This window comes from Corapipo altera, unplaced genomic scaffold (genome assembly GCF_003945725.1).
Source record: "Corapipo altera isolate COAL_440 unplaced genomic scaffold, ASM394572v1 118, whole genome shotgun sequence".
Classification (NCBI taxonomy): domain Eukaryota; kingdom Metazoa; phylum Chordata; class Aves; order Passeriformes; family Pipridae; genus Corapipo; species Corapipo altera.
The window spans coordinates 7049-151227 of record NW_020884991.1 but is presented as its reverse complement, the minus strand read 5'-3'; the positions used below and the strand labels follow the sequence as shown (position 1 = coordinate 151227).

The 144179-nt window shown below is 39.9% G+C and overlaps 3 protein-coding genes across 7 annotated transcripts in view; 1 reads left to right on the top strand and 2 right to left on the bottom strand.

Moving 5' to 3' along the window:
* Positions 1-47812: 47812 nt before the first annotated feature.
* On the bottom strand, positions 47813-122396 carry MYLK4 (myosin light chain kinase family member 4). 2 transcript variants are annotated; one of them, XM_027666295.1, is made up of 15 exons: positions 122329-122396; positions 108861-109119; positions 64689-64755; positions 63651-64200; positions 62773-62792; positions 59899-60004; positions 58975-59068; positions 57828-57937; positions 57039-57180; positions 54683-54753; positions 53864-53992; positions 53192-53344; positions 52771-52843; positions 51083-51152; positions 47813-48772 (listed from the first exon to the last, which is right to left on the bottom strand). In XM_027666295.1, exons 1-14 carry the CDS (start codon positions 122382-122384, stop codon positions 51111-51113), a joined length of 1872 nt encoding a protein of 623 aa, XP_027522096.1. In that variant the 5' UTR covers positions 122385-122396; the 3' UTR covers positions 47813-48772; positions 51083-51110. The 2 variants fall into 2 exon arrangements, with proteins under 2 accessions (XP_027522096.1, XP_027522097.1); XM_027666296.1 differs by lacking the exons at positions 47813-48772; positions 108861-109119; positions 122329-122396 and adding an exon at positions 103052-103321 and having other exon boundaries at positions 50828-51152.
* WRNIP1 (Werner helicase interacting protein 1) lies at positions 112434-134979 on the top strand. Its single transcript, XM_027666297.1, has 7 exons — positions 112434-113079; positions 121202-121393; positions 122391-122635; positions 128079-128308; positions 132626-132781; positions 133650-133729; positions 134209-134979. The coding sequence occupies exons 1-7, from the start codon at positions 112549-112551 to the stop codon at positions 134482-134484; spliced, it is 1710 nt and encodes a 569-aa protein (XP_027522098.1). The 5' UTR covers positions 112434-112548; the 3' UTR covers positions 134485-134979.
* Positions 134980-140562: 5583 nt separating this feature from the next.
* SERPINB1 (serpin family B member 1) overlaps positions 140563-144179 on the bottom strand; it is a 9345-nt gene continuing 5728 nt past the window's right edge. For all 4 annotated transcript variants that reach the window (XM_027666315.1, XM_027666312.1, XM_027666311.1 and 1 more), the window contains exons 6-7: positions 142864-143031; positions 140563-142129 (exon numbers count right to left, since the gene is read on the bottom strand). In XM_027666315.1, the coding sequence (XP_027522116.1) occupies positions 141728-142129; positions 142864-143031 (570 nt within the window). In that variant the 3' untranslated portion in view covers positions 140563-141727. The remainder of the gene's footprint in view (positions 142130-142863; positions 143032-144179) is intronic.

Below are 144179 nucleotides of genomic sequence, written 5' to 3'. Positions count from 1 at the left end.
TTTGCTCAACTTATTGCTCTAATCACATCATAACAGACATACCAAGTGCAGGGTGAGGGAATAAAACAAAACAAAACAAAACAACCAAAAAAAACCCCAACAACAACAAAAAAACCAAACAAAACCAAAAATAAAACCAAAACAAAAAACCCACAAAACAAACAAGCAAACAAACAAACAAAAAAATCCAACCCAAACCAAAACAAAACAAAAAAACACCAAAAGAAAACTAGGAAAAAAAGACTTCAAAATAGGAGTAAGTCTGTTCTTTTATAATGCATATGGCCTTCTTATTTAATTCCTCTACTCAGCTTAAACACTATAATCCTTTATTTTCCTGGCTTTTGGGCTTACAAGAATAAGTGTTTTTTTAGAGGACATCACCATTCATTCTTTTTGTATGATGTCAGTCTGACAGCCTTATCTGCTGTTTTGTGTTGCTGGCAAATCCTAGTCATCTCCATAGGGCAGTTGGAAGCAGAGGCATTTATTTCAAAGCTTCAGCCCTATCCTGACCTAAATTACTAAACCTCAGCAGCTTTACCTCAACCCACACAAAGCAAGTCACATAACTCCTGCTAGTATTGCATGTCTGTTGTTGTAGGAGCTACACAACAGGGGATTTGTTCCTCAGACCTAAGACTCCTGTTTGGCATCTCCCCTGGGGCAGGATCTGAGAAAGCCACAGATGAAGAACCAGGGCAAAATAAGGGGAAACCACATGGAGGCACATAGACACACATGAAGCACCTACCCCCAGGACAGGATGGGCAAAGACACTGCAAACTCAGCCCTTCCTGCAAAGAAAGGACACTAGTGAAAGCTGAAGGAGGAAAGATGGAAAAATTTAAAGGAGCCTTTCTTTCCTGAAATGGGTTTTTTTCCTAGAGGACTCAGTCTTTCAGTATGTGCAGGCTTAAAATCATTTGACTCTAATGCAGATTTGTTCAAGAGGACTTCAGGACTCTACAGTCTGAGCGAAGTTATCTATGGGAGAACTTGTAAATTATATTCAAGTCAAGACACACAAATATTATGGAGATGCACATATTATCTTAAGACTATGGATTACAGCTGCCAAATATGCATCTTGTAGGACTGGTATATTCTACATCTCTGATTTTCAGTGCTGTGGTAATGCAAGGTGGCCGGAATACACCAACTATTTGACTGTTCATTGCCATCAAGGATTTCTACCACCCGCCAATATCATACTCTTGGCAAGTTCTTTAGAGTAAGAAATAGATATTTTAACTTCACAGCATTTCCAGAACGTATCACAGCAGTATCACCATATAGAGTATATCAGATGGCATGAAACACAATATTTGTGTGATTTATATAAATGCAGTCTACATTCAATTGATCTTTATGCCTAGAAAGACCACAGAAATGTGTAGGAATCTCATGAGGAACAGAAAGAAGAGCTCCCATTTAGATTTTGTGCCTGAAAATACAGTCACAGAAAAGTAGTAGTATTTATTGTATTTCTCAGTTGAAGAATATTTTTTAGTCCACCTACACACACACAGTCCTTCCCTTTTGGGAAAGACTCCAGGTCCTGAATGCATTCAAATGTTTTATTTACCCTGCAGGACATATAAGCAGTAAAATAAGTTACTTTTGTCCTTCATTTCCAAAGCCAGTTAGAGCCAGTGAAGTCTTTAACTTCATGTCAACAGCCCCTGCTCTTCTTTTCCCGGGTGCTTTCCAGCCCAACAGGGTTATACCCTACCCTCAATAAGGTCTTTGGGGATCCTGTTGTTCATGAGAGGCTCTGACACAGAGAATCATAGAGTCAGGATGTAGCAAGTGACACAGATGGAAGCTTATAACCACTGTAGCAACATGCAACAACAGAATGATGGCTTCAGAATTAAAAGGAATTATTCCAACAGTGGAACATGATTGGCTGATGAAAATGGAAATCCTTAAAGAGCAGCCAAGGTGGGAAAATGCCCAAACACTGAAACTTTCTTCTGACTTAAAGTCAGAATATTAAATATTTAAAGTTATGTTAGCCTTCGGTCAGCTGGAGCAGAGGTACAAGGAGCTCAACAGCAGCTGCTGTTGCCCAGTGCCCTGCTGCAATTATCACAGGAAAATTTTGAATGCTTCTCTCCCAAGTCCCCAGCAGCCAAAGTCCTGGACACAGAGCAGGGCAGGGGAACTACAGGTCCCCCAACCGCTTCTGCCAAACACTGCTTGGCTGCCCCTGCCCCTCAACTGCTATTTGAAGGGCTCCAGTTTCCCAGGAGGCCCTAAGACCCTTTATGTAGGTCAGGAAAAAAGCCAAAATAAAACAGACTGATTACCAGCTGAGAACAAGGGCTTACTGCAGGAGGAATGGAAATAATTCCTTGTAAAGTGAGGGTCTCTAATAGGGAGGTTGCTGAGAAATTACACTTTAGGGTATATTTTTATTTGATTCCTAGAGCTGAGTTCCCTCTGAGAACTATAACTATTGCCCCCACACTTGAAGCATCCAACTTCAAATCTGTTGCTAGTGTAAAGCTCACTGTAAGTTGTTTAAGCACAGCAGACATCTTGAGAGTTCTACACTGCTTTATGCATTTGTTTGAACTGCATTTCCAAAAGCAATCAACACCCAAGTCTTCATGCAATTCCTCCTTGCTAAAGTGCCTCAAACCTTATGATCCTTAAAAAGAGAAATGTTGGCAGAATACTCCCACATGCTGTTGCTGAGTGGCAAGGAGAAACACAGGGAAATTAAGGACAAAATCCAGACACAAGACAGTGGAGGCAAGTTTCACCACATAAGAACATGAAACCTTGCTTGGAAAGAAATGCTGATGGTGCCTACCTGAGGAGAAGGCTCCAAGCCACAGCTCCAAAGCAAATTAAGGCACGTCTAGGATGCAGGAGAAAGGAACAGGGCTGCAGGCTGACCTTACTCTGCTCCAGATCCTACTAGCCAGTGGCAGGCATTTCCCTACTTGTCAGGGGGCAGGAGGAAGGGGCAATGAATTCTTTTTGGAAGAGCAATGCTGTTCCCACACACTGGATTGGGAGCACTGGTTCTTAATATACCGTTCTGGATTTCTTTTCTGCCAAAACCTAAGCTTTTCACACATGACTTTCAGGCACTTAGGTAGTCTTTTGGATCTATCATTACAAAGTTTGCCAAAGATTGCATAGGAAGGTTGCAGCAGTCCAAGGTCTTGAACCTCAGGTCTCCTGTAGTCCATATTGAGCTGTTAATCACTGTGCCTTTCTTTCTCCCTAACAGGTTCTTTTTAAGAGTTACAGCCACCAAAAGAGAGAAGAGTTATATTCCATTATAAAATACATGACCAATCATATAGCTCAAATTTAATACATAGCAGCCACTTGAATCAGCCTGCCAACAGGCTTATGTGACAGAGAATTATTCACATAATGGCAACTGGCCCAAACTGGCAAACGCCTTTGAAATCAGAAGCTGTAATTACACATAGCTTGGATAGGGATAATTAGCTAAATATGGTCTCTTCTTGGAGAGAGATACTTTCCAGCCAAAAGTGTATTTGACTTATACAATAACTACAAAACACAGAAGAGCCTAGAAAAATTGTGGCCTCTCCCCTCTTCTTCCCGCTCTAGCTTTTTCAACTTCATCCCTCATCCTGAACCTCCCAGCAGGACAGCAGCACGTCTGCTGACTCCATACACACATTGCCATCCTGTGGCTAGGTTCTGCCAGCACAGGTGACTGTCAACAAGAGGCAAAAATTAGTCCTGTGAAACCAGTGCTGCTACGTCTAGAGAAGTAAGGCGCCACCAGGCACAAGCAAAATAGGGCTTTAGAGCAGTCATAGGCTTGAGACAGAAAATGCAAATCTGGCCACTTTTTTTGAACCTTTGCAGTTCAAGCTGCAGCTGGATTCATGATTTGGAGGACTACTGAAAAGTATCTGAATAATCAGAGAAACACAGAATCACTGAATCATTTAGGTTTGAAAAGAACTCCAAGGTCATTGAGTCCAACCTTTGACCGATCACCACTGTGAAAACTAGATCACAGCAGTAGATGCCACATCCAGACATTTCTTGAACACCTCCAAGGATGGTGACTCCAGCTCCTGCCTGGGCAATCCATTCTGATGCTTAACAACCCTTTGCATGAAGAAATTCTTCCTGTTGTCCAAACTGAACCTCCACTGGTACAGTTTGAGTTTCTTTTCCTGTCACTAATTGTCTGGGGGAACAGACCAATCCCCTCCTTGCTACAATCTCCTCTCAGGTAGTTGTAGACTATATATAATAATAACAATAATAATAAAGATTATAAATAAACATAATTCTATAAATAATAATACTGAGATGCAGGTAAACAGAAAAGGAGCTTGAGGGAGAGGGAAAGGGAACATCAGACTCCAAAATCTTCAGCAAAAATGGAAGTGGTCAACACTGAGTTGTGAGCCCCACATGGAGGATCAGGGAACAAAAACCAACCAGAAGCGTAAACACAAAAAAAAGCCTTGACATGACAAATGACCCAAAAGTTCCTGGAAATGTGACACCCCTACCAAGAGGCAGTTGGAAGGAGGGCATGACTTGATTAGGGTGAGTGAATGGAGAAAGAAAGCAGAAGCTGGGTGGGAGCCTGAGGGTTGCTGGCCCATTTCAGAAAGTTGCCGTGAGTGTTGTATCCAGTCTGCCATGACCAGGGCAAGGGGGACGTACAATTCTAGTAAGGCTGTGTTTTGGTTGCCTAATTCTTTTGGCCTGGATAGAGGAGGCAGTATTCCCCTTGCAACTTCTTAGGAAGGCAAAAGGAAAATGTTGATTAGCACTTAGCAGAGGAAGTGGCTTATTTGGCCTGATTATAATCATGGGAACTTTGTTCCCTCTGCTCCAGTGACCACATTAGTAGTGTTAACTGGAAAGTTAAGTAATTGCTAAAGAAACTGCTGAATCAAGCTTACTGATACTGCTTGTGTAATTTTCCTTGAATGTACACACAAGGAACGTCAACTTTCTTAATACATTGGTCCCTTAGTGGCTTTCTCCCCACAAAAAGCCATTTCACAGTTCCTTATTGGGTCAAAATGTGCCTCTCTTTCCCCTGGGTGGCTGCTTGGACTGTGATAAGGTTTCATCGGAATTGCCTGAGAGCAAAATTTGGGCCTGGGATGTGCTGTAGCTATCAGTCTGTCATCATTATATATGCTGAACTCGAGAATTATATCTTGAGAGCCATTTCGAGGCAAGGGGTTATGTGTGTCTGTGCGTGTCTCTGTGTGTGTGTGTGTGTGTTGAAGCAAAAACTTACAGTGCCATAGACATTCATTTCAGTTCCGGGTCATATAGGCCAGGAACAACTATGCAATGGTGTATTATATTATGTATATTATAACATATATTATGGTTGTATTATTAAATGCTGGAAACTGAAGGTGAGATTTTCCTTAGTTCTGCTAGATTAATGGCTTAAGTCAATGTACTTATCAATTAGTAGACATTCACCTCAGCATGGGCTGGGAATCCTTCCAACGCAGGCAGCTAGAGCCTTTCTAGGGTCTGCTACATGTCAGTGTAGAGCATCCTTAGGACTGGTTTAAGTTGTGCTTTACATTTCTTTTTGGTGGTGCATTTTAGCTATGCTGTCTCCCTGCCCAACCATGTTGCGTGTCCCCGAAGCTTGGTCACGGTGAGATCCCTGAGGCCAGGTCTCTGTGGGCTGTGGAGGATGTCTGGTGTGGGCATCTCCACACTTTCTGTGATCATGTTGGTTCTAAGATTATTAGCTGAAAATCAGGCTCACAGGACCTGAACATCAAAAGCAAAATCCAGGAGAAAGACTGGATTCTCACTTCATAACAGAGCATGGCCGTTATCCTGCAGGAATGCAGAATAGGTTTCTTTTTTCCCTGTTGCCCTCAAAGGCAAAACAAGAAGGAAAAAAAGTAGCCATTTGGTATATTTCAATGAACAGAAGAGGTTCAAGAAAAAAGAAGAAATCTTGCTATGTAATTTTCAAGCCCTGTTTTTCACAGTGGAGACTACTGAATCTTATTAAAGTATCATGTGGGAAAATGATTTTGTTTGGAAAATGCAAATAAAAAAGAATAATTAAAAAGTAACAGAAGACAAGTCCACTTAGTGCTGAAACAGACACCCTGGGCTTAGGAGCACCAAATAAAATTACTCTGAAAAATATCCACATAATCCTCCATCTTCTCTTTCTCTTTAGATAAGAGCAGAGTATTCCAGGGATTTAAGGCATCATTTGTTTACATGGTCATATTTTAATCATCTGCAAGAAGCTAAGGTTACACAACCCCAGCGTTTAAACTATCCCCTACCTTACTGTTTATAAGAAGTGGGGCCTGACATTCATAACGTTCCCAGGCTGTTCCAAGGGGACAGGAGGAGAGGACTAGGGATGGAGGAGGAGGAGAAGGAGGAGGGAAGAGAGGAGGGAAAGGTCAGCTCCCTTTTTAAGCATTTCTGAGCTTGCTGGAAGCTTTCAGCTTGTGGGTGGTAGGTGTATCGGCTGACATGGGGAAGTGTAAGCGTGAAGCTGGCCACCCAAGACCTCAGGGTCACTGCTGACACTCCAGATCTCTGAGCTGGGGAAGGCACCTGCTCCCTTGCCAAAACAAACCATCTCCTGCTATGGGCATACTTGAAAAGACCTGCTTTTGTCAGCCGGGGGGAAGAGGGAAAGGGAGGGGGGCAAGGGGGAGGAATTAGAGGGATGTGGGGGCTTTTGGTTTTACTTAAACAGTCTCAAATAACCAGTTTACAATGCAGCGATGTTCTTCAGAATTTATTAAGGAGGAGGGAAAAAAGGAGCTGAGGAGACTTGACTCCAGATCTGGTGAGCATTAATATGCATCGTGCTAGAATTTCATGAGGCAAGCGAGTTTTGTAGCCCTTGCTCCGGTGGTCCTCTGCTGACAGGATCTCAAGCTGCTATTTGTTATCTTTAGGCCTGATAAGTACATCTGGTTTTGATTCAGGTGGCCACGAGCTTGTCTCAGAGTTGAAAAGGGTGCTTTGCTTAAATTGAATTTTCTCACAAATTTCAAACTGGGATGAGAACCAGAAGAAGCTGGACCCTGTCACACAAAACTCCCGTTTTGCTTGCTTGGCCCTTGGGCTCGTAAAAACCTGGCACAAATCAGTTTCACCTGTTTGGCTAAGTGAGTACATGCTAAAAGTAATAAAGCTATTAGTGCAATCAGATATTTCTCTGCATGTGTTCTGATGTAAAAAGAAAAAAAAAAGAAAAAAAAAAAGAAAGCAGGGAGGTGAACTCCTCAACCCTGCCTGTCACATATCTCCTGCATCCCTGTAAATTAGTTGCAGAGAGGCTGCTGCTGGTTCTCCATGCCTTTCTGCCTGGGCATAGTAGGCTGGTAAGGAGACCTGTCTGCAAAGAGCTGTTCAACTTTGTCACCCTCCTTAGAAAAGCACTTAAGTTGCTGTCTGAGGTAAAGAGGGAACTGAACTATTTTTGTTGTTGTCATACTTTCCTGTTCCTTTTGCACAAATGCCAAACTTGCTCCCACTTCTAGATGGCAAAATCCAGCCTGGTTCTCCAGCTTCAGCGCCTGAGCATCTCGAGTCCTCCTGCCCCCAGATACAGTCACTTCTAGTGGCAGAACAGGATGATTAGCTCCTGGGATGCTACAAAGTTTGAAACAACACACAGTTCTGACACCCTTTCCCAGTGCAGTGTATCAGCATGCCCTCAAAGCCAGCGTCTTTCGTGACTTCTGGTAAATGTAGAAATGAAAGAATTTCAGAGGTTTCTGGCCCCACACAAAGACTAGTGACATCTCTAATTAACTACACTCTGGCAACATATTTTATTACCCATGAATTTGTGGCCTTCCACTGGTGTCTCTTGCTCATGCAAGATGCTCTGTAAAATACTCTGTGAACCTGCTGGACAGAAGATACCATAAAAACATACTCTGTAACTCCTCACCCTGTCATTTGTCTATGCTTCACTTGAGGAACCTTCAGGACAAAGCATGGGGTACATTTTCTTTGATCTATTATCTATTTTCCAAGTCCCTTTTTTCCATTTTGTCATATTTTGCTTTGTCAATCATTTTTCCTTGCAACAGCATCTCTTATGTCTCATTTTATATGAAGTTTCACCTACCATGAAGATTAAGAAATTATATTTGTGACATATATTTGTCATGCCATCTAAATGTCTTACCTTAACAAAATTAATCAAACAAGCCCCTTTGTATAAAATAATAATCCTCACAGAGACATTTTAAATTGCATCAAAGCAACTCCCAACCTAGGTTGTAATAAAGGAATAAAAAGAATGATATTGTTGGATTTTTTCATAAGTATTTCTCCATATTTTCCAAAACAAAAATGCTATAAAAATATGAAACAGATATATAGCTTCTTGCAAGGAAGGATGTCTTAACTGAGGAAAAAAATTACTAATTTCCCTTAGAATTTTTATATGTTAACATCTTAAAAAACCGAAACAAACAAAAAAGCTGAATGTTCCCTCTCTTAAACATACAATGCAAGAGATCTGGCTGCTGTCTGATATGAAAGGTTCAAGAAAATGCAAAAAGATATGGCTACCCATTTCCTTCAATATTCAATAGCTAATATCTAACACACTAATTCATGTACTCTTTGGGGTTCTCAAAAAAGACACTCCATTTGCATGCTCCATCTGTGTACTCAGGGTCTGAAAGGAATTCATTTTTGAAAGTGTTCTCATAATTTTTCATGGTCCTTTTTTTTAAAGTGCTATGTAATGAAGATATCATACCTTGCTTTTCTGACTGCTCCCATGGAGCAAGCATTCCTGCATACCATACAAATGTGCAGTTTCTGATTGCATGACAGAGCTCTGAACGAAGGATGCTGAGATGAACACTGGTCATAAACCAAAGGAGGAGCTGAATACTAGAGTAAAAATATTTCTGTCCATCCAAACCAATCATTTTTAGGAACTATTTTTGTGTCACATTCTTAGGCAGGCCAAGGGAGACGGAAAGCCATGAAGTATTTGGATGTCTCCTCCAGGCCCCTTGTCTCTAGGCCCCTTGGGTGCTTGAGAGCATCTGAGTAACTTCTTTTCATGGTCTTCATGGCTTTGTGGCGTTTCCTACAGCAGCTTTCTACCAAATGGAGTCTATGACATCTTTGCAGGATCCTCAGCCTCATAAATTCAATACCATGATATATCTCTTCTGGCATTTGGCAAGCACTGTGGAAATTCATTTCTGTGAGTGTTCTGATAACTAGGAAGATCACTGACATACTTCATCAGACAAACACAGGCAGAGCTTTCAGACAATGTCTGCCCATCTCTCCAGGTTGTAGCTTTCCTTTAAAAAGAACCCCAAAACTGCTCTTAGCCATATATCTGTGTATGTTGTTTGGGCTGTTACTTTGAGCCTGTCATCAGGCTGATTGAGGCCACATCACTATGTAAGTCGTGGTTCTCCTCCATTCATTTACTTGGCAGGGAGTCACCCAGATCTGGGACAGAGAGACAAGATGTGGATGAATACATGCCCACAGCATGCCCACTTAGGATGTGCTTCTTAGCTTCTGTATGCTCTTTTAGCCTCTGTCACTTGCATGAGTAAGGCACTGGTGACCATAATGACAAGAATCATAATAGCTATTCTTTGTGATTGGGTAGTACAAAAATGATCATTGATCTCCACACCTGCTGTCCTGAATACCTCCACATAGTTGTTCCTCAGACTGCCAGTCCAACTTTCCCAAACTCTAAGCAAATGAAACTTCTTATCTTTCATTCACTTCTGACATTCTGCCTGACTTTTGCACCTGACCTACCAAAATTCTCCTCATTCTTGCGTTGTTTCTCTAGGCTGAGAATCACAGAAAAGAATGGGAACAATCAAAAAAGAAAACAGTCCTAATTTCCACTGGTGGGATGCTTCCCTCCATCCACATCAGCCTTGTTTAGGTGGCTGTGCACACAGCATGGCCCTTTCTAAGCTGACAAAGTTCACACAGAGTAGCAAAGTCAGCTCACCACAAGGTAACCATCAAGTTAGCATCAGCAGTGTTTCTTGGCCCCTCCACATGATCTTTAGGGAATAGACAGATCAAATGGAAAGTCATTGAGGTTGGGGATTTCTGCCTTCTAAGTGGTGGAGACAAAAGTCACTGGCTGAAGGGCAGCAGTGGGAATATCAGAGTGTTGGTCACCATGGGCAGGCTGAGAAGACAAGGAGAGGATAAAGCCCTAAAAGCAATTTAGTGCCCCTATACATGCAGGAGCTGGGCATCATGGTAGCAGAGTAACACAGGGTGGCTCATTTGGTCTTTGTGCTGCAACTGACACAACTCCACCAACCCTAATTTGTCACCTGCCTTCTCTCAAACCTCATTCTAATGCTTACATCCATTCAGAACAATTTTTCCTAACTCCTTTCTGTTTTTTCAGTTAAAATATAAGAAGGCAGAATTTGTTTAAAATCCAAAATCTCAGTACTTCGTTGTTTTTTCAGGAAGCTACTCTACAATGATGTATGGTTTTCCTCTTTCTTTCCACCAAATGTTTTCCAAGAGCCACAGTCTAACAATAAAAGCAAAATATTTAAGGTACCAAGAAAAAAAAGTGAGCCAACTTGTTTAAGCTGGTTGAAATAGATCACATCCACAGAAAGAACATATAAGCAGAAAGAATGTCAAAACTTCAACAGAAACACACCTTAAGAATGAAGGAATTGACCAAAATAGGTTGAAATAAAGTGGTTTTTTAGAGGTTCTGGTTTCTCGGTTTTCTCTCTACAAAATCTTGTACTGTTTTTCTTTTGCTTTTTATATATCACACATTTTTAATGTGAAATTCTGTAAATTCAGAACTATAAATATTTATCTTTTATTTTTAGGGGGTTTTTGTTTCATAAAATAAAAATAGGAAAAGAAAAAGATCTGGTTTAATGCAATATATCAGAAATCTTGCTGGAAATGGTAAAATACATGATAAGAGCAGACAGAATGACAAAAATATCTACGGATTCTGTGGAGGGATACATGCAGTCAGTAGCATTATACTGATGTTTTTTGAAGAATTTTAGTTCCAGCAAGTGCTTAGAAAATTTACTTTATTTTTTTTCCCCCAGAAATCCACAGGGGTTTTACTTTTCTCCATTTTTTAAAATAAATCTTTAGAGTTAAAATCAAACATAATTACTTTCTGAAATAGGATTAGTGTTCAAGTGATTTATAATATTTAAAAGGTGTCAAATAAATCAGAAGTGAGTTCTGGGAAGAAATGACCCATTTGTACAATACTAGATGGCCAGAAAGTCAGAATATAATTAATGTTTGTTTACCATACATCTCTTTCTGTAGCAAAAAGACAACACATAATTTAATATTTCTAAGTTGGACAACAATGTTACAAGAGAAGGTACTCTATTCAAAAGTCAGCAAATTTTAAGTTATGAGAGAGAAGAAAAGGTAGAAAGAAATGGATTTCAGAATGTATTTTGTTTCTTTAAGGATGGGTTTTCTTGGTGCAATCTTGTGGTCTGAGAAATGTCAGGATCTTTCAGTTTATTTAATTTCCTATTTCCTTTTCTCAGATCTCAAATAATCACAAACTGTGATTCAATATGTATTTTGTTAATTGACTACAGTAGAAAATACCATCCTATCACTTCTAGAGGTATTTATTAGCGTAGATCCCTTTTTCCTCAAAATTAGTTGATCTTCACAAACATTTGACTTTTTCCATTGACTTGGATAAGATGCACAGCCAAACAGCAACCTTGGTCTCCTAGTTATGTGGGAACATGCTCAGAAACAGCTAACTTTGCTGTAGAGCTCTGTGAAAAAATTCTGCAGACTGTTCAGGAATTTAATTGCTTTATCCATATGAATACACTAAATCAGACTATGTTTGTGTGCAATACTGAGTTATTTATCTCCATTTCTTATAAAAGGAAACAGTCTCATCTACAGACACCTGAGACGCGTATGTGAGAGTGAAATCAGAGCATCCCAACCTCACCTACGTTCTTTGTGAAAGGCATGGAGAAGACGTGCAACAGATGCACGAATTTTATCCAGTTCCCAACCCCTACACATGCTTTAGTCCACTCAGCTTAAAAAAATATGTATGTGTGTATTTTTTGCCTACCCTGTCCTTTGCATACCTTCTCTTCTACCTGTGCTGAAGTATTATGTGAACGCACCAACTAAAATCATAAGCTTTCTCTTTGAGGACTGCCAGCTTATCTGAAGTAACCTACTACTGGGTATCATTCAAGGATGTGTATCATTCAGAGAAACCATCAAGGAACACCTATATATTTACCCTGCAAGCCACACCTAAAAGTTTTGTTTGTTAGCCTTGGGGCTCTAATTCATATAGGGCTGTCATGGTAGTTGCAGCTGAGAAGAAAATAGTCTCAGAATGCATTCCCCATCTTATGTGTGGGGACAGTTCATCTTTACATGTGCAAAACTCTGACTTCCTGCAATTTCTAGAGAGGCATTTGAAAGGCAAACTGATATTAGTGAGGGTTTACCCTAAAATACTGTGCTGTAAAGCACAGTTGTTCAGCAGCATCTCCATCTGCCAGGCAAAGGATGAGTGGGGGATGCAGCCTCTCCCAGTGCAACAAATCTCATTTCCACTTTGTGATTCAGGGCACAGGCAAATTTATATATCCCAGATTTAAGGGCAGAATGAAACACCGTTGCCCTTTTAACCTGACCTCCTATGCACGTTACAAGACAACCTGACTCAGCAGTCTTATTACAATTAAAAAATTGGTTTTTTTCGTTACACCTTGGACACTTTTCTTCCTCTGAAGAAAGTTAAGCTTATGGGAAAAACTGCTGTTCTCACAAGCCCTTACAATGAGATCAAGGAATGAAGTATAGTACAGGCTGGAGTGAGTTGTAGGTGGTAGGTAGAGTTTCTTATTATTCTCGTGTTCAAACAAAAAAACATTGCTGATTTTTTTTTTTATGGCATTCAGCACTTTATCCTGTTATTTTTGCATTGTCAAAATGCTGCAAAAATGAAGCACAGACAGATCAATAGTGAATATAGTTGGTGAGACACATAATTTGAAGCAATAAGTACCCCCTTGAAGTTAGTGGCCTGAGTATGCCCAAAGACATGGCAATTGAGGGGTTAAAGTTGAAAACTCAGGTCCTAAAAACGTTTGGTAGATTTTAAATCCAAACCATTTACCCACTAACCAGTTTTTTTCAAAAGGTGTACAAGAACCTGACTATCATCTGGGGGCAGCCAGAAGAGGAGTAGTGGAATAGTATAATTTGTACACTATAAACCTGTCTGAGTATTTCTGGCATTATTGTTAAATTAAAGTTATATTAAAATGAAACACTTCACTATTTAGCTTTCTGTCTGCCTGGCAGGTTTTGCAACATAAATCCAGTTGGAGAAAATTGGCCCATTTAAATTTGTCATTGGATATGGCATTTCTGCACCATCAAGAAAATGGCTGCACATTTTTTTAATTGTTTCCCTTGTATATAATTTTTAAGGAGTCTTATGAAAATGTTTTCCTTGTTTCACTCCCCACTGAAGTAAGAATGCAGATGAATAGTTGCCAGTTGGCCTATGTGATAGTCATTCTAGCAGGCAGCAGTGAGAAAGTATGAAGTGGGTTTTGGAAGACCTACCTTTCTTTGCAAAATGCACTAGACTTCACATAGCTTGAAAGACATGCCTTTTATTCCCAGCAGACCACTTCCTTCAGCTTGGGAACAAAGAAGAATTTCCTAACTAGTGAACATAAAGGATAAACATAAGATATCTTGTATGTACTACTTGTGATCTGCTTTGCAAGTAAACAAACTTCTGCTATTTTGTTGAAATTTAAGTGACTTATATTCTCCAAAGATCTTAACTGTGCATTAAGACAGAAGTCCGTTGTTGCTGTAGGCATGTATGGTATTTAATTCTTCCTGTCCCACTAGCACACACATCCATACACATATCTATTAATAAAACGATGATTGCCATGTAGTTGCTCAGTTATAGTCCTTTTTTAGGGGGTTGGAAGGGGAGTCACAGTTTCTTGGAAGACTTTATCATGCTGACGCACAAAATGAAGTTTGAGAGGTATGGAAAGTAAGAACAACAACTTTGTGCTGCCAGCTTATTGGATAAAATCTGTATGAAAAGGTGATGGTGTTTCTGTTCTGTCACTGGAAGAGAAAGAAGGGGAGCAAATTCCCACTGGGGCTGTACTACCTGCTGATGTCTCTAGAGCTGTTCAGAGTGAGCAGATAAGGAGACAGCTATTTTATTTTATTGTACTAAAACCAAATAGTTTTCATAAAGCAAAGTTAGAAAAAAAAGTTTGTCAGATGAAACAGCAAAAAAAAAAAAAGAGGATGACTGGAAGTGAGTGCAGACAGGATGGTGATACGATGTGACTGAAGGAACTGACTCTAGACAGGGGCTGCAAGAGCTCCCTGCCCTGCTCCACCGACCCCCCTGCCTGGGGGGCACAGAGGCTCCCTGGGGCCCCTAGGGCCACCAAACAATTGCTGGTTTGTTGCAGAGACTGGTTGCCTTGGGCCGCCAGACCCAGCTGGATCAACACTCCCTGCTCCCAGACTGGCCTGGGGAGCTCCTCCACCAGGCAACACCAGGCAAGCCTACAGGAAATGAGAATAATTGAACGCTTTTAGAAAAAAAAAAAGAAAGAAAAAATAAACACAAAACAAAACAAAAGGGCAAAAAATAAAAAAAAAACCCCAAACAGAAAACAAGACAACAACAAACCAAAAAACCAACCAACCAACCAAAAAAAAAAAAAAAACAAGAAAAAAGAAAAAAAAATAACAACAACAAAAAAACACTCACAACCAGCTTTCCACTCTGGTGCTTGCTTCATGTTTTCAGCTCTCAGATAACTCTAAAGACACCTACACTCTGGGACCAAAGCTCAATCTTGACCCCAGCAGAAGAGCAGGGACCTCAAATTGATTTTTAGAAGGCCCTACCACATAGTAATATCTCCCTGCTCTGCCTAGCTCCTCAGCTGGTGAAGCTGATCTACTGGTGAGCACCACATCAGGGTGCCCTCAGGGGACACGTATCTCTGTCCCAGGGCTCTTGCCTTCAGGGTTTTGCTCAGGAGCTGTCATTCTGTGGTACAGGCTCCACAAGCTTGCTCCATCTTCCATGAAGCTCCACAGGACAATTGCAAGAGATTCCACAGACATACCAGAGAAATCTGGGAAAGACACCTTTTATAACAATATTTTCTTGCTTCTGCTTTTGAGGATTGGTTTCTTTCAGTGTGCTCTGGACTGTATCATCTGGCAAAAACTGGCTTTATCTAGATCTAATTGTTTTCTCAATTAAGCCCAGAGAGAGACATTTTCCCTCTTGGATTACCAGACTCATTTTAAGAAGATAATTTAGTGGCTTAATTTAGTGACATTAAAATTAAATTTTAACTTCTGTTTTTCCCCACATGCTGAGGCATGTAATGAGTAAGTCGCCTCCTGGGAGGGGTAAATTTCTCTCCTGTTTTTCCTTAGTTGAGAAGACACTAGGGAAGAGGAAAGTAAGAGGTGAGTTGAAAAAAATTAATCTTTTCATGTTTGGACTCTAGTTCAGAGAATTAAGACTGAGAAAAATACAGGTTAATCCTGACAACCCAGCGTGTAATCAAGAGCAAGATCTTCCTGCTGCCACCAGGCTTCTATTGCCCAGATCAAGTTGTGAGGAATAAAACAAATAGTGAAGGTATCTTTTATCAGTTTGGGAAACACAACAGCCTGTAACCCTTTTACTGTTAAACTGACTTCACCTGTGAAGCTGATGGGGCTGTGAAGGATCAGGTGGAGAGGCAGATCCACTTGTAACAATGGCCTCCAAATGCAGAAGAATAACATCATTATGCTGCCTTGGGCTATTTAGTTTTACGTCTTTCTTCTTTGGGTCCTACCATCTGTTCTCCCTATGCTGGACCTCTCCTCCACCCTTTTCCCTTGTTCTCAAAATTGCCAGCTTCCCTGCAAGCCTCCATGCAGCAGCCAACAGAGAGATCCTGGCCCCAACATCCTCACCAGCACAGAGAAATTCCATGGGTAACTGGGCATACTTGCATAAATTCTGCTCCTCCACACAGGCCTGGTCAGTAGTCATTTGAAGTTAATAATTTCACTAGGGTTTGCACAATGTCCTGGAAATTTCCAGTCTCAAGGTGCTGCTAAGCACCCAAATCTCATGTTAATCTCTGTTGTGATGGATGGGTTTTAAATTTCTGAAAATAAGGTTCTGGGGGAGGCAGGCACAGGTCTGGGGGAGAAAGCAAAGTGAGTAGCAGAGCCATCTACTTCTTCAGAGAGTTTTAAGGGGACTTATACTGTTTTAAGTTACTTTTCTGATTCCTATTTAGATCCCCTTTTGTACGCTTTTCACAGAAAAATCTTTTGACTGCAGCTAAGTGAATACAAACTTTGTCTCGCAAAAATATTGGGAGCATTGACTAGGGCCTTTTGTTTCCATATTCACTTTATTTTTCAAGACTTACAGTGACACTTCATAAGCAAATGACAGTGCAACTTTAAAAAAAGCTAGTGAAGGATTGAAATGCCAAAAAGGTCTGTTAAAAAATGGCAACTACATTAAGAAAACTAACACCCAAGACTTGAAGTGATGCGATTTTATTAGTACTGCTAGTAAATTGCAGTTTGCTAGTAAATACTGATTGGTAAACACTCAAGTGAGAACTATTCTATAAAGCACACATTTACAAATCTGTAAATAGAAGATTGAAGCTCTTTGGGTAATGATTTTTTTTTTTTAATGCAATTCAGAAAGTGTACATGATACACTTCCTTCCTTACCTGAATCTTTACACACATTTTTAAAATATTAAGATGATTACTAATGCCTGCTTTACAGAACTAGTAGCAATTTTGTCTTTCTAAAAAACTTTATTTTTTAAACATGTGCCTCATCACATATCCATTTATTTTTCTCTCTCTATCATACACAAAAGTTTCTTTTCACACCTCATCTCTCCCACAAAAAACCCCTCACTCATAGCTCACACATATAAAGAACAACAGAACAAGGAAACGGGTTTTTCTTGATGTCAAGAATAAAAAGCATTTTTAAAATTCTAACTAAAGAATATAATAATTAATATAATAATAGCCTTATTATATAAATAAATAATATCCTTATTATATTAAAGGAATATAATAAATAAAAAGCATTTTAAAAATTCTAACTAAAGAATATAATAAATTTAATCATTTAAATGTCCTAACATTTTAGAAATAAAGCCAATTAAATTATTCACATTTAAACATAAACCTTTTTTCACATTCAAGTACTAACTGAAATTATTAATGTTTTCTAGAAAACTTTTCTTTGAAAGTTGGATAATTCAAAACGAAACCTTTCCAATTTTTTTTATTTTTTTTTTTACTGAGAGAAATGGTAATTTCCCCAAGAAAAATCTCTAAGACTATTCCTTCATATTTCTGTTTGTTAGTCCTGCCTGATCCTACGTAGGACTAGTTGTACTTTATTTCTAGGCATGCTTCTAGAAATGCTACCCATAAACCTTGAAGTTAGACTTTAAAATTGAGAGTCTAATGCTCACTGCTAATTTCAGACTTCACTGCGTAGGCTGAGCCCGTTTCATGCTGAGTGCTGCACAGAAAAAAGTAGTCAAAAATTCATCTCTGGTGTGACTCTTCAAAGGAGCCCCAAAATGCTTCTGTTCTGTAAGTGCAGCTGTTGAGTCAGTAGTGGTGGATTGCGAGGGGCAGTGAGACCTCTGAAATGCTTTTCAAATATTTTTACAAGAAATTGAGAGATTATGTCCTAGAGAATTCCATGTGCCTTGCGGAGCACTCATAAATAAACTGCTTTTGGGATAATGTTTCACACTTCAGCAAACTCGAGAAAGTTACCCCAACGATTTCTAAGGAAAAGTGTTCCTCACAGAGCCCCTTAAAATACAGCAGTGTTTTCTGTCAAGTTTTGCCTCCATATGACTGTTTTTCCTTTGGTGTGAATTAATTACCCATATTCTTTGGTCTCTTTGGCCAGCCTACTCCCATGTACCCTGATTTTACTACTGAGTTTTCAGTGTTTGCTGGTTCCACCCTTGCCCCCCTCACAAAGTGTTTCTCAAAATCCTCAACATTTCTTCTCTGATTTTTGCTTGGTTTGGGGGTTTTTTCGGGGTTTTTTTTGTTCGTGTTTTTTTAAACATTTCCTGTTTCTCTCAGTTTTGAATTCACAGCTCCATCACAGTAGCAAAATATGCACCATAGTCACAGATAACACACACATCTGTTCCCACGGGGTATAAACAATATACTGATGAAAAAGGCCCCTTCTCATTAACTTATAGTTTAAGCAGCATTTACAGGGAACGCCACAGAAAATCCCTACAGCAAAATCTGCCTATTGCCTGCTTAGGTTTTAATTTTGTCTAAACTATTTGATCTATCTTGTAACAAGATAAAAAGGTTTCAAGTCTCACCTTGCTCTATAATTTAAGAAACCTCTGTGCTGTGCATGATGATCCCTTTGAGTGCACTGTGAGTCTCTACTCAGGGCTCTGAGCTACAACTTCTGAGTGACTTCTATCCACTTTATGAGATTCTAAATCAGATAACTTCAATGAGCACTGTTTTTCCTCGTTGCATATTGCTGCTTCTAAGTAAGGTTTCTTGACAGCTTGTCGGCTCCTAATTCAGGCTACCTGTGAAACACACAGAAGTCTGCTGTAGGAATCAGCTGGCTGCTGTTTTCCTTAAGGATGAAAATTAGCAAAATACATGAGTATTTCTGAACAAAACCCAATGCTTCATCTGTGAATGAGAAAAGCCCCTGGCAAATAAATGTGACAACATGTTTTGTCTCATTCCTTTCTCTTTTGATGTTTTCAGTTTTACCTCCTGGAATTTAAAATCTATTTGAACTGTGTTGTCCCATTCCTGTGCCTGTGTCATAGGATAACTGCATATTACAAGCAACTGCTTACTTCTTAACATTAAGGTATAAATTTTGAATTCATACCTATGTTAGTGCAGATGTAGCAATCCTAATTAATGTGTAACCATAAAGCTATTTGGTTTTTCAGATAATTGGTAAAAACACAGTGTTTCCTTCAGCATTTTCACCTGATCCTGCAAATATTTTTTTCACCCTATCAAGATAAAAATTTATTGTGAACCAAATATTTTATTGAAGGCATTTTGTTTCCTGGATTGCCTTGCCACTTAAAATTTAATTTCAATAAATTATACCTTGAAATAGTTTTATTTTCAGAAGAAAAACTGAGCTACTTTAGTTTGAGAGTCTCAAATCAGTATTGTAAAGTTTCCTTACATTCTATGGAGGGGTTTTTTTCCCAGTCAAATCCTTCACAGATATCAGAAAATAGACCGAGCAGCAAGGGTATGGAACATGGACACAGGAGTACTTTTAAGTTGTGGCTAAAGCGTCCTGCAAGACTTTTTTCATTACCCCTGCCTGTAACTTTTAGTGCAGGTGAGCTAAAAGAGGGAAATTTGATGGGGAAAAAAAGACTGTAAAATTAAAGAACAAAATTGACGAAACCACTGGCATCTAACAGAGACAGAGGGGCAGCACAGGGATGATTTGGATGAGAGTGAATTTTGAAAGAAAAATGGTGAGTTTTAGTAACTTGTCAGCTTGCCTGGCTGTTTTCTAAATGACAGTTAATCCATACCTTGTTTTACAGAGAGATAGGGTTGTATATGAATATGGATCTGCAGGAAAATTTGGAAAACCTGCCTAAAGCTCCATTTCTCCCTCAACCCATGGCCAGGACGGCCAGAACACAGTGGAGGGAGAGGGGCAATGGGGACTTCCACGGTGGCAGATGTCACCATCCTTTAACCCAAAGTAGGGTGAAGGACTGCCAGTGCAGCGGTGGCCTCAGCTGGCTGCCTGACCTCCCGCTGACTCAGGGCAGGCAGAAACAGAAAGATTTTGTGCTCCAGCGGAGCTGGGCCTTCCTGTGACCTAGGCAAAACCCTCCAGCCGCTTTCCCACAACGCCGCGCCGAAGCCTGGCTGCAGCTCTCCGTTTATTTTTTCAGGTGAGTAGAGGCTGTATCAAGTACTGGTTTCTCAGTTGCTTTTAATTAGGCTTCTGGAAGCTGCTCTTTCATCTCAGGCGAAGCCTGCGTCACTTTGCTCCAGCTATTTTCAGTCCTAAAGCCACGGGTTCACTTTCATGCGGCTAATTGAAGGCACACGGGAAAGCTGAAAAGGCCTAATCCCAATGATTTGAGATATTTTATGGTTGGGGTAAAACCGCACATTTTTCAGTCACAGAGAATCACTTTCTAAATTTTAACCTCCCAACCACTTCCCTGAGGGGAAGGGGGTGGCTCCCAAGAGAAACCAGCTGGAATGACATGAGATCCCCACAGGGTCCCGTACACTGTAAGGGAAGGCTGAGCAGGCGATGAAGACCTGATGTGCCATAATAGACTGTCTTTGGTTTTAAACTCCTGTCCTTCAAGTCATCTCATCCTTATCCCCCAGGTAAGCAGTTGAAGTCCAAAAAACTGACAGCTAAACTTTCAAGGCACCACGCAGGGACATTCAAGGCCTGTGACCACCATAAACATCAGTTGGACTCCTGCAATAGGAAGTGCCTTTGTGAGTTTGAAAACGAAGTAACAAAAGCATTTCACCAGCTTATAGGAGAGATTCATAATTACTGTCTAAGATTTTTGGCTATAACAGCTGTGTCTGGACATTTGTCACTTTGTCCTGCTCAAATCTGCTGCATGACTACACCACCTTGGTGTGCAAGAGAACATTAGGACTCTCTAGCTACTCTGTGTTGTGATGTTTTGCTGCATGTTGCTGTGTGTGTTGTGTGTTGCTGGTACTCCCGCACGCTTGCCTGCCTGCTCCCTCAGGCAGACACCTGTATCCATGCTGTAGCTCCCAGGAACTCCTCTGTCACTGAAGTGCAATGTGTAGCCCACCTTATGGACAATCATCATTAAGAAGATGTCTTACAATCTTTGTGTTTCTCAACATATGAAGAAATCACTGGAATGACAGCTTTGGAGCTATGCTTATGGACACATACATTTCTGAGGCAACTGGGTGAAAGCTGGTGCAAATTTACTTTAAAGGCATGTACTGGGTAGATGGTTTTATCTGCTGTGAACTCAGCTCACAGTGTGATACACTGAAACACCTTTTCTCACCAATCACTATTTGCAATCAGTCTGTCACCCCATGGTATAGTCATTCCTTATCTCAGTAGCACCACTGAAGTGCAAGAGGCTTTTGACAAGTGTTTCTCCTATAACTCAGTGTCTGACACCTAATATCTGGCATTTCTTATTGAACTTTAAGACAGATGACCCAGAGCAATCCTCTTTTATCAATTTTTAAACACAAACACACATGCATATATATATGTACATATATATATATGTACATGCATAAATATATATATACCGGTTTGCAATCATCCATTCCTGAATGTATAGCAGTGTGTTTTGTGCAGCAACTGAATGAACAGCACAAGCAGTTAGGAGAAGAAATCCCTTCACCCTAAAATGTGACAGTGCTATGAATTGCCAGAGAAGGCCTACAAAAGGCTGCAGAAACAGCTGTTTTCAGCCCTGGCTGTTCCACAGGCCTTTGACAGCTTTTGTCTTTCATCTTCTTGAATTCACATTTTCTTTTGCTGGCTAGCAATATACTGTGCAACACATCAAGCATATGGGCATCAATGAGAAAGTGTGATGAACCAGAGAAATCAAGAATACCAATGGTATGCTGGGCTGTGGGAAGGGCTCCAAGTCTGTCCACTTTTCTTCTTCTGGCAGTTCAAAGACCTGTAGGAATTCAGAAAAGAAAACCAAACACCTACCACAACAATCTGTTTATGTTCCTTGCACCTTGATTAAGTTACCTAGATGAATGGACAAAGTCTTGGTGCTTGTTTAATTCATCCCTGCATTCCCTACATACCATAGGAAAATCCTTTCCTCTCCAGAACACGAGTGCAACCTCTTAACTAAGGGTGCTGTATGCCTGTACATGGAGGGAAAAGAGTTGTCTGCTCAGGCTTGGGAATACCCACAGAGTGATGGCTGTGCTCTGGGCCAACATAACCAGCACAACCCCAAATGATACAAATGGGTGAATGGCACAGGGTAGAAAGACAGCAAAGAGGCAGAGGGGTCAGTGTAATAGACAGCATAAAACACAGCCCTCTATTTCTGGTCTTCTCTTTCTTTTTCTGAACTATAAATTGGGTTGAAAAAATGCATTTCTGGAAAAAGGCTATTTGCAAATTTGGAAAACAAATCACCAAAAAAAGTGCTTACGGGAAGATTTTAAATTGCTAGAGGAGTTTGTACTGATAGTCTTATAAAGCAATAAGTTTTGGGAAACTGAGTTTCTCTGTTTGAAGGCTGAAGCGACACCATGACTTTTCACTCTGAAATGACATTTTTCACTTCACAGGCAATCTACAGCTCTAAAGCATTTTAAAAGGATTAAGTAATTTGAAACAGAAAATAAATAATTCCTGTCTTACATTTCATGAAAATCTGAAAAATTCTACTTTGGTTTAAACCAAATGTTTTTTCCTCTGATAATTCTGTTCAGCAACTGAACTGAAAACCCATTATTCATCCAGTCCCTACACAGGTAATTGCAGTTTGAAAATGGGAAAGGTTACATAAATTATGCTCAACAGTCCTTCTGCTTAATTATTTGCTGGCTTTTTTCTCATAGCTTCAAAGCACAAGTGGCTCTCCAAGCAGGATTTGAACGATGTGAAGGTACAGAACTAGCTTACAGTGGTTATGGGTTCATATTTTGCATATGGAGCTATTATTCCAACTAATAGATCACCACCAAGAGAAGCCATTTAAAATATCTTTATAGCCTATATCCTGACAGGGAAGGAGTTGTAAAAAGGTCATAAACTGTGCCAAGAACCATAAAAAGAAGTTGGTGTTCTGCATTACAAGAAATGCAAGATAAGGTACTTGCACGTTCCAGGCATGGTGGGTGGGTGGGCAGGGGGCCTAACAATATCCAGATGGGCCCTGAAGCAGGGAATGGAGGAAGGCTCTGCAGTGCCTACCCTTCCCATCTGCTGTCTCTTATCCACGTCACTACCTCCTCACCCCTGGGTTTCAGCCTTTGCCTTGTGTAGCCTGCGTGCTCTTAGCCCTTGCTAAGCTTTCTGCCTTTCATCCCTGCTACCTCCTCCTTTGGAGCCTGGGCTTTGCCTTTGCCATTCCCAACTAGCCATAAGGCTGTAACCTCCAGGGCCTTTCTCCTCTGGCCATGCTGTGCTATGAAGGAGACCACAAACTCAGCCCTGTCAGAGCAGGTGCCTGCTATCTCAAGGGTTTCTTTAGGGGTAGCATCTGGGCAGAGGAAGTTAAATGGGTCATCTGGTTCTGCAAGAGTTTCCAGCTGCTGGTCTTGTCCCCTGACAGCAATGGGGTTGGAAATTCAGTAACTCTGTCTAAATCCTCTACCTACGTCCTTTCCCAGTTTCCCCAGTGGAGGCTTCAATGCAAACTGTGGTGACTGGTAGCTGAATAGGGCTTGTCTGCTTTTGCACCACCACAGATTTCCAGGGAGGACACACATCCCTGAAGAATTTAACACTTATACATATGGCCTTGTGCATTCCTGCTTTGAATCTTGCCCTCTCTCTTTCAAGGGGAATCTTAATTTTGAGTTTCTGAGCTGACTAATATTTGGATGTTTTGAGAAAGTTTCAGTGCCCTTAAAATGATTTTTTTTTTTTTGCTTCCTGAAGTAATATGCTTTTTCCAGTCTTCTTAACTAAATCTATGGAAAAAAAATGCAAAGGAACAGATTCCCACTTGTGCTGTGCTTATTTTATGTTATGATAACATATATATATGTATATGATATCCATAGATGGACCATATGCAAAGTAAGTTGGGTCCCAGGTTCTTTTGAGACACCACAACTATGGAAAAGATTAGTGCAAACAAGAAACAGGCTGTAACAACCAAATGTTTGAGTACTAATTCAGTCTTTATTTTGGCAAAAATCTCCAATTGCCTTCAATGAGAATTTCCACACATGAGAACAGAGTGAATGCTATACTGTAGTTTTCATAACCTTTGTACATGTTTGTGAGCACTTACAGAGATGCTTAGTCACATTGGGATGGATGTGATGAGTAACTGCTCACCTATCCTGTTGTAGGTTGCACAGCCCACTCTTGAGGAAAACCCACAAACACTTTTAACTCAGAAAGAACATTTCCATTACTGGGGACACTCAGGGCTTCCCTGGCAAATTTGGTCTTCTATAGATAGTAACAGCAGAGCTCTGATTATAGCTGTGTTTGCATAACTCCTGCAACTAAAATTCACTGAATCCGAAGTGGCAGCGTTATGCCATGATTTGCTGTCATATCACATGTTAACTCTCTGCTGCAGAGACTCATTAACCTACTTGTGCTAAATAATCACTCCATTTCAGTCTCTTCACTTGTACAACTTCTTGCCAGACTCCAGTAAAGATGACTTAGTCAGTGCCGAACTCTGCAGGAGAGCATGAGTCTCAACACCAACGTTTGTTTCTGACAGATCTCAGAAAATGTGCCTCTCCTTTTCCATCAGGAGGGAAAAACATACTTTGCCATTTCTAGTTCTGCTTCCTGCTATGCTGCCTTATGAGCTCTTTTTCTGAGCTATATATTATACGGCTATCATACTTATGTAGTGACTCTAATGAAACCAGGGCCAGATGAAGCCAATCCAGGAATTTTGGTTCATTATGGTATGGATCACCTGAAGCCTCTCCTTCCACTTGCAGCAGAGATGGAGAGAAAACTGTCTCATTCCAGTAAAGGTGGGCTTTGTATCCAGAAAATTCTTTTTCCAAACACACACCAAGCACCAAGAGCCTTGCCCATTTCACTTGTAAAGTTGGTCTTGGCCAGTCCAACTGGATTGGTGCCTACAGAAAACACAGTCAGGGAAGGTGATGCCCCCTCACCAACAAACGCAAAGGTCTGAAAGGTTAAAGCACTCACCGAGGATCTGGGAGACCCCGGTTCAGATCTTTCCTCTGTCTGCAGTAATTTGAACCTGTATAAATAGCCAGTGTGCCAGAAGGAAAATGAGTGATAATGTCACAGGCCACACACAGAGCCTCCCCTTGGGATGAATGATGCAGATCTCTGTATTCCCACAAAAATGCCCTGACCTCTAGACTTCACCTTCTCCAGTCTGGTGAAGAGTTATTACCAACAAAGCAAAACAGCTTCAGTGGTGGGAAAGGTTGGGCCTGGAACACCATTTATGGCCTGGTCATGGTTCAAATCTACTTCCAGTGAAGATGTATAATGCACATTCAAATCCCCTCAAACAGAAGCAAAAATCAACCTAAGGTCTGATACACCCCAGAGTACTTTTCAGTGATCTCATATGTACCTCCAGGCCATAGCTGAGACACTCATCACAACTTATCCTATTAAGGATGCCCATAAAAGCCTTGTAACAAATGCCCTAGCTTACCAGCCATTGCCTGCCCAGCAAGTAAGCAGGTACAGCCACCCTTACAGCTGTACTCCAAGTGAGTTTGTGCATTAATGAAGAGTATTTATGTAGATATACACAGACTCTATCAAAAGTGTAATCTTTTTGCAGATGGACATTTTTCTACTGACTAGTGTTTTATTCTTCTTTAAGAAGAAAGGAACTAAATCAGACTGCTTAAGAAGAAAGGAACTAAATCAGACTGCTCAAATTACCATGGTATTACTCTGCTCTCCATTGCTGGAAAAATCCTGGCAAGAATACTCTTGAACAGACTAATACCCGCTATAGCAGAAGGAATTCTACCTGAAAGTCAGTGTGATTTCAGAGCCAACAGGAGTACCACAGACATGGTATTTGTTCTCAGACAACTGCAAGAGAAGTGTAGGGAACAGAACAAAGGTCTCTGTGTAAGCTTTGTCGACCTCACCAAGGCTTTCCATACTGTGAGCAGAAAAGCTCTATGGCAGATTTTGGAACATTTAGGTTGTCCCCCCAAGTTCCTTAAAATGATCATCTCACTCCATGAGGATCAGCACGGCCAAGTCAGATATGGCAATGGACTTTCTGAGCCCTTTCTAATAACCAGTGGTGTGAAACAAGGCTGCGTTCTTGCAACAACCCTATTCACAGTCTTTTTCGGCATGATGCTCCAAAGGGCCACAGCAGACCTCGATGATCAGGACGGTATCTACATTCGATACCGTACTGATGGAAGCCTTTTCAACCTAAGGTGACTGAAGGCCCACACCAAGATCTTAAACCATCTTGTTTGGGAGATGCTTTATGCTGATGATGCCACCCTTGTTGCCCACACAGAAGCAGCCCTGCAGTGTTTAACATCCTGCTTTACAGACGCTGCTGAGCTCTTTGGGCTGGAAGTCAGCTTAAAGAAGACAAAAGTTCTCTATCAACCTGCACCTCAGGAAGTCTTCCATCATCCCCCTATCACCATTGGCCAATCAGAGCTCAAATCAGTTCAGCATTTTAATTACCTAGGTAGCCTCATCTCCTCGGATGGTAAGATTGATGGGGAGATAGACAACAGGTTAGCAAAGGCATATAGAGCTTTTGGAAAACTCCATAAAAGAGCATGGCATAATAAACACTTGAAGAAAAGTACAAAGATCAGTGTTTACAGACCCATAGTGCTGTCTACTCTCTTATACGGTTCCGAATCATGGGTCATCTACCGCCACCACCTGCGTCTCCTAGAACGCTTCCATCAACGCTGTCTCTGTACAATCCTAAACATCCACTGGTCAGATTATGTGACCAATACATCTGTTCTAGAACAAGCAGCAGTCACAAGTATTGAGGCCATGCTGCTGAGAAAACAGCTGCGTTGGGCAGGACACGTCTCACAGATGAAGGACCACCGCCTCCCTAAGATCCTGCTTTATGGTGAACTTGCCACCGGCTGCTGCAAGAGAGGAGCCCCAAAGAGAAGATAGAAGGACTCCCTGAAACAACATCTCAGCCTTGGCCATATTGATCAACATAACTGGTCTACTCTGGCCTCAAATCGGGAGGCCTGGAGACACATCATCTATAATGCTGCTCCTTCCTTTGAGAACGCACGCAGGATCACTCTTGAGGAGAAAAGACAACACAGAAAGAACCGTGTCTTGCAGAATACACCACCTAAGGAGTCTTTCTGCTGTGCCTTTTGTAGTCGGATATGTTCTATCTCGTATTGGCCTTATTAGCCACCAACGTGCTTGTAACAAATGTGGATAGAGCCTTTCCCAAATCTTCGTTCGCAAAGCCCAGCCATGTGACTAGTGTGTTATAAAGGCAGCCAATGCTCAAGTGATGCTAAAGGGCAAAATCTCATTTTCATTTTTGGACCACAGTGGGTAATAGATTTTGAACTCTTTAATACTTAAAATTCACAGAGTTGAGGTGGTTTATTACGTCATTTCACAAATTAATGCAAAATGACAACCAAACATCCACGTGAGAAAAGCTTACCTGAGTGAACTTCACCAAACTGAAATCCGAGGGCTTGTGTTTTACTTGTAATGTTGCTCCTAAAGAGCTTTCATGTCCACTGTTCCTAGTAAGCTAGGTAGCTCACAGCAAGCAGGAAAAGTTCATGGTTTCCCTGAGCTGATCACCAGCTGTGAGTTCCAACCTCAGAATCCTTATTTTCTTCTAATCTAGCCGTGATATCTTCAGAGCAAGATGACTACACCAGCAGAAGAAGAACTGAGACTTCACATTTTACCCCTCATCTACTTAGCCAGACTCTAAAGAACTGGTGCCTAGGCCAAACTCCCTGGAACATGGCCCCAGAGACTACAATCAGTGAAAAAAGGGATCAAGCAAACATTGAGAACAACCTTCAGGACCAATCCATGAAGTCAGAAGACACAGTTGTATCACTGAGTACATTTGCGCTCTCCAGATGGAATTACACTCCTCTGCAGCAAGACATGGGAGGAAACAGAGAAACTGGGTTTTTGTCCCTGACTTCATACATGCACATGATTCTTGAAGAGGGTACCTATTTTTCAAATATATATGTAAAACAACACCATAATATACAGGTTTGCTGAGGCAATACAGTCAGAATCCTGGGAAATTAGATTGTGGATGAGCAGTAACAGCGTGTTATGCTGCTCGGACATGGAGAATTAATCTAAATGTCTCACCAATAATTCATAACTACTCTTCCTCATAATATTTCTGAGACATAGTGCACCTCCAGAAGAGTGACCTATGGTGTCTTCTGGTTCCTACATCACCAAGAGAATTTCTGAGTTCAGTCGAAAAGACCAAACTGCTCCTTCAGTTATATCTGGAACTGGAGGATGTAGCAGGAAATGGAGTGCAGAATTTGATTTTCAGAATCTTTATTATTAATAATGTCTCTGAAGCCAGCAAGAGCTTAGCTTGATATTTTTAGATCTAAAGGTGAAGCTAGCAAATTAACTTTGTTTTTGTTCATCAATACACTTAATTCCACATTTATTTCAGCTTTTAGAGTGCAAAGCCATGTCTTACTTCTCAGAGTAAATTGTGCTGTCCAAGTTCTTAGAAACATGCCTTTTCTTTTACTGTCACCCCAGACAATTAAGTAAGAGTTTTCATAGAGTGCCATAAAATATAGCATTCTGTTCTGCTAAATAGTTTGGTGATTATCTCAGATACAAAAGCAGCTTTGGCTTCAATCTTTGGTTATAGACTGCTCCCTATTGCTTCTGTGTTGTAGATACATCATTTTCCCTGTTCCCTTGATAAATAGTTTTCTGTAGTTTTGTCCTCTTGCATTTTAACCTTTTGTTACAGAGTTAGCAGAAATTACTGAGGAAGGAACATTTCTTAAGAGCTTCTTATGCGATAGACTGGGAAAACAAGCATTCAAATGCTGCCAAGATTGGAAGGTAAGGAGAGAAAGGGCATGTTTTGGGCAAGCTGCTTTGGCAGGATTGGGATATTTTGTGGTAAACTGTCATTCTAATCTGAGGTATTTTAGACCAGACAGCTACAGCTGCTGTCAAAGAGAAAAGCTTCTCATTTCTGCTGGTCTTGCAACTTTGGATAACGTGTGTTTGCTGCTGCCAGTAAAGCCAAGAGTTCTTCCAGAGGGCACTGCTGATCTAGAGGGCAAAGCTATATATAATATTTTTTGGTATACCATGATATGTTGGTCCTAAGGGAACCCAAGCATCCAGGAAAGATTGAAGTTAGAAATGTGGGTGGAAGCTTTGCAGCCCACAGATATTTCTAAGTCCAAACAACATCCTGAGGAAGTGAGTCTGGAAAGGGACTTTCTCATGTTGTACTCTTTTCCAGCTATTAACAATATTATGTGCTTTGCAGCACCATTCATGCACCAGAAATGCAATCACTTATCAGAGACAAAGGCTATTTAGTCTGTTAAGGAATGCAGCCTTTGGATTAATGCATGGCATGCTGCTGATACTCCCTCTCCAAGCATAATGTATTGCAGCCATAAATGGTGAAATTAGGCATGACAGATTGAGACTTGCAGTCTAACTGCCTGCCAGATGGGTTTGAGTTTTGTACAGCCACCCACACGGAAAAGAGTGTCCTTGGCCCCTCAGATGTTTTAGGTACAATTGGAGCAGTCAAATCTTTAAAGAAGAAGTCTCTTTGCAACAGGTACTGATCAAATCTGGCACTTAGAATGAGACATGCAAAGGTATAAGGAGTATGCTTTTGTAGTGTCCTGTGCATGCAATTTATGCACTTCTCTTTTGAAATTTTAATCCAAGCCTATACTACTAGCAATTGAGCAGCCCAAAATACACAAGAATAAGCTGGTTGGAGCAATAGTGACTCTTTGGTGGAAATTTCTTTGGGGGTCTCTTTCTTTAGACAACCTCAAATGACAATATCTCTGTCATTGTTCCAGATATCCTAAAAGTGAGGCTATTTACAGTTTTTGTACATTAGTGTCTCATATCTCTGTCCACAGGGAGACAAATGAATAGTTGAAAGCAACAAAATGAGAAAATAAACAAAAAGAGCATCTGCAGCAGAACAAGTGACGAAACACACATACTCTTGTTTGAAATCACTGTGTTGGGAAGGGCTTTATAGCAATGCAGTTTGAGTCTGCAAAAGACTGGACTGCTGGGGAGGTCACGGCTTTATAATTTGACAGCAGTTCTATTCTGGGAGACCTCCTAGTGAAGAGGAACAAGCATCCAGACAGACACACAGTTATGCACACACGCACGTTCACATATCCTGACACATGATTGGCATAACCTGGCACTATGAGAAAAACATGACTAGAACACGTTTTACCTGGAAGGCATAGAATGATTTCATATTACTGTTTCTTGAATTAACAGCAACCTTATGGCACAGAATTAGTTCTGTTTTTCAGAGCCAGTAAGCCTTGTGATTAGGGACAGGTTAGAAGAAAAGTATTAGGTCAACAGCGACAATTATGGAAAAGTATTCAGACATCTCCAAAGCTATGTCATGTTGGAGCCTAGATAACGCCGTTGACAGCCTCATCAAACCGGGTAAGGACTTAAGAAATTTGGAAAATAAACTGCCCCTCCTCCATTTTAAAGATCTCCAAAGCTGAGATGAAGCCACTTGGAAGGGCAGATGTTTGTACTGCTATGTGTATTTTATTCAGATTTTTTCAATACTTACATTTTCACAACATGGATGTATCTTCAAAGAAAGGACTACCATCTGCAAACAACTTAGTAACCTGCAACAAAAAAAAAAATAATTTCAGAAACTCTTACAGGAACAGCACAGATTTCCTGATATTGCAAAAAGAAATTCTGCCTCAAAACCATGTCTTGTCATTATAGATCCTGTGTGACAAGTTGCTCACTTAGCTGCTACAGATTTCAAAATGTTCTGAGCATTTACTGTGTATCTTTCCAAAGGTTATCTATTTGGTGAATTAACCCTTTACATTCCTTTAGCTGCATTCGTATCCTGTCTAGTGGGGTCCTTCTCCGTTTTCCTATTATGTTCTGGTAACATCTGCTGCTGGAAAAGTCTCTACTATAGTAAATGACTTTCAAATACCAAGAAACCACTAAGCAACTTCTAGAGTCAGTTTACCAAGCTACATTAAAATATAGTTCTAGGAAATGCTTTTAGGTGGTGTAGATTTCAAATAAGAAATTAGTTCACATCGTACAAATAAACAACAGGGTAGGAAGGTCAGTATGTTCCAGCAGAGGAGCAGAATTTAGTTCCCCAGCCACAACGTTACAATAATATTCAGGATTACAGAGGTTTTTCTGATCAAATATTAAAACTCTGCTACAAAGCAGAGTAGGCAATTTTTTTTTTTTTTTAAATTTATGTACCTGAGCAAGGGCAGGGACCTAGGAGGAAAGGAGAGTGACACGGTAGTGTTGGAGTTGTGTGATCGTGAAAGACAATTAATTTATACTGGGATAGATTATTTTCTCTTTTTTAAAAATGTTTTATTCTAGATGGGGGTACTCATAGAAACCAGTTTGTGGATGTAAATGCACCAGTATGAAATCCAGATTTCTTACAGTTAAAATTCAGAGGTGTGTCCAACTTATGACATGAAGGGCTGTGTTCAGGTTAGGTACCTTTGCGCTCATGGATACATCAAACTATGTAAAAATGGAGGGATCATGAAGCTTCTTTCATCAGACCATATGACAAGCCAATGAGTGTGCTTAGGGAAAAACCTGTACAGAGGAGAAGTGATTTCTTGTCATTATGCAGACCTCTTCATCGGGCACGGGATGGCTGGGCTGGAGATCCGCTTCTCCAACTTGTCTGTGCTCAGGCTTTCCTGGCAGCAAAGCTGATGTGACATCGAAAGGCTCCTTCACACATCAGCACCTGCAGCTCTTAATGCAATGGGGAATATTCCTTTTCTTCCTCTCTGGATCAAACCCTTCATGCCTCTGGTGCATCCTGAAGTCCCCAGGGGATTATTCCCCACTGCCTCCTTGCAAGTTCTGAATGAGATGGAAAAAGAAGGAAAACAATTTTCTGTGTTGTGGAAATGACAAAGGAAACAGCTCTTATATGTGCCCAAGGGTTCAAATTGTAAAGACTGATTTGGTGCTATCTCCCAGTCACAGGTGTGGGTGGGTTTTTAGCAGAGAGGTGAGGGGTGGGGGGAACTCAACAAACTCATCTGAGTTCCTTTAGTTCAAACACTTCTTGTCAAGACTTAGTGAGAGAAAAAAAGTATTAAAAGAGCAAAAGCAGGAAAGGGCCATTTGGCTTATCTTGTTCACTTCCTGAAATCCAAACAAACTTTCAAAAAAATCCATATCACACCCTATCCATTCACCCTGTTTCCCTGTGCTGAGGATGGGAGAGTCTAGACAAATCTGGGCTTTGCAAAACCTTTGGAACTTTTTCTGAAAATAGGTTCCAAATGTTTTGTTAAAGGTTTTGAACTTGTTGGAAAACACTTGCTGGGGGTTTGAGGGAGGTTTTTTGGGTTTATTTATTTGTTTTCATTCTAAGCACCATTGCCAAGAGCACGGGAGAGACAGGCTGGGAGGTCTGCGCCAGAAAGCGATTACTCACATGAAGCAGTCTCAGTGACTTCCTTGGGACACTATTTGCCAGCAATGACTCAGCCAGTGTCACCACAAGTCAAGAACCAGCCCTGGTTGGATGTGGCAGGCCCCCTGGCCCTTTCACATTAGGTGTTTCCCAAAAGCTCCTGTCTTTATACCTCTCACTCCAAGTGCAGGAGCATGGTTTTCCAGTGTTTACCTACCTGGCCTTCTTCCAGCTGTGCCCTGTGGCTTCTCATGCACTGTGAAGTTCAGCTGTGTGGCTTCACCTTCTGGTAGGAGATGTTTGACCCCTGGGATTAGAAGCAGCAGACCCTGGCCCCCAGCTCCCATGTCTGGCTTGCACAACCTGGAAGCCAGGTCTGCAGGCGGACACAGATACTTCATTTCAAATGAACTACCTCAAAGCCTGTATGCATCTGGGCTTTGCTCTCTGTTGACCTAGGGTGCATTTTAACTAGTCAATGGCAGTTTCTAGACCAGTGAAAACCCAGTTCTTCTTTACAAGTCAGATTAAACAACAACAACAAAAACCAACCAACCAAACAAACAAACAAAAACAAACAAAAAACCAAAACAAAAAAAAAAAGGAAACAAAGAAAAGCAGTGTCAGAGGTATTCACTGCAATATTGGAGAGGTGAATTTCCTCAGAGCATGTGCCCAGCTCCTCTCCCTGCTCACTCCTCTGGCCTTCTGCTGTAGTTGCCAGTTAATAAATTGTGCTATTCTTGAATCCCACTCTTCACAAATATTCTGTTCTTTCTCATGTCCTGATGAAAGAAATGCTCCAAAAATGAGCCAGTCTTGTTGGGACTCCTGGAAAATTTGTGGGTGCTAGCTTTATACCATAAAATAGAAGCAAACAGGGCAGTTGTTTTAGTCCAGGGAGACTTAATTGAAAATTCACTGAGCTAAGTGATGAAAGTCGGGAGCCTTCATCACAGATTTGACTTCTTAATGTCTGAAGCCTTTCTCGTAAGAACAAGGGAATGGTCATGTTCAATCCTAGCTGGATTAGGTGTTTTTCTAATTGACCCTTTTGCTTAAACACAACAAAAACACACAGGAAGATTTCAGAACACTATTATTACTTGTGCTGGTGGTTTAGTTTTGTTTTAAACTCTCTGCAAATCCTGATGCTGTAGAACATTTATTCACAACTTTAGAAAAAATGTCAGGAAAAACTCATGAGGCAATACTTATGGGAGGCCACCAGGATTTAAGGGAAAGTGTCACCAAAAATGTAACATTAAGGAAGATTTGAGCAGTTTCCAGTTAATATGAAAATCAACAATGATAACACCACATTGTGAGACCCTGAAGTAGCGTGACTCTTTCTTTTACATTATATAGCAAAGACTAGATGACTTTGGGGAAAAGTTAGCTCACAAATTCCCCTGAAATACAGGCTGGGCTTTGGGAAAATGTGGGAACTGCGTGTAAACGTTTTTCACACACTTCAGCATATTTTACATCTAGAAGGGAAAAAGAGTGAGTGAAACCAGGGTGGGTGAATAGATTTTGATGAACCTGCATTTCTCAGATATCTAAAACCAAGTCATCCTTGGGAAGTTGTAAGGATTCTTTTTCTTCAATGAAACAAGGACTAATTTCTAGTTTGGCCATACAAAGTAACAAGTTTGGCTAATTGCCTGAAAGTTTTGATTAAACTGTTAATAAATTAAGCTTGAGTAGCCAAAAATCACATCTTGCTGATAAAATTCCCATTTGATAGAAAAATCCTGCAGTTTGAAAGAGAAAGGAATGTTGTGCCAGTTTAATGTGGTCCCTCGGACTGACACTTGAATGTCTCTTCAGGAGAGGTTCTTCTGTGACCTACCCCATGCTGGGGCAGAGTAGAGAGAGGAGCACAGACCTCCCTGTCCTCCTCTCAGCCCCTCACCTGCCTCATGCTCTGCCATTATTTTCATTAGCAAGCTATAGGACCCAAGTGGACCATGCTTCATTTCAGAAAGAGGAAGACAAATCCAAGGCTCTCAGCCAGTTTCTAGGGATTAACAGGAATAAATAGCCCTGAAAATGCCTGAAGCTCAACTGACTCCTAAAAAGGAACAGGAAAATGAAATCAAAGTCCCAACCCATGCTGTAAATTGCAGCACTAGCACAGAACTTACTTAGTTTCAAAAATTTCAGATTTGTAGTCCTCACGTTTAAAATTAAGTCCGCTGTGAGTGAAAAATATAGGAGATGTTTTTGACATCTTGTAATATATTTTTGACAGAAACAGAGATAGGATTATAGAACAGAGCAGTCCAATACAAACTGTGGTCTCCAAAAAATCAAATCCCCAAACATTGCACTGTGGCCTTTCCTTTTTCCTGGCCAACGATCCCTTTAGATGGATTAGCTTCCAAACGCCCTTCATCTGGTAACAAAGATTTGGTCAGGTAGAGCTTACTGAATACCACAGAGACAGAGGTGTCTCTTCACTGTTTAAAAAAGACGGGGGTGGGGGAAAAGGAGCAAACCCAGTTTTCGAAAGTTGGTAGAGGCAATCTGTCCCCTTCTGTAGACCACCACTTTTCACCTCTGAGACAATCCTGTTGCACAAATATGACCAACCAAAAAAAAGGTCAGGCTGGCAGAGCTTTAATTTTGGGACAAAAGGAGACACTGGTATTATGTTTTGCTGTTTCCTTTGGTTTCTTTGTTGAGAGGGTGGTTTTTTTTGTTCCTCTTAGTCTGAGCTCCAGTGATTCATCCATCTCCAAATGTTGACATTTTAACCCGATACAAATCCCCCTGCCTAGCTTTCTGTCTTTTCCATTTTCAGTTCAGATTTCCCTTGTGGACTTGCAATTCACTCTCAGATCATTAATATCCTTTGCTGGCAAATCCCTCTATATATACGGAGCAAGAGCGCTTGCTGCCAACTGATCTTCCTTCACCTTTTATTTCCAATGAGGAATGTAACCTCAACTGCCTTTCAACATTTCCGGCTCCTATTTTTCTACCTATCATTCGTAGTTGCATAATGGCCACTTTACCTCAGTTATCAAGGCTCTTTATTATTGTTCACTCATTGCTGATGTTTGCCTGTAACCTCACTTTTCTAGAGGGCTGGCAGACAGGAGGCAAGACAGACTCAGGCCGCTGAGCACAGGCTTTTCTGACTATCCAGGATGTGGCATAAGCCAAAAAAGTTCCCCCTCCTTCTGAAGAAATACAGACGGGGGGAAAAGAAAAAAAAAAAAAAGAAGCAGCAAGTAAGTCTCAAGACCAATTTAAGCAGAATGAATGAGTCTTTGTTCTCTAGGGCAGGGTCTGCCTTTATATTTGCTGTGTTAGCCACAGTTGTGATTTAATTGCACATCTTAATGACTTTTGGTGTTTCCGTTAAAGACCCAGAACCTGGAATCAAGAGAGTGCATAAGGCCCTTCGTGTGCATTCAGAGCAGAAGGTAAACCTTACTTTTACAACAAAGAGGAAGAAAATTCTCCCCAAAAGGCTCCAAAACCCAAAGGAAAATAAAGGAAATTGACATTTGTTGGTTTTAAGAAGTCTCAGGATCTTTAAGCCACTCTGGGGTTTTGGAAGGCGTGATGCTTTGATGCTCGAAATTGGCAGTGCTGCCTTTATGTTGAGTGTGCCGCCAAGCACAAATTTGCTCAAGAAATTAAGAGTAAGAACTCCCTCCATATGCTACATCGGCCCTTTCAACATGTTCCTTGTTCTCTTGATGCAAGTGGTGGCAAGGAGAGAAGTCACTGGCTATCTCACCTTTGCTGCCTTCGAAGGTTACCCATCCTTCACAACTTTGCTAGTTAGACTCTCGTGACACCTTACCATGTACAAGAGAGCTGGTTTAAGCACACACTGTACACTGTGGAGGTGTTTTATTATTTAAATGAGAAGACATGAACGCAGGGTTGGGGTTCACAGGAGAATGAGGCCAATGGATGATCTCTCACTGTCCTGGGGTGAGATCCTTCCCTGTAAACCAGTGCAGCCAAAGGGCCTGACCCTGTTTAGCAAAATCACCAATAACATTGCCATAACTTCAGTGATGATCACCATGTCAGGAAGTAAAGTGTAAGTCAATGACCCACGTCTTCCATCTTCTGCTGTGTAGTTTTGCATATTTGTGACAAACTCCTTTCTTTTGATATCCTTTATCCACTAATATTCTACCAGATTCATCACTGCCTGACTGGGTTGCTGAAGCTCTCATTCACTTTTTTTCCAAGGGAGCTATCCCCATTCCCTGTCTATGCCAAGGATTTATGCAGGCAGCACAAGCTGTAGCTGGGATAAGTCTCAGAATCTCAAGTTAATGCTTTTCCACAGAGCATCCTGACTGAACCACCAGACTGCAGCTGACCTGGCTGTGCACATGAGGAGCTTCACCCCAACCCTGGATGTTTGCTGTCTACCGTCTGCCAGAGCTGTTGCCAGAGCTGCTTTTTGGATTTTTATTAGCTGGTCTCTGTCAGCATCAGCCAAGTTAGCAATGATCTACCACCTGAGCTTGGTTTTTGCTCAGGAAAGACTGTGGAAGGTGCACACTGGATGTGAAGAAGCACATCTCGATGGCAGGGGTTTGTGATAATATGGATAGGTGGTGGCCAGCAGCTGGTAATGTAGCTTGTTGAGATGGGACTGAAGAGGAAATGTGTGACCAAACCTGAAAGACAAGCAAACTCTGGTCAAACCACTTTGCACCTCTGCTCTCCTTGATGTCTTTGCCTTGTTTGTCTACTTGGATTGTAAACTGTATAAGCAAGAGACTCTCTCTTAACTGTGGATTGGAAGACCAGAATGAATGACAGTAGATGAATTTGGTCTCAGATATTTTAGGCCTTACTTAAAAAAATTCTGATAAAACCTCAGGAGTATTTTTTTCCACACTGGCAAACATGATACTGATGAAGATCCTCCATCAACATCGCGTGCTTACAGTAAGCCAGACTGACTTTTCTTAAGGCTGGATTAGAGAACCATGGAGTCATAGAATCATGAGGTTGGAACAGACCTACAAGGTCATCAAGTCCAATCATCAACCAGCACTACCACTGTAACCCCTAAACCACTAAACCATATCACCATCCAGGGACGGTGACTCCACCACCTCCCTGAGCAACCTAACAGTGAAAAAAAGCCTGACCACCTTAACAGTGAAAACGTTTTTTATAATATCTAATCTGAATCTCCCCTGTCTCATTTTAAGGCCATTTCCTCATGTCCTCTCACTGCAGGCACTGTAGAAGAGTCTGATCTCCACCTCACTACAACCTCTTTTCACAGTCTGATCTCCACCTCACTACAACCTCTTTTCACAAGTAGTTGTAGAGAGCGATAAGGTCCCCCCTGAGTGACCTCTCCTCCAGACTAAACAAACCCAGCTCACTCAGCTCCTCATAAGGCATGTACTCTAGTCCTTCCATGAGCCTTGTTGTCCTTCTCTGGACACGCTCCAGCAACTCAATGTCTTTTTTAAAGTGTGGGACTCAGAATCAAATGCAGTACTTGAGGTGTGGCCTCAGCAGTGTCAAGTACAAGAGGATGATCACTGCCCTGGTCCTGTTGGCCACATTATTCTTTATACAGCCCAAGGTGCCATTGACCTTCTTGGCCACCTGGGCATACTGCTGGCTCATGTTCAGCTTTCTGTTGACCAGCACCCCCAAGTCCTTTTCTACTGGGCAGCTTTCCAGCCACTCTGCCCCCAGTCTGTAGTACTTTGTGGGATTATTGTGGCCAAAGTGTAGGACTTTCTATCTTGCTCTCATACTACCTTTGGATACCTACCTTCCCTTGACTCACCCAAACAGCACCTTCCCTGATTTATGTCATATTTCCATTAACAACTTTTTCCTCTGTTGACCCTACTGATTTCTTTGAAATTTACACTTTGATTGAAGGAATATGTAGCTGCAGCCTGTTAATGGCTAGGGTGAAAACCTCTGGACTGACCTGAGGCTCTGTTGTCACAGAGTCTTCAACTGGTACGTAGAGAGAAGGTGAGGCCACACAGTGAAAAATGACGTTGTTTCTGGAGTCCAGGGACTGCTACCTGTCTATCAGTGTTGTTAACCAGATGACAAAGGACCTGCTTGTGGGCTGGGAACTCCTACCCTGGCTAGCAGGGAAAGCCAGGCACTGGCAACCTGCAGGTCATAGCCAAAATTTAGTGACCTAATAACCAGTGAGGCTAACAGTGATCAAGAGTGTGGGAAGAGATAAGTTCTCCTGTTCTCCTGTTATACCTGATGCTGAGGTGACAGTTACTGGTATCCTGTGTTGTATTACAATGCCAACAGTATAAAAATGGTTTCAGAAAACCAACATATACATAAAAAAAAGACTTTTAAGAACATTTCTTATGTTCTGTGGTGAAAGATGGGAAAGAGGCACCCCACTTGTTGCAAAAAGAAAGTAGAGAGTGGGTTTGGACAGTCAGTCTAGAAGTAAGCAGGCGAGGAGGTATTTGATAGTAGAGATTTATTCAGTTTGGCAAATGTAAAGCAAGAGCCAATAGCTAGAAGGTGAACAAAATCAGACAAGAAGACTTTTTTTTTAAATTTGCAAGAAGAAAATAATTGGGGGAATTCTTATGTCATCTATGTACTGATGATCAGACAAGGCCATCACAAAGGCCTTCTCTGACTACACAATTTCTTGTTTTATTTCATGAATAATAATTCAGCTGCCATATGAATAAAAAGAGGATAACAATATGGAGCTTGAGACCTCCATTCTTGCTCTTTCTCTCAGGACAGCAACAGGACTTCTGTGCACAGGGCAAATAAAAAATAAATGTTTTCACACACAAAGAACCAACCCTCCTAGCTACCTAATGTTCTCACACCCCATTCAAGCCAGTAGTGTGTTTAGCTTCTTACAGGAATTCTTTCTCAACACACAAACTATATGGTGTGATTTCTATTTAGAGCAGGAGTGTGCAAGCTTCTTCGTGTTTTTCTACTCCTGTCAGCTGATTTACACACAAATCCTAAATCACATCTATTTTCTGTTTGTGTTCTGCAGGCAACCTAAAGTAGTGCTATTGCCAAAGGAAGAATGATGTAAAATGACAGTAAGAAGCACTCCCAGCTACACGGTACATTTCCCCACATTTGCCTTGGCCAGTCTCTCACACTGTGCAAACTCTCCAGTCTTTTCCTGACATCACACCTAAGGCACTTCCCTGGATCCTCCTACTTGATGAGTTAAGGACAGGTTAGGGATGGGGAGAGTTTAAAAACTATGTTTAGTGCAGTTTGTACCTGAAAATAAACAGTGTTATATTAGCCAGAGATATTTTAAAGGCCACCCATCTCCACATGCGTGGGCTGGCACAGCGGTTCCTAACTGTGATTTGGGAGTGCCAGAGCACCACATATCCCAGCCGGTGCTGGTGGTTCTGTGCGCAATTTGCCTTTCCAAAGGATGCCCTCAGCAGGCTCGGAAGCGGCCTCTGTCTCAGCTCACAAACGCCAATGCTGACCCCTCGTGGCCGCGGGGGCCCCCCGCAGCACAGTGTCACCAGTGCCGTCCGTGCAGCAGCCGTGCACAGCTGCCGGGCTCTGCTGGGGACCGCGAGCATCTGAGGCTCCCCGGCCCTGGAGAGGTGCGAAGGGAACTGGCGCACGACCCACACATCATCTCTTGAAATGCTTTCCACAACGGGGGCATTGCCTTCCCATTGCTACCAGTTCCACCCTGGTGGTACTGACCGACTCACTGCCAACTTTGGCTCCAGCTCAGGGACTTTTCCATGGTCAGGACCCAACTTGCTTCTATTGCAGCAATTGGCTTTGCTATTGCTTTTTTCTCTGTCTGCTAATGACTGTGGGACTAAATCTGACATTTCAGGCCATAGCTTTCTACAATTAGAAATTGTAGAAATTCCAGTCCATGAAACATGCAGGGATTAAGAGCGGAGTAGATGAAAGCTCCTCGCAATGAATATTTTTTAAGTCTGCAGAAGGGAATCATAACAAAAAATAAAGCTAGAAGCAAAATGAAGAAACTTAGCAAATATCAGTGCCAGTTAAATAGATCCTTTCAACAGTCTAGTGGTTTAGCTTTCCCAAGTGTTATCTATGAAGTGAGTTTTGTCAGTGAGGGATTAGGAACCCATTATGTACTGCCTGATAAAGCAGAGGGGTACAAGTAGTAGGTGACACGGTGATGCAGCAGGAATCTCAGTTGCCACAGCGAGGTCACCACATTTGAACAAAGCAAGACCCTGCCACCTGTCTCTAAATCATCTTTGACCCCTGAGGCCACATAGATTGAAATGGGGTGAATACATTCAAGGTTCAGAGCAGGGGTGTCTTGGTACCCTCTCTGTGAAAATACTCATGTTATTGAAGGACTGAGGTCATCCTGAAGGTTCTTCACCAGACCTGTTTTCAGTGGTCAGATGTCACACCTACATAAGTTATAGAGATAGACAAAGATAAGAGTTTATGAAACAGTGATTGGGCACTTAAAGGAAGGAGACAACATGCATTTAAATCAGCTGGTAAAGAGTGGACAGCTCTAGAAAATAACAACTTTCACCTTTTCTTCCTCATCTCTGCCACAGTCATAGCTTTGTGTCCCCAAGAGGCAACAGTATGTTGAACCCTGGAAACAGCTTCACATCTGATTCATGATGGTAGCAAAGATGTTTTTTGTGCACTCACTGATGACGGGCACAAACTGGAAGCCTGAGGGTAGACAAGCCCACTCAGCACCACAGAGGCACTGCTGGGGGTGATGACTCATTTACTCATAGAGTAAACCCTCCAGTACCGCCTCCCTATGAAGTTAGTCCCACCACCAGCAGTGGGGTCAGATCCCCATGTGCTGCACTCCCTGCCAAAGCTTTCATTGATTTACATCCCAATCCAAAAAGGGTGAACGTTCTCCTTGCTTTCTGCAAGGTTTATAGTAGGCCTACTAATGGCATAGCCTGGAGCTGTGAGAGCTTGATCCTGTCCATGGCCAGGCACCCTCACTTCTCGCTGCAGTCACTCAGAGCCAAAAAGGGTCTGGTCCCTCGCCCCCGTATACGTCACTAGCCTGCACTCCAAGATGGTTTTGCTCCTGGATGAACATCTACTGTATGCAAGAGATGTGGGTCACCCAATTAAGGGGTTTCTCCCACCCCCTTTTTTTTGGATAAGGAGCCTTCCAGAGAGGAATTTTGAAATCTCCAGCCCCTTTTCCAAAAGCTTTCATTAAAACAGCCCATAAAGTTTCTCTGGAAACTTTAGGAGGCCTTTAAGGAAAAAAAATTGAAATTAAAATTCAGTTTTATTGAATGAATGGGTACCACTGAAAATATTCAGAAAATTAAAATTAATTTGAAAATAATTAAAAATAGGAGAACCTTAGTGTATGTTTCCAAGTTCTGGGTAATATTAGAGTAGCATTAAAAAATTGCAAAGGAAATTTACTGTGAGCAGGTGTTTGAAATAATTGGGGGAGAAAAAGGGCTGAGTATTAATTAATGAAGAATTATGAATATCCCTCGTTGGATTTTTTTCCTATAGTCAACATACTTTTAACCACATGAACTTAGTGAACACATTTTAAAAATGTGGAGTTGCTTTACAGACACTTACAGGGAGCTGAGCATTATTTTATCCCCATTTATTTTATTTTCGCCAGTGGCACGCATTCAGCAGGAGCTGTTGAGAGGACCAAGGTACTATGGCAAAGTCTTCCTCAACAGCTACAAAGCACAGATGTTAATATTTTATGGACAAAAACTCCTACACCAGGGTCAAAGGCACTGAAAACTTAAACACAGCAACTGGTTTCAAAAAAGGCAAATGTGTAAGGCCTGGTCATGCGTAGGAACTTGCTCTGGGCTGTCAACTCAAAAGATTTTCAGACACCTACTGAATTCATCAGGGCCCCATGCAGACAGACGTACAATGCCACGTTCCCAGCAGCTCAGCGTCGCTGCCAGCACTGACCACATTAGGGACCCTGCTAGAACACATTTTTCAGAATGAAGAAACAAAGACTTTGTGTGAAGATTTTGCAGCCTGCATATTGGAAGGGAAATCTCTCACCTACCGGAATGGGCTTTGCCTTGGCTAACCAGCATGGCACTGTTCAAATGGCTGGTGGTCTTGGGGCTGTCTTGAGCAGGGGTAAAGGGGCAGCAGGTGTATGTCCTGTGGGTCAGCTACTGTAAAATTGCTCTCTTGTCAATTCCTCCAGCCCCCAAGCTCTGCCAGCTGGATTGTGATGGCTTTGTTCCATGTTGGCCCAGGAACACTCAGCTCCCCAGGGGTTGAATGCAACTCTTTGGTTGATTTAACTTACAGCTTAATCAGGAAGGTGTCATCTTGTATGCTTAGGTCTTACATCTGCAAACTTCAGGTTTGTCAATATTGAATGGGAATTTTCCAGTGTAAGAAGCTAAAGTTGTTTCTCAAGTATGGTGAATGTCTTATGTGCTGCAATCAGAGCTACAGATAAACCAGGCAGAAAAAGTGTTACTTACGGAATATAAGCCAGTGCTAGTCAGAGGCTGCTTCCTACTCTTGCTCTTTATTTTTTCACTAGCCAGCCCAATTGAAGGTTGATTTAACTCTGTGGGAAACATTCATTCTGATTTCAGACTGTTTTGTTAGTCAGTGAACTCCTAGACGGGGTAAGGTAAAAGTGAATCCCCCAGACAGCAATACTGAATAATAAGGCAGTGGTGCAAGTGTGACAATTTAGGGAGAAAAGGACATCAGGTCCACCTTAATTGACCAAGCACCAGAAATTTCAGCAATTTCTTCTTTCTTTCTTAGTGACCTGATCTTAAGGATTTAGATCAAGACTGCTGTCAAGAGCACCTCAAGTCCCAGTTATTTGCAGAGAGAGCTGAGGCTTTCTTACAGGGGGTGAGTACAAACTGTGAGCCTGAGTCTACCTTTGGCTTAGGTATATTTGTTTCAATTGAAATTACGCTTCTCTTCATGTATCTAGAGAGAACACTTGGGGAAAAGCTCATGGTTCTTTCTGTCACTAGTATAAATGACAGACATATTAAATACAGCAAACAAAAACTCTGGAGTAAACAAAATCTGCATTTATTCCTCAGTCATCTTTTTACAAGATTGCTTCATGTTTTCACAAAAGAACACATACCAGAGATACATGAGTTAATCTACAAAACCAGATATTCAAACCAAAGTGATAAGGTACATGAAAATCCACACGCTTTGTGATGTAGTTGCCACACACCTGTCACTTAAATTCAAGGGAAGTTGCTGTGAGGTACACAAACACTAGTTCTGCCACACCAAAATGTGATCACTAACTCTATGGACATAGCTAAAAAACATATTTACAAAGTGTTATCTCTACCAATTGTCATCTAAGTTTGAAACAGGTAGTTAGTTGTTCAGCTACCAAGCCTTCATGGAAGGTGAAACAGTCTAACGTCCCTAAATAGATTCATGCAGTGTTTAGTTTTATTCACAGGAGATACAAGAACAAGTATTTATTAGTGATGATAAAAGTAGTACATGAAGATGCATCATCCCCCTGGAAGGAGTTAGAAGCATCAATGCTCATTCGTTTATCACTGGTGTGGGTGCAAAACTTCCATTGCTATCACACATTTCATTCCCAAGGTAAGAACTCTCCTGCTCACTGGTGGCTCTAAGGGAAGGGTATTCAATGCTTCCAGATCTCCATTAGTGGAGAAGAGCTGACAAACACCTTCTTTTCTCACAGCTCCTGTTGGTGAGGGACATTTTGCTGAAAGAGACCGACGGTGATTTGTAGTGTCAGCATTAAATTCAAAATGCTAAAATACCTTGACTCTAACTGCAGCAATTTAACCACCGCAGAAAAACTGTCTCTTGATTGAGATTCCTTAACTGTTAAAAAAATTAAGGTTCGTTTTTATTTTTACTGATCAGGATTGGTGCAAAGTAGATTTTTTTTTGGTAGGGAGGCAGGGAAGTTAAATTGGGCTCTTGTACTACTCACATCACAAAAAGTGGATCTAATACTTCCCTTATTTGATTCTGTAGAGCTGCACTGTTATTCCTGTTTGGAATGAAGCTATAGCAGTATTTAGTTTGACTTTAACTTTATTCAGCTTCTAACATTAGAAGGAATATGAAAATAAAATTAAAAAGTAACTCCTTTTGTAGTCTCCAGAGTGGATTATCCCAAGTTGCCAACTGCTTATGCTGTGAGGGTACCCAGAGGAGTGACTGGCTGCAGGTGCTCACAAACATAGACATAATAGTATGGACATCTTTCTGCAGTAAAAGTTTTCACCCATTTCATAACCTCTACAATGTACAACATATAAAAAGAGTTGGAAAACCAGTAGTGTCCCATCTCGTGCCTTTTTGCTTCTAATCCTGATGTCAGTGTTAGACTACTCTAGTATATCTTGCATCTAGCATACCCCCTGTATCTATAGGAACGGGAATAACAGCATGTTAATTTTTATAGGAATCAGGTGATAGCTGTCATGTTCCCATGAAACGGCCTTTAACTTTTACATGTCAGGAAGAATACTATGGTGTACGCAAAACAAAGACTGCATCTTGGCATTTTATCCCTTCCACCACAATTGATGTTTCTATATCATTTTCAAGTTATCTGCAGTCACCTCTGACTGTCTGTGGATATTCAGTTAAATGGAGGAACAACATTAGTACAGTGCCTTTCACACACAAATCTGCTCACAAGCACAATAATTCACAGCCTCCAAATGCAAACACATAAGCTAATACATAAAAAGATTATTATAAGCAAACTCAAACAGATGCAGGTGACTTATTAGAACCTAGGCACCATATTATTATTACCTAGTAGAAAATAAATAATGATGTGTCAAAACAATAATTTAACACAGAAAGCTTTAGCTATTAGTCATTACAGAACACATTTAAATCATAAAATCATAGAATCATAGAATAGTTTGTGTTGGAAGGGACCTTTAAAGATCGTCTAGTCCAACCCTCCTGCAATGAGCAATGACATCTTCCACTAAATCAGGTTGCTCAAAGCCCTATCCAACTCAACCTTGAATGTTTCCAGGGATAGGGCAGAGTAAAACAGAACCAAAACCAAACTTGCGCACGCACGCACACACACAAAACAGCATGCTGCTCAAAGTGCAATGAGACAGAATTAGAGAACCATTAAAAAGAAGCTGTGTCAAGTGATTACTTAACTAAAATTACAACAGCCAGAAAAGATCACAGAATTGTTAGGATTGGAAGGGACCTTTGGAGATCATCCAGTCCAATGCCCCTGCCAAGGCAGGGCCACCTAGAGCAGGAATGCATCCAGGTAGAGTTTGAATGTCTCCAGAGAGGGAGACTCCACGACCTCCCTGGGCAGCCTGTTCCAGTGCCCTGCTACCTTCAATGTAAAGAAGTTCTTCCTCTTACTGAGGTGGATACAAGATACAAATGAACCTCTCTGGAAACACTTTTCTCAGGCACATTGCAATACATAGCAGTGATGACTAGCAGTATAATATTTTTACCCTTAATGACAATAAGAATCTTGGTAATGCACCTCCTTTCTGACTCAGTGCTGCAGATCCAGAGTCTATAGGGCAATAAGAAGAAGTACATTTGGGATTCTTTCCTCCTCCACTGTACACCTGCAGGCCCATGCTTGTGTTTAACCCTGGGTACGAAATGGCACCTTCAGTCACTGTAGAGACTTCCTCAGTCCAAACTCCTCCAACTGTCCCCCCCTTCAACCTCACACCCCACTGCAGGAGCTGTTCAAAGGATGAAACAGTGGGGCGGTTTACAGATATGACTCTAGAGTGGGACCATCATTATCCATGTTATTGAGAATGAAAGTTAATGCCTTATGTAAGCACATTGCCCCGTTGCACAAGCCAGAAGCTACTGAGGTGTCCTCTCTTCAATATATGCCTTGTTAAAGGGCCTAACTTCTCAATGTGAGGGAAATACATCCAGCTATTCCACCCTCTCACATGTGCCTATTTCTGACAGAGCACTGTGTGGATGTGCTTAACAGAGGCCATGTTCTCCTAGGGCTCCTGGAGGATTTATGGTTGACTCAGCACAGTACACTCTAACACTGGGCTGATCTTCATGGCACTAAGCTCTTAATTACTACTCAGATGTATGTATCAACAAATGATAAATCCCCTTAATTCAACTGAGCAACAAGCAGAAAAGACTGTAGTCACACCGTTATTTTAGTATAGTGAAAAAAGTTCAAAATTACAAGCAATTTATTCATATCCATGTAAAATATACCACAGGACAAACAAAGTCCCAGCCCAATCCTACAATACTGGCACTAAAGTGCAGAATGACATCCTGTCATTCCGAAGTGGTTTGCTGCATTTTAGTCTGATCATCGAGTTGTTTACTGGACAAAAAGCTACAATGAACAGGAGTGGAAACTCCAGACCTAAGAGAAAGGTAGTTTTTCTATTTATTTTTTACAGGCAAATATAAATTGTGATTGAAAACAAGCAGCCCAGTTTCTACCTAAAAATTATATGCTTGTTTTCTTGCTTTGAGACTATTCAGTCTTTTTCCAAATAAACTCCAATTTCTCCCTGTCAAAGCTTGCTTTAGTTAAGACTACAGATGAGGACTTGATGGTGTGTCAATGTGTGATAGCAGTAATGGGTCTCATGCATTTGCAACCACTAGTACAACACATCAGCATTTCTCAGATTGCACAGCTATAAGAAGTCCTATTCATTTACAGGAACAGTCTAAAGAGATCTACTACAATGGCTTTAAAACATTGGATAGAACTGGCTGTAGAGAATGTGATGGCCACTATGTCCCACTAATGGGCCCCTTTTATTTCAATATGAATGCTATCCAGAAAGGACAAAGGTGTGAAAACCAATCATTGGGTGGTGATGAATAATACTGTTTTGTCTTTATGTTGATCCCCTTTTAAAAAGACAGAATTTAAATATATAAACCTATTAAATATATAGATAAATATATAGAGATAGCTATGTTAATATGTAGTTTGATTAGAATTGGGTTAAACAAAAAAAACTAAAGGCACCACAATATATCAGCATTATTGAATAAAATACTCACTGTCATTTGCATTCATGTAGTTCTGAAACCAATCAGTAAGAAAGCCATATAGAGCAGGGAATAAGTCTCATTATTTTAACCTCAGAACTAGGAAATTAAGGCTCAGATTCACTTAATGATGTGCCACATTCAAACAATCTCAGGTGAAGAATTCAGCAGTTCTGAGTCCCAGTTTTTTACCTAGTTAAGAGTCAGAAAGGCTTGGAAGCAAGATAAGAAAACTCCAGAAAAACAGTGGATTTTCGTTTGGGCCTATACTCAGAGGTTATAATGAGCAAAGCACTGACTCTCCTCTTTGCCAATGGTCCTAATCAGTCATATTAGCATTAAACAGATTAGTTGCTATAAAATCACTGCTGTTAAAATAACTCTGAATTCTACTTGCATATTGGAGAACAGAGTTTGCATGGGTACAAGTGAATAGTGCCTTGTTCTGTTTCTTGTTTAATTAATCCAAGTGTATTTAAAGCAAGCAGTAATTCATCAGGTCAAAAAATCCTGAAATGTACCATATCACAGATGCAGCAAATTCACCTACACGCAAGGAAAGCCTCATTTCTCACTTCCACTGGTGTTACATTTACATGGTTTTAACTATGGTTGAGCTAATCCTTAACTCATTTTAACGTGATAGGAAAAACAAATTCAAATCTTCTACATAAGGCAGCTTTAAATTTGCTGCAATTTTTTCTCCCAAAATTATTTGACTCTGGTTTCAAATCAACCTTGGCTACAGATATAACATAGTGACAGACTTTCTTCTGGGCTGAGATGAGGAACAGTTAATTTTCCATGATAATTTGGACTTCAAGAAGCCTTTGATAAGTAAATGAGGATATAAGACTAGATAGAGAAAAGTTCATGAAACCAAGCTAATGTAGCACTCCAAGACAAGGAGAACATGCTGCTCCAGAAGAAACACCTTCCTACAACCTGGAGAAATATTTTCCTTCTTTCAACAGCTGAATAGAGAAGAAGTAGCTCCTCAATTCTGGGACTTGTTGTCCTTTAGTTGCTGTCCTGCAACTAAAGTGCTGTTGGTCCATTTAGGAGAAGTCTCAGTCATGGCAGGGGGGTAAAGCACCAAGACTGGTGATATTTTCAAACCTCTTAGCAGTAGCAACCACACAGCGGCTTTTCTGCAAAATAAATAAAACAAGAATCCAGTTAATTCAGCAGTGTATTTTTTTGTTTAGTTAAGTGTCCTAGAACAACCACATGGTGGTTTCTTTGTGCATAAAGAAAAGTAAGCAGCACTGAAGCTTCTTACTTACAAAGGGTTCTTGCAGCCACTTTTTTGTGAAATCTTTTATACAACATTATAAAGACAAGGTCCTTTTGTTAAGTGGAGAATTGATCCTGGAGGTCTCTCTTGAAATGCAGCTATTCTGCTTTTTTGCCTCTCTTGTCATACAGATCACAGCATGAAAAGGCATGCTGCAAACCTCTCCATTTATTTGTGTTACCACTGCAAGCATTTATAATGCCAGGTCTAAATCAACTGGCACTTGAGTACATTATTTTGGGTTAAATGTGGTAACTATACAACTTGCCTGACAAAAATAGCTAAAGGGATTCTTTAAAAATATGCTATGACTATTCTTTAAAAACTGCTATGACTTTAGATCCACTCATTAAGTAAGCTCAAATAAACTCCAAAAAGAAAAACACACACAGAGGAAATAACACCGCTAAAGCCAAAACCAGACTTTCCTGCAAGTTAGATCATGGGTAGGTTACTATGTTACAAAGCTATTAAAAGTTTATTTGAAAATAATTTTGACCACTTTTGGACTGTCAATTTATCTCAGAGTTGACTTTGGTTGTAATAGAAAATTGTGCAATACAGTGCTTCCTGCATTAGAGAAGGAGAATTTTCGCCATTTTATTGCTGTGCTTGTTGACACAAGGTAGTGTCTTGAAATGGGAAATACATATAAAAACACCAGCCTTACAACAGGTCAGGGAAACTTGTTTAGAAAACTATGATGTAGAAGCACACAGGTGAGCGGACCAAAACTTCATACAATCTGTGTCAGCATCAGTGAAGTGAGGACAAATACTGAGAATCACAAAGAGATATTAATTCCCACTGGATTTGCACTACAGAAGTTGATACTCAAATACTACCATATCAGGAAGTTATATAACTTCAGAGAGCAAGTAGGATATAATCATGACACCTTAGTCCTTACTGGCCTCCACTGTATGATGGAAAGGCAGCTTCAAGTCCCTGAGATTTAAAGATCATTAACTTCTGTGTTACTACACTGCACTGTATAAAATCTGTTCTAATCTTACTTAGTCAAAACAGAAAAAAAATTCCAGCCTCTCACAATACACTCTTTTTCACATGTTTCTGGACAAAACTTGTTGCAAAAAACCCCAACACCTCACTTGCCTACCAAGCAGATGATGGATAATGGCACCATCAAAAACTTGCTTGTGGTGAAAGGTAGAATACTTTTATTTTGGCATCCTGTTGTTAATCATGACGCACTACTAAAAGGAAGTGGTTTTACAGTGTATGTGTGTGTTCTCAGTCTAATTCACATCTTGACCCTCCACTACGTTTTGCCCAGAGATGGCCTCCAGAACCTCTGAGTGGTTCCCATGGTCCTTCAACAGAGGCACCAACTTCTGTGGTGGTTGGTAAAAGCAGCTGTGGGAATTGGTGTTTTGGTTTATGGAGATACTGCACCACCTGAGGTAGCCTGATTTTAAAATGGCTGAGTGAATACGCTTTTGTCAAAAACCAGAGACAGAACATGAGAGCAGACTTGAGACGCCCTGATCCTCGGGGGGAGGCAACCAAGCCAGTCTGAGAACCACTAATGAAGTGTTTGTTAATGAAAGGGCAAAGACAAGGAGCCAGGAAAAAAGGACAGAGAGAGAGATCCTCTGTCAAAATTGTTTGGGTTGCTAAAAGGGAAGATAAGTGCCCTGTCAGAAGTGGGTCCTCAGAAGTGTGGAGCAGCCTCTTTTAAGGGACACCTTGCTTTGATTTTGTTACAGTTAGTGGAGTTGCCCTGAGGGTCTGGTCCGTGCCTCTGTTAAAAAGTTATTACTTTTCATATTTCTACCCTTTTTAAACTATACTTCTAACCACAGCATGAAAACCTGAAAGCTTTCAACACTGAAAAATTATTGGGTGAAATCCTGCCCCATGAGAGCCAGCAGGAGCATAACCATTCCTTCTAAAATGGTCAGGGTTTGCAGCACATATTGCTTCATGTACATTAATTTTTTTGCACATTACTGTTACTGGGTATAAGTGATAGGGCCAGTTTACATTTTGAATGATTTCCAGACAGAAGTAGGGATGGTGGTGGTGAATACAGTTTCGACCCTGTACTTTGGACTATGCAAGGTTGTTGGCTGCCCACTGATCCCTTCTGCAGGGGCTACAGCACTTACATCTGAAGAAACACTTGGGACCTGAAACAAACCTTCTGTTTGGCAGCTCTTTCAGAAAGGTTATTGAGCCAGGGGTGCTTGAGACACACCTTTAGCCTTTTTCTAAGGGAAAAGAAAAACGACAACAAAAAAAAAAAGGAAAGATACCATTATTAAAGCATTTAATTGAAAATCAGTCACATCTTACCTCTAGTTAAGGTAATGGCAGAAAAACACTGCAACATCAGATGTTTAGTGAAGCTATCTTGTAAAGCACAAGAAATACGAATAAAAAATACTAGGGGAGAAGATACAAAGGACAACATGAATTGTAAGGTTTGTATTAGGGTAGGGTTTCCCTGAGAAAAAAAATTGGTGATAGGAAGCAACACAGCCCAGCTTGTGTTCTTGCAGCATTTGGAAAAGATTGTCTGTTCCCCATATTGCAGAAATCAGAGCTTCTCTGGAGCCCAACTAAAGGAGATAAATTGTATGCTATGGGTTTCGTAGGATATCTGAGGAGGATATCTCTGAAGAGATATTATCTGTGACAAACTCTCCTATTTTTGCTGTACACACACACTTATAAATCTTCTAGTAATCTCATAGGCATTACTGTTTTGGGAGATTATAAAGAAAACAAAATTTCAATGACAATTAGAATATTCTTATATTATTATATTCTGTTTTACAGTAATTCTGGTTATCCTTACTCTGTATAACAGGAACATGTTGCAAGGACAGAACTGTCAAGGCACTATTCAGTCCCTCCTGCCCAGAACCCACACCACCTCATCAGCAGAGCTACCACTGCCTGATTATCATCATAATCTTTGCTCTTAATTTAATAACATTATTTTGCAAATTAGCAATATGATCTATTAATTCTTAATGATATCTGTATATCGAAAGGCACCTTGACATATACATCCTCAACAACATAGCAGCCATTTTATTTAACATCTATGTGCTTTGCCTGCAAAGGAGGAAGTGAATATTGCACTTCGAATGCTGTAAAAATTCTGAAACCTGATTAAAATTATCCCCTTGCAAACCACTGAACCACAGAGTGGACTCACAGAAACAGCCGACAGCAAGGTCACCAACAGCATAAATCTCCAGAAAAATTACTGACTACCTAACATGGGAATAACCAAAGTGATTTAAAATCTTGTTGATCCTCCAACTCAAACCAACTGAATTGTTCGCTTGAACAAACAACTTATTTTTTTGTGCTGCCCACAAAGCTGGCTACATCTGAAGGGCAAGAAGGTTCTTAAGTACTAAGAGATGCACAAGGTGAAATTCCAAGCTCTGTCGGGAAAGGTATCCCTTGGGAAGAGATAGGATGAAATCAGACTCATGTGGGACTTCAGGAGAGCCTGAAAGGATCTTCAAAGCAGGAATAAGAATCATCCCCAGTTGGAAAATCCTTTTCATATGGTAATTCAGTGTTCATTTTGTAAATACTCTTGTTTTGCTAAGAAATAGATCCACTCAGCAACACACAGTTTTGCATGATCTTACATTTCTTCACAGATGTGCAAGAACTGATGAGCAAGTGTGAGTATGCAAATCGGAACAGCTAAAAAAAAGCAAGGGGGCACATGTACCTCACAATGGCAAGAAATGAATCAGCAACAAAGACTCGGAGGAAGTTAAGGAAAATGTCAAAGCAAATAGTGATGGGGCAACACAAGAGGGCAACAGCAGATGTACAAGGATATCTAAATTTAGGGACCTGGAGTCTGTAGTGGAGCTCGTGGTCTGTTAACCATGGGTGTTTTAAGGCAGCAGTTGCACTTAATCTCCAGCTAAAGGAAAAACAGAATGTTATTAAGAGTTTTCCCCAGAATCTTACAGTTCAGCAATTATCTGCTACAGGTCATGTGTTCTGCCATCATGAATGCTGTCATTTCAGAACACTATGCCAGATGGCAGCTAATCCATGATTTAAGTTTTTTTTCACAGAAAAAATATATTCAGGTGACTTCAGAGCATTTTATGGATACAATGAACAACACCAATGAAGTGGCATTATAATATTCTACATGGATACAAAAAACTTAAGTCATATTAGTTCTGCAATGGAGCAGCACAAATGACACAGCTGTGTCATGATGGCATGGAGCACGCGTTTCAAAGATATAGGTATTATATACCATTTTTCCTTGATGAGAAGCTTTGAGATGAAATCTTTGGCCTCATCAGAAACACTTCGAAATTCCTCTTCTTCAAAATCCCAGTTACAGGCCAGGATATTGTTGAGGGTCTCGTTGTCATCATCACCCAAAAAAGGAGACAATCCACTGAGGCTGAAGTTAAAAGAAATACGTTCACTCCTCCTGTCTTTCCCTTTCCTGTACATGACCTCCAGTGTGCTACCTATGATTGTTCTGTCCCTACTGGCCTGTGTTGCAAAATGCTATTGTCTAAGAAAGTCCCCAGATCATTCCCATTTTTCATCTATTTACATGTTTAAATAATTACCCTTCTTCTCTAATAAACAAGTCATTACTTTCTTTCATGGTAGGTCATATTTTCCAGACCTCTGACCACTCTTGTACTACCCACTGGGAATTTACCAAGCAGTTTACATTATTCTGGAAGTGTGATGCTCAAACACCCATGAGGGATATGCAGTGAAACAGAGAAGAAAAGCTCATGGCAATTGGAAAAGAGGAGAGATTGCTCAATATGGAATTTGGAAAGAAGTCTACATTTCCTATCCTGAGTTCAGATTTTTTCAATCTGCCAGTATAGCAGCAAACTTGGGTGACTTACACAGTTCAACCTAGAAACAGCTTACAAAGCAGATACTGAATCCTACTTACAGCATATAAGCAATGACTCCTAAACTCCACATGTCTGTAGGAAAAGAGACAAACTCATAATTCACAACTTCAGGAGCAAGAAATTCTGGAGTCCCAAAGTTAACTCGAAGCTTTTCCCTGGGTTTATATCTAGGAAATGGGAACATCAATTACAGGTCTTATTAAAGGAATTCTGGAAGGAAATTCAGTAGGAAAACAAGGACAGACAATGGTACAAAGTAAAAACAAGTATACCCATATATTGAATGAAAACAATTTGCAAGCTTTATATCATACTAGGGCAAAATGCAACTGCTATGAAAAGGAAGAAATTCATATTTCAAGGACTTCTCAGAGTAGCTTTTACCATCCTTTTGGGACTTCTCCATATCACAGGCATGAAATTTTTAACCAGTAAATCCTTCACTGAGGTTATGGCACCTAATTAAACTAGAAAGTGATATAGCATGGGATATATTGTAACAGCCCCTGATGGTACATTACACTCTCTTTTGAAGAATCTCTTAATATCGCAGACAAGAGACTAGACAAGACGTACTGCTGGTTTTGTCCATTTTAGTTGTTCCAAGATATTTTTATGCCTGCTTAGTCAGAATCAACCCTCTTTCAACCATATACTTGAAAAAGGTTTCAGAACAAATTTTTTCCACTCAGCTCTAAACATTCCATATTAAAAGATATCCCTTGTTAAAAGAAAAAATTAATTTGTCCTAACAACAGTAGAAGGCCATTATTAATGAAATACATAACTGTAGAGATGCAATATTTTTTCCATTGTTTCCTAATCCATTCATGATTAGTGAAAACACATGCGTGTACCTTCTCGCCAATCCAAAATCAATAATTTTTATTTGATTTGCCTCTCGGTTCACACACAGGATATTCTCAGGCTGCCAAGAGAAACAAAAGAAAAAAATGCACTTTAATGAGTATGAAAAACTGGGCTTTTAGCAAACTGTAGGCAGAAAAACACTAAAGCAGAGTAAATATCTTCTAAGCACCTTTTGCTTTCCTCCTTGTTCAGATTTCTCTGCATGGGTAGCCCTCTTGCTGCCACGCAGCCATTGGAGCTGTGCATTCTGTGCTTTGCAACTGCTTTTTCCTCTCCATGGCTTTTCAACTTGACATAAGGCAGCAGTTCAGATAAAGAACACATTAGGGTGAGGGGGACAGGGAAAGCAGACTTCCAAAGAGGGGTTTCAGAATGCTGTCACTGGTGACACTGATTTTAAAAAAATAGAATTTGTTGGGCTTTGAAATTTATCTTACAGCTTTACATTTCTGAGTTCACAGATGTTCTGTCAGATTGAACATTAATATATTAAGCTAGTTGCATCAACTTTATGCTTTTCTCAGACATTTTAGCAAAAGATAGGATTCACAGGTTAAATCCCTCTGGATTTTTATAGGGCCAAATGCTACTCTTCACTTTCCTGGCAGGAATCCTTTAACTTCCAAGAATTACTTCAAATTCATACAGAAGGGACTGAGAACAGGATTTGGCCAATTGTCTTTGAAACGTAAATACCTAAAATACAGTCTCATATTCATTGCCAGCACTTTTATAGCTACTCTGTCTTATTGCTCAGTGAGTCCTCTTTGAAACAAAACAGCCCTTAACACTTAAAACATTAGTTAACCTTTGTCACCATTACTAATTCATTTTACATTAGGACTTTTAAACACCATATGTCCATAGTTTCTGAAGTCCTGGATGATTATGGTCACGATTATTTTCTTTCCATTTCAAGCTTTCTTTCCCAAACTCATTTGTTACTGACAGCAATCTATGAACAAGCAAAACAGAAGGGAGAAGCTGTAGCTGGCGAGCACATGAAAAAAGGTCTCTGGGATTAATTTCTTAGACTGTATATGTATCTTTTTGTCAGCAGTTTGACCTCATATTAAAACTGTGCCATCTCCAAGATCATAATTAATGTGTCCCAAAGAACCGTGTGAACTTCTGTTTGACAGGTTTCTAGGTAACTGGATGTTTATAAAGAGAAAAGTGAGTCTGGTCACTGATCAGCTACTGAAGCAGGTCCCAACAAGCATCTGTTCATTTGCTTAACCACTGCAACAATATATATGCTAACAACATTAAGGATGTACTATATTAACTCAGTCATTACAAGCCAAGAACAGCAGCCATAATAAAAATCTCACCAAAGAGAAAACCATCTTATGCACTTTTTGTTTCTTTTTGCTTTGTTGTAAAGCTCAGGGATCACTAGGAAGTTTATAGACAGTCATAAAACTAAAGCCATCATCCCATTTTATTCCTGCACTAAATAGAGGTAAGAAACAATTCTATTCTTCAATAAAAAACTTGTGCTAAGGGAGAAAGTCAGCTTAAATATACAATTTAATGAAAAATAACAACAAAAATTTTCTTAGGGGTGATAGTTAACCATTTGCAGCCAACCAGAGTAAGGATGTCCAACCGGTGGATTTATTTTTGAAAAGAAGTGAGGAGATTTTTTGTGTATATAGTCAAGTAGTTCATATAACTAAGCAGAAGATTTAACTAAGTACACAGTAGAGGATCTGCCACCTTTCTCTGGGCTTTCAGTGACACTGGCAGTTATTGACTAATCCAACTCAGACATACTGTATTTGTTACATTAGCCACTGACTATTTTTAGTTCTTTCATTTTAGCAAGTACTTTTTAATGCACTTTCCCTTAATCTGGTTATTTTTTCATGACTACAGCAGTTTAGTGTAGTCCTCAGAAACTTGTGCAGGGTGTATGCTGATCCTGAATGACCCTTGAATTTAGTTCCACTCACTCATGTCTTGATTTCTACATAGTAAAAAATTAGGATAATTGCTAATTAAATAATATTTGCACAATATCTTGAGATTCAAATGTCAAAATTGAAAACAGTAAGGTATTTGTACTCAGCTGCTGGCTTTCTGTAAAATCAGCCTGTGGAAAATTCAAGCACTACAAGGCTTGATGACAAATGACCAGAATTCTCATCTAATTTACTTAGTCCTGTAGTAATTTAACTGATCTCAATGTGGTAAAGTAAATATGCATTGGTATAAGGAAAGTAGAATAAGGCCCTCTGTTGTTTCTGCCATGGGAATCTGCTAAGCTATATGGTCTACCATTAAGAGTAAGAATTTCCACATCTGTCATTGCACAAAATATACGTCATAATACTCTACCTTGAGATCCAAATGAAGAATGTACATTTGGTGCATGTACTGAATTCCCTTGCAGATCTGTTTTATGAATGAGATAGTATCCATCTCTGTCAAATTGTAGTTTTCATCAATAATTCGGTCAAATAACTCTCCTCCTTCCACACTGGGGAGAGAAAGACAATAAAGCAGTGACCAAGTCCAAATCCAATCCCATGCAGTTAGATTAATACAGAATTTACACTACTGACTATTTTCATCATTGACAGTCAAGTGCGGTAAGATGGGTCTACAATATAAGCTTGTACCTTGATCTGAATTTTCCCAAATCTGGGTTCTTAAATTGAATTTAAGGCAATTATTTTGTGCCTAATTAGCCTTATAAACCAGCATAAAAAACAGGATTATCCTTTTAGGGACTGGATTAGGCACAACACCCGTATGTGGCTCCTCTTTGGTGTAAAATGCTTCATTTGCCCCCCAGAACTGGAGATATTCCGAGAAGTTTGTTTCTTAGCTGACACAAATTAAAATTATAAACCAAAGAGAAGATATATAACACAGGTCTTTCTTGAAATGGAGCAGTGGCTTTACAGCACCAGTAATGTGGCACATCACTGGAAAAAATGCATAAATGGCTGATGGGAAAACTTTTCTCTTAAATTCCCTTTTTTTTCCTGTTGTTCTTGAATACATATTTCACATGTTCTTTCCTGTAAGAAACTTTATTTCTGATTTCAGGAGAAAGCAAGAAGGAAATTGACAATTCTAGCAAAAGTGGTAAAGACAGAAAGGGAAAGAAAACACACTTACTATTCCATGACAAGTACAATGTCATTTTTAGATTCAAAGGCATCATACAGCTGGATGAGGTTCACGTGATTCAGCTGGTTCATGACATTGATTTCATTTTTAACTTCATCCTGTAAAGAGTCGTAAGTATTGCTTCAGATGCCTTTTTTCTAAGAAAGCTACATGAAACAGGACATAGTTTGAAGCAAATGTACATTATCCTCATGTATTCGCTTGTGGCAACCAAATACAGGGCTTTCCTTTGATTGCTCCTGCAGTGGTAGATATCAAGGCTATAGGAGTTACTAGACTGAACTCAGAGCTTGAGTGCGGGACTGCTTCAGTAATAACTATTTGGTGGAAAAGGAAGAAGAGAGCCCACTTGGACAAGTGGTGGGTTCACAGGGATGTAAAGAAAAAAAAGATGCAGAAAATGGCTTGGTTCAAACAGCTGTAGGTATACAAAATCAGGCTAAGAAAAGTCCAGGACAGTCCTCAAAACCTAACTTTGTAATCAGAGTAGAGAGAATGGTACCTCTATTCAGCCCAGCTATTTTAGACATGCAGTTTAGGATGGGATGAATCATTCTGTGATGGTGTCAGTCTCTCTCCATTGACTACAAAAGGATTCTTTCTGATCAGCTTGGCCACAGCTATACCTTAGCAACCTCAGTTAGCCGAGACAAATTCCACTCCTGAATACCATTAATGACACTGTTGTCATATAAAGGATGATATGCATCATGATATGAGAAAGTAAGCCACAGATGGCCAGGAGGTTTGCAAAACAGGCCAGATTAATTCCTCTCATCTGTATTTGTGTTGATTTCAGGAGCACAGATCATGTCTGTTATCAGTATCCCCCACAGTGACATCAAGTCATTGCAGCAAAGGCTACCGTGCCTTTGGGAGGCAATATGCTATGTCTCGGGCCTGACAAATGTTTTTACTATTAAAAAAAATGCTAGTACGATTAACAGCAGAAAGAAAAAAAAAAGAGTTAATAGAAGTTTTGAAGGAGAAGGGAAATAGCACTAGAGTCAATGCTAATCCAGCAGGTCCTATGAGTGTCATGGTTTGTGAGACACTTGGTCATGGTCTGTTGTGTTGCTGAAGAACAGGTTGGGATCCCTTTGGGAACAAAAGACTAATATCACACTCTACCAACCTTCTGTTTTGGACCTTTTGCTTTTATAATTTTGGCTGCTAGCTTGAGACCTGTTGCTTTCTCTTCACATTTGTACACTTGTCCGAATCGCCCTCTAGAGAAAAGGAGGAAAAAAAATCATCCAGTGGTACTGGTGTCAACTCTGAATGTAAACTGCAATATAAACAACATAAATTATCTTCTCCCTTCTGGATTGCATTTCAATTGCTCTGTTGTTGCTATTTTGTTGTGTAGATTATACTTGCTACTATTTATTTAGGCACACCAAAAGTCACACACTGTTCTATCTGGTATATCGCACTTATATGATTCACTATACTCAGCTCATAACATACAATGACTAATCCCAGAGCAGTCACCATACTCTAAGGATAACGACTCATGCATAATCTGCCTCTCTCCATCGCATCATTCTCCTCCATGGGAGGGTTGTGATTCCATGAAGAATCAAAGCCTTACCCAAGAGCACACTGCCATCAAAAACTACAATATCCCTCTATCCTAAACAATGTCAGCATGAGAGATCAAGGAATTACATGGCCTGTCAGATTAACCTGCTAATCTATCTGAAAATGCATGTGTTTTTGGGGATGAGACCCACTGAGAGAAAGAAGACTACAACATGTCTCTATGTCCTGCTGGCTGTAATGTGAGGTAAAGTATTACAGCATCTTAGGAGCCCTGTCATAAACCCTGAGGGCATCTTGCTGACCTAGAACAATACCAAACACAGGCCAAGTCTGCTGGTGCCAAATAGTTAGCCAAAATTTACTCACACTAAAATCAGCCTCCTCTTTTCATCCCTCTATAAAGTCTTCCATGACTTTGGATCTAGTGGGGCATGTTGCCTCCATTCGCCTCCCAGGCTGCTTGGTTGTAAATTTATGCCTTGCTTTCCAAGTTGATTTACTTTGTCCGACTTACCCTCCCAGAATTTCATCCTCATTGACATTATAATAATTGTTGATCCCCACCCTTTTGGCTGAGACAATCCGGTGATCAAATGGTGCTGGTGGAGTAGGAATATCATCTACAAAAATAAAAACAGACAGATAACATATGAGTGGTCACATGCAGTGCTTGTCTGTCTCATATTTTATTTCCTCTTTTGCCCAGATAAGTTCATTTAAGAACTGAATACACTTACTGCAACCTTTATAGATAGGTCTTTCTCTGTTATTTAAGAAGGGGTTTATTTCAGAAGCTCTGGTTCAGAAAAAAGGTTGTTATTTGGGAGCTACACTAAGACAAGGACTCCTTTATTAAGTTATCGTATTCTGCACAACAGTAGGAAAAGGCAAAGACCACTAGGCTGTATCAGTGTAGCTTTGTGCCCACAAAGGGCCTCAGCAACTCACCCTTATCTCTGATTTTTTAAAATATTTTTTTCCTCCTCAGGTACTCTTAATAGGTGAGTATGTACTGTAACTCTCCAGTGGGGTAGGAAGAGAAACTGAACTCTCCTCCAGACCCAGCTAAGAAAGGCTATTTCCCAGCTTTTGCTGTTCACAGTGAAGAATCCTCTTCTCTACTGATTGACGCAACTTGCCCTTTTCTGTAGTGTGGTCATCACCTTTAAAGATCACATTTAGAGCTTATGCACATGGGGAAGTTTTGCCCTGGCAGACAGCATTTAGGGTTTCCAGTATGGCTGTGGATCTCGTATGGTAGAACACATGGTAACTGACACATGGTACTCTGAAGAATTTTTGTCCTTAAAAAAGGATGACAGATAAAAGGTAAAGAGGGGCACAGAGAAGGGATGTGTTCCTGACATCACACTGCAGCAGCTATGGAGTTTCAGCAAGTCTCTGATGTTATTGTCTGGACCTCCACATGCTGGACCTTTCTGCCATCCTTACGTCAAAATCCCTGCTGGAGACCAGCCCTCCATGCCTAATTTGGACTTTTTGCAGGGTGTTGCGACTTCAATTTCATACCCACGTTGTTTTTCATTTGATTGATATTCCCAAGAGTGACCTTTGGCTGACCAAGGTGACAAATACTTCTTCAACTGTTTGGGAGGGCTACAGCCCCAGTGTTTCCACATGAGCTCTCTGGTTTGGAATGCCAGCTCCTTTTTGTGTGAGGCTTGTTGAGCAATTTTAAAACCATCCATTACTCCAGTGAAAAGGATCAAAAACACAAACAAAAAACCCCATGACAGCGTGTAGCTGGCAGGAACACTTTGGTCATTAATGTAGCGGTAGATTGTCCTTATTCACAGTGAATGTCCATTTTTCCTGGACACCAACTGTGTACCTAGATTTTTTTTTGACAGCATTAATAACTTACATGGTCAGGAAGTTAGTTCATGGTCAAGGAATTGTGAAAAGCTGGGGCTTCTGGAAGTTTGCCACCTACTTGGGATTCTGCAGAGTTTGAATTGCACAACCATAAGTATGGGTCTTTGTGTCTTACCAAGTCCCACAAAATGCCAAGAAAACCTCTACCCTAAGGCAGAATTTGACTCTAACAACACAAATTCCAAGGGCTCCAGAATGTAAGTGACAGAAGAAAATGTCTTTATAAAAGCTCAGCTCCAAACCACTACCCAACTTTGGGCAAGGAAATGTTCTTTTAAAGAGGTCAGTCTGCTTTTTAAAACTACATAAGTTTTTGCCTTTAAGATGTTTCCAGTGACAGAATTTCTATTTTTCTTTTCCTGAAAACCAGAGGGGATTTCTCCCTATTCAAAAATGACCTCCTATTACAGATCAAAGATGCTCCAGCAGAGACACTCTAACCTTAATGCCGTCCCTAACAATTTGCCAGAGCTCAGGATAGTTTATAAATTTTAAAGTTTTAGTACACTATCTCCTGTTTCCTGCTACACAAACCTAGCACAAACATGTAACAAATGTTTCCCTTCCACAATTTCCCCCCATTCCCAAAGCAAAGAAATTCATTCAGAGTCCTATGCATGCACATGCACACACAAATAGCTTCAAATCTTTCAGGCCCCCTCCTCATGTGCCACAATTTCACATACAGGGATAGGCACTGAAATTCTCAAGCTGGAGATCTAATATTAGAAATCTCTGCCTCAGCATGGTGAGCATGCTTCAGAGTTTGGTGCCTGAGCACCATTTATCTGACTGTTCAACAGCATCACTCAGGCTTCCACACAAAAGTCTGTATTTTTTTATAGGCTGTAGTTGTTCTCACTTCACATTACAATGGTACAAATATAAGCAAGCTGGTTTTTCAGGCTACATCCAGAGCACTGCAGATTCCCTGCTAACACACAGTTTCAGCACTTCCACAGGTCAACCAATTTTGCCACACATGATATAATTTCTCCCTCCACTTTATAGTTCGGAGTCTTAGCTCTTTTGTTAAAAGAAGAGGGAGAGAGGATAGTATTAGCGGAGTAGTTGTGGCAGAAGCAAATTAATTGTGTATAATTTCTGACAGAACAGAAGCCTCTAAGATGGAAGCAAGCAGAACTGTGTTATTTCTCATCAGCTTAGGACATGGTCCATGAACAACTGTTTCCTGCCAGAGCTACCATGCACATCTTTTTCCCCTACCAACTACAATCACGAAATAATTCTCTTCTACAGATATCTCTCTCTGTTCATCACCTTAATACCCATGGAATTATATGTTTTGCCTTTAAGATATTTCCTTTAGGAGCTTTTTATAGTTTTAAATATGTCATCAGCGCTTTCTGCAACTGTCCTGCTCTCTTTGTTATCATCTTTGATTAGACCTTCATCATTCACTCAATGCTTACTGCTACTGCTATGCTCAAATTGGCAGGTCTGCTCAGTATTGAACTATAATTTCCTGTACCTTTTTCGCAGCTTTTACACCTGCAAGGACAAAACATGGCATTAGTGCAGGATACACTTAAAGCAGAGCAAATTTAGAAACACAGGTGAAAAATGCTTACACATACATTGCATTCAAATAACGTTACGTTATTTTGTTTCATGGTGTAAAATAAACTGGTTTAATATTCACTTTGAGAAATAAAAATGGCCCCTAAATTAATCATGCCAGCAAAATATTTCTCAATTACCGAAATTCTCACCTGAGGTCTTCTAAACTTAACATTTGGCTATCAATCTCACCTTTAAAACAAGGGGAGAGTACTGGAATTTAACTATGTTCATATAGGTTCCTGAGAGCTTAAACCTGTTTATCCCTGAAGGGCTACATACAATGTAGCAAAGAAAGAATTACAGTAAATAAATTTATTAGTTTAATTGTCTGGGCCAAGTTTCAAGTTTGACATTGTTATATTATCCCTTAAATTACTACATTTTGCAATAAGTTAATTCCCAGTTGGCAATGGCCTAATTCCCAATGGTCTAATCTAACCGTATTTTGCTCATATGTTATAAGACACTGCAGTATATAAACTGAAAAATGGGAGCATTCTCCTCAGAGATAAAGAATAGCATAACATAATACCCATGTCCTTAATATTACCCAAGAAAACAACCAAAGCACACTGCTAATTCCATGTATGGTAGATTGTTTGACTGTCTGTTTTAAGAGTATAATTTCAGTCAGATCAGAGAGATAAACATATTTTTCACTTCTGCACTGGGCTAAATTTTCAACAATATTTATATTAACCAGCCACTTTGACTTCAAACTTGAATGACACATTTTTCTAAAGCATGGGTCTCTTAAGAATGTGCACTATAAGCTTCAGGCCTTACCTTCCCTCTGGTGCCTCTTGATCATAGCTTTGTTCTGCCTCATCTTCCTTTTGGGAAGGAGCTGGTGGTTCCTCAACACTTTTTTCACTCTTATCAGCATTTCCCACCCCTTCATTCTCCCTCTCCTCTTGTTGTTCATCTCCAGGCACCTGATGTTCCTCCTTCCTCTCCTCATCTGTTGGGGGCTCACTCTCTATCTCTTGCACAGTTAGCCTTTGACAAGCATCATCAACAGCATCTTCTTCCTGCTGTTTTGCTGGAGCCAATGACTCTTTAACAGAGTTTCTCCTATATTCTCCTATATTCTGTTCTTCCTGAACAGAGTTTCTCCTATATTCTTCTATATTCTGTTCTTCCTGAACAGAGTTTCTCCTATGTTCGTAATAACTTTCGAAAGCCAAACTCTCTTCTTCCTTCTCTGATCCTTCAGTATGAAATCTGGGAGGATCCACTTCAAGCAGAACAGAACTTTCCCTCTTGGCATTTTCTTCATTGAGCTTATCAACTTCTTCTTCTTGAGAGCAGGACTGGCTCTTCTGAATGGCCCCCTCTGTAAGTGAAGAGATTACAAAGGAATCTGTCAGTGGTTTTCTGATAGTCAGTAACAACATTAAAGTAGGGCTGTACACTTAGCATAAATTTAGTTGCATTTGGAACTAGGCATTTGCTTTTCTCTTCCACTGTCGAGGTCAGTTCAAGTGTCTCCTAAGCAAGAGCAGACTACTTATTCAAAACAGAGATGTCATGGGTCACAAATGCTTCCTTTGACACACAGCACTAGAAAATGTTTTTGTCACTCAAAATTATTGTCAGCCAAGTCAAGGTTAATAAACTTCTCAGGCAAAGCACTTTTTTGAGCTTGAGACCCTGTGTACAGGCATGTGAAAAGTCGATTGATGTTGCTTCAACAATTTTCACTCATGTTGTTGAGCACACATGTAACTCAAACAACTTCATTGGAGTTGCTCAGGAACATAATGGCTAGTTTTGTGCTATTTCTTAGGAACTAGAAACCGATCAGAGAAAAAATAGTCCAACCTGTTGAATCTGGTGGCTTCTTTTCTTTTGTTTCTGTTTCATTCAAATGTAACTTTTCTTTGATGACCTGTGGAAAAGGCAATTGACATATTAGTCAGTGTATACAGTTTACATATGGTATTGGTCCTCATGAAATTGTAACCTGATTTTTTTGGGTCAAATACAAATACTCTGTGTGTAATTCACACATTTCCTATAAATGACGGTCCTTGTTATAATCACTACCAAGCTGATTGAATTGGTACCAGTGTAAAGCAAGAGAAATTATCTCAGTTGTGATCAGCATCAGTGTTGGCATAAAAACAGCCCAGAAAAAATCAGGACTGAACCTCAGAGACTAAAAGAAAGAAACATCCAGAAATGAGCTGTCGCCCTGCACTAGCTTTTGCTGTTAAAATCTAGGTTAAACCAAGGCTCGGAATATTTAATATTCTAGTAAAATCTTTGGTAACGGTCTTAATGACAGATATCAAAAAGTTTCTTGCTGTTAATCAACATCTGGTAACGGCTTTTTTAATGATGCAACAATTTATTATGGGCTGACTGAGACAGAAACCAGGAATTGGAGCATACAAGACATAACTTCAGCTTTGTAGCCTTCTCTTACCTACACTTTACAATGTTGCAGTGACATCTAGAGGCGCTTCATACCAATTCAGGTCCTCTTAAAACCTCTGCTCTTTCAGTTACCTTTGTGGATATTTACTCCTATTCCTGTTGTGGATATTTACTCATATTCTTACGCTGTGTACTGTTTCTTCACTTGCCACTCCCAGACTTTTTAGTAGGGTGGTGACCATGGTCTCTGCTGTTGCTTGGTGCTCCTTTTTCACCTGCCTTCTTCTTCCCACAGTACTATGAAACTGGCACTAACATTATTATTAATAGATCCACAAGGTGTGAAAAATGCAGATACCTCCAAGTATTTTCAAGAGGAACTGCCAGCTACAGCAGTGTTATGTGTGTCCCAACAAAATATACAGGGTCAGGAACTTAATTTTGAGTGTCTTAATCAAATGATTAGTCCCACAGCTTAGTCATATTGTACTCTGGGCATGAACCAGTTCTATTACTAAACATTCGTTCTGGTAAGCCCTCTGCACTTTTTATGCCTTTTTTTTTTATTTTTTATTTTAACATCATCAGGCTATATAGAAAACAGCCATGAAATCAAAGCAATGTGTATCCACTATAAACAGAGTTCAAGGGAAAGGAAATTTCATGAGAAGCAAAAAAGAGTTGAGAAAAACTGAATGTAACTGCATGAAGGATTTCAACAAAACTTTTTCAGAAAATCTTGATCTGCAAGGGACAAGGAAACTGTAATATGAGCGTAAGATCTGAGACTGACAATTATTTGGGATGCAATTGGTCCCAGGAGGTTGCAGGCCACAAAATGAAAAAGGCCTCAATACAACTAGGTAAGTGCTCTTGAAATATAAATCAGAGCCTTGTTCCCACAGAACTTAAATGTAAATGTAATTATTCCAGATGGATCACAGGGAATCAACCAATGCTCATGTTGCTATTTTAATGGTGAAAGGCACCAAAAAAAAAAGGGGGGAAAAAACTCAGGCTTATTTATTCTGCAATGTGACTGCAATTAGTAATGCACTCAGATTCCTGTAAGTATGTCAGTCTCACCAGACCACTGAGGACATCAGCTCTGATCAAACACAGTCAGCTGAGCAAATAGTCAGAGAAATGGCATCCAAGCCCTTTGATGCATAGGGCCAGATTTCACTTCTGCATTCAGAATTAATTGCAGACACATAGCGCTTCCTACTAAATATTGCTGTAGTTTGCAGGTGTGAAATACAGAAGCCAGCTTTTGAAAATCCATCAAGTAGAAGGAACACTGGATGGTGCTGAATACCTGAGACTGCCAGGGCATTACATAAAATACTATCATGTTTATTCAAGCACTATTTCTGATCTCTTACATTTTAACAGCAGACGAGGAGCTCATACTAATTTAAATGAGGGGGGAAAAAAAGAATACAAGTGAAACATGTACTGGTATCCTTCAGAATCAATGTGCAATAAATGCAGGGGCAATAGTGCACTAGAATAAGATATACAAATATAAGGACTAGGTATCTGTAGACACATGAATAATTTATACATGAACATCCAAGTTTTCTACATGTTTAGCTATTTGAAGTAACATGCGACTTCAACTTGTCAAATCTTGACCTGGCAATAAAACCAAGAAATTTTGCTCATTATTTCTCCCCTGTAAAGGGCAGGGATTCACCGGGTTCTCTGGAGCTGACAGAAGTCAACGTATCCTTCCCATCCCAGCCACAGGAGGTACAAAGACCTCCTTGTAGTTCGCCTTGTAGTTTTTCAGGGACATGTGTGAAGTCCAATCCCAGGCAGCTGCTCCGAGAGCCCATTGGTCCCAAAAGCTTTGACACTCTTCTGAAAATCTCAGCTGAAAGGTCATGTGGTTCGTTAATTGCATCTACCCCACCTGAGTACACTTCATACTACTCCTCTTCCCTCAGCAGTGCTTTCTTAAGAATCTTTTTAGCTTTATCTCTAATATTTTATTTATTGATGTATTATTCTTCCTGAACTTTGATGACATGTGACTATTTCCAGTCTGTATTTTCTAAAATTAAAGAAATTAATATTCCTTAGTGGAAATTATGCCTCCATATTATTTTTTCTCCTTTCTTAATGGCTTGAATATGCACAATTGGGTTAATGGTAGTGCAGTCATTTTTCCTATTCACACAAGACAAAAGCTTTCAATTAATTTTTTATTTTCATTTCACAAAAGGTTAAATATAAAAGTTTGCATTGTGACTCTGTAATGTATACCAAAGCAAAAATGTATCTGTATCTATGCAATTTGTTACTGCATCTTCAAAAATACATTTTCCAGACTTAAACATAGTCTTTCATACAAAGTATTGCTAGACTCTAAGTAATAGAGATAGAATAAAAGCCCAGCTGATGATACAGAATAATGTGAGATAGCCCAGAGGCTGAAACTTCAGTGTAGACCAATGGAAAAAAATCCCTTTTGGAAATTATTTAAATTGACTTTAGAAACCTGCAGAAATTAAGCCATAAGCAATTATATACACAAATATAATATATTCTAACAGAAATTTCAAATGCAGCAAGAAATTAATGTCTTTTATAGACATCTGACTCCTTTTTAATGAGCTCTACATAGTTAAATTCCTTCTTTATACTGTAGCAGTCCTACACTTGGAATGTTTTTTTAGCTAACTTTCAAATTTTTTTATTCACCTAATAAAACTCTTTGATTCTTTTTTTTCCTACTGCAAAAATTTTTGTAATGAATGGCCTCATGAAGCAGTCTCAACCATTTAGTTAGACATCCTTTATCACCCATCCTTTATCACCCCATCACATTAAGGAAGCATGGGTTGTTTAGCCTGGAGAAGAGGAGAGATGGGAGACCTTATCACTCTCTACAACTACCTGAAAGGAGGTTGTAGTCAGGTGTGGGTTGGTCTCTTCTCCCAGGCAACCAGCTGTAGGACAAGATGGCACAGCCTTAAGCTGTGCCAGGAGAGGTTTAGGTTAGACATTAGGAAGAAGTTCTTTACAGAGAGAGTGACTGGGCATTGGAATGGGCTGCCCAGGGAGGTGGTGGAGTTGCTGTCCCTGGAGGTGTTTAGGAAGAGATTGGATGTAGCACTTAGTGTCATGGTCTAGTTGACAACGTGGTGTTTGGTTAAAGGTTGGACTTGATGATCTCAGAGGTCTTTTCCAACCTAGTTGATTCTGTGATTTCACTTTATATCAAGACATTATTCTCAACTTCCACCTGCCACAAACCTTTGCATATGCCTAACTCACATTTTAGCCCAGTGTCGCTTTCTCACATTCTTGATAGTTTGCAGAACTGTATTACAGCAAGATATCCTGGTTTTGTGTAAGGTCCAATCACCGTTCATTTATCAAAATGATTAAGTTATGATTAAGTTCCTTGAGATTTGTAATTAATGAATTTCCCTAACAGCCAGAAGTCAGCCATGGGCTTTGCCACCTGAGCACTGTACCGTGAATGCTCCCAGCATCTCCTCATTGGTACACAGTAGAATTCATCACATACCACAGAGACCCTGGGGCAACCACATGCACTGTGATGCCTCCTGTGCTATCCCTCAAAGCTGGAATTCATCCCCTCCTGCCCTTTTTTGTTCCTCTTCAATACACATTCCTTTTTCCCCCAGCAATGTAAAATATTCAGTGAAAGTATTTCTGATACAAACTTATAAATGCTACAAAGCGTACACATGGGAATTCTGCTTTTACTGGCAGGCAGTACATCCATTTCCATGTCATTATTTTTTTGCTACACTACAACAACTGCTGGCACCTTCAGGCAAAGGTTTTGACTCTTCCATGATTTTTATAGAGCTCCTTGAAGTAGATAAATAAATCATTCTTCTGTAAAAACCAAACTCAAACCACAAATATACTCTAATCACACACAAAAAATAAGCTCTGAGCCACGGGAATCATGATTCTCCCAATAGGAAATACAAGAGAATTTCTGTGTGACCTGCTGCCTTAAAAATACATTGCTAATGAGATAACAATGTCTGCTTGTGAAAAATCCCTCAGAACAACACCATCCTAGGGGAGAAGCTGCAGATCAGTGAAGCCAAAGCCTTGTCCATTCCCTACTTCAGTTTGCTGACTTCCCAGCTGCTGTGCTGGGGAAGCAATGCCTGTCCTGTTTCAAACAGATGCTTCCTCCTGATAAGCCATTCTTTTCAAAACAGGGGATCTTACACAGAAGAGTAGAAAAGGCTTTCATGCAAGCAGGCTCCTGATAGAGCCCACGGCCTCAATGAAGATGCAATATGTTGCACGAACTGTAACAGATTCTAAACATCTTTACTTTTGCCTTGAGGTCTAGCCACTGTCATTTAACAGAGGCAGTATTAAGCACAAGAAGAGCTTTGGAGGTAGATTTTTAACTCCAATTGACTGGTATAATTGCAATGTCTCTGGAATACACAAAGGCCTATAATAAGCACCAACAAATCTGAGGCTACCAATACACCCACTAAGACCAGAACATTCAGCATTACCTGGCTTTGACATGTCCTATCCCTGCATTTGGGAAATCAAATCAACTGGTTAATATAATTTTTGGATTTCTCATCTGAACAAACAGGAGGCAAGGTCAGGCAAGCACAATCAGTGAAGAATTCAGCTGCTTGTCTTACCAACACATTGGGCAGTCTCACATCTCTCCCTTCTCTATACTCAATGTACTGCTCAATGCCCTTACATATGTGATGACTGATAGGGAGCATATGTGCCTCATATGCACCTGTGCCATAACCCCAAAATTTTCCAGGTGCTGTTCTTCACCTTTTCTCCATTACTATTAAATGGGTCATCTTCCAAAGTGGGTTCCACTATTCTCACAGTGTAAGAAAGGAGCAAAAAAATCCATCTTGGGAACCAAATCATTGGCAGATCCTTTTAACTGTGGGGGTAAACCACCCATTTGTCAAACTATTCCAGTAATTTATTTTTTTTTTTTTGCTACAATATCAGTTAAGTGTTCCCACTGTAAAGAGGATGTTTCTCAGCTTTACTGACTTAGCTGAACTAAGCTTGCAATGACATGAATGGCAAATATCTTCAGACTTTTTGAACTGTCCTTCCTAAGCTGTTTTGGAGAAATCATAGTTGGGAGATTTCCATCCAAAGGGTTATGAACTTAAGAAATTATCCCCTAGAGCTTTGATGACTCACTTATAATTGTACTCCAGAAATGCAGGTTTCCTATTAATGTACTTCATTTTACAGAAAGGGGGTTTGGGTGGAGGGGAAAGACCTGGGATTTTTTTATTTCCCCTTTATAGACAGATCTTCTCCTTCATTTTGATAAATGAATGGTGATTAGACCTTATACAAAACCAGGATATCTTGCCATAACGCAGTTCTGCAAACTATGGTTTCTCACCATGCAGAACCCAGAAAATGGAATGTGGTGGGACTCTTTCCAGGCTCTGTTGGGGCTGCTACCCAGCCACCCATCACTACTCCTCCTCACTGCTGCACATGCATGCAAAACCCATGGTGCTGCTAGGATGGTACAAAATTAGTTGTGTTCCAAAGCAGCCACTGTTGTGATTAAAAGTCAGTGTGGTGGAGACCCCACATTTAATTGCAACTCAGCTCTCCTACCAGAGAAAGTAGTCAAGCATGGTACCCCTACTATTTCTGATTGGAGCTGAGAGGAGTCATCACCAGAAAACTGCCTAGATAGCTAGGACATCTGATTAGAAAAGGTGAATCTTAGATGACTTCAGTGGACAAAGACTTATCCCCTTAGCAAATCCTTCCTACCTCTCACTCACCTCTCTGAGGAACTTTCTGCTTTCACAAGACTACCCTCTGATGACCTGTCTTGCATTGCTTTCCTGCACTTACCAGCTCTTGATCTTCATCATGAGGTCTCCCGAGTTTTGCAAAGGAGTTGTATTAGATTCCTAAAATGGTCACTCTAATGCATAGGCATTAACATCATGCCCATAAGACATTTGATGTGGCATGCAGGTATTTAGAAATCAGCTGTACCTGCTTTGATTTCACACATTCCTCAGATTTGTAAAGAGAGTAAAACCACAACAACAGTGCCCTGGGCACGATCCTGTGCATGGGATATTGTACAGCACACAGCAAGTTCTGAAGATAAATGAAAACAAAATTAAACAGTATTCTGAATTGGAAGGGCATGAAAAAACTCTTAGGGTTGTCAGAAAGGGAGAGAATGGGGCAAAACAAGATGAAAACATTGTCCTGAGAAAACACACCAGTTTTATAGACATTCAGAGGAAGAATTATAACTCTAATGTATTATAGATCACTCAAAAACTGAAATACTTCTACCAAGAACATATTTAGGTAAAGCATCAGTCCTGAGGGGAAGAAGAGTATTCTGGAGTATAATGGCACCTGACAGTGCTGACCAGCTGCATTGCCCAAGCAAAAGACAACTATCAGCTCAGATTCTGCAGAAAGCCTCTACCCCTAATACCACCAAATACAGCAGAAACTATTGCAAAAAAAAAAAAAAAGAAAAAAAGAAACAATTCCTACCTATTTGGCAGGAAGATGAAAAATACACAGAACATGGCCAATCTGAAGAGAATTTAAATAATGCATAAGGGACCTGTTAGTATTTGTAGGCAAAATGAAGGAATCAGAACTGTTATAGTCTGAGGCTGAATGGATCTTAAAACACATGTGGCAAACAGCAGTTTCATTGTGAGCTCCTGCTAAAACAGCCCATGAGCTGCAATTGCAGTGGAGAGACAGGAGGGTTCAAGCAGAAAACACAGTTCCCACTGGTGGAGTGTCTTTAGCGTGGAAAACAGCCCCAAACTGCTAATAGTTGCTAGTCCTACAGCAAAGCCAGTAGAAATGTCAGGAAACCAAAGGTACAGACACCTGCAGGCAACTGCAGGAAGTTCAACATTGTTTTATGATGGCAACAAAATGGACTTTCTGACTCTCCAGGTGAGTATTTGCAGTTTAATAGTACAGAATCTCTGAACTGTTTAATTTGGAGGAAATAAATGAAGTATTATTTTACCCTCTTTCTTTATAAGTGGAAGAAATAGGACTGAAAATGGAGTTAAAGAATCATTTCGAAACAGGATTATCACAGACTACTTAAAAAGGTGAATTTGAGGAAAACCTCAAGACTTTTAAAGACCCTTACTGTAGAACTGCTGATTTCCCTAGGTGGTAATAGCAACAAAATAACTTAAAATGACAAGTAATACATGCTACTACTCTCAGCCATGTGGTGATAGGGTCATGCTGCACTCAGTGGAAAACAGCTGGGAGACATTTGGCAGCATTGACAAAGCATGAAGTGTCTCCAGGCTACACAATATTATAACTCCAACCCAAACCAGAAATAAACTAAACTCCTGTATGAGGCAGTGGAGGTATTTCAGGATGGCAGTAAAAGGCAGGAAAGCAGAAATTTGCTTCAGAAGAGAGCAAACCCTTTATTTTGCAAGAGCACAAAATGTGCCTGTGGAGCTTGTGATGAGGAAACTGTTTCAGTTGCTTCTGAAGCCAGAAAAGAGATTACACATCCCAGCTCCTTATCATCCCTTCTTTACCTCTCATTCTCCCTTTTCCCTCCCCGTTGTTATGCCTCTTCCAAGGCTCTCTACTTAATCCGGTTCTGTAAAAAGAGAGAGCTAGAAAAAATTAGAAAACAATACTACATTAAGCTAAGTGCAGCACCTCTCTAGAGAAGGAAGAATGGAAAGGCAAGAGATTAAGCAGTATGTAAACACAATTCACTGCCTTATCCAGTTGTACTCATGACCAGCTATTGTACCACCTACTAATAATTCAATCATAAGAATGATTGGATTATTTTGCAGAATCAGGCTGGGGAAAAACAAATATTGCCAGACAGCTCAGCTATTAGAACTAAGAGATGGCATTTGCTCACAGTGGGGCAGGGTGGATGACAAACAGGCACATCATCCAAAACATCTGACCATCTCCCGCAGTGCATAGAAGTGGGAACTGTCCTTCTGAATTAACTGTAGTGAATGGATTGCCTTGTTGATGGCTGCACAGGAACAGAATTCTGTATATGTCTAAAATGACTGAAGAGTTGCTCATGTTGCCATACAAAGTCCACTGAGGATAAAAGAGATGTTGTTCTTACTCCCTGGAAGCTTGCACTTCTGCAGGGTCAGCATTATTCTCAATTGTCATCAGGTGGGGATTAGTCAGGAGTGGAGATTGTGAGAAATAAAGATTGATACCTCCACAATCAGGTAAATTGCTATGTCACCAGGCAATCAGTGGTACCTTTCAGGTGTAAAACTCTGCAGGAGTGAGACCCCCTAGTTCTCTATTCTTTTGCTTTTTTTTTTACTTTAATCACAACTACATAAAACATCACTTGTAAATCCAGTTCGTGTCAAGAAGAGGCACAAGCAACCAGCTTCACAGCATCTCATGGACCAGTCTTTTGACTAACTTGCTCAAGGATGCTGTTCCTATCCCCTCACCCAGAGAATAGTCTGTTTGCCCTGAATGCTGGCACACACTTTCTCCTGCTAAGCCGACAACCAAGCTCAGCAATCTCTGCTGAAGGATATCATACCATGATTCCATTACTCTTAATGCAGGGATGACTTCAAGTCTGTTTTTACTTAAACCCAAGATGACTAAGTGTTTACTAAAGCCAGCTGTTCTTCACGGGATAGCTTGATAATTTTATGATGGCCCCTTTCTAATAAATCAAATGCACAGAGGAGGTAATGACAAGCAAACATTCGTATGCTATCTCATAAAACAAACAAAATATAAACAATGTAATAATATCACCAGCATGCTTTCAGATGTGCTTGTGCCGCCCTTCCTAAGCACATGTGAGACAAGTTCCTACCAAGTCCACTCAACATCACTGAGAGTCTGCCTAAATAAAATGAATCAGTAAGGGGATTACAAATGTAGCTGCTGTTGGAAAAAGACAGTGACTCCATTTGCTCCTGTCCTTTTTGGATCCTTGTGAGTAGCCTCTGTTTCTGTCATGTTCAGGCCCCCCTTGCCTCTACTTCCGTACCTTTTATAGCTCTGAACTCTCCATGGGGCACCTGAACCTCTGCCATCCTGGCTCCCCTCTGGTCTGCCAGAAGCACAACATCCTCCTTTGATGTACCTCTTCCACTACACCCATTGGCTCCCACAAACTCACCAGTAAAGCCTGCAAGATCCCCTCCTTTCTCCTGACCCTGCATTTCTAGTACAGAGAGCTTCACATCTACTCTGGTCTCCAGGAGCTGCCAGTTCATTAACATGCCAGGCCTGTTTCAGTTTACATTTATAAGTAGTTTAGATGAATGTGTAATTTCACCAAGATATGTAGAGCTCTACCACAAACTGCATTGACGGCAGCATTACAGAGGTGATCTGTGGGTCTCACTCTGATAGGGTTTTTAAAACAGATGTTTTCATTGATGCTTTGAAAAGTAAAAGAAGAAGTCTTAAACTCAGTTGCTCAAAATAAGTAACCTTTTCTAATCAAAGTAATGGTACAAAGAAAGAAAACCTCTCTTTTTTTGAAACTTCTTTGTTGAAACCAGTCCAGCCTGATATTCAAGAAGGGCCTGTAATGACCATTTTTGTTGTCAATCTTTTTGGGCAAGGAAGCAATTTTTCCCTTCAGGTAATCATGTTCAGGAAACAGGGATGTACAATTTATATCCTTACATAGTGGCAGATCACCCAGGTCGGTTGACAGAGCTTTATAAGATGCTTCTATGCTGCTACTCAGCACTGACTGCTATTTTTATAGTTTCCTTTGATGGCTCAAACGCTTCTTTGCTTTTAGAAAAACAATCTCAAGAACCATTCTTTAAATGAACCAGTGTGACCTGAATGTGACTTTTTTGAGAGAAAAAAAGTAAGGCAAAACAGAACAAAATACGAAAGGCAAGCTTTTTGGTTCACTGTAGGTTAATTAAATACTGACATACTTTGTTCACAAGAAACTCCTTAATTTTCTTTACCAAACAAAGAATACTCAAACTACCTTACAAGAGCATATTATAGTCGATGGAGACTTTCAAGAGATTTTTGGTGGTTTTAATCTGAACTGTAAAGAACATGATGCAACTCCCATTATGGTGACACAGGCATTTTTTACCCAGGGAAGTTTACACAAGCTGCAGCTCCAGTTACAGTAACCCTACCTCAGATCCCAGTTTAGAAGTCTCCTAGTCCTCACTAATGTCAGCAGAAATACCAGATTGGAACAGCACACTTAAGATGTTCTTTGAAATAAAGGACAAACATATGTACATTCCCTGACCCAAGGAGGATTTTTACCAGTTTCACTAATCTCTAGACCCCAGTACACATAACATTACTGCTGCAACTTGATTCCCCCAGATAATTATAAATCCAGAGAAGATCATAGTAAAATGCATGGCCAGAACCCAAGACTCCTGAAGTCTGTGTCAATCTTTGTCACCCACGTCAGTGACCCCTAGTTAGGTTTTACAACTGCAAAGAAATAATTAGAAAAAAATGAAGGTCTATATAAATAAGTAGGTTTTCTATACCTTTTCCATTGAAACTTGCACAGTTTGTTCCTATACTTCTCTTTTTAGAGTATATTGGTGGTTGTCTCTTAAATGCCAACAAAATAAAAAAGCTGAATATATAGCAGAACATATCTGTAGCTTGCAATGATCCTTGACAAGATGAAACACAAACCTGGGCTCACCTTTTCATTTTTCTTCTTGAGCAGGTCACCGGCTGTTGTCTCCGAGAAAATGTGCATCCTAAAGGGATTTCCAGCTCCTTTTCTATAATCACCTACCCTGCAAACTTTACGTTTTGGAACATGGTGTTTTACGCTTGAATTATGAATTATTAATGTTTTCACCTTCTCAACTAGAGGCCCTACAAGTTTCTGTAGTCCAGAAACACTTTGTTCAAGTCCATCTAGTCTTTTAACCTGCTGCTCTGCATTCTTGTTTATGTCACAAAGAGATTTTTTCATTTTAAGGCAAAGTCTCTTCATTTCATTACTTCTCAGTTTTTTGTTTCTTTCCATCCTTGATCCAGGTTCTGATGTTTCCACCTTTACCATCTCAATGTCTTTTTCAATGCAACATATTTCTTGAGAAACACTGTTAAGCTTCTTAAGAACATTCTCTTGCAGAGTCAACAGCTTATCAATTTTCTGTTCAAGTAAGGCAAACTTCATATCCATGATGTTAAAACTTTCAGATGTGCTGACATCACTGCTTTCAACACGAAGAATTTGAGGAGGTTCCATTCCAGTATCAGGCCCTTGGTTTTGCAAAGTGTTTGGATCAAATATTTTGGCCAAGTTGTTGACCACAGACGTAGAAGAGGTCTGCCTTGCTGGTTTGGGTATGGGAAGGAAACGCTCTGATGATCAGCTGCTTGTCGGTTGCAAAGGCTTCCCATCCAGGCTGCTCAGATATACAGCCAAGTTTGGCAACTCCAGCTCAACTAATTTATAAACTACTCTCATATATTTGACTAAAACAGAGGGAAGAGAAACCCAAATTATTTCGGAAGAAAAATGCCTTTCGTCCATTCTTTTTTTTACATATATATATATGTACCTATCTGTTTCCAAATGATGTGAATATGGAGATGCATATCCTAAATTGACTTCATTCAGTGACTTTAGCCCTAGCAGGGACTGAACTATTTGCACTCGAATGGCATTTGACAGCAAAAAGGCTACACGATACGTGAGAAGTCTTTAAGGGTAGGAACACTTTGGCAGCAGTGTTGTTGCTTTTCAAAAGCCTAGTATGTAATGTGATCCCTGCTCTGAAGAGAATAAGGGTCCTTACAGGAAACTTAAATGTGGCTGCTTGAAATTTCAAGGTAAACTTTTCAGATGAAAACTTCTATTCCATGAAAAGCCTGTTATGCCAGGCAGGAAGTCAATAGAGTGGTTAAAAAACAAATACAAGAAAGAAAGTAAAATAAGAAGGAGACACTGGAATGCAAATATTTGAAAAAAAAATTCAGAGCCTTTTTATCTATCCTGTGTCTCAGCTACCACATAGCTAGCTATACACAAGCAATTAACTTCATAGCCAGTATCTTCATGTACTTCTGTATTTATCAAGACTGTGCTAATTTGCCACAAATGAAGAGGCTTTTATGTCTTACTATCATGAGGTCATACAATACCAAAATAGAACATTTGATAGAGACTCAGCTCTTTTCTTTGTTTGCCTGACAGTAAAGGTCTCAAAACCAGTGATTAGTATTCATAACTCAAACATTGCTGAACACCTCTCAGCTTGGTTAGAAAAATAAAAAGAGAATTAAAAAGAAAGAATAAAACTAGAACTTCTTCTCATCTTAAGTCAACTATACTCCACATGAGCAAAAAGCAAATCAGTATGGATCAGCTTGATGGAGACAGGCTGCCTCTGAAATACAAAGAAAAGGCTAACTTGGACAAATTACAGTCACAGATTGACCACACATAGGTCAGTCTGCACTTGTATACCTCTTATAGAAATAAACACATAAAGCAGTCCAGACTGCTGCTCTATTCAAAGGATCAAGAGCTTCTTTTGTGATCCCAGTCAACTATTTCTTTTGCCAATCTCAGTTTTTCCATCCTTTAAATGGGGAGCCTGAGAGATAATTAGGTAAGGCACATAGTAAGTTCTGAATATCTAAAACACTTAATAGCTTTTCAAAATTGCATGGTCTTCTCTTAATTTTAGGTGCCAAACGTGTCTTTTAGAAACAATCATAGCCGAGGTTTTCAAAAGCTTCCAAAGGCATTCTCCCACAATCATTTATGACTCAACATGTAGTCAGTGTTGACAAGGATAAGCTAATTCAGGAGCTTGTTCTCTGGTTACTGCAGGTTAATAAAGGAAAAAAGTTCATCAGTACATTTGTCACCTTATGAGATCAGCATGTTACTGCAAATGAAAAGTGAACTGTGTTCATGCATGACCCTAAAACATGGATTGAAATCTCTTTACATAACAGACATTACCAAGAGGTGACCATCGTGTGTTATTGTGCACAACATATTCACTGAGCAGATTAAGGTTCAATTATTTTAAAATAGGAAATGGGATACAGAAGAAACAACAAACAAACAAAAGGACAAGGAGTTTAGGGATCCCTATTTCATGGAAAGAATTTAAAAAACACAGGACAGCATTTAAAAAAAGACAAAGTAATATCAAAGCAAAGAATAGCACATCAGTTCCAGCAGAGTAGTTATGCTTGAACCATTTTGGCTTCTTCTGTTCATCTCTGTCAGAAACATGAACTAAACCCTCCTAATAGTTTCGTATCTGCAGAAGCCCCTGTTGGACACGAACATCCAGAAGAGGTGTTCTCATGTCTGTAAAATGGCCAGGCTGGAAGAGCCATTTAGCTTGGATGAAACATCCCTGCAGGAGTTCATGGTGAACTTTTACCTGTCCTCTGCCCCCCCTGCACAAAAAAAAGGTGAAAGGTTTATTAGACCTTGCCACCCATTCATCTAGGACTCCTGCTCTGGCGGATTTCATAGGCAAAGCCTGTCAGTCACAAGAATTCTCTCCAAAAGGAACATTTTGTGAAAGCAAGAACTTATTAAAAGAAAAAAGAAAAGCACATACAGATAGCAATGATAAAATCATGTGTTATACTAGTGTGCACAGCCACATATGTTAAACATTTAAATCTCTCCTAACAGTTGCCCAGGGAAATGTTATGTGAAATACCTCAAACCAGTACTATAAACACTAATAAAAATTTTAAGCTCTGTGAGGTAAGATCCTATAATCAAGTATCATCGGTAAAGTCCTATTGATTTAATATTGTACCATGACAGACAAAAATGCCAGACACTGAAAAGGTAAAGCACAGTATAAAAATACTTCATTAAAAACTCATCAGTACATGTTAGCAGTTCTGTCTGAATCTGAAGTGGAAGAGAGAACTGCTGTGTAGGGGCTAGAAATAGGAATAAAAGAAAGAAAACTAACATTGGCTTGCTTTCTAGGCTCAGAAAGTTCTTGCCAGTAGCTTCTTCATAGCTGGAATCTGTGATCCCTGCCTCTTGCTTTGTGAAGTGGAAATAACCTTACATATTCAGATACTTTTCAGGAGTTCAGAGAGAATTAATTGATAAGGGAAAGTGTTCTGTAAAAAACAGTGTCATTTAAAGTATTTGAACATTTCTTTTTTAGTGTGATAACTCATTACAGCGACTTTACTAAACTCAAAAATATTATATATAAATAATTTGAGCCATTTATAATAACCAAATACCTGAATGCACTTTTCCTAGTCACTAAAATAATCTCTTAGCAACTGTACCTATCATTAAGGCACAAAGCTGATATAACAGCTTTCTTATTTTCATCTCACAAATTTTAATGATGACTGGTCAATGGATTTGCACAGCACCAAAATTGCTAAAAAGTCTGTTGGACTTGTTGGTGTGAGTTGCAGCAATGGCTACCTTTCATGAACTGAAAACAAACAAACACAATCAACTAAAATACTTCAGAGACAAAACAATTTCACTAGCTTTAAAGATGACATGATTCCCCATATGCTAAACGCTGCCTAATATTACAATTTAGAATATTAACACTAGGCCACTTCACCATGGCAGTGACAATATCAGCCTAAGGGCCGACTCTAAACTCTGGGAATTTTTCTACACAGGTGTGACAAACACCTGCTAATCAACTGATAAAATGTGTGGTGTTTGATAATCTGCCATACAGTTTTATTTCTTTTATACAACTGCGGCTCCATGGATGATGAATTCTTTTGAGTGGCTTTTACATCAAAAAAAATTAACCCATAGTTCTCTTTTATTTCAAGTTCATTTGCAAAAGGCTTTAAACCATCATGTGCAATTTTCAAAGTGTAGTGGCATCTAAAATTTGGAAGAAATAGCAATGTAGTAGCAATGGATACATTGCTCCTACTGTGACTTTCACATTTTTAACATGTCTGCAGACATGATACAGTAAGCCTGTAAGAGATGTGATTAAACTCCATCCTTCATAGAGACATAGTTATAAGGGCTAAAGGTGAAGATTAGACAGACTAGAGAAGTAAAGTTTTCCTTTTAATTTCTCTTGTGAACTCAAACTGCAGTCAGTGTTATTTTCTCTGCACAAATATGGAAAGCTGGCTAGCATTAGGAAATTACCACAGCATGTGTGTTTGCTGCCCTAGCTCTGTTAGCTGTCTGCTTCTGAACAGTGATCCTCCAGTTCAGGGGTGCGCAGACCAAGATTTTAGCACATTCTAACCCTGACCCTGAGACTAGTTTAGTTGGTTAGAGCCTGGTGCTAACAACACCAAGGTTGTGGTTTCAATCTCTCTGTGAGCCATTCATTTTAAGAGTTGGACTTGATGATCCTCATGGGTCCCTTACAACTCAGAATATTCTGTGACCCAAAGCCTGTGAAGGGCAGAAGGACCCCAATGCCACAGTATGTGATCTCAGACCCAGAGGTATTAGAGAAAAAAAAATTAAAAAATTATCATAGCCCAAAACATCAAAACAGTCTCTAATCAGCAAAAAGAGGTAATATTTTGGGGTGTTTATTTCACATGACAACTTACTAGTTCAAAGAAAACCTGCTTTCTGCTTAAAAAAGTTGTTCACTAAGTTTTCACCAACTCTTGGTCCTCTGATCATACTGCTGAACTATTAACCACCCTGCCTTATCTTATCTTGTTCTACTGGACCCATGTGAAATGAAGTTTCCCTTGCCCTCCTTGCCTTTTTAGCCTGAGTCTTTTTTATTTAGTTCAGCTCAGTTCTTCCTTTCTCCCAACAATTACAGGTCCAGACAGAGCACCTTGCAAATTTATGGTTGCTGGCATCAAACATTATAAACAAGAGTACAAGTGGAAATGTTTGAGTTGTAGAGTCTTATTCCAAATTTTTTGGGCTATAAACCATGTACCAGGATATGCCACATTTTGCGGAAGACTGCTACCACTGAAGTTTATCTGGAGAACCACGGTCGTCAGTCTTGAGTTGTTCCAGACAAGGTATCTCCAAAATCCCTATGTACAGTTTAATATTTTACTGTTGTGGAGGCTTGGGATGTTTTTCCCCCAGAAATAACATGGGACCACCTGCCATGCATGAGATGGCAGCACGTGTATGATGCACACTCCACATTCCAGCCATTCCTAACTCATATGTGTAAACAGACGCGTTCTCCCAACATTTCTGTACCTATGTCCTGGTAAGGGTTAGGTTTGCATCAGTTGTATATTAAAGGGAGTGGGTATGTGAACAATTAGCTCTGATTTACAAGTGGTAATTTAGACCTGGCCACTGTGACCTCCATCTTTGAAAGAAAAGACATTACAAAACAAACATCTCTTGATCACTTAGAGGTGAATTATATGAAATTCTATACAATCTAGGTTAGAGTGGGTAGGGAATGATGTGTTTCAAGTCATATCCATATTGAATCTTCCTGCACGTTTTATTACTAAAAGAGTGGGAAATTCAGCTGTCTTTATGTAGCTAAAAGACAATGTGGTGCAAATACATTTCTTGAACTTGTATAAAAGTTTGTCTCATACATTCTCAAAAACTTCCATTGCTGAACCTTCCACAACTTCTCTAAGCAACCTGTTTCAGTGCTAAAAATTTTCTCTGTTAAGAGTTTTCCTAAAGCATTATCTAAAATTCCCTTGGTGAAATTGATTTCTTCTTGTCCCATCCATGGATGACTAGAATAATTTGTTCTCTTCTCTTTTCCAAATATTTGAATTTTTTTATTTCAATTCTGTCTCAGAACTCTCTCAAATATATAGTTATATTGTGTACAAAAATATATTACCATTTCCTAGAAGTGATCAGTATTGAGAAAAACAGGGACATTTTTTCTGGAATGTTTTTCTGGAGAAGTTGCCTTCCTAGATGACAAGGAATTGAAGATATTCATGTGTTTGTGGACATATAATACATTCCTTTGTGAAAATGGTACAAGTTAACATCTTACACTGTATCTCCTAGAAAAGATTTGGCTTTCCTTTGAACATATAGATCTCTTCTCCTATTTAAAAAAAAAAAATAGCTTAAATCTCTAAAATAAAATCTCAGTACAGATAAAAGAAAAACATCAATTTATAAACATACAGCAGGAGTCAACTTTTCAGAAGCTCACATAATAAAATTACTATCTACTGTTTTATATTTCAATGACTTAAATAAGACCTTTTGTAAGATTATCCTTATCTACCATTCTCTTACTTTTCTGCTGACTTCTCATTTATTTTTATTCTTTTCAGTGTCTAGTTCATGCCTTATATAACCCAACCCATACATATGGAACTTTCATGTTCTTCTTCCTTCCTTAAAAATTAATTCTTTCCTGCAACCTTGACCACTTTTTTGTCTTCAGTATTTATTCTATGGTTGATCTGTATTCACTTAATGAAAACTCAGTCATAAAGTAAAAAAGGTCAGAGAATATTTGCTAGCCTACATTTATGAAGCTCTAGTTCAAATTAAATATTCTAATGCTCTATCCTTTACAAGTAAAAAAAAAAAAAAAAAGGCAACCAAAACAACAACCAAAAAAACCAACCAACCAACCAAAAAACTAACCAACAAACCGCTTCTTTTTCTGCAACTCTGATTAAGAGAGGAACAGATTTTGTTCTCTGATCTTCCAAGCAGATGCATATCTTGTGGCTGGACTGGCCATAGCACCTAGTAGAGAAGTTCCAGTAGTATCTTTTATATCTGAATCACCAATTGTCTTTCACAGACAAACCATATCTTTGCATTTTTTCCTATTGTGATAGTGGTCATAAACTGTAGACATCCCTAGCAAAGTCTGTCTCTGTTAATAATTTGCAAATGAGGTGTTTTGAAGAAAACCATTTTATCATGCACAGAATATTTCTGTAGAAGTCTCAGTAAGATTCATATCCCAGTAAATCTCAAAGAAGAAATAACTTGAGACTGGGGAACAGGAAAGCCACTATTTAAAATATTCAAGGATTTCTTTGTGCTAGGCACAAAGCAGAGAACGCTGGTACACAGCAATGCACGTGAGAGCCAAAGTAGGTCTGCTCTTTCTCTAGTACACAACAACAGCTCCCTGAGAAACAATATAAGCTTACAGCTGCTCAGCTCTGAAACAGATTAGAAAGCAAGCATGAAAGCTATGAACCAGATTCAGAAAGTCATGCTGTTTACTGAAAGTTCACAGATGTCAGTGATGGTAGAACAGAGAAACTATTCTCTTCCCCCTGCCCTCCTCCCTCCCAATCAAAAAAGATACATCAAGATAGATGAGGGAATTTATCCAAAATTACATATTTCTACAGTCAGCAATCATGTTGGACTCTTTCACCGTGGGGGCTGAAATAATTGTATGCCTAAGATTAAGTGACATACTGTGTCATAAGTGATATACCTTTATGGCTCCTCTGGGGTCTGCCCAAAACACTTGCCTGGAATTCTGCTTAAGGTCAGAAAAGGAAACAGCTTCATACAGTGCAGGAGCATACAGCAAGAAAAGTCTGGCACTGAACTTCATGAAGTAGGGCTAGGGAATTTACTGCTCCACAGGGCCCTCTGCACACAACTACTCTACAACCTGCTAATTAATTATGAATTCTGACTTCCTTTGCTATAATGACTCTGGTAACTAAGTATCCTGGACATATCCTAGTGATAAATGATAAGAGCAAGTCCCTGAAACAAACTACAAAGATATCCTGTTACAGTTCAGTGATCAATCTGCAGCAGTCTTTTAGATATACTACTACTTTCAAATTTTGAGCCTCTCTGTAAGCATTTGTATGACCCCTTTTTGCAGAAAAAAAAAAAAAAGTTAATTGATCTGTACATCCCTATGTAGAAAATATCAAGATCTTTGAGGGTGAAAATGATAATAGAAGGCACTATCCATGTTCTGGGGGTGAGACCTCTTGTACTCTGGAACGCTGCAGATCTCTCACATGTGGAAAAACATTTGCACAGGAAAAGCAGCGCAACTGCAAGTTGCACGGTGCAGCATTTATCCAGGTCAAGCACAGCTAACTCACACATGGCATCCCACTGTTAATGGGTTTCTTTGGATGAAGAAGAACTGCACAGCACATAAAAAAAGCCACCAAAATCAGCATCTCTCTGTTTAACAGCTGAAGTTCAAAGCACTTCACCATCAAAGTGCACGATGTTCTTTCACTGAGGGTTGGTCGCCACTATCATCTCCTGCTGTCAAGATATCACATCAAGAGACTCACCTTTGCTTAGCTGTCCCCAATTAACTGTACTAAAACCAAAACAAACCTCAAAACCCAGAGTTTCTTATGGCTGAAAAATACTGTGTGATAAATTACCCATTAATAGCCTAAAACTCTATTTCCAGGAAGCCTGCTTAAAGGAAAATTCCTGACTTTCTGAGGCTAAAGCAGAGGTGTCATAACTCTGAAACAGAGCAATGAAAGAAGTACTGTCTCCAGGTGCAGCAGGAGCTGTACCTCATTTCATCTGCTGGGTAGCCTGCTTAAAATCTTTGGTTGCAATCCAAAACTTTCTGGCAGCTAGCATCCTGTATTAAAATTTATAAACCACGAAAGGCCTTTTCTTACAAAAAAGTTAATTCAGTATGGATAGGCTGAAAAGACTTGAAAGGGACAGTCATCAGAAGTGGTTATATGGAAAATTGGATGTAAGTAACACCTTTCAGTCCATCAGAACATACTAAAAATACAGTAAATGCAATTTCAGTGAGAAAGGGAAACTGTGCTGATTAAAAGATCTTTAAAAGAGCTGCAGAGAAGAGCCCCAGAGCTGCCTGGCCTGCTGGGAGGTAGAAGTTTTACAAATTACGTATTATCCTCTCCAGAAGATACATACTGATAGCTCAGCTTTCTTCAAGTTGCAAAACTTACCTACTGTCCAGCCCACAGTATCAGAGCCTTAGTCAGAAACAGTGGGCATTCTCTCTGGTGACTGCCCTCTCAACAGGCAGCACCAACAGAAAGAGCATTGAAGATCCACATGTCTTGGGCTGTCACTCTGTGATCAGCTAGCTTTACGAATTAATCCTTACATTGCAAAGGCAATTATCTTTTGATTCACTCCGAGTTAACCTATATTCTCTGCTATAAGAACACTGCAAAGATAACAACACCCAGGTTAGTGAAAATCCCAGTGTGGCAAAGAGGGGAATGTAGTGCTCTTCTGACGAATGACTACTGATTCATTTTCACTTGTGATGGTTTGTTCCCTGCTGCTTTCTACTGTGAGACCAGCTGTGGGACTGCAGAAGTGGAAAGGAAGGCCTGTGGATTTTTGCTTGTTTGTTTTTTTAGAATAATAGTAAATGGTCTCCACGACTACTATTAGCCCAACAACATATCATATACTTACTGCACCAAAAAACAGAAATTCACTTATTCTGTAGGTGAGCCAGGGTACTGGTTATTTATCCAGGCAGTCTCTGCTGAAGCAAACATTTTTTACCAGTATCACTGCAGCCAGAGTTGAAATTAAACAGACTTCAACTAAGTAAATCAGTACAAAAAATGTCTGCAGAAAATACCTTGACTCATCTCTTCTTCTTGAAAATTTAGTGTCAGAAAAAGTTAATTAAATGGCACATTCATATTAAGCATCAATGTCAGAATCCAGGACTGTGTAGAAGAAGAAGGGAAAGCACCATGAGATGCATATACTGGACACTAGTGTTTTTAGGGAAGGTGTAATTTGAGCTTATTTTATCTGTAGAGTTGGCTAATTCTGGTGAATGTTTGTTGATATTTTAACAGATTGTAACTTGTTCCTGGCAAGTTTTCATAGCATAACTTTATGCTTTAGGGATGAAGAATTCAAAGGAAGGGTGTTATCTAAAATTTAGCTTCTGAGCTACATTAAAAAGCTCTAAAATCCAGAAAGATAAGTATCACAGTTGTTCTCCCCTGTCATCTGTCTGTTTTATACCAATACAAATAGCCCATTCTTCTCAATTTTATGATGCAATGAATGGACATCAGGTAAATAAAGGTCACAGAAATCTTTCTTCCTGCCTTCCTGTCCTGCCCAGGGTGCACATGCTAATACCATTTTGCACTGGTGGATATTTTTGGCAACAGAAATGCCTTTTAGTCACACGTCTTCTTTTTCAGCTATTTTCTTCCCCCTAAAGTGTCCATTCCAAAATGAAACATGGCAAGTTCTCAGCCTTATAGCTGAATTTTGAAAGCTCTCACCTATTTTTGTCTCCTTTAAACCCCACATATTTCAACTGAATGATCATTCCAGATGCCTGGCCACCTGGCTGCAAAGATTAGCCACCTTCAGGGCCCAACCAAAGACATTCAGCAGATTAAGAATATCAACAGCTGTTACAAAGATCCTGCATGGCACTTCTTCAAATTTCAGTTACCTGGTGAGTTCTAGAAGGTGCTATGGTAGCTGGTAGGACACTGATATATAAAATAAGCCAAGATTCACCCAATATCTTCTATTACAAAGCCTTTTTGTTTTCATTTTTCAAGCTTTATTCAACTTGAAAACTTCCAAAAATGAAAATCAGTCTTGTCATCATTGTTGCTAGAAATTTCAAATTAAATTATTCCCTGGAAAAACCCAGAAATTCTAAAGATGTTTTGTGTGTACTAAATATATACTTATGACCATTTACAAAAAATCTGGAGAGAGGACTCCTGCTGTCAAGTACTTGCCTTTACTAGCTGAATAAAAAAGCATTCATGGAGTCTATTCAAAGCCACATGCAAGCTGCACAGACCTTGTGCTCCTGGAGGCCAAGTTAAGGGGGGACTTTCCTTGCAGATGCAGGAAGTCTGAGCAAGATTTACCTTGCAGATGCTTCTTTCACTTTCAAGCGCCCACAGTGGCCCTGGTAGACGCATCCCTGAGCACTGATCTTTTTTTCCCATGCTTTCACTTCTGTCTATGACACCCTGCAGGCATTCTAGAATAAGTAAAGAACCTGTTTAAATGGAGTGGAGTGACTATCACAAGGAAGGATGCACTAAATAGGAAGAAGCAAAAGCTTTGAAAATCAAGCTGTTGTGAACATGTTCCTGTTTACCATCCAGAAGGGTCCCAAAGAAGTGGTATGCCTCCAGATGTTAGGACAGTCCGTAAGACCTAGGGGAGAAACTCTGAGGCTGCACATTTGACATTTTTCAACTTTTCAATGCTTTTCTTGGGAAACAGTGCTCTTTAAGGCAGGCCAGGAGTAAAATAACAGCTGTATCATTCAGGAAAGAAGAAGAGCTAAGTTTTTATTTCATAGAAATGCTGCAGGAAAAGTGCTTTTGACTGTCAGTTTGGGCATCTGATGAGCACAAGAACCCAAAAGACGCACAGTTGGATTACAGTGCCCATAACTGAAACACTGTTTCCCCAGCTTTAATGTGTAGGCTAAGTAAAACCATATAAGATTTAAAGTGCTTGGCCTTTGGGCCAACTAGCTAAGCAAAAAGAGCGCTTCCTTTGGCCAGCCATAGCTTTTCCTACACAGAAGTTTCTTTTCACAGAAATTTTATCAACATGTAATACTGAATAAGTCTGCAGTTTGAGTAAATAATAAAATACACCAGTATTGCAGAAGTTGGCTAAATAAAACAGAAGCTGGCATTACTGATTCATTAATATTCCACTCCTGAAACAGTGTGTTTCAGTCTGTAAATACTGAGGTAATGCTGGGGGTTTGTTTTTAGAAAAAAATTTTATTAGTTCTATGCTGCCTGCCGAGAAGCCTCCCCTCCCTACCACATTGTATCAGTTAGACACCTGCAGTCCTGATTTAATGCAACTACCAGAGTTTTCTCTTTCTTTTTTCTTCCAGAAATGCAATGCAGTCTTTCATTAGACTTTAAAGAACTCCAGTAGTCAGCATTATTAAACTAGAGTCCAAAATGAAAGCCTTGTATTAACAGAATGGTTCACATATAACAGATACAACACAATAACAGAATAGATCCCAAGTGTCTTAAGACCAGGTATTTTCTCCTAGTGAGTACAGAAGAACCCAACCAATGGACTCGATCTGTCTACTTAAGCTCAGCAGTTGTATCACTTCTTTGCCAAAATGCTTTCCTGTTGTTACCTGCTCCAAATTAAAAGTCTGTTACAGTGCCCACCTGCAGGCTACAAAAGTGAAGGCTTTAAGCCTTTATGAAGTCCTTGATGCAGGATTAAGCATTAGTTTTATGAGGGTGATTTTAAGCTACAGACACCAGAACTGAGGTATGATCCATTTAGGAGAGCACTTCCACACAGGCGGCCAGAAGAGGTGCAAGGCAACCTTTGCCGACAGTAGTCGTGTTTCAGTGTGTTTCCACATCTGATGTCATTTAGGTGCATCCAGAAGCGTTTCTGACTTCTTTTTGAAAAGCCTTTGGGGAAAAGTTTCGCCTGATGTTCATACTTGTGAACTTCCAAAGTGCCTTCTTGAGTGTTCAGATCAAAACAACTGTGCTGCTATGTCATACTAACGGGAACGCTTCAGAAGCTGAAGAAAAGAGCATTCTGAACAACTGATGCAGGACATCAGCCACACGTGCTGGTAAACAGGCCTGGTTTCTTAGCAAAGGAGATGGTCAGAGCAGTGCTCTCCTAGAAACTTGTCCAGTAAAAAGAAAGACAGGTGAAGAATTGTACCCTTACTTTTCCCACTTCCCCCACATAGTTGGCCCAATAACTAAATGGATTTCTTATCCTATCTGAGAATAGAAAAGGGGGTGGTGATGTTTAGGCAACATGGCCTGCTTGAACCTGTAACTTCCCTGTGCTTCTGCATAAGGGGGGGGGGGGTGGGCTATGGACTCTCTAACTTTGCACAGTGAAACAGGGACCAAAAATGCTAGGGCTCTTGCTGCGTTGCACAGCTGACCACAGCAAACACCCTGTGTTATGCAATAATAATTAATAAACCTCATAAATAGGAAACTCTGACTTGAAAATGCAGCAGGATTTGGAAACGTTATATCTATGCAATGTAAGAAAACTAATATTCCCTAGAAGCCAGACCTTTTGCATTTACTGATGTGTTTTCAGGCTAAATTGTTACACAATTTTTGTACTGAAGAAAAAGGAAACATAACATTGCTTAGGAAAGGTTTGTTGTATTTACGTTAATGAAAGATCAGATCTGGATTCCTGAGTGTCTAGTGTCTCTGCTTCTGGGACAGGGAAACATGAGAAGAGCAGTCATGTTATGAAACAAACTCTCCTCTTACCTCAAAGGCACTCTCCTCTCTTCCCCTGACCTATCCTCATCTGTTCATATCTTCTATTTATGGAACTCCATTAATGTTACTCACTCTAATTTGATCACAAGTTTTTGGGTTCCATACAGAAACCTCCTGGCTGATTTCCATGGCCTCTGCACCGTGGAAGATTAACTTCTGACCATGGGCTGCTGTCTCACTGAAACTCAGAAGGCCTCCCTGAATAAGAATCTCACCTCATATTCACCAGTTTTAGATACTGCTACTGGCCACATGCAGCTGGGATGCTGGCCAACCTCTAGTTCAAAAATATTCATATGAAAACCCCTGCTTTATTGCTTGTAAGCCTTTGTTTCTGCTACTAGAACTAGTGCTTGCACCTGGAAACATTTGGAAGCCTTGCCGTGACCTCACTCACCTTTCTGCCTGTGGGGTTCAATTTCATGACTGCTGCATTTTTTTTACTTAAATTTTTCATCTGACACTATGGAAAATGAACTGTGATTACCCAGAGCACAAGCCTCTATTCCCTGACCAATTCATATGATCCAGCGTGGGAATTAAAAATAGCTGTCACTAGAGCTAACCAAAGAGTTTTCAAACAAAACACTGGAATGTGTTGGAAAATGATGGCTCATGAAAACAGAAGACTGATGGACACATGATGTGCTCTTACAAATAAAATTAACTGAGGAAGAAGGAAAAGCAATACTTGCAACCCTACTGAAATGAAGTACATCTATTTTTCATTTCAGTGCAGTTTTTCTTTTGCAGCCCTCTCTTCTAGGGCACAAAATTATTACAATGAAACTGAAAACCTTATGAAACAAGCCAGATTATAAATTTCTTTGCAACTGGTTTCAACCTGCTTGTTTAGTCAAAAGTGTTTTTATCTTCTGGAAACCTACTGACCAAACTGAAACAAACTTATTGTGAAATAAGATCAACTAAATTTGACATAAAAACATGGGTTTACATGAAGCTGAAGGTAGCTGATTTTGGTTTTAAATGCTAGTCTGTGTTGAACACAGCATACAGAGTCAAGGCAGAGCATGAAGCTCTGACAACAGGTATAATTGTTGGGATCTGCGCTGATTTTTTTACTTTTTCTTCTCTCTTTTCTCCTTTCACCCCTACACCACTACTTCCTGACATTTTCCTTAGAAGATATGGTTTCTTAACATCAAGTTTCACAGTATCCACATAGAACAGCCAAATCCTTCAATTCTTTGGTTCTGCTGTACTAGCTGTTTCAAATTTACTTTCAGTGGTAAACATTTCACAATGAGGAACATCACCATATATCAAGTAGCTGTAATCAGGCAGATCAGGTACCAGCAATTTTCCTAATAAAGATCCAGTGTCAGAGATCAAGCACGAAGGAACAGATGTCTGCATTGCCACCATACAGAATCAAGTGTCATGGATCAGGATTGTAACCGCAAGGAATGAAATGTCATGTGTGGCAGAGCAGAGAGCAGACATTTTCTCTCCCTGTGTCACTGTAGCTTCACCACTGGATGTCAAGGAGTATTACAGCAAAGGCAAAGATGGTTAAATTATTGTTTTCTTAGGGGAATGCAGTGTTTCCTTGCCAAAAATTGATTTGGTGATATAGGTGTGTTGCTAGGCAGGCAGTACCTGCAGTTCTGTGTGTGCAGTTAATCTTTTCAGATGCTGCTAGTCATGCCTTTGACTTGCTGTTTGGTATATAAATAAGTATATGTTTTTTTAAGGAATATTTCCTAAATGCATGTAATGACAAGGGAACATCCCAAACTTGCATAGCAATGCTCCTGAAGGGAGCTGAAGAGGCATGATTTCTTGAAAAGGTCCAGTTTGAATCTCAAGGACCTCCCATTGCTCTCTGCTCCTCTTGAACACTTGAACATACTATCAGTATGCCCAGTGCCTTAAGACTTAGCCAAAACTGGTAACTGTAGTAGAAGAGGAAGAAAAGAAAGAAAACAGGAAGAAAAAAAACCTAGGAATTTTTTTTAATAGTAAAAAAAAATTTAAATATTTTCTCTCATTTGTATCTTGTTTCAGGTTCAGCTTTTTGAGATCAAGGGAAGGTATCACGGAACTAAGGTCAGTCAGTACTTATTTGCTGCAAAGAGGCATGATTCTTTCAAACGGTCTAACTTGAATATCAAGGACCAGTCAGCTCCTCTCAAAGACATTATCACTGTAATCCTGTCATTGTTCTGAAGCATTTTGTGCAAAGCTGTTGAATCTTGTTACCTGGGTGTTTAAATGTGACAGAACGCCCATCGGCAGCACAGTCCCTGCCTCTCCCTAACTCCATGCACAGCATCTCTTAGGCTCTCAAAATATGAAGAAACATTCAAAGAAGAATCAATTACTTAATCCATGTGCTAATACTGAATATGTGAAGATTAAGTAGGGAGATTCTGGTAGGCTATAAATTCACCCCATTTCAGAGCACTAACATGCATTCACCCACTTGAACAGACTAATCCAAATCAAGGAAAACATTCACTGGACAGGGGCACTGATGGAGCATTACACACATCAAAAAATTTACATGAACCTTGAATACCTTATTCCACTGTGGGGTAAAATAATTTACGTGTCCCAAATAGATACTTAGAGGTGTGCTTTAATATGAATAACCAATGCAATTTGTTTCTCAGAGTTTCAAAGCTCATTAGAAATTTCATAGACAGAGTTAAATCTGATTGCAAAGTAAAAGGTTTCAGATGCTTCATTAATGCCACAGTACCCCTCACAGCACTGTAAATTAGTCCGCTCAAGCTTAGGACAGACTATTTGAGTACAATTGCTTTAAAAATTTAGGTCTTTTTTTAAATACTTAACACAAAAAATCTGAGACAAAGTACAAAGGAGAAAGACAGGTAGAATGAAAGAAAAATAAATTGAAAAATAAATTAAAAATAAATTCATCTATTCCCTCTTCGCTCTCTCCCCACCTTGCCTCCCCAAACTATGGGTAGATGTAATTAGCATTTGAAACATGAAACCCTGCAAATGCATTTGAACTGCAAAACATTTCAGTGGCTTGCATCCTATCTTTCCTTCATCCAAGTCTCTAAGGAAGGCATCAGAAGTTCTTTGTACAGTGATATCATTCACTCCTTATCTAGACAAGGATCATCTGGAGGCATAAATTTTGTTTCTACCCTGCTTCATCTTGAACTGGGAAATAAGGTTGGTGGATGCAAGCAGCTTTAACTTTTTTTTCTTATGTTAATACACAAAGTCACAAATCTGTAGATTTTAGGATAGGATGGGCAGTTTATAATTATGTATTCTAACTAGTTTGCATTAGTTCCTAAAAATTATCTTGTGATTCTCAAGTATCCCCCAGAAAACAGCTCATTGTCAACAAGCCTACCACTGCTGAACCAAAAAAGGAACCACCATTGTCCTCAGGAAGTTACTGGCACAAGTAGGTTCACGGAGAACATCCAAAATGATGGTTTGAAACTATGACACATTTTGATAGTACTTGGTATTAAGTCCTTGATATATGAGCCATCTGTAAATCCCATCTATTATTAGCAGGGATAAAGGAATATGCCTGGAGCCATTTAAGGAGCAGAAACAATTGGGAAGACGTGGACTCCTTATAGTTAACATTCATAACACTGAATGCCATGATTAGAAGTCTTATCAGCCCACAAAACTCATCACTATCTGCAGGTACTCCAGTTCCCGGTTAGCCTTGATATAAATGTTTTATAAGCCAGAAGAGCAGAGCCAGCTACAGCCTTGCACCATTACATTTTGCGTCATAGGTCTCAACCTTTGTCGCTACAACACCTGCTGTGCTGGTGGCAACTACAGTCTTCTAACTTTTCAAGCTGCTCTGACACCATCAGCATCTCTTCAGAGGTCCACAGTCTCTCAGAGAGGCAAGAAACCTGGTGTCTGCATTCAACTGCCCTGAGATTACGAGCAAAACCTTACAGGGTGAGCAGCACGTGCCTGTCACTGCAGAACCATCCATGGTTATGTCTGTCACCAGTTCTTCACCTCAACTCAAATATGAGCCTTGCTGTTTTGTCAGCCTGGAAAATCAGATGAATGGGCTATTCTTATCCATGTTTACTCCACAGCTATTAGAAATATGCATTCAATTTTCAGGCATTTACAGAGTTCACAAGGATCAGGCTACACAGAGATTCCCAGGAAACTAACTGGCTCTTTCCAGCACGGCACCTAAGTTCCCTCTCTCTTAGGATCTGAATATTCTCATTTACAAGCATAGTTGCCCCCTTGCAGCCCAGAGGAAGGGATGTAGAAATGTGGTCAAGGGCAACACTCCCTTTTCTTTTACAATGACAACAGGATCTTTCAGTCACTGTGATTGTGGCAAAGGTACAGAAAACCTTTCTAAAGGAAACACAACAGCAGTCAACCGATCTGTTTGGGAAGGACTTACAGAAAAGCCAGAAAAAAAATAAATTGTAGTAGAATTCAGTAGGCTGCTCTGCTGTGTTGTTTAGCTGTTTAGTTTGTTTTCCAAATTTTAACCTGTCCCAAGAAAGACAACACTTTGTCAACTGCAACAATCTCTCAATACCATCCTGAAGAAAATCCATGAGAATTAAGGATCCATTATAAGCAGCAAAATCTGATTCAGAAAGTCAGCAAACAAGACTTTGTTTGCAAATTCTGAAATCTTATCTTCACACCTGTTTGGCTTTTTTCTGTTTATCCAGATATTCCCAGGAAAAGGCAACTCCCATTATAACCCTGCTGGCAACTCAGAATATGTCCACTCAAGTCACGCATATGTTAATTTACATTCACAGCAGCTGTCCTAAGTCTGGTGATTTCTGATCCCTTGCATGTCTACCACAGAGCACATGCACTTGGTATATGAAGTGTAAAAAAATGAAAATCATCTGGGAAAGGCAAGTGATTCCTGTTTCGTATTAACCCCCAAAAATTTCCTCCCCACTCCTGTAAAACCACAAACAACCTGACATCTTGACGGTTCTTTGTAGAAACCAGCTCTATTTTCATCCCTGAAGATAGATCTCTCTTTTCTATAGGGAAAGGTCATTAATGCTAACAAATGGAAGTAAAGAATGCAGGCTATTTGGTGCTGTCCCTAATACAGAAGTCAGTGTAGGCAAAGACAAGTATTCTTCCATTAAAATTGCTATGAAGCACTCTAAAGCATAAAGGTATATTCTGCCTTGTAGAACATGGAAATGTCTTCCCTCCATCCCTAAAATCATATTCCAGCACCACCAATTCCAAAAATATACTCTATTTGTGGGGTCTAGGCTAGCCAGATGGCTAAACCATTGCAGAATCAACTCTCAACAAAGAACACTGAAGAAACTGGCTGAAGTGAAATGGAAAGATTTCTCAATGAACAACATACAAGAGACTATGTAAATATGTGGGAAAGCCAGAAAGGCAGATGTGAGAAAAGCTTAAAAGAAATTATGAGCATCGAGGAGACTATAAAAAATAAGATTTCTGAGGGGAGGAAGAGCAGAACTGATCTCATGCCATTACACCAGGAGACACCTACTCAAGCAAAGCCTCATACAGTGCATATACAATACAGCTCTAGTATGACTATGTGCAACTATTGTCAATCCAAAAAGCAAGAAGATTCTGAGAGGAGAAAGAGCAAAAAGAAGAAAAATCAAAAAATCCAAGATTTATTTTTCTAAAAAAGCAACAATAGAAACCAGCAAAAAAACATTATAAATCAATCTGAATGTAATATGCTTTATAGGACTGAAGCCTGCATCATCTAAACCCTCTGAGGGACGACTTTCAGACAAAACTGGGGTATTAGCTCCATCCTTCTTCCAAAAGAGGTTTTTCACCACTGGAGGTCACTGTAAACTGTAGTTGCTCTTTATCAGTCTCTCAAAAGAAAATAAAAACATTGAACACATGTTATCTAGGATCCAGGATCTAAGGTGAGACAGAGCTGAAATATCACTTGTTTGAAAAACACCTCTAGCTAGCTGGGGAGGGCTTCTCTTTGCTGGAGACAGACTTACTCTTGTTTCAACTAATTCCAAGCAGAGCAATTGGCAGACTACTGAGAGTTTAAACATATGCCTGTGAATACACGAGACTGGATTTGCCTGCCTCTCTTGCTGCTCTTGCAGACTCTCCTGGACACCAGCAAGCTAACAACAGGTAAGGTGATGGGGACACAAAGGGAGACCTACTATTCAGTTCATGAAATTCACATGGGGTTTTTTAGAAAACAAAGGTAGGATTATCGGCATCAGGATCTCTAGAAAAAAAGACGAAAGTTTTACAACAGTTCCTAATAAAAACTGAAGCCTACTAGGTTTGAAGCTTTGAATCCTATGTAAACCATAGATCACTGCTCATCTGAATGCAATTTTCTTCTTTCTTTTCATTGCATTCAGATAATCATTATTGGGAACAATCAAACAATTTCTAGCCCACCCCATTCAATCAGATAGCAGTGCATACATACTATATACATTATAGATTTTAAACTGATGCTCAGACAGTGAAGAGATGTTAGTCTAAGTTCCTGTCTCCCATACTGTAGGAGTCCTACTGATATGAATATCAGAAGGAACAGAAGATGCCCACAAAACAGAGATGCTGGGCCACTTTCAGGGGAAGTAAATTTGAAAGCACTGGAAAAGAATAAAGATAAATGAGATCAGCTAATTCCAGATGTATTTAAAAAAAAAAATAAATATGTAGCTTCATAAACCAAAGAATTAACATTTCAAAGACACATCTGAAACTCCCATTTGACCACAATTCTGACAACAAATCAGTGGCAACTGGGCAGCATTTTGATATAGAAGGGGAATCATCCCAGTGCAGGTTTCTGTATTTTCTGCTCAGTGAAACACAACAGATCAATTCTTGGCTGTTGACAACCAGAATAACTCCAAAGGAGTTTGGCCTAGTTTGATCTAAATGGAGAACTTCTGTAAAAGACAACTAATCTGGGTGTCTGAAAAACTGAAAATAAATTAAAGAGGGACCAGCTTTTCTTCATTCCTCCTATTTATCTTTTAGTTTTCCCTTTATTCTTATGCACTTTAACCTATTTCAAGGAGTCAGCAGCAGAAGGCTCATCACACAGTCCATGGTACAGCAAAATCCTAAGATCAAACCTTGTAGAATGAAGCTTGAAAAAATCTTCAGATGTGATTAAAGCATTATACTTGTTAAGCAAAGCTAGCTAAAAAGACAAGTTCACTGAACAGTAATATCATTGTTCTGTTGTGTCATTCTCCTTTCATTTTTATTTACACATAGAATATGAGTGCCTTGAAAGAGTAATTGTCTTTTTACTGGATGTATGCTCAGACAACCTTAATGTAAATAAATAAATAATACCCAACAGTCCTGATTTAACAAAGCGTTTCAGCACGTGCTTAATTTCAAGCATGTGAATAGACTCACTGTATTTAATGTGTAATCTGAGACCACCCACATCGTGAAGCATCTCTAGCCATATCCTTTAGCATGTCATTTTAGCTTACTGGAAGGTAAGAAATCCCATCTTTCCACTGGAACAAACAGTACTTGCTTGCCTGCAATTATAATTGACTAACAGAGAGCAGTACTTTAAATGTCTTACACAGTTCAGAAAGCTAGGCTTTAGTTTCATCTACTTCTTTCTAATACTGAATGAATCTTTTGAGCTACAGTGGAGTATCACAAAGACCAAAGAAAGTATACCTTCATAAGCTGAGAAAAAAACCCAGGACAGATATTGAACAATGGATAAACAGGTGCTCAAAAGCAATGTTTTGTTGGTGTTTTTTCCTAGAAAATGTTTATTTGGCATAAACATCGGTGTTTCGTTTGACAAATTAATTCTCATTCCAAATTCATGCTGATAAAACTCACTACAGAGAAGCATCTCTCTTCTTGACTTTCCTTGTATTGATAGGTCTTTATAAATTATTAAGATTTTCAAAGTAAATCACAAAATGCAGTTTCTAAAGCCAAATGTCATTGAAAGATAATGACAGGGGGATATTTAAGAGTCTAGTTTTTACTTTGGTGTCTGCTGAACATTTTGGAAAACCATTCATAGTTCCAGACACTGCATACATTAAGAGTACGATTCCAGATGGAGGAGATCCTGGGAACTATAGGAGAATCGGTAGATCTGGAAATAGAGCTTAAATTGTTATTGCCAATCCATATTCTTTCAATTATGCATTCCACTGATTTTGGAACCCAGAGATAGCTAAGAAGCCAATATTCTCTACCACAGTGAAATGGAGAAGACTGAAGAATTTGTGGGGGGGAAAAATATCTCCCACATACTTGGCAAATGCTAGCTAATAACGTGAAGGCTTTCATACAACATGTGTCAGAGAATACAATCCCAGATAAAAGAAACAGGTGTGATAAGGAAGACATTTCTTTCATTGCAAGGGGGTCCTGCTGCAGTAGCAGCATAACTCAGGCCCTGACCTGGAAGTCAGAAAGTCTGACTTACAGCCCTGCTTCTGTCACAGATCTGCTGGGTGATCTTGGATACTTATTTCCATCCCTGTAAGCTTCTGCTTCTCCACTCAGTTTCCTAATGGTCTATCTACTTAGACAGTAATGTCTCTGATGTGACAACTGTCAGAATGTACATAAATAATCTCTGATGCATTTAAACTTCATATTGTCTGAGGATATAAGGAGCAAATTCTCATCCTGAGCTGGCCTCCTGAAATATCTAACCATGCATGAAACTACTGCTAATGAAGCAGGGTGACCTTGTAAGGCATAGTGTGAGCCAGGATTAGTGCAGAGGCATCCCACAAGGTTTCTTTAGAAGTCCCATGCTAGCCCTCACAAACATTTTGAATCACTCCATTGGCAACTGCTGGCAGAATTCCTAGCCAAAGATTTGCATGCCTGTTCTCTGGAGCGGCTGCCTGACAAACCATTTTTAGTGCAATTTTTATGCAGCATTAAGTGTACAAGTTGTTATCCTTATAGCAAGGAAAGTGCTGTAAATACTGTGTTTAAGAAGCCCAGTAACTAACCATGACAGGAGAGGCAGTAGTTGCATGTGGAATCAGCATAAGGAAGAAAAAATTCTTTCAAAAACAGGCCCAATTTAAGTTTTTGGATAAATTCCTGCCTTTGCCTGTGTCTCTATTTTAACAGACAGTGAATTATTCTATAACTAAAAATGAAGCGCACACACACAAGGGAGATTAAAGGTACAGATCTTGGATGTAAGCAGTGGAAAGATGCTGTTTAGCAACTAGAATGTCTTGAAAGAAGGACAGCTTAAAGGATTAGAAGTGACTAAAACAAAAACACAAATTAATAGTTTTAGTAAGTTCGTCTGATTTTTTTGTCCTAGACTTCTAAATTTTGCTCATTCTTCCATTTTAGTGATGCTCTAAGGAGTTAGGTTTAGACCTCCAACTTTTTAGATGTCCTCACCATCAAGACACATTTCGATACTGTACATTTCTATTCTTATAGAATAGGTTTCTTATGAAACCGTAATAAAGCCCTGTTAAGATACAAGTTGGAAGAAATACACAGCGTAGGTATAGACAGGAGAATGTAGGACGCCTCTGTTATGGTCTAAAACATGCAGGTCCATGTTGCTTCAGGCAACTTCTCCAGATTTGGAACTACCAAACAAGTTTCAGAAAACTGTTTGGTTCGATAAAAGCAACAATTCCTTTAGTGAACATGTCCTTTAAAATGCAATGATATTAATGTCTATGGCAGCATCAAAGGTCAAGAGAAAATCATCCCACACCTTGTTGTCTCCCTGCCAATAGTTAAGTTAAAAGGCTGTGATTTTCTCTATAGTCACCAACTACAGTCACTATTCGAGATATAAGATAAACTAGACAGACTCATAACTAGATTGGGTCCTAACTGAAATTAAACCTGTCTGCCCACATATCTGCTCCATCACCGTTTAGTCCAGGCATGGTGTTAGGGAGATCTTGTGTACCAGTATGCCTGCTTGGTTAGCCTTGAAAATAGGGAACTATTGAAAAATACTTTCTTCCGTTTTTAATATCAATAACAAATTAATTTACGTATATTATAACAACATCCCATGTACTTTCTTTAGCATAAAGTCATATTATAGAGCCCCATTTTAATTTCTCCCAGGAATTTCTTTTGTAAATGTCAAATAAGCACTTAAAAGCACTTGACTACATAGCACTTAAAAAAAATTCTTCCTTACATATGTTACAATGCATGCCTAATTTATGTTTTCAATATAAGCAATTAAGCAATTTGTTTAACTCAAGACGGAAAAATAAACCATTTTCAGCAAACACATAAGGACCAAACTCCAGGAATTACATTGGGTTGTCCATATAAGGGGGAAAATGAAGATTCTCAACTCCTCAAAATGTTCATTACATGTTGAGTTTCCATTCAAGGTGTTAGAAATGTGACCACTCCCATGCAAGGGCCCTTGTTTGGGATCCTCATGCCACACTCAGCACTGGAAAGTCACTTTTACTGCACCGTGACTTCTGCTAAATGTGTTCACTAGACATTGCACAAGGGCGCCAGAAAAGAAAGGTCACAGGGACTGTCTGAGTGTCTCTCCCTGGACCTCCGTGTATGTTACAAACTGGTTGGATAGGTAATCTGTAACAAGACACTTCTGAATGATCAGGGCCAAAAGAATTCTTTGCAAAGCCGTGCACCTAAGGTCAAAAAGGAGCTTTCAAGAGAAGACAGATAAGATGCAACATCTTTTACACAGAAATAAATACATATGCCTTTGCTGTATTGAAACTCATTTGATTTTCATATGTTTTAGCAGTCACATATTCCAAAAGTTATGATAAACCTCTCCCCACAGTATTCATAGGAACTAAATAAAAACCAAGAATTAATTGTGTGAGGAAGGAGTGAATTGCATGTAAAGGAACACCAGAAAAATAAAGAAGACAACTAGAAGATACTACAAATGCTTGAAATTTTTGATCCTGAACCAAATGGTGTGCAGGACTTTGCAAAGTAATCAGCATTCATGAAATGGCTGGGATCCAGCAGGCTGAGGGTTCAGAGGCATGCCTCCCCTCAGACCTCAGCATATAGCTATGTAAAGAGGGGACTAGACAGAGAGTCAGCAATTTCATTTCCATATTGCAGATGTCTCTGCACAGATGTCACTGACTGAGAGCATGACCTGAGCATAATCTTCAGCCACCTCTGTACCTTTTTCCCATTTCACTTCTCCCTCACCCAGATGTACAGACAATGAATTCTGTGGAGTGGATCCAACCTGTACTATGCCTCACACAATCCCAGTCAGGGTCTCTGCTTGCTCATAATAACACACGTAATTATTACCAAAGGCTCTTCACAAACCACTGAACAAATACACGCTTACCAAAGGTACAGTTACCTCCACTGGCAGTAGTATTCTGCTGCAGTATCGCATACAGAAACAAAATGGATTTACTGCTTCTTACTTGTTATAGTTCTAATGCTTCTTTCTCAATAAACAGTCCTTTGAGGAATGAGCATCATGACCAAAGGGTAGCACTATTCCCTCATGCTCCCTTAGGAAGCCAAACTCTCATTTTCATCTGAACCACGGAAAAATGAGCAAGACCCACAGAGTTCTTTTGATCCCAGCCCCTTTTTTCCTCACATTGGGAGTTCAAGGAAGTACCACTCTCAAATATGATCTCTGGCAGAGAACACCAGCCTAGCCTTTCTCATCATAGTAGTCCAAATCTTCACAGGTCTGAGAGCCACAGGACACATATCTGCATGCAGAGGAACAAGGCAGCTCTAGGAACTGTTTACTTGCAGTTGACAACAACGTTTCTCTAGAAAGGGAAGGGGAAGGATGAGTCTGGAATGGACATGCCGTGGGGTCCTAAGATGACACAACAATCTTGGTTGCAGGCTGCTGTTGGCTCATTTCCTCCCAAAGCTAAGGATTCAGATTACCCAGGAGTCCCTGCATGAGCACAACCCTACTGCCAGTCCCTGGTAAGGACACTTGCCCTGCCCTTGGAATACTTGTGAGTCATGCCACCTTTCTATGTATGAGGACTTAGGAGACAGCCTAGGAAACTTGCACTTTATGAAAGACCTTTTAACTCAAAAGAACAAATGTAACATAGGCAAACCAATTAAAAAAAAAAAAAGTCTGACAGATATTACCACTCTGAATTTCAAAAGTGGGTTTATGACATGCAACAAAACTAGCAAAGAGCTCTGACAACCACTGACTTATGCAAAATTCAGGAAAAATATTTTAGTGCTGATAACGCCTAGAAAACAATCTCTGGTGGTCTTAATACAGGGCATTTTAAAATCTGCTTTCTTCACAATGCAATGTATATAGTTCTCTTGCTAACAAATATCATTTATTACATTGGCCTTAGGTCTTAAAAACTGGAAAATAAATTGACAGTAGTAAAACAGTAGAAGTGCAATACAAATAGGATAGCGGAATGAAATGAACTTCTTCTTCATTTCAAATTACAATTTATTCAAAATAAAATGCAAAATCTTAATGAACTAGGCATAAGCAAAAGAGTGGATCTTTTTTCAAGCTCATGTGTGAGTGCAGGAAGTTTCAGACTGCATCAGAGACAAAACGCAAACTACCAATCACAGATGTGATTTTTTTTTCTATATGCCGGGTGATTTCTTTGTGAATCTTATTAATCTTGACTGCTGATATGTGTAACATATTTCAGTTATTCTACTTATCACTGACTTATGCACTCCTCACATTATGTGTGAAAAATTCTGTTAAATTCTGTTACATATTCTCACACTAGTTCATAGCTCTTTTGGCTAACAGTACTAGAAGAATATAAGTGTGAGGTTGCAGACTTTTCAGATCTCAAACCTTTGACATGAAAACAGAGATTTTGACAGGTGGGTTTCTTCACAGAAAGAAAGAAAAATATCACTTGTGACAAACTAAAATCCTAAACATTCTGGCAATCTACATCCCTGGAGCTACTTTAGAACAAGTGATTTTGCCTTTCTAAACTCATATATTTCTTTTGTTTAAGTCATGTTTCCTGTTAAGAATTCTTCTGAAAGGTCTTGAGCTACATCATGATGGGTCATCACTGTATTACTTTCTGGGAAATCACAGCAAATGTGGATACTATCTTTGCAACATCTAGTGATATAATAACTAGTGATGTTACTTCTCAGGGGATATAATGCTACGGTCACTTGACAACGACAGGAAAACGAGGGTTGTGCGCCTTACTAGGGATCTCTGAGACCCACGGCAAGAAGGGCTGGCAATCTTGCTCCCACCACAGCCTAAAAGGGTAACCTTGAGGCAGCCCCTTTTACTGCACCCAGTAGAGGTCACTAGAGGATGCATCAAGTTTTAATAGCAAGACAAAGCCCTCCAACAGCAAGGGGAAAGATGCACCTTTCTGAAAAGTACATCATCTGCCTAGGATTGACTGCCAGGTAGACTCTTGTAAAAGAGAGAAACACATGCCGCTCCATGAAAAAAGAGATACATGGGTACATTGGAACACAAGCAGCATTCATCCAGTTAAACAATATTGATACCGAGCAGTGAAATATATCTAACTTATTAAAAGTATATCTACTACCTGTGCATTTCCAGATGCAGGGATCCCTTTCTTTCTTCCACAGCTTAACACAGTCCACAAGGTGTGCCAGAGATATGAAGCCAAAAGGCAGAAATTATCTACAATCCAGGCAGCATTTCTTTGCAGGATTAGATCCATCCCTTTAATTTTAATCATCTGATTAACTTGGTTCTCCCACTCTAGCAGATGTAATTTGGCAGATACCCTCAAAACCCTCCCCAGCTCTGTAAGTACCACCTAGCTAGACAAGGTTCAGACACGCAGCAAGATCCCATCTCACACTTCAACGCATTCCCTGAACCTAAAAGGAAAAGAAGTGATGGACTACTGACAAGCATGAAACAGGTGCAGGGATCTACACGAGATGCGTGTTGCATGGACTCGAAAGGCAATTACTCTGACATTCCAGAACTTCTCAAACGAAAGCAAACTGTTAGTGCGTTCCATTTGCAGTTAGCATTTCAGGTCGTTGGTCTTTTTTTTTTTTTTCCCTTTTAATAGGCAAGAAATGGAAAAAAAAATTCAAGGCAACAACTTAAAATGTGTCATGGTGCACATGCATAGAAAGGTCAGTTTGAAATGCCATAGCTTTACTGTGTGCAGTCCCTTCTGTTCCTATGCTTGCAGTCTATCTATGTGGCTCCCAAGCCAACATCATGCAGAATGGGGTCCTAGCTGTCTCCTCATCTCATATCCAGTATCTGCTCACCTGCCAACCTTCAAGTCCTTCATCAAAAGGATGGAGGTACTCGATTATTTCAACCACATGGATGTGAAACTTTCAATATCATCAAGGTATCTTCTTTCCCCTAAAATTTCCAGAAACACATAAGACTGCTTCTGTTGAATTTTCCGAAGCAATTCAGTGTGACGACAATTCTGCATGGAAAATTTTCATTTAAGCAGACAAAACCTGGGAAATTTTTAACTGAAAACAGGTCTTAAAACTGCAAGTGGTAAGCAACTTTAATAAAAAATCCTTCTACCAGCTCCATTGTAAGTCCAGGGAAGCTGTTTTTCTTCTAGAGATGGAAAAATAAAAATCTGAGGAACAAAGCACGTTGTGGTTTATTCTCTAATACTTAAGGATATAAGGATATATCCTTATATATGGATGGATGGATTCTGAAGGACCATTATATAAGGAGTATTTATATGTAAGGATTATACATCTTCCATGCAACAGCTGCCCATAATTATAGGGTACTAAGAGTCATTGTGGAAGATGAAGCAGTCATTTCTCCTCTGCTTGGGTACTTACCTGATCAGAGGTAAGCAAACAATATGAGTACCAGAACTCTCGAGTGCTAAAAAATTCACAAATCAAGCTACAAAAATTACATAATTTGGAAAAAAAAGTAAAGAAATTAAAGAAAAGTAAAGAAAATAAAGAAATTGAAAAATTGACTGTTTTCCTTTCCTTAGTCAACTTCTGACTTCTGTGACTTCAAAGCACTCTCAAGCCACCTTTTGAGTTATTATGTAGTCGTTATGTTGGGGAGGGTCAGTTTAGTTGTGGGGAGGTTTTTTTCAGCTGGGAAACATTGATATTCTTCTCTTTCTTTCTGAGAAAGACAGACAAATGTTTTCACAAGCATGGGAAGGGGGAGCATTAGCTAAAACAAAGCTGCCTGGAATCGTGGAATCACACACATTGCCGCATGACAACAGAGTGCAGTGAAGTTGGGAGGTGAAGAGTGCACCACAAAAAGTACACTCTGTAAAGCTGCAGTAGACTGAGGTTGACAGAGTGATATCTGATAACAGCATTCCAAGCAAGCTAAAAAGGCAATTGGTAAAACAAAATAGGCCCAAACTTGGCTGAAGTCCACTTCCACTTTTCTGACCATACCAAGGCAAGCTTTAGCCATGGTTCTTCAATTTCAAGGCTGAAGAAAGCCTCGAGGGTTTTGATCTCTTCTTCATTAGTTAAGAAGTTGTACTACAAATGTACTGAGCCCCTTGCAGGATTTTTTTAAAGAGTAATTTTTGATTAAAATTGTAAAACAAGAAATAAGTTTCTGTCAATATACTTAGATCAATATCTTGAACAGTGTTGGGGAAAAAGTTATTTTGGCTTAATTATGCAATAATTTTTTTTCCTGTACAAAATACTGCCATGATGTTGGCCTCCCCTGAAAAAAGGAACTTGGAAAAGTAACGTTACCACAGCACAATCGTTTCCAATACAGAAGCTGCAGAGAAAGTAACTGCTACAGAAATGGTGGTGGTGGTGAAGGGGGTGAAAGAACACTCAAACGAGACAAGGCTGATCACATTCTGCCTGGAGACAAGGAATTAGAGGACAATTAGCCATCCCCAGGCCTAGCTTAACTGAACATCAAATACTGAATACATCAAATAGTTCTAGTTGAACTAAATATTTAGAAATTAGTCCTTAAAATGGTTTCAGAATATTATCAAAAGGATATATTTGCATAAAACATGCTCTAAAATTATCCTCTTCAGGGTCAGTGACGGCTTTTTAAATCCCGGCTTCATGATTCGCGAGCGTGCAACTTGATTCTTTTCCATTAGTGATGTTCAGAATTGAAGAAGCTCCTAAGCTCCTATTTCCCCTGTTAACTCACCCACGTTGGATACTAATTTCATGACCACTTTCTGCAGATAGCAGTTCTAAATTAAACAACTCTAATTGCATTCTCAACCTAAATATTAACCAGGTAAGAGCCAGAGGAAGAGATAGCATATTCGATGACTAACTCATCAGATGTGCAGCTCTGGTTGGGCCATCAAAAGCAGTCTAGGTGGTCAGCTTGGAGCTCATTGGGTAAATGCAGCTGGGTAAATTGTGTGGTTGCTTCACAATCAATTTACATTTGCATAATATGGTGCTGTTGTCAGAAGGGATTGTTTCACCTTCTCACATCTGCTTCTTCCTACCCTGTGCCACCCCCTCCCTTGGACCACTAACTTCAGACACCTTGATGTGTCTATTCAGTGCAATGGGTCAAGGATAGGTCTGGATTTTTATTCTGTCTTCAATCTGGTTCTCACACATGAAAATGTTCCTATAGAACAAAATGTCTCTCACTTGTTAACATATAACCTGAAGCAAAACTTCATTCCTGAAGACAGAACGTAGCAAGCCACAAAGACGTGTGCTGCCAACAGTACAAATGGGGGACAAGAGGGCGTTCTAAACAAAACACGTGTAAAATAGGTCAGGAGCAGCTTTGTCATGAGTTGTCATTCTGTCCAAGGGGGAAATGGTCCGTAAAGAGCTGCTGTGCAAAGGGTGCCATCTAGAGGGATGCAGCGGCACAACTTCTCGACAGCACCAATTGTTCATAATTGATGGTCAACAATTCCTGGGTCTACTTTTCCCATCAGTCTTTTAATAGCTCTGAAAGTTATTATTATTATCATTATCACTATTATTACTATATTAGTTTTGGGAGTTTTTTTACAAAAACATGCTGTACCAAAATATGAAAATTGTGTTTGCTTTATTTTTTTAATTGTATCTAGAAAAATAGCTGTTTTGAGGAAGTGGATAGTTTTCTTCTTTAGTTATAATCATTTAGTTTCAGCCAGAATTATTTCTTCCAGCAAGTACACACTTTGACCACTTTCCTCTAGATGGTCTCTTGGAGGTTTAGGTTAGGTATTAGAAAAAGGTTCTTTACCCAGAGGGTGGTTGAGCACTGGAACAGGCTCCCCAGGGAAGTGGTCAAGCTGAGAGAGTTCAAGAAGCATTTGGACAATGCTCTCAGGCACATGGTGTGACTCTTGGGGCTGGTCCTGTGCAGGGCAAAGAGTTGGACTCAATGATCCTTGTGGATCCCTTCCAACTTGGCATATTCTGCGTTTCTAGGGTTCCTATCCACTCTCATTTAAATGAATAGATGTTCTGTCATTACTTTCAACTTGTTCCATAGAAATTACATACATATGCCCTCAAACATACACATTTAAATGCATAGAGCTGATATTTCCTGCCAGCACATTCTTCTTTCCTTCCTCTCCTGGTCAGTAAGATAAAACTGCTCATCAGACCAGCAGACCAAGGTAAGACCTTTCAAAGGAAGGTTTTGGTTTTCCTTTCATTGATATTAACACCACAGTTAAGGCCTAATTTTTTATCCCATTGAGAAATTCCTTAAAAAACAACCTGTGTGAAAGTGAAATTTTAAAAGCTTAGGACAAATATAACTAACGTTTATGTATTTGTAAACCTCACTCTGGTGAGGTATATTACCAGAGCTCAGTTAGATTGCCTTTCACCTTTGAAGTCTTGCTCCCAGGAGACCGACAAGCTAAAATGGGAATACAGAGCTATTTCTCCGGCTCGCAACTAGCCACCAGCTGTTCATCTTCTAAATGTATTCCTTTCTTCTCTAGTGCACCTCCAAACTCTCCCTGTTTTTTCTCACAACACTCTTAAGAAATAGCCAGTTCCAACCATCAGACTGAAGAAGCAAACATCAAGGCAATGAGTTAAGAGACTGCAGCACAAAGAGGTGAAAAATCCCACCACCTCAGTTACTATCTTGAATTCATCATCAAGCTAAGATACATTAACACAGGCAAAGCAGCTCTCAGTCTTTTTTCTTACCCTAAAGATAATAAACTTAAGGGAAGAGCTACATAACAGAAACTGCAGGTTTTGCTGTCTCACTTGTGCAACTTGTTATTTTCACAATGGAAGAAAATTCTCTTTAAGAAGAATCATTGACATTCTCCAAACCCTGACCGCCCAATTCTATTTTTTTTTTTTAGTACTCATTTTCACTGTAACACTAAATGAAACTCTCTAAAATAAACACATCCTACTTATACGATACATGCTTTGTTTGTTTTAATATACAGATCATTTTCTATGTCTATAAAGAAAAGACTGGAATAATTTTGAACAAAAGTGATCCAACAGATTAAGAATTATCAAAAATTCAACTTCCCAAATTGATAATACAAACGAAAACATATGGAATTTACTTATCATCTGAATACAAAAATATTCAGAATACTTGAAAAACTGCTTTATCATATCAGCACAATCAGCATACAAACAGCCACAGCACAAATTTTTCAAGTCTTTTCACAAACTGGTGTGTAAAATTAATCACTCATTGTCCTACTGCAAGCAGATTTTCTCAGTTCTTGTCTAAATGATGCATCAGTAAAAATACTGTTTCCCCTAGACTCTTGCACAGAAAAAAGCATAATACAAGAAAATGTGTTACTACTTCTAAACACATTTTGGCCAATCACAGAGTCATTTTCCTACCAGAGACCCCATACCACAATGCCCAGCACTGTTCTTACTGGACACAGGTGCAGCACAGAGCTATACTGGACAACACTCATCCCTGCACATATGGTGCACTGCGTTAACCATGCTCTGTTCACCAGTTAATGGGGAGCAAAGGACAAAGTTACTTTAGTTCCTCTGGGAAATCTGTTCTTTCCATGGGATTCATTCAGTCCCCACTAACTCCAGTGCTGTTAGATAGTAAAAATGCTTTCAAAACATGAATTCAACAAAATCCATGTTTAACTTCTGATTTTGAAGAGTGGCAGAACCACACAGCTTTTTTTACAATTTCTGAATATTAAGTCCAGCCGTAAATAAACCCCAGAACAACAATAGATGTGCTTGCTTCTATGAATACAAAAGATTAAAAGATGCTGACCAGTCTTTCACAGCTAAAGTACATTTTCACAGACAATAATGAAAGAATCAATTCTACTGGGAAATACACATAGTAAACTCCTTAACTAGCTGGAAAAAAGAAAGAGGTAGTGCTTTAGGAAGAGGAAATTAATTATGCAGTTAGTTAGTTACCTTTTCATCTTCTGTTCTAGGATGTGGTTCACTGAATTTTTCTTCCTTAAAGCTTCTAGTCATCTCCATTTTTTCCATACTCTGAAAAAAGGCTGTTTTTTCTAGTCTGTTTCTGTTGTATTGTGTATTTATCTCTTCCAGCCTGCTAATCTTAAGTAGCTTCATACCATGTCCAGTTAATTTACTGTCTGTTCTCCTCTCCACCTTAGATTCATAAACCAATGAACACTCGTAACTTCTGATTTCTCCTCCTTCTTGGCTGTACAAAAGAAAGACAAATAAGAGGCATTAGTGTTATTTATGCATTTTAGCTTAGAAAATTACTGTGTTGCAACACTTCATATTTCAACTCTCTCTTCTTATACTTGCTGAACCAATACACAAATACAGAGTTTACAGCACTAGCTGATCACAGATACAATTCTACATTCAACATCAGATAATTCAAGCAGGCTACAAGACCAGTGTAATTTAATTTGTTCACAGAAACTATGTAGCTCTATCAAATCAATACGTATTGCTGTTGCTTGTAGACCTTGCTTATGGACCACTCTCCACTGTTTAGCTACTTCAGTGTTTCCCTGTTTCTCAACATGTTCTCTTTTCTGTTGCAGTTCCTGCAAGTTAACATGCAAAGACCCTGTTATTAGGTCCATAACGATTTTAGATACTACACAAAGTAGTTTAGGCATGAACACAGCCTTCCCTCTCTTCTCACTCTCCTGTACCACAGAAATAGGTAATTGTCAAAATGGTGGAGATTTTAGGCCCTCTGTTGAAGGCTGCAGAAAAGCACAGTCCTCAGCTGGGTTCCTTCCCACTTTAGGCTCTCATGATATACCTGGTACTTACATGAGGTAGGATCATTGAGGCTTGTTTAATGGTAAGATTGACTGGAAGGTTATTCCAAGTCAAGCTGTCAGTTTTGATTCTCTTTAGAAGGGCTTTTATTCCACAGCAAGGTGGTGGGTTCCCCCCTCAAGTAATAACTACTTTGAATATATGTTCTACATATATTTGAATATATGTAGAATATATGTTCTACACCTTGAATATATGTAGAATATATGTTCTACACCTTGAATATATGTTCTTTTGTACAAAGAATTATTTTAAAAGATCAAGAGAAACTACTCTAAAATTCCTCTTAGCATCTCTGTGTAGACCCATGAAAAAGAAGACAAAAACATTTCCATTTTTATTATTACATCTTCTTTCACTGTACTGGAAATCCAGGTACAAAAGCACAGTCCCAGTGCCTTAGGTCTAGAAAGCCGAATCTGTTAAATCTCATTACACAGCTCACAGTTTTCAATTTAACTTGCATAAATACCATAAACTATATGGTGCAATTAAATATATATATATACAACCTTACAGTCATTAGAAGCACAGTGTACAACCAGAGACCCAATTAAATCAGTTACTTTTACCTGAACACCTTCCAAGAGAAAATGTTCCTCAGTGTTTTAACCCCACATCTGTGCACATGCAACAGATTAGATGTGTACCTACATCACCTATCTCCTCTGCCCACAGTTAGCCCTCCAGACTTCCCAGATGAGAAAGATGCCACGTGATATCACATGTGATGCAGGAGATGGGTAGCCAGTGGTGACATTTAGAGATAATAGACAGCAATGGACCATGCAAGCAGCTTTCAAATAAGTCTTCCAGAGATATTTCTGCTACCTTGTTATTGCAGTCATAGATCACACTGTTAATATGGGAGGGGCACAAACACCATCATTGGACTGTAAGACATTCATCATCTGAAGTCTGTAAAAATATCCAGTCTGCTGCTTCTAGCCTCTCTCACCAGCTTTCATGGCTCTGACATCCCTTTCCATCCCCTTCAGCTGAAAGAACACTTCATGAGATTTTCTTCCCCCATTTCTCAAGAGCAGGTTCTTGAGTTTTCCTAAAGGCTCTGACAATCGCAGGTGACATACCCAAGGGCTCTGTGTAACCTTCGAGCCATTATTCTACAGATTCTTTGATCTACTCCAAGCCAAGGGGTGATGCAATATAATCCAAAGCTGCCAGAAAAAACCAGGAGATGTTTCTAGATGCCCTCCTGCTGCCTCAGTGTCTCCAGCTAATCAAATCCTACAGTGTTTTAGAGTGGCCTGGCTGTGAAGAGTGCTTCTGGCCTGACATGACTGCAACCAAGAAAAACTGATTCAGGTTCTCCATAGCTCTTCCAGTAGTACATCATCCTTCAGACTTTGATCACCAATTGTGCCCATTCATCTAATGAGAATGACATGTCTAACTAAAGGACACGTTGTTCCTTCAAGCTGACCAGTAAGTCAGTTATCTGGGAAAATATTTATGGGATGGCAAGCTCAAACATCTTACTGGGCTCTATTGCCAAGCAGAGACTCAAACGTGATTTCCCTCTCCCCTATTATTATCTTAAGACATCCCTGAAACAATAAGCTAAACAATGGAAAGTTTCTAGGATGAACGCACTGAAATTCGTTTGCAAGTGCCTCCTCCATAGTCCCAGAGAAGAAATCTCACCCTGGTCATATGCCACTGAACAACAGGAAACTATGACCTTCACATGGTGTGGAGCTCCATTTCCCACAAAGGAGGGTGAAAACCTTTCTCCAACCATTTCCATTACCCAGTTTTGGCCAGGGAGATACTTTCTTCTGAGTCATCTTCAGCAAGCCACTTTCTCACTTCAAGCAAAATAACTTGCTTCATGAACTACATCTTCACTTACGCACTCAGAAACCACACACACGTCATAAACCAACAGAAATTTGCCTGGTTGTAAGAAAAGGCAGTACATACCTACAGCCCTTCTACTTTTTCTGCCCAACAGCAGAAAATTAACATATTTGCACAATAAAAAATAAAAACAATATAGTAAATGTTTATAAAACTACTCAGAAATAGGTATTAGCCACAAAGAAGAACACATAAACAATCCCTTTTTGTGTCAGCATTTGGTTTTAGATCGTAATCCCTTCAGTCAGAACTAGGTTTATGTGACGGGCTGTAAAGCATTTTACTTGAAACTCAGTCCTTTGGCTTCCATCTTCAGTTCAAATAAAAACTTTATTTCTGACCCATTGGCCATTTTCTAACCAGCCACTTTCAAATTTTAAGCCTGGGGGTACTGTTAGCCAGTAGGCAGACTTGTTTACCTCCTCATACATCTGACATTAGGCTGACCTGAATTTTACAAGCTGGGAACTATTATGTCACCATGTATAATTAAACCTAAATATACAATTTAAGAAAGAAAACAAGATGTAATGTGGAAAGAATTAGCAGTGGGTCAAGTTCAGGTGGTAAATCAGGATGTGAATGGTTCTGTTTACTGCACCCTGCTTTGAAATACAACCTGCATGCCCTGCATTCTGCATGATACACAAGAGCTGGGGTTTTTTTAATTTAAAAAAGGGAAAAATAAAGGGAAAAAAAAGTAATTTATTGGTAGCTCTTCCACCGAGAATGAAGTTTTTACATATTTCAGTGAAAGACCCAGTGGACCCCCAAATTCAGAGACCCCGACAATATTGAACAGTATGATCCCACCCACAGTAGCTCCGCGGGACACGAAAGCCCCGCAGGCGGGGGCGGGGAGCGGCGCCTCCCGGACTACAGCTCCCGAAGGGCTGCGGGCGCCCAGGGCCAGCGGCCTCGCTTCCTGCGCGGGCCTGGGGAGCCGATGGAGCCGACGGACGGCTCCGAGGAGGAGGCGCTGGTGCGGTGTCCCGTGTGCTTGCGGGAGCTGCCGGGCGCGCACATCAACTCGCACCTGGACCGCTGCTTGCAGGCCGGGGAGGCCGCGGCCGAGCCCCCCAGCAAGCGGCCGCGCCTCGCCGCCGCCCCGCCGGGCAGCCGGGCCGAGGGGGAGCCGGAGGAGGCCCGCCCGGCCGAGGGCCCCCCCGTCTTCTCCCTCTTCCAGAAGGGCCGCGGCGGCAGGCAGAGCCCGGGGGCCGGCGGCGGGAGGAGCGGAGCGGGGCGGGACGAGGCCGCCGTGCAGCCGGGGGATGGATGCTCGGCGGCGGCGCTACGCGGGGCCAGCCTGGCGCAGAAGCTGGAGGGGAAACCCCTGGCGGAGCTGTTGCGGCCTGACACGCTGGGGGATTACGTGGGGCAGGAGCGGGTCCTGGGGGCGCAGACCCTGCTGCGGTCCCTGCTGGAGTCCCACGAAATCCCCTCCCTCATCCTCTGGGGACCGCCGGGCTGCGGCAAGGTGAGTGCGGGCGGTGGGCGCCCCGCCGCAGGCTCACAGCGTGGAGGTTCATGTCCTGCGCTTTTTCACTCTTGAGGCAGATGAACTTAAAGGATGAGCGGGACCCGTTTCTTTTTGAACTCGCTCTTTTTTGTCTTACCGTTTCTTATGTTGGCCGGTTTTCCACTAGTTTTCACTTAATATTACAGAAACACAACCTGCCTCCTGAATAAAATAGAAGTGGTTCACCCCCACCAATCCCACTCCCTGCATCTTGGCGTTTGGTTGCACCGGCCCCTCTTGGGGGTTCTATGTATATAACATGTCTCTAAGAAAACATTTAATGAGAAAGTAACGTAGTGCTTGAAACTTGGAAGAAGCTGTGAGGGAGAAGTAAGTATTCTCACTACCTCAAGACCTGGTTGGAAAGCTTCTTCTGTTAAGTACAGTGTTTTTCAGAAGGAAAAATCATAAGAAATAATTGCATGTTATGTAGCTTCATATGTAACAAGGCGACATGCTAAGCTCTGCCCATCAAAGAGCTAAAATAGGAGCATAATTAGATATGTTGGTCTAAATTCAGAAGTGCTGTGTAAGATGGTCATACACTTCTTAAACCTCTTCATGCGCTTGCTACCCATGGAATCCGGTTATTGCAGCCCATCTATGCCTTCTTCCATTTCTACAGCCAAATACCATGCTAACTGATACTTTTGCAAAGGGTAGAGCAGGACTAACTAAAAAAAAATAAAATAACTGAAGATGGAATAAATCATCAGGGCCAAATTTCAAATCAATCTGTGTATTATTTTTCAATTTGGACCCTTGTGAGAAGTAGTAGTTCAACAGACTTTTCTAAGCAAGAAGAAAATAATCTTGCCTGTTAAAGTGCTATAACTGCAGTATTTCACATTGTAGGTCATGAGTACTTTCGGAGAATTTTAATCATGAAAGCTTAGGTACTGGAGTAGAAATACATATGCTTTGTAACTGCTTTGCCCAAGTCAACTTCGGCCTCAGCTGCACTTGAATATTCAAAAAAGCACCCTCAAAACTGAAAAGACAAAATTGATGTACTTCTGTTATGATCATTTCTCTTGAGTTTCCGTCTGTATTGAGTCCTCTTCCTTTAAGGGAGCATGGTCTTTGAATTTGTCATCCTAATTTCTTAGGAAGCCGAGGTGCTCTGGGTGAAGAGGCTTTGATTCTTTCTTTGTACTTTTGTCACTCCTAAGTGTTGAACACAAAAACCTATTTTCTGCTTTTAAGAAGTTGACCACGCACATGCCAGAAGAAACACTGCCTAAAAGAGATGCCATGGTTATAAACTTAGGAACAGTTAACTTGTTCATCCTGACTATGCAAATTTTTTAAAGCCTGTATGAATCCTAATGTAATCTGAGTAAGCTGTACTGTGATTTATGGCACCTTAATGCAGGGATTTAGATTTTTGCTTGTCTGCCATTGGGACACCAATTTTAGTAAAGAGTTAGCAAGGGGACACAGCGTAACTTGAGCACTGAATAATTTTGCAGCCACAGATGCAGTTTAACCTTATAAACCTGAACATTCTGTATTTAAATACAGTAAACATTCCCTCTTTTGTGTGTTGTTTAACAAGAAAAAACTTGATAGCAAGTGGCATGAACCCACTCCCTACAAAAGATAAGACTTTTTTTTTGCTCCCTTTATGTTTACCATCCCTTCCCTCCAGTGTTTTTGCTAATTCAAGTGGTTACCTAAATGGCTGTTTGATTACTTGAGTGTATTTCATCTTCTCTTATTCATACAGCTTGGGGCCTGATTTGAACCATTTGAAGTAATGAGTTCTTTTGATTGATTACCATGAAATTTTTAACTGAAAATGCATGATGTCTTTTGCAGTAGCATACACTGGAGGTCCAGAACAACTCTGAAAAATGGATTTGTCTTTGCAGTTTCCTGAGAGAAGTCTTCTAATAGAGTGCACTTGTTTTTGCTTATGCCAGTCTAAATCAGGAATAACTTAGGATAACTCTCTAGGTAGAGAAATCTGGAGGAGAAAACAATTGTATTAATGAAAAAAGTTGGAATATAAGGAGACAAATCTGGATACAGCAAATGGAGGCCACAGCTCCATTTCAGTAAACATTATGCAATGACCTTGCATCTGTTTATGCTTGGTTGGGCTTGGATTCTGGAAGTGCTGTAAACCACATGTTGTGGCTCTTGTTCAGTGACACTTACTCCTCCGGTAGTATCTCAGTGGGCTATTTGGGGTGTGAGGAACCAAACAAGATGGGTAAGAATAGCATCTGCCCTTATATAAATGCCAACTGCTGCTACTTTTGATTGTGTTTATCTGTATAGACAGTGTCCCCAAGCCATGTTCATCTGCTATCCTGCCAGTTTCCTTTATACACACAGCCAGAATTATCTCCTGTGACGCAGTGTGGTAGTTTGGGTCAGCTCAGCAGTGTTGGGTAGGACAGACCTCAGCTTTCTGAGCTGCATGCCAGGGAATTATTCCCCTTTTTGGCATCCAAGAATGCTGGAAGTGTTGGTGTCTCCCTCAAGGCAATGAAACAAAGTATGACCTTTCCTGACTGCTTTTCAACCACAGTATGGCCCTGCTGCTGGCAAAGGGAGGGTTCAGGGAGGAGAGGCCATTGATGGCAACACTTTGTAAACAAAGGTATGGAAATCCTGGCCAGAATAGAGGAAGAGGGAAAAATACCCAGAAAGTCATGGTCAAACAGCCACAAAGAAAATCAGGATGCTAGTTTTTTCATCCCTGTCACAAACATAATTCACACAGTGGTTTGCTCTGGAACAAACCAGCAAAGTCACTTGTTGGAGAGACTTACGTGCCGGCTAGATTATACCTGTTCGGGAATAATCCATGCCCCACTGCAGTCTAAACACTAGTACCAATCTGTTCCAGATCTGCTTTGGTCACTGAAACATGGCCTGGCAGAGCAAAGCATCTATGTTGGAGGGACCCATCCAGCTGGAAGGAGAGCTCTTGCACCAGTGTGCTCCTGCAACGTGTAGTGTGAATGTCAACTCCTCATGAAAAGGGCTGTGAAGTTGGAACAGAAGGACTATGAGCATTTCTCCATACCTTGCAGGAGCTCTGGCATGAAAGCTGATGACAGGGTAGATGTAATTGATAGATCATGCGTTTTCTGTGCCTGACATCTATAACGGTTGTTTCACTAAATTTATGCAATGTAAGAATGATTAAGGGAAGTCTCCATGAACAGACAACAACCTTAGGCAAATCCCTAAACAAGATCTGCCTGATCTGCACAAAAGTTAGGAATGATCTTAGGTTTCACAGTCTACTTCCTGACTCAAGTCTTCTTGACTATGATCTGACTATATATTCTGATCTCCTCCCAATTTTTTTCAGTTCCACTTTTTGAAGAGAGCTAGACAGTATCCCTCTTCATTCCTATAAGGGGCTTTGGTGAGCTAACACAATGGGCATATTTTAATGGCCTGGTAAAGGAGTGCAAAAATCAAAAGACTGCCTTAATTCTAATAAGATCATGTTAGTCACTGAACATCAGCATCAATACAAGTGGCTGAATTAGTACTCGCTTCTTGTTTTCTTCCGTCCATGGGTTTGAAGCTGCATTGACTAGTCACAGTGCAGAGAGTAGGGAAATAATTAAAGAGAGTTGCCCAGTCACGGAAACTTGTGGGTATACAGAAAATTCTTGTCTCCTAGTACAAACAGCCAGCTAACCAAACAGCAAATTGGATTAACTTTTCTGCTGTGACAGTGAGAGGTGTGTGGAGTCAAGCATGCTTTATGGGTTCCTTTTGTTTCATCCCTAACTTGTATCAAAGCCTGGAAGAACTGGTAACATAGCTGGCTTAGAGTGAGCTTGTTTGGTTGTTTTTGTGTTTGGTTGCTGGGTTTTTTATGGTTGCAGCCTGTGGGAGAGGATATTCCTTTTTGCTGACACAAAGCAATGTACAGGACAGTAAAGGAGGGCTTCAGCAGTTAAGTGTTTGTTCTGTGTGTAGTGGGTCTGAAAATAAATGACCACAGGCTGAAGTTGAAAGTGTTATTGATTGGTAAGTAATGGTTCAGGAGGACAACGTGTTGCTTGTTGTATAGTGGAAGGTGTAGAGAGATAATGCTGTCAGAACGACCTGTCGGCAGATTTTTGAGTTTAGGAGCAATAGAGTTTTTGATCATGAAGCCAGCTCCTGAGAGATGCCGCCTCCCTAAGATCTTACTTTATGGTGAACTTGCCACCAGCTGCCGCAACAGAGGAGCCCCGAAGAAAATATACAAGGACTCCCTGAAACATCTCAGCCTCGACCATATTGATCAACATAACTGGTCTACTCTGGCCTCCAATCGGGAGGCCTGGAGACACATCATCTATAACGCAGCTGCTTCCCTTGAGAACGCACGCAGGATCACTCTTGAGGAGAAAAGACAACGCAGAAAGAATCGTGTCTTGCAGAATACACCACCTAAGGAGTCTTTCTGCTGTGCCTTTTGTAATCGGACGTGTCTGTCTCGTATTGGCCTCATTAGCCACCATTAGCGTGCTTGTAACAAATGTGGATAGAACCTTTCCCAAATCTTTGTTCGTGAAGCCTAGCCATGAATGATGAATGGTTCAGGAGTTTCTTGGTGAATATGTTTCTGTGTTTCAGAACAGCTCCTTATGATGGCACTGCTTTAGCTTGTCTAAACAGGTAAGTCACTAAGGTCTCACAATTTTCAGCATAAAGCTTGAGATGAAAGGTGTGACCTTGGATAGTTTGGTGTGATAATAGAACCGAGAATGATTTCTGGAAGGGGCAAGGACTGTGAGCTTTGTAAGGTGTAATTTTTAGTGAAGTTAGCAACAGGTTAGTTTGTAGGATCACTCCTATTCTTAATTTGTGAGAAACAATATTTCTGCTCCTCCCCATAAGAAAAGAACACAAGCTAATTAAGAAAAACCTGTATAATAAAAGGAGCAGATTATCAACTGGTTTAGATTTCCTCTTCTTGCTTGTTATGCAGTTCTGATACAGATGTATTATTAATTCATATTAAATTGCAACGTCGGTGTTACTATTTTAAAAGACTTGTTTTCTAATGTAACAGTCAAACTTCAGAATTATTTTAGATGGTGAAGGATATTCAGTGTGTTTTCTTCTACCTTATTTCGTATCAGATTTCTGATTTTCTTCTTATCCCTTAAATGCATTGCCTCTGAACTTAGTGAGGGAAAACTACGGGTCTAGCATACAAGTTGTAGTTGTTCTGTGCTAGTGCCTTCATGCTTAAACAACCCTACTTAAGTCTCCACTAGGTTATGTGTTCTCTTAGGTTGTAACCTGAAGTAACAGAGGGAGAAAACAGTGTCAAATGTTACTGACTTTTGCGTGAGATGGTGAAAGAAGCAGCAGCATAAAAAACCTGAGCTCATGGGAAATAATAGTCTTTCAGAGGCAGGGAAAGTTTGGTCTGTATGTGACAGGCAGTTAGACTTGCTAAATGATTAATTGTGCAAAACAGAAGAAAGAGACTGTGAACATGCCTGTCCATGTCTTAACACTGCTTTTGAAAGGCAATGTATGTTATTCTTATTACAACCTTTAGTGACCCCAAACTTGGCAGAGCAGGAGGGGTACGTGCTGGCTGAGAGCTGTGCAGCAGTTTTCAAGTAGATTCTTGGTCTAACAGTAACTTTCAAACAAATCTCTTTGTATATCATTTTCATAAATTAGTGTTAGAAGTATGGACTCCTGCATGTGTGTTAAACAAATTCCTCACAGCTTTTGTTGTGAACAATAAAACTCTCTGAATGACAGCCAGGTTACATTGTGAGCTACCAGTCCAAGTGGAGCTACAAGAAGAATAGCCATTTGACTTATTTTTCATTTTTCTTCCTCCTCTCACCACTGCCACTTTTAGAGAAGGAAGAGGTACATTTTTCCTTTTTCATCCTCAGCTTTGATATATTGGGGGTTTTCCATGTTTTCAGAGATTTTTAAGGCATGGGTATGTCCTCTGAAGGTACATTCTGAATCAAGGCCCTTTTGTAAGGAAACATAAACTTTGGTTTTCACTTGGTAGCTTAATTTCAAAGATAGTTTCCTTTTGTTTTGAGGGGAGGATATTCGGTTGGTTGGTTTGTTTTCCAGATCTTCCTGATTTCTGTAGGCTTTGCTGCAAACACTTTCTAAGTGTCTTTCAAGTCTTGTCTTCTGTGGTGATACAAGTTGGGGAAGAGCTGGTTGCTTGAGCTCCAGGGAATGAGGGAAGATCTGACATGGAATACGAGTCTTGTATCAGGACCTGAAATGACACCACTTCTGAAAACAATCAGGAAACCCTTATTAAAACTAAAGCAAGAATAAATAGTGATACATCTTCCTCCTTAGCCTCTGCTTTTCCATCTTGGGCTGGTTGCCGTTTCTGAGACAAGGAGGTCCATTAAAGAGACAGAGCAGTACTGCAACACCACTGGTAGCCACGTGGTAGGTGGTTGTTTCTGTAGCCTCCCTGCAAGAGGATCAGGTTGACAGCACCTGCTGCTTTAACCTCAGCACTTGGAACATCTTCTGAGGTGGTTTTGCCAGCACCTGTCCCACTCCTCATCTTTTGAGGCTCTCCTGTCTTCATTCTCCTCAGGCTCCTTCTTTAATAGAAGAGTGTGCTTGATGGAAGAATCACCTGTTTTCTCCAGCAGTACTTTCAAATAGAGATACACTCTGCTTGGGACATGCAGATACACCCACCTTTACTAAGGGTTGTGAAGGAAAGTCTGAAAATCATGCCTGTGATTGATGTTTTCAGGTGTAATAAATCTACGTAGGAGGTTGGTGGAGGTTGCTTCTGTGCTTTGGTAGGCTTTGTGAAATTCTATATAAATAAATTCTGGTTTGAAGAGGTTGTTCATAAGGAAAGAAAAACAACATAGCTGCTCACTAAAAACAGCCAACAGCTTGTTCAGTCAGCTGTCTTTTACTTCTCTGGGCCAGCATTTGGTTCCTGTTGACTATTTAGGTTTAAGAGTTACATTTTCTTAAGCACATATATAATTTTTCAGTACTAACATTCCCATGATTTTGTAGAAACTGCTGTCTGATTAATTTCATTTTCATATGTATTGGAAATAGAAAAGAGTTTAATTAACAACATTGTAGGTTATGTTTTTGCGTGCACTATTGGTGTACACAATATAAGAAAGACATTAAGCTATTAGAGAGTATCCAAAGGAGAGCAACAAAGATGGTGAAGGGCCTTGAGGGGAAGCCGTATGAGGAGCGGCTGAGGTCACTTGGTCTGTTCAGCTTGGAGAAGAGGAGACTGAGGGGAGACCTCATTGCAGTCCACAACTTCCTCATGAGGGGAAGAAGAGGGGCAGGCACTGATCTCTTTTCCATGGTGACCAGTGACAGGACCCAAGGAAATGGCCTGAAGTTGTGTCAGGGGAGGTTTAGGTAGAATATTAGGGAAAGGTTCTTCACCCAGAGGGTGGTTGGGCACTGGAACAGGCTCCCCAGGGAAGTGGTCACAGCACCAAGTCTGCCAGAGTTCAAGAAGCCTTTGGATGATACCCTCAGGCACACGGTGTGACTCTTGGGGCTGGTCCTGTGCAGGGCTAAGGGTTGGACCTGATGATCCTTGTGGGTCCCTTCCAACTCAGCATATTCTGTGAATCTGTGAAATGTGGTTGCACTGTAAACTCTGCTGCAGGTGTCTTGGGATAGTCCAACTCTTTAGCTATTAACATACTTTACAAAATAACTGCACAGTGAATTGCAGTCAGCCTGTCTTCTGTGACAGATATGTATTTGGCAAAGAGTTCTTCTTCCATGATAAAGGAGACAGCTGTCATTGCTGGCCTTTTCAGTGTTGAGACTCACTGGGTCTAGTACGTAAAAGTGCAGGCATTAGAAATGCAGCAGAGGAATTGGCAGCTACCTCTAGCAGGAAGTTTAGAAGTCTTCAGTGTGCTAGAATAACATGGACTAAAATGGCTTACTGTATAAACTGTCAACACTGTCCCTGTGTCCAAAATATATAGGTTTGCTCTTTACATATTTTCTTCAAATAGGTACTTACCTATTTTCTTCAAATAGGTGCTTTCTGTGTCCAAAATGATTTTTACAAAGCTTTCTCCTATTGCTGTTTCAGACTACACTAGCACACATCATAGCCAACAACAGCAAAAAGAATGGCACAAGGTTTGTGACACTGTCAGCCACAAGTGCCAAGACAAATGATGTTCGAGATGTCATCAGCCAAGCCCAGAATGAAAGAAGGCTCTTCAAGAGAAAAACTATCCTCTTTATTGACGAGATCCATCGTTTCAATAAATCTCAGCAGGTATTGTACTACACCACTTCTTGAAAAAAGCTTTTGTCAGCACTTCTGTAGAATTTCCTACTTTGCCTTAAGATGATACCTTCCTTTGGGCTTTTGATTTCAATGTTAATGTTTTTAGTAGGTGAATTAGGAAGAAATATAAAAATTAAATTCCTTAACTTACTTCCAAGCAGCATTTAATTATTGTGATTCAAAGATTTAAATGAAAGGCTGAGTTACAGTTGACTTACATGTGAGTCCTTATATGATATTTTTCTGAAATTTTATTTCTGCCAAGTCATGTTAGTAGTATTTGCTGCACACATCTTCATTTCAGCCTCCACCTCATGGTAGCATTCTGTATTATCTTTAAAAAGGTCTGGAATGTGAATGTGCCAAGGGTATTTATTTTAATGTTGTCCCCTCTACTCTGTAAGAAAAAGTAAGGCATGGCATGGTGCTTTGGGATAACACTGCAGCCATCACTTGGGTATTTTTTTTCTTTTTCCTTTTCTAGTTATAAAGTTTTTTTAGTTGTAACATAGAAAGCTTGAATGCTGCACTACAGGTTACAGTTTTTATATTGAACTGTACTGCAATCTTCCTGTAGTTTTTTGAGCCATCCTTTAGAATTATGTAGGGAATTGTAGCCCCAAAGGTTGGTTCATAGCGTAGCCTCACTATTCATAATACTTGATAAGGCAATTTCATGATTTCTTATGAAATTTGCCAAGCAATAAATCAAATCCCTATGAATAAACTAAAAATTTGCAGATTTTTTTACCCTGTTTTCATTGGGTGAGGTCATTCTCATTCCAACCATTTGTTATTAAGATGAACAGCCTGTAGCGTGTTAGGTGCATGAAATTAAATCATTTACATATCTGCGCAGATGAACTGCCTTGTCAGGGAACCCAAAGACTCACAAGATGCAAAAAACCCCACAGCCTACTCACCTGGGATGTTTCAGGTTGTCATTGATCGAGATCAGCTTCTTCTGCTTCCCTCCCATCCTCAGGACACTTTCCTTCCTCACGTCGAGTGCGGGACGGTGACCCTGATAGGAGCGACCACAGAAAACCCTTCCTTCCAAGTCAACGCCGCTCTTCTGAGCCGGTGCCGGGTGATCGTCCTGGAGAAGCTCTCGGTGGAAGCAATGGAGGCAATTCTGATGCGGGCCGTCAGGTCCTTAGGGGTCCAGGTTTTGGGCCAGGGCGACCAGCACAGCAGCTCTGCGACTGGCAGCGGCAGTGAGAGCTCAGAGTGAGTACTTTATGGGCTGCAGGGTGTTAACGCGCACGGCCCGAGGAGTTGACTGCCTGCCAGGGAGAGAATGAAGCAGTTGGGGGGTGGGAAGAGAAACCCTAGCCACTTCTGATAGTAAAGAAAAGAAGTGGCAGCATATGGCAGGGGCGGGGGTGACAGGAGAGAGAGAATTCAAAGCATTGGCTCTCTCCATCCAAAACATAATCTTACCGTCTGGATTAGGAGAGAATCTTATGCTTGGATCTGTAACTCCTGACTCACCCTCACAGGATATTTAAATCCATTCTGCTGCTGAGGATTTGCTGTGGAAGTCTGTAACTCAGTCTTTGTCATGTCCTACTGTGTGTTACTTCTTGTTACCAGTTGTAAAAGCATCATGTTACTGTTCAGTAGTGGACCAAGTATCCCCTCTTAATTAATTTGAAAGTGCCTGACAAAAGTTCGTTGTTTTCTGAGAATTTTATTTAATACGATCAGGGAGGATGCTTCTGCTCCTATTCTTTAGTTGCAGGATTTGTGCTGTGCTATATTTTATGGTATCCTTTGAGGAGAGGAGGCTGTTGCTATGAGATGTTAAGAGACTTCGTTTTTCCCTGCTCCTTAATGTCCAGGCCAGATAGAGTCATATTAAATACTTGAGAAAATTTTGGAAAAAACCAAGGTCCGGATTTGTCCATAAGGGATGTTATCTGCCTTCTGAAATGGAAGACTGGCAAATAAGCGTAATGCTTGGTACTGTGGTATTCACATGCAGGCTCTTACACTTCATGTTGGTTCTTGGCTACACTACTAGTAATTTACAGTGCATTGACAGGGTGGTGATTGGCAGGCAGTCTGTATGAAATAAATGAGAGGGAATCCGCTTGAACTTTATCACAGAGTGTAAGCACTAAGAATCACCAATCTGAATGCTGAGGTCAGGGCTGTAAGGAAAGGTATTTCTTTTTTGATTTTAGATTACCCTGCCTCATAGTTTACTCATTTGTTGCTTTCACATGTTGTAGTAATGTGAATTTTAGAAGAGAAGGGAGTGCTGCATGTCAGCCTTAATGTAATGGCACAGCTGTGGTTGTGGCTACACCCTGACTGGGGTTCAGAGACTTTCTTTGCTACACAGGATTAAAGTACAAGGCATAGTTTCAGCTGCAGTTGTTTGGGTTTGGGTTTCGCTAGACTCTGTATCTGTAACCTTCCAATAGCTATGGGTGATTTAAACAGCATAGTGTAGCGCTTCATCAAACTGAAAGAAGTCTGACAGGCAGACTGTCAGACTAGCACAGTTTCAGTAATCTCTCCATGAAGAGAGAGGGCCACACTCCAATGGCTAAGCATTTGAAAATGCTTGAGTCAAGCATTTGAAAATAAAAATAGGGTTTTGAATTGAGGAGAGTTTGTTGCAGTTGTGTGTCAGGTCCTGTCTTTTCTGACACTATCTAGTTCTGGTCCACAGAGGCTACATAGAGTTGCTGATGACTTAGGTTTTTTATAATCCATCCTGTCTCTTACTGTGGTTCTGGTTTTGGCTGCCTCATTAACTCTGTCTTCTTGCTTCACAATTCATACCATTTCTGCTCCTTCATTTCTTCTCCACCTACTACTCCGCAGGAGAAGCTGTCTCATACCTTTTGACCATGCTGCCTCTATGAAGCAGAACTGTCATTAGATGCAGGAAGGTAACTGTTCATGATGTCTTGAGGAAAAAATTAAAGTCACGAGTTACAATTGATTTGGTCGTTAACTGTGCTCACATTTGTTCCAGAGTTAGAAAAGGAGCTGTAAGGCAGTGTGTCCCCAGATGGTGGGGTATGCCTGCTTTGAAAATGCTGCAGAGATCTAGCCAGAAGGAACACGATATGTGTACATTGAATTTTGGACTTAATTTCCCATGTGAGTCCCTTTTTCCAAGCCACAGTATGAAGTACTGAATGTGCTGCTTGGCCTCAGTTTTTCAGATGGTTTTGGTATCACATCACTTTGTCTGACATGACGACTTACCTAAATGAGATTTTGAAGAAGAGCATGATTCTTTGTGGTCTCTCCTACTACCTTGAGAAATAAGATGAGGGGTGAATCTTCCTTAGTCTCTACAGGCATCTTCTGTGCTCAAAAAGAATGCAGCCATCACTTTGTGATTCAATGGTTTCATCATCAGCACTCCACAAGGAAAATGTGCTCTACCCAAATCTGTTCTCTTAAATTTTCTTGGTGGATTTTTCTTGTCTTTCTTCCACCATTGTTGCAGGCTTCCGATAGGGTTAGGTCACCTGGCTTCTCTTTTGTTCCACTGTTGCCTTTTCCTGCTCTAAAGCTGAAACAGAACTAGCAGGAGACATTACCTACTTTGGCATCTTTATTGTTTCATCATGACTCATAGAGCTTCTTTGACAGTTTTATGTTAGTTACTGTATTTCTTTAGGATAAGATATGCTTTGTGTTACATTTTCACCAGCGTTACTGCCATCAAAGTGTGCCTATGAAGTCTGCAGTAAATCAAAGTGAAAGATGGGGTAACAGGAAAGGACAAAACATATTCAGGATGTAGAAGAGTAAGAAGTCAATATTGAAGATGCTTCATATAGCTACACCTTTGCTTGTGCTTTCTGAAGTTTATGCTGCCTCAGTAGTAGCACAAACTGTGCCAGGTGTACAGTAATAGCATACACTGACACTACTACTGTGTCAGTGATGGAGGAAATCAAATTCTTTTCTTGGCTTTTGTTTTTATCATTCCAGTGCTGCCCTCAGAGTGGTAGCTCTAATCGAAGTCAGGCAGTAAACTAGATAGTGGATTAATGTCTTTCAAGTTGGATAGCATAGAAGGCACTCAGCTGAGGGAAATGAAAGGATTCCTGGTTTCCTATTGGCAAGCTCAGACATTATGCAGTTCATCTAGTTACTGGCTGTATCACAAGTTCTGACATGTTTTAAATTCACTGGCTCGTAAATCACAACACTGAAGATGGAATTCCTTTGGATCTTCAGAGTTCAATACCCCTTTGAAAATTAATCCTTATTTGGAACATCTATCCAATTTTCTTGCAGGAAATGAGTTGCTGAGGTGAGAGGTGAATTTCGCCATGGAAATGGACAAGATCTTCGCTTGTAACCAGATTTTCCATACTTTCTTGTAAACATTTGTTTCAATTTCTGTGATATAAATTGCTTGTGTTGAGCAAACAGGGCACTTAGAGTCCTAGAGTGAAATTGAAGAGACAGGAATACAACTCAGCTTTTTTGCCAAGCTTCTAGTTAGCAGATAAATGGCAAAAGTGCCCTGAAGCCTCAACTTGGTTTGGTACAGACTGTACACAGCATCTTCCAAGTGTAGTACCTGCTTTTTAATAACTTTCAGCGCTTCCCTTCCACTTGGCAGTCACTGTGTGTGTTGGTGGTGGGTGTCAGTTTGAGGAGGCCTCAAGCGCATGGTGTTCTTCTCTGCAAACAGCGGGCAAAGAACTTAGTCCTTGCAGGTGAAACCTTCTCTTCAGCATGCCCTGCTGGTGTATCCAAAGTGTTTATTCAGTGTACCGTATATTTGGTTTTGTTCCCTATTGATGAAGGTAATAGCAGCAGGATGTCTGTGTGTAGCGCCCGCTGTTTTTTTTAAAAATTGGATTTGCTTCCCTTGCTGGCTTTTTTCAGTGCATATGAAAAATCTGATGCCTATCTGTACTGCTGAGGCATGAACGTTGCTCCCTGATTTCAAGGAATTTGATCCTGAGATAATTGACTGTGCTGTTGTATTCTTCTGTTTTCCTCATTCAAACACAAAGATGGTGTTTGAAGCATCTGGCAAAAGTGCCTCTGTATGTGTGTTAAATGTTTTTCCTAGTTTTATCAAATAGAGAAGAAATAAGGAGATGGAAAAAAGGTATGACGAGATGTGTATATAGATTTATTTTTCCCACAGGGTGTGATTCCTGCTACCTACTCTCTGCAGCATGGGTTTTGCCCCTAGAAGACATTTGTTGGCCTTCACTTGCAGTGGTGTGGATTAAGATTGCAGCTCTACTAGCTTTTCGCTCTTATGTGTTGCCATGACAGGACTCAAATATTAACTGTTGAAGTTTTTCCAGGACTTACAGTCCTTTTCTTTTGTGTGACAAGTATGAAGTGGGTTTGCAAGGAGGAAGAGAGGAGTCAAGTAATGAAGATCAGTGGGTACATGTTCTTGGGACAATTGGGGTTGTCTTTTTGTACACCACTGGTAATAACAGTAATATATCTTTTTGGTGAATGAAGTACAGGGCTGTTGTGAATCCCTAATTATTTGACACACAAGAGGTTCATAAGAAAGTGCCTCTCACACCAAGCTCTGTGTGCTAATCCCTGCTGATACATGTCACTCTTGATTTACAGTCCGGTTACTAGAAATGGCTCGGTTAGGCCATTACTTAATGCCATGTTTTAACTCCATTAGCTACTGTTTCCAGTCAAATTAGTTGTATCCTCTGCCTGGCAAACGTCATAGGTGTTACCTGATCTACCTAACTAAAGTTTGAGGGTTAAATCCTCAACAGTATGTCTGTGACATGTGCAGGGGTGAGCTGGTTTGTATGTGCCCCAACAGTGGGGACTGCAGCCCGCTAGATGAAAACCTGGAGACAAAGCTTGAGGACTTTGTTGTTCTCCCAGAGTTTTCATAGACCCACTATGAGATCTCAGGAGATTCTTCACCTGCAGCTCCATTTCTTAGCTCTTCCCATGTTGTTCATTCAGATTGTGAGTTTGCTGAAATTTGACCTTTTTCATGTATTTGTATAGTCCTGGCACACTTAGAGTAGTAGATGGCAAGAAGAGTGACATGCATGTGTTGGGATGCCATTTCTTTATAGGAAGATTTTTTTTTGTACCCCACTGAATAAAGCTGTAATACCATACCAAAAAAAGAAAAGCAGGATGCATATACTTTACAATATAAAGAATCTTTCCAGTTGTTGCTTTTTAAAGAAAACAGCAGCTCTTACTATTGGTAGTTACTTCAAAACCGTATGCTAATTACTTTATAACTCACTATATTCTCTCAGCTGCATTTGGATAGCTTTCTACCTTTTCATTGTTCTTCCAACAAGGAATTTGAAATGGTGATGGAGTAAAACCTTGTGTAAAGTTCAACTGGCTGTGTCAGAATTGTGCTCTGGCAAAAACCTAACCCTAGTTTCCATTGAGTTTAATGAGGTGAGGAAAAATAAGGGGGTCAAATAGATGAGAGTTCATCCCTAGATTTTTCATGTGCAATTTTATTTAACAGGCATTGGATTAGGAAGAAGAGGGTTGGGTCCCACAGTGTTCTCCCTGGCTCTGCAGTACTTAATCATGGCAGGATGAGTTAAAAATGAATCTTAAGCCCAGCTGCATCTCAACAAACTTTGTAAAGAAACATCATCTCTAGCATAATAAGCATGATGGGGGCTCATGGTGTGTGGTTATTCTGTTGCAGGTTCCCGGTGTTCATAGAGGCCAAAGCTCTAAACACACTTGCCTACCTTTGCGACGGTGATGCAAGGACCGGACTGAATGGACTCCAACTAGCAGTTCAGGCCAGATTAGCAGCAGGGAAGACCACTCCCTTGAATATTACCAAAGATGGTTCTGCAGATGGCATTCTGATAACAGAAGAGCACGTAAAGGAAGGGCTCCAGCGATCCCACATCCTGTATGACCGAGCAGGTGAGTACCTGATACGGTTTCTGAGATGCAGTGTTCTCAAGAGGTGATAGTCTCTGTAATTTCTTTTTCATACCAGATGCTCTAGTGAAACAGTGGTTTGCCCTAGAAAGTAGTTTTCCTGTACAATGCAGTTCAGCCAGAAATTCCTTCTAAACAGGGTTTCCTCTTAGCATTTAGGAAGTGTAGGTTAGCTGAAAGACACATTTGCTGCCCTGAAAACAGTTGCATGGTGGAATTATTTGTTATTTAAGGTTATTAGAATATTGTCTTCTACAGGAATTGCAGTGTAAAGAAGGCAAACAATTTGATGGGAACATTTTTCTTGGAGGGTTAGGTATCTCCCATTGCACTTCTACTCCTTTGAAAGTCTTGAAAGTGCTCACATTCACAGCAATATGTTATATCAAAACCTGAGCAGTTAGCTTTATTTTTAGAGTTGCTTTTTAAGGTAATGAATTTTGTAGCTTGCTTAGGGCAGGTCATATAAATCTGATTACTTGAATGACCATCCAGGATAGTATCAAATGATTATGCCAAGCAGTATTTGAAGAACTGATTGATTTTTTTTTTTGCCACTGTATCTGAAATGCTTAATTAACTGCCACTGTTCAAAACCTGTGATGAGAAGTTTCTTGAGGTTGGTTGTAACATATGCCTGCTTTCAGCCTTCCAAGGAAATAATGATGACTCACTGTCAGGAGCAAGGCAGCTGAGCAGAAACTGATAGAATGGCAGCTGAGAAGTTCAGGCTAGGCAGGGGGAGGGAGAAGAAAAATTTTATGGGGTCTGTGGCAGGAAGAGATCATGGTTGGAAGGAAGCAGAAAATCTGACCAGTTTGCCAGTGTGAGTCTCTTGTGCCGTGTAGGTCCCTTGTGTGTTTGCTGTCTCCTTGTGGCCACTGGCATGCAGAACTCTTGACTGTGTCCGTTGCTCCCAGCCCTTCTACACCTTCTTGCTCTGTTAGAGATGGCACACAGTGCCTCTTCCTGAGGCTTGCATCCAATCTAGGTGGCATGTGTCAGGTCCTTCTCTGTTACAAAAATCCTTGTTGTGGTTTATTGTGGGGTTTTTTGGTCAGAGATTTTCAGAGAGTGGTGAAAGCAATGAAAATTTAGTTTTTCTTGACTGTGCACATGTCAAAGAGCCTGCCACAGATATTGTCACAGTAGCAGGTTGCCCGAGTACTTGTCTTTACAGAATTTCTGTCTTCTGTGGAGTAGTCTGTGTCTTGGTTGACCACTTGTGTCCATAGCAGAGTAAGTTGTTTGTCCTTTTGTGTACAAAGGGCTTCTGAAGAGAGGCTACTATATAAAGGTTTTTTTAATTGTAGCGTGTTTTAGCTAATAAATTTTCAGTCACAGTTGTGGTGCTGGAATCTACAATGCTCTAAAATAAAATGCTTCAGCCTTATAAAGTGGAGGGACATGATGCTGTCTAATCATGATAGCAGCAACATAAATGTTCATGTAGTGTGTTCATGTAGAGAGCACCATATAATTGATTAGTGTTCAAAGTTGAATAAATATGGAATTTTGATTTTACATAATTTTACATAATTTTTTTTTGTTACCTTCTGCAAAATTTGCCAAATACATGTAGTTGGGCTTTCTCTTCTGTAGTTTTGTCAAGTAATCTAGGGAAGAAAATATTCATAATCTGTTAGGATGTTGTTCTGATATATGTGCAGACATGTTTAGCTGGAAGGACAAAGAAACAACTTTGATTAAAGTTCACTGCCAGCAGCCACCTTTTTTTCCAGCTTAATTTTGTTCTGCTGGACCAGAACGAGAAGTCTGTTTATCTGTGCTGTTGCTCTAGTCCTACTTTCAAGACTTTCTTCTGCCCTTTATTAATGAGCAGCTAAGATAGAAAACTGTGCGGTGGGGACTGTGATTTTACTTTTGCCCACTACCTTACTAAAAAGGATTGGCTTAAGAACTCCAAATATTAATTATGGACAGTGAATGACACCTTTTCCCAGTTGTCTACCAATAAGTCTCTAGATAAATTGGCATCTTAAATTAGCCTGAAAACTCTTCATGAGCACATAAAGCAATTTATGGGCATATATCAACAAGATTTATGCATCTGTATACATTAGACACTAGAAAATCCTCCCCTCCACAAAGCCTCTTGTGTAGTATCTTGTTTCAGAAAGGTATTTGCCTTTGTGGGAACTGCATAGAGCAAATGCACTTCGATTCCAAAAACTCTTTATAGTTTTGATTTCGAGAGGTATCTGGGATGCAGAACAGCAGTGATAGATAAGCTGGTATGTGTCTGTCTCTCAGGTGAATTGATAAGGCCAAAATCTCTATGTTGGCTAACCAGAGTGAGGGACAGAGCTAATAAATAAAGGTCTACTAAAAGTTCTAATTTTTTTTAAGCTGCTTCTGGTATCTCAAATAAGATATCTATAAAATATATTTTTTTAAATGGAAACATAACACTTCTGTCCAATGTGTCACTGTATTTTGTCTTTAATTGAAACTGCATTTAATGCAGTTTTTCTGAAGAAGTCTCAAGTCTTTGTGTATAAGTACTATCATTATGTTAATGGTTCAGTCACCAACATTAACTTCATGAGGAAGGAGATAAAGGGAGAAGAAAACTGTTCCCTTTCTCAGCCTGCAGAATCTGAAGCCCCCTGCAGGTATATATATCTAGTCCCAGCCTATCCACTGCATTCCTTCTGCCTCTCCAGCTGGTGTCTCCAAATATGACACTTTACAGTAGCCCAAACAGCATATAAAAAAGCAGTCCAGCAGAAGAATCTGGGCAAGTGCAACCTCTGGAGATATTTAAAAACCATCTTTCTTACTTTTAAGAGACTAAGAGACGCCTCTTCCAAGAGGACGATGCGAGTTCAGCTGCTTAGGTTTATTGCTACTAACTCAAGTGTCATGATGGAGCATGGACATGCTGTTTGTGTTGGCAGGAGTAATGGCTGCATACCACAGGGCTCTTTGTGTGGAGTCCTAGCAAAAATAGCTGTCTGTCGGCCTGTGTTTGCCAGCATCGCGTGTGTTGAATTCTCCACAGAACTGCACTCCAGCACGAGCAGAGATGGAGGAAGATGGACCCAGTTTCTGACCTGGGAGGTGGAGGTCTTGCTGGCTGTGAAAGGGGCAACTGCAGCATTGTGGGGATTTCAGTTTTCAAACTCATCCATGCAGCCTTTTATTTTGCAGGGCCTACAAGTGATGGTGGTGTGTTCTGATATGGCCCTCAGGCTGTAAATCCTTTTAGCCTGAGGAAAAGGAGAAATATTAACAGATGGCTGTGCAGGCAGCCAGTTGCCTTTATAATACATGCTTAGCTGTGAGCCAAGGAATGCCAGGCACTTTAAAAAGTAAGAAGGGCAGATTACATGGAAAGTTTAACAACAATACTGTGCCAAAATGCTCTTGCAAGTTTGATTAAAATAAATGTGTAAGAATCAAAACCAGCCACACAGAGAAAAATTGTAAGCAGGAAGGCTCTTTTTCAGTGTTTGTAATATTGAACCTCTATTTTTAAGTGTATCCTTAAAAGATCTGTGTAATAGATTTGTTTCTTCTTGGAGTCCATATCTAATCAAATACTAAACTTTAATATTAAAAAAAAAATCCCTGTAATTCATTCAGTCTTCTCACTTCTTATTTAGCAGTCTTGCATTTCAAGTATTGTTTGTGTAGTTTTTTTCTTTCATCTGCTTTCAGTTTTCAGGACCCTTCTAGCAGTGCAGGTTTCCACAACTGAACTCAGGATTTCTTAGACATTTGCCAGGGTTGTGTGCTGCAATTCTTTTCTCTCCAAATTGTGTAATGTTCCATCACTGTATATCCACAGCAACGTTTCATTTCCCCCCATCCCCCCATATAATACATCAAACTCATGTTTGATATACTGCACATTTTATTTTCAAGTTTTATCATTTATATGTGCTTATATTTTACTCTTTTGGCAATTAGAAGCTATTTAAATAGAGTCCTCTTCCTAACTGATTAAAATATCTGGGTCGTTTTTTTTTTTTTGAAGGAAAGGTCATGAGGGTACAAAACCCAAATTGTTTACCTTGCAGTGTTTTAAAAAAACACCTTCTTTTCATTTACAGTTGCTCTGTTTTGCTTATGTAGTTAGTGGAATGATTCATGTGGTGAACCATGAAGGTATTGAATGAAGGCTAACCACATATATTTAAAAAGAACTTGAAAAAGTTTAGAACTTGAAAAGGTTAGGTTTACTGATCTAGTAAAATATATTCTGTTCTCTTGAATGCATTTCATGTAATTTCCTCCTATCAGCTTTGTATACTTCTCCCCCATTCTAAATAGGAGAAGAACATTACAATTGCATCTCTGCCCTGCACAAGTCTATGAGAGGCTCAGATGAAAATGCTTCCCTTTACTGGCTTGCTCGGATGCTTGAAGGTGGTGAGGATCCACTTTATGTGGCAAGGAGGCTGGTGAGGTTTGCAAGTGAAGATATAGGTCAGTATTTGCAATATTTCATGTTGGAATATTGTGTTGAATGAAGATCTGCCAAGCTTCTGGTTTCTAAAAATTGGGTTTTGAGCAAAAAAAACCAAACCAAAACTGCTATATGCAAAATAGGTACAAAATACTGAAATGCCCTACATTCAACAAAAAGCTTTGTATATGCAGGCAGAGACCTACATGCAGTGTCATGGTGAAGATTACCTGCTGCAGTAGAAACATGTTTTTGAGGTCAGGTTTGGCAGTGTATTAATACAGATTCTTTTAAACTCTGGTGGTTGTAAATCTCCAGTAACCTTGTGCCACAGAGAGTGTATTTCAGGGATGTCTGATCTTTTAATGAGTCTGACAGGTGAATGCCTACCCTGACTTAAAAATCTCAGATTTGATAGCTGGCTCCCTAGTTGTAAGGCATCTTGCTTGACTTATCCAAAGTAGAAGGTGCAGCAACACTTTTACAACATGTGTGATGGGTGAAGAGTTAGGAGATCTGGGGAAGCTATGTCTATATAGCAGTACTTTCCCATTTCTTTATCAATTCTGAAAGGTGAGAGATTCATATCTGGTCAGCTACTGCTCCACTCCACAGGGCACCACTGTGTGGCAGCAGATTCAATCCGTAAATTGTACCCATGACTTAGACCTTTCTTTTTTGGGGAGGGGGGACAGAAGGGAGAAGGCTTATGGATGGAGGGAGTATATCTTATGTCTGCTATGATATTGTACCAGAAATTCCAGCATCTGAGAAAGCAACTTTGAAATTTGCATGGATATCTCACAGGAGAGGAAAAATTAAAATTGGAAAAAACCAAAAAAAAGAGACATAAACTTTAGCCTGCTTTTATCTGATCCCTTTTTGTAGGACTGGCAGATCCTCTGGCTTTAACACAAGCAGTTGCTGCTTATCAAGGCTGTCACTTTATTGGAATGCCAGAATGTGAGGTAAAGGCTTCATTAATTCATTGATTTGAAAGTACTGCAAACTGTAAAATCTGTCTGTAACTATAAAATGTAACTGATTGCAAGGACAAAGCAAACTTAGTTACTTGTTCATTCAGCATGCCCCTTCTTTGACAGGAGAACATCGTAGCTCTTAAAATATGTGTTGTAGTTTAAAATAAAATTCACTTTATGTTACTGTGTATTTATTGTCAAAATATACGTGAACTTATATAATTTTGCTCTGTCCATTTTTTTCTCTCTCTTATAAGTAAAATAATATATTCCAAAGTATTATTTTCTAGTAGTGAAAATCAGGAAGCTGTGTTGTTGTTAAATAATAGTATTCATATTATGGTAGCAGGTAGAGGTCAGTTTAAAAACATAACCCCTGCCATGCTATACAAACAACCTGAATAGCAGACATTTTCCCAAAGAGCCCAAAAGAAGTGATTTAACATCTTCCCTTTTCTTGTTTCCAGGTGATTCTAGCACAGTGTGTAGTGTACTTTGCCAGAGCACCAAAGTCTATAGAGGTGTACAGGGCATATGGCAATGTCAAAGAATGTCTGAGGATGCACACGGGACCTCTGCCACCTGTTCCACTGCACCTGAGAAATGCCCCAACAAGGCTCATGAAGGACCTGGGCTATGGCAAAGGCTACAAATATAACCCCATGTACAAGGAACCTGTAGAGCAGGACTATCTACCAGAAGAGTTGAAAGGAACAGACTTCTTTAAGGAACAAAAAACGTGACAGCTGTGCTTGGAATGGGTTTTGATTCTATGACTCATACCTTTCTACTGGGAGAGAAATTCCCCTAACAGTGTCAGACGTTTTTTGCTGTGGTTGAAAGGATTAAGCCAATGAGCCTTTCAGATACTTCTTTATCCTTCTGGTTTTACTGCTGTTATTCTGAAGGTATTTTGTAAAGATTTGCAGTTAGGCAATGTAGAAATGCAAACATGACCTTTAACCTTATACTGCTGTCACTCTGTGGTTCTCATGGAGAAAAAATGAGAGACTTTTATCTGGCTCTTGCTGGGAGACAAGGAATATTACTGTGCTGCTTTTTAAAATCAGTATCGATTTCAGATTTTGAGAATGTTTATTTTCCAAGAAAATAGTAATATGTACCCCCTTTGCTAAAATACTGTAAACAAAATATAATTGCAAAGTAATTCTTCCTGATATGATATTCTGGAGACAAATTTTGTTCAACAGTTATTACCAATAAAGCTGTTAAAAGTAGTGTCTGTGTGTTTGTTTAAATACTCTTGTGGCAGCAATGTAGTATTGAAAGTGTGATATCTCTTTAATTTTATTATCCCTACTTTCCAGAGTTTAATTCATTTTGTGAGTAAAATAGTCATAAAAATAGCCAAATTATGTTAATTTTTGAAGTTTTATCACTTAAATTTTTAATTGTATGATGACATTTTGGGAGGGTTTTTTTAGAGGAGATTCCTGGTAATGAAATGCGTTTGTCTATTCCCAGTTGTGCATCAAGAATTTCATTAGCTTTAAATTGGAAAGCTGAGAGACACAAATTGACTTAGTGCTTTTATAACACAGAGTTTGGATTCCTCTTCCTACTGAAAACATAACAACATCCAAGATTGCTATTGACTGAACATTTCAGTAATGTTGTTATTACTGATGTCAACAACATTCTTTCATTTAAGTGCTGATTATTTTTCTTCTCCTCAATCCTCCTTGAGTGTGCAGTGGCTCAGTGTGCTGAAAAGACAACAAGGGCTAAAACCACGTATGACTGTGCTAACTTGCAGTTGGGGAGGAGAGAAGGACTGTGTTTTCTTAGAATTGCATCAGATAATTAGCAAAGAAGGTTTTAATTACTGAAATGCTGACCAGCCACTGGGGCAACTGTCCACACTTGTCAAAGTACCATGGAGTTAACTGGCCCCCAGTGATGAGGATGTACGTCTGGGTTAAAAATTACCACCACCACCATAGTGCTGTGTAATTGCAGCTGGATTTGCTTGGTAACTGCTCAGGGTTTGCTTGCTACCTGCCCCACATACTTTTGTTACTGGGTCTATGCTGATTACTGGTGGATTTCAGGGATTCATGTCCTGATCCTGCTTAGTTTGGGAAATGTGGTAAGGTCAAAATTTACAATGCTTTGTGTATAGCTTCTGGTCTTTTGCTGTTCAGCTACAAATGCCATGTGTCTGCTAAAAGGTGACTTCCTTGAGAGTAGTCAGAAGATTGCTAACTCTTCCCCAGAAGGACTATGTACCATAGATATTTCTTTTTATAATATTACTGAATCATTTGGCTTTTTGTGATGTGTTACATTTACTGAACAATGACTGGTGCTTCATTTCACATTTACAGTATTGCATTTAACAGTTTTTAAAAACTTCTATTCATCTACCCAATTCAATTTGTAAATAAATGTTTCATTCTTTGATGAAGGAAAGCTGATTTGTATTTGAGTAATACTGAGCTTTTTGCACCTCTCTCCAGCTGTGATACCACCCAACCACCTGCAGGTCAGCTGCCTGGAATACACAAATTGCAGGTGGGTATTTCTTGACAGCAGAGGTATTTGGTGCTCTGTGGAGCTTAGATCAGAGAGATTGCCACAGCCACACATCTGGAGTTCATTCAGAGCAACTTTAGCAAACCAGGAGGTCTGCGGTCTGAGGATGCAGTGCCAAGTCCAGAAGCCAGCTTTATTCAGCTTCCTCCTCTTACATTTCAAGACAGATTGCTGGCCCTTGGCCGTGATCAAAAGTTTTCAATATGCAACTGCAAAACATTGCAATTTGTATTGGAGATTAATTTTGTTGTGAGACTCCCTTCATATGAAGTTCTGCATGACAAAAATGTAGGTAGGACTTAAGCCAGAGATTGTGGTGTAACTGAAATGTTTCAGAAATTAAATCTGTTGAAGGACTGTATGCTGTTAAAGGGTTTGAGTCAGATTCTTTAAACATTCCTATGTTCTCCTTACTCAAATAAGTATAGTTTTTGAATGCTTTGAGCAAACTCTGTTTCTAAAGCAAGTCTTTTGACAAGCTTCATTTATGTAAGTTTGCATGATTTTCTTTTTAATACAATTCACTTTTTTGTAGTTTGGGTGGAACTTTCTTGTTGCTTAAATTAATGGGGTAATAATTAGATTAGTATTTTTATTCTACTGGTCCTCTGAAATGCACACGGAGGAATAAGGCAAGGTGCGGTCTCTTCCAGTGCTAGAGTAAATCTAAGCATCGTATGCTTGCCTTCAGGGGGCAGCACAGGTTGGCAAAAGGTTCAGAGGGTTTTTCATTCCTCAGCCTCCAGTGAAGGCAAAAAGGTCATGCCCCTCAGGTCAGATCCATCAGACAGTGACATCTAATAGGCTATAAAATGTTGCCAACAACAAGTTTAAGTTTCAAAGCTGTCGTGCCTCATGGCCACTTTCCAAGGAAAGCATTATTTACCTTTTCTCTTCCTCCCTGTTCTAATTAGCAAGATATGCTATACGGGGAACAGAGTGGCTGCTTTCTATTCTCTCTCTGCCACTGATGTGCATCTTTATATTCCCTCTAAAGAGAGTCATCTCCACTGTTTGAAGAACTCCGTGCTCCATTAAAAAGTCCATCAGCATCAGATGCACTCACAAATGGACACTTCACCCTGCACCATTTCCTGTCCCTCCGAAATAGACCCAAGGCAAAACCATCTAATTCTTCTCAGGATGATGTATGCTGTGTTCACATAGGATTGGCAATGCTGCTTTCAACAAGCGGAACCCAGTCTCCTTGTGAAATTGCTTCAAAACCACAGAATGAAATAATGAAATTAAAAAATCATGAAGCACATTTTGTCGTTTTCTGGCTTTTGAGTATCTGGAGCTTACCTTTTGAAGGTCATTGAAGGGCAAGAATGGTTAAGAATGGTAGTATGGTGGTGTATTTATTTATCTTTAGGGTGCAGAGCTTTAAGGAAATGCCAAATATTGCAGTGTCACTAGGAAATTTGAGATGAGATTTGGACCCCATCAGGTAACAGTTGCTTCCACTGTAAGAAGCACCATCAAAGTCCACCATATCACAATCTCTTTTTCTCTCATATAAATTGTCCCAATAAAAAATAATGCAAGCCATGAGAAAGGCCATGCTGTAGCCTGTGTTGAAGAATTCAGTACACATGAGAAACAACTTGTCCTGCTGTAAGTTGTTTCTCCCAGTAGTAACATGCCACTGTCAATGATATGGATAGCCAGACCAGAAATATCAAATAATTCCCCCAATGAGTTCCACTGCAGCTTTTTTAGAGAATTACCTAATGAATATTTTTTCCGTTATTTAGCTTGTTTGACTCTCACAGATAAAAAGTTGGATGATACAGCTGCTAAGGAGTTGTCTGGACTTTTATGCTAAATATTTATGCAAAATCATTACTTGTATTTTAGTCTTCTTGTCCTGTTTTCCATGCACAAAGAGTTTAAACCATCAGTTAATCTCTGGACTGCATTTTCTCCCTTTTCTGTAAGTGTTTTCTCTTGTGTTGAGAGAAATGTTCTTGGCCAAAATGACTATAATTCTCCATGAAATGACTTAAAAATAAAAGCGTTTATACAAGCTGGTTGTTTGAAGTTCTATTTATCCTGAAGATACAGCGTTTTCTGGCCACTGCACATGTTCAGCATGTTTCCAGAAAGGCTGCACTGACTCTCCAGGATTTTGTCTATGGTTTTTGTCTTTCATTGTCACTAAGTAGTCAGGGATTGCATAGGCCACTTAATTAATATGGATAAGAATATGCTTTCAGCTGGTACCATAAGATGACATGATAGAACTAGAGGTTCATTACAGTTAAAAAAAAAAAAAAAAAAAAAAACAAACCCTAAACTAACAAAAACCAGGTTCTAATTTTAATTGTACATTTTTGTCTCAGTAGGTTCAAGTGAACTGCACTGGTCTAATGAACCACAATAAAAAAAAGCAAGAAAAACATCCATCTCTAACACTTGATCAGGTTTATGTACTTCACCAGGATTTTGGTCATATATAGATACATGAAAACATTTAACAGTGAAGGTCTTAACTCATCTGAGTAAATTTATCTCAAGTATAAGGTGACATAAAACCCAGAGATTACTCTCCTCCTTATCCACATTATGGTATTTACTTTCTAGAATGAGCAACTTAAACTGTATGAATCATAAAAAGCAGCCAAATGATGGTGGTGGTGAGTGGTGGTTTTTCTTTTTAAATTACCAAAATCAAAGAGCTTTCCTAAGGCGTCTGTGTAAGCAGTAGTACAGTCTGGCCTACTCATCATAGCACAGTGAGCAAATATTGCTCAGAGTTTTGGACTGTTACAAAGCCTGATCTTCTTAGGAAAGGCCAAAATTGAGACTGAAGTCCAGCTGCTGTAATCTTCTCTTCCACTCGAAGAAACTCCCATGTTGTCTTCTCATAACAGCAGCCAGTTGCAAATTGGTTTTTAACAGGGAAGTTCTTGTTCAAGTACTTACTGGTCCCCTCCTAGGAAATTTAACTGCAGTGAGCTAAGGTTTTAATGTTGGAGTCCCTCAGGTTAATATAAACCAAATATTTTATGTGTGTAATGTATTTTTTCATACTGTGGATGTGGATTTATGACTGCTACTTCGCTAAGACTAAGGCTAAGCTCCTGGTTTTATATTTTCTACTTTTTTCCTCTGTTAAATCATCTCATACTGAAGATTACCATGCTTTGAACTCAGTGAGACCTGTGTTCATTCAGTAGATCTAGAAACAAAATCCCTCTCAAGAGCTAGTTGAAGCAGGATATTATTTTTTAGAAATGTGAATAAAGTTGGCATGCCAGTTTTCTCTATAGGAGTCAGCCCTTGTCAGTCACTTGTTCTTACAGGAGCACAGGAAAAAAATGAACAGTGTTAAGGAAAAACATAACCACCTTATTGTGGGACATCTATTATGGGAGGGGAGTATTGGCTGGGCTTTTGTAAATGCTTGAATGTGAAGCTGATTCTATTGAGATTCTCATTGCTGGATTTTATTTTGCGCACATAGTCTAGAAAACCAAATTTATCTCTGTAATAGTTCAGTTACTGAATACTGAGACCAAAGCAATAAATACAGACATGAGTCTCCTCATAAAGCTACACTGATTTGTACAATTATGCAAGGTTTTATCTTTCTTTTGATCTGGTAATTGCTGCCCTAGAAGCCTGCAGGAATCATATATCTTGCATGCATTGACTAAGTTTAAGCAAATAAAGATAAGGATATATTTATGATGAAGTTTTTGAGCCTTCCTTGGGCAAAACTCATTCATGGCAGCAGAAGTTTTATTTGCTAAAATGCTAAAGACAAAGGCACAGAAACCCAGAACTAACGCAATGTCAAACTGTTCCAAAATTTTACATGGTTTTGTGCTAGTATTTGTCTCATTTATTGGTTTTCAAAGTGTTGGGTTTTCAAAGCATTCAGCTCAGAAAGGGTTACATTCACAACTGCACTCTGCAATACACTCTTTCCTTTACAAACCTACCAGAGCCTTTGTTACCGGGGTATTGCACACACATCCAGACCAAGTGTTTGTGCCATTTCATACTGGTGGTGACTCTCTCCCTGCTCCCTGTGGGGTAAGCAGCTAAAGTTACACTTCCAGAGGAAGCTAATGGTTCATGCAATCACCTCTTCTATTGACCAATTTGTTTTTCAGTATTTTCACATACTCTGAACAGCCCAAGGACTTCACACAGCTGGTCACAGCTGCTGCACCGGTGATTTTCCCTGGAACTAGCCTTCAGGTATACAGTTATTTTTGTACTCTGAAATACTAACTTGCACACAGAAGTTTCTATTTTGAACACAAGTTTAAGAAAATTACTTTTATTTGTTGCTTGAAGAAAAAATTAATATACAGTTTGAAGTTACAGAAATTATTGTGCCACACTCAGAGCTGAGGTTGTACAGGTAAACATTACAGTACCCAAGATAAACATGATACAAGCAAATAACCTCCAGAAATAAACACAGAACACTACAGTATGTAATTATATTGGCTCACAGGCACAAGGCTGTGGTACAGTACAAGAGGCTTGTGTATAAAGAGGTAGTGGAAGTCAGTAAATATAGAATCCTTGTACATAAAGATACACATCAGATATTTCTTTCAGATTATACCCAGTTATCCTCTGGGGAGGTGAAGTATCTTTTGAAGATGATATAGCTTCTGGCCAGAATCTAATCTCATATTGACAGCTTCTGAACTTGCAAAAAGGCACCTAAAATGTCTAATCCCTGGCACATTTTCACATTTTCAATAACTAAAATGGCACCAGCCTGTAAATTTTGAAAATCCTCTTCATTCAAAAGCTCTTTTCTGAGTTTTCTGGCTAATGACTGGAAGGGGTTACTTTTGTTTAAATAGCTCAATCCTTTTTCTATTAATAGATGACTATAAACAAATGTTATCTGACCTTCTATTTCATGACAGAACTGGGTAAACTCAGCTGTTCAGGATATGCCTTTTGGTGCCTAGAAGTATTTTATTACCGTATTTTCATAAAGCAAGGCTTTAGGAGAGGAACGGCTTTGCAAGAACATCCTAGTATATATGCATAAGGAGTGACTGGATTATTAAGGAGTGACTGATTATTAGAACAGGGGGCTGTTGACACAGAAAAACCCATGTAAGGATGCATATAGGGTTTTCCTGCACTTGAGGAGACACACATTTCTTTCAAGACCATTTCTATTTCTACTCCAATTTCAAAAGGTTTCCTCTGTCTACAGTCAAGATTTTCCTCATTTCATTAAAGATGATGTCAATCTCAAGAAAGAAAAATAAATTACACTCCTATATTTCTCTGGAATTGTTTTTAATGGGAAAGGCAGAATCTCGGTGAAAGTTCCTTGGAACTCAAGACAGGAGCATTAACTTCCTACATCAAAATCCAACTCATTCAGGAGCAAAGTTTTCATTAACAATGGCACGAGCTGGTCTGCAAATGCTAAGTTCTCTTTTATGGAGAAGCATATCTGCCAAAGAAAAGTATGGTTTGTGTTGGGTTGTGGCGAATAAAGAAGAGGAAAGGATGGTTAGCATTGAAATCCTCTTCTATAACCATGCAGAGCATAGCAATGCCAGCAGTGGCAGCTGCAGCTTCCGTGCCTTCCTCATTCACTTCTACAAAAGCTTTGTGGACAACTTCAGAGAGAAAGAGGTCACGTGCCCCTGACATTCCCGACAAGTCAGCCTTACCACTGTCAAATACATCCAACAAGCCCATAGCAGCTAAATCTGATTTAAGATCATAGCTTTCTTCCAGCTTAAACTTTGGCAAATGCACATTAACATCAGTGGAATATAAATGTTCTGGACGTGTCCATTCCTGGAGCTTCTCTAAGGTAAGCTGCTTTTCCAGCTAGAATTAAAAAGACAGAGATCATTACACATCACCAGTGTAGTCTTTCATTTTCAGTAACACTTACAAGGCTTTATTTATAGAACACTATACAATGGTAAAGCAACTATACAAAAATGACCATACCCATATCTTTGATACCTACATATAGATCAAACAAATACTATTAAAATTAAGCAGAATCAGTGCAGTTTTTACTTTACAAAGTGATGCAGACATTTGCTTCTTGCTGCAATGTACACAAGGGAAAAACACACACTGATACCAACACAGTCATTGTTACTGTTGAACCTAACTAAATGGAATTACCTAATTAAAAACAAGTAACAAAAATCATAATCAGAGAGCTCAAAGAAGCTGATGAGTTCCTGGTCATTTAATGGAAAACAGTCTCTCTACTTCATGCCTGAGAAAATAAAGATTTTCAAAGGTAATGAAAAAAACGTTCTGTCATTAAAAACAATCAAGGCAAGTTTATTTCACAGCTAACTCTGTTTTCAACCTCCATCATGCTTCAGTTCAGCAAGCCAGAGGACACATGAACACAAGCTACAATATCAGAACACAACTCCTCTTCCTGATGCAGCACATGCATGTCTTCTTTATTGCTGTGCTAATAGAGAGTTGTCTAAATGATAGATACGGGGCTCTGAGAACACAGGTTCATTAAGGCTTTAATTTTTAATGGTTGAACTTAAAAACATTGAACAAATGCATTAGCTTAGATGGCTCACCTTCTGCAGCCCAGTAGAGTCATCTTCAATGTCATCAGGTAACAGGATGATCATACTAAGTTCTCTTCCATCGTAAGGCAGCTCTAAAACACGGACCTTCTCTTCAGGAATGTACCCAAAATTAAATTTATTTTTCTGATACATCATTTTCACTGTCTTTCTTTCTTTCTGGATAGATAAAAGGTAACAGAAGTAACAGTTGAGGAACAACTCATTTAAAGAACTGATAGGAAACAAGTAAGTTAAAACTGCATTTTTGCAAAAACTTTTCCTTCATTATATCAGGTGATTATAAAACTGCTTTTGTCAGACTCCTGCCTGCCTGTTTAATAACAGTTTGCTCTGAAGATATAATGAGTTTGTATTATATTTGCTTCTCCTTTGGCATCTATAGCACAGACCTTGCAAGAACTGAATCAATTTCTGTGAGTTGCTGGACCTTTATATTGCTCTACGATGCCTTAAGCCCCTATTAGTTTTCTTATTTTTCTAATTTTTGTAAGTTTTATAAGTTTTAGAAGTAGTAGAAGTAGATTTTAAAAGCAGCAGCCCTCATTCCCTTACCCTGCAGTACAAGTAGTTTACACATTCCTTAACCCTCTTACCCCATTCCATGCACCCTATATCAATCCTACCCCGAATCCAGTAGAAATATTTAGTCTCTTGTCAAGGCAAGGCCTATACTGTTTAGAGAACACCAATATCTAGGCCTGAACAACAGAACAGAGTCAAGACCAAGGTGACTGTGTACCCTTTGTGCTCTGAGGATGATGAAAATGATGAAGTAGGTGGTCCCAAAGGCCCCCAGACCCAATTCCCAGGGGGTGGCCCAGGGGGTGGACCAGGGCAAAAGCAATGGGATGGACAAAACTTGGATTGGACAGATAGTATTGTAAAATGTAATATCTCAAGTACAGCCGGCGCGTGCGTCTTGTAACATCTATTGCCTTGGCACAATTAAACCCCTTCCTTATCTCACCCCCAATTAACTGCTCCTGAGTTATTTTTTAGCATCAACATTTTACGGCATCATCTAGACACAAAAATGACCATGTTAAGTAAAAAAAGATCAACTCTGTTCAGCATAAAGCAGGTGACTGTATACAGTGACTTGTAAAGTTGTTAACATAACCAGAATACAGAATAAGAAAATGGAACTTAATCAAAACATGCTATCATTTTAGTACAACTTACCTACCACCACAAACAGTCACAGTTCACAGCTGCTGAACTGCTAGAGGACAGAAATTCTGCTAGGTCCTAATCTATTGCTGAGAACTGTCTCTGACACTGTTCCAGTAAGTGAGACAAAAAAA

Bases quoted from the DNA above. Each gene is read 5' to 3' on its own strand.
- WRNIP1 (XM_027666297.1), top strand. From the start codon at position 112,549: ATGGAGCCGACGGACGGCTCCGAGGAGGAGGCGCTGGTGCGGTGTCCC. The intron at 113,080-121,201 runs GTGAGTGCGGGC...TTGCTGTTTCAG, and splicing joins GACCGCCGGGCTGCGGCAAG to ACTACACTAGCACACATCAT. The intron at 132,782-133,649 runs GTCAGTATTTGC...CCCTTTTTGTAG, and splicing joins GTTTGCAAGTGAAGATATAG to GACTGGCAGATCCTCTGGCT.
- MYLK4 (XM_027666295.1), bottom strand. From the start codon at position 122,384: ATGGGAGGGAAGCAGAAGAAGCTGATCTCGATCAATGACAACCTGAAA. The intron at 57,938-58,974 runs GTTGGTAGAGTG...GACTCTTTACAG, and splicing joins CAAAAGGTCCAAAACAGAAG to GATGAAGTTAAAAATGAAAT. The intron at 53,993-54,682 runs GTACACGCATGT...CCCATTTCCTAG, and splicing joins GATTTTGGATTGGCGAGAAG to ATATAAACCCAGGGAAAAGC.